The sequence below is a fragment of the Mobula hypostoma genome, chromosome 2 (genome assembly GCF_963921235.1).
Source record: "Mobula hypostoma chromosome 2, sMobHyp1.1, whole genome shotgun sequence".
NCBI lineage: Eukaryota > Metazoa > Chordata > Chondrichthyes > Myliobatiformes > Myliobatidae > Mobula > Mobula hypostoma.
In genome coordinates, this window is record NC_086098.1 from 25,277,036 (window position 1) to 25,421,214 (window position 144,179).

The following is a 144,179-nucleotide window of genomic DNA, read 5'->3' on the forward strand; positions in this document are numbered from 1 at the left end:
CAGGAATGTGAAGAAGTTCTCCCCACTTGCCTGGATGAGTGCAGTTGCAACCGCATGCAAGAAGTTCAGCACTATCGAGGACAAAGCAGCCCTTTTGATTGAAGCCCCATCCACCACCTTAAATAATTATTCCCTTCACTGCTGCCACACAGTGGCTGCTATGGGTATCACCTGCAAAATGCAGCCTAGCCTCTGACATCTCCAAACCCATATTTTCAAACACCAAAAGGACAAGCACAGCAGGTGCATGGGAACACCAGCCCCTGCTGTACAAAGTGGAAGAGTGACAGAAACACTCAGTAAGTCACACAGCATGAGTGGAAAGGAACCAGAGTTAATTTTCAAGATGCTGGAGAAAGCTTTTCAGAACTCTACAAGTTCTCTTCATCACACAGATTCCTGACTTGATAAAGATATGCCAGTCCTAAATTAATGCTGTACGTACCTGGATTTCAATCTCCCATGTTTAAAGCATTCCATTTAATATCACAGAATGTATACAGTACACAACCTGAGATTCTTACTCTTCACAGACATCCATGAAGCAGACAAAAGCCCCAAAGAATGAATGACAGAAAAAACGTTAGTGCCCCAAATCCCTCCCCCCCCCCACACACAAGCTGCAGCAAAACATCAACCTTCCCCCGACTTGTTCCAGCAGGAAGCAACAGCGCTGACCACCCACGAAGCATGCAACAGCAAAGCTCCCAAAGAGACCAAGATCTGCAGTCCAACAATTCAACATGCTACAGGTTCTCTCTCTCTCACTAACAAAGGACAGCGAGGTGTCGTTCCACAGCAACAGGGAAGACCAAGGAAACAACTCACTGTTTTGATGCTGCAGTCTGTAGCTTTGCTTTTTATTCTGAGTTTCTCAGACTCGAGAATCAGCAGCAACCTCCTCCTCACCACCGAGAGAGAGAGAGAGAGAGAGAGAAGTGATTGCCCAAGTGCAGAGGCCTCCAACAGCTTCAGCCGCTGCCTTGATGTTTCAATCTCCCACAACGCCTCAGTTGCCAATACCCGTGAGGAATCGAGTCCACAGGGCCACGCTAGGCCACCCTCCCAGGCAGCTGTCTTCCAAGCCGCTCCTGGAGATATTGAAAATGGCTAGTCAGCAGCTCCGGAAATGGGAACCCACCACTGTAAGAACCACAACTGGAGTGCAGCTGCAGATCACGGACACCAACAAAACCCCAGGGTATTGTGGGAGTATCTTCACTGGAAGTCTTCTGTGGTTTAAGAAGGCAGCTCAGCGCCATCTTAGTAACACAACCAAAGTGCAGGAGGAACTCAGCAAGTCAGGCAGCATCTATGGAAAGGAATAAAGAGCTGACATTTCAGGCCGAGTTACTTCATCAGGTCTCACTGTCAACAATACACAGATTCCAAAAAAATATATAAAAAAAGAACATGGTTTTGAGAAATGGAGAAATAGAACAGGGAGCCAGATGACTTTTCTAGGGCAAAATACTGGAATCCATCATTATGCATACAGAAACAGGGCACTTAGAAAATCAGAATCATTATTAAGATTAGACAAAATTATTAATATTTCAAAAGGGAAATCTACATTTGCCCAGTTTAATTTTTTAAGGTGGTGAGAAAAATAAGGTGGAACCAGCAAATGTATTTCTATGAGCAGAAATGAACTAGTTGTTTTTAGATTGGCAAACAGTTTTTAGTGGAGATAATTTTGGAGATTTTGGCTCACACTATTTACCTTAAAGATTTACACACAGTAGCCACTTTGAGCCCATCCACCTCAAGATTTGACATGTTGTATGCTAAGAGCTACTCTTCCGCACATCGTTGTTGTAACACATGGTTATTTGAGTTACTGTCATCTTCCTGTCAGCTTGAACGAGTCTGGCCATTCACCTAGACCACACTTGTTAATAAGTTGTTTCCATCCACAGAGCAGCCACTCACTGATGTTTTATTTTGTTTTTCGCACCATTCTCTGTAAACTCTTGAGATTGCTGCTCGTGAAAATCCCAGGAGATCTGCAGATTTGGAGTTACTCAAAGAACACTGTCTGGCTTCAACAATCATTCCATAGTCAAAATCACCTAGACCACATTGCTTCCCCATTTTGATACTCGGTCTGAACAACACTGAACCTCTTGGCCATGTCTGTATGCTTTTATGCATTGAGCTGCTGCCACATGATTGGCTGATTAAATATTTCTATTAATAAGCAGGTGTATGGGTGTACCTAATACAGAGGCCACTGAGTGTAGGTGATAAAGCAAATTGTAAAGTATTTGAATTTGTTGGTGGTACAAAGGTGGAAGAGTGAAGCTTCGGGAGCAGAGAGACTTTCAAGACAAAATAATGAGTTAATTCTTTGAGGGAAAAATGGCAAATTGTGAGGTTAGCCATTTAATTGCTAGAGGAGATTATTTTTAAATGGTAGATGTGCTGTACAGGAGAATGAGGTGTGTTGGCTAATTAGACACAGAAAATTAACATACTTGTACATCAAGTACTTAGGGAAGAAATGACATGTTAGCATATTTTATAAGGGGCTGAAGTATATATGTAAGGAAATCTTCCTGTGATTGCACAGGGTGGTGGTGATAGCTTAGTTGGAGACAAGCATGCAATTTTGGTCTGTGCAATCCGTGAAGTGTAGATTAACCGAATTAATTAATGGGATGAGGCATTGTCCTACAAGGAGGGTTTGAGTAAACTGCATCTAGAAGTGCAGGAATTCAGGAGAGTGAGATGTTACTGCTCCCAGTACAAGACCTAAAGAGGATCAAAAGGTTAGATGCCAGGAGGCTGTTTCCATCATCTGGGGAGTCTACCATGAGGGACAAAACCTCAAGATAAGAGCTACGTAATATAGAACTAAAATGCAGAAATATCCTTCAAATTATCTACCCTGTGACTTATCAGTACATTCAAGTCTGCAGTTCACCATTGGACACAATTAGAGGAGATGGGAAAGTGGACAATGTACTGTTCACTCAGAAATATTGAACAACGTAGTGACCATATACATATTATATGTTAGGGTGTTACATTTTTAAAACATATTTTTTAATCTGCAGGTACGAGAAATAAATGAAGAAATGTTAGTGCACTGAACAGATAGAATAGCATCCACACAGAGAAGAATAGAAACACTCGCCCAGGGATATGTTCTAAAATACTGCTGCACAGGGGCAAATTGTTTTGATATTTTTGGGGGATTATTTTTATGGGTTGACCTTAGCAAAGCTTCACGGATGTAAGGATGCAATTCAGTTTCTTATCTCCAGTTGTGCAGTCCATAACTAGGCATGGTAACAAATGCTTAGTTTACCAGACTAGCAGCTAGAAAGAGAGTTCATTTCCCACCACAGAAAAAGGGAATTTTAATTCAAAACAACGGAATGAATCTGAACTTTCTACAAAAATGTTTGCCTCAGTAGCATTACCATGAAATTACTGGAATGTCATTAAAAGCCTATCCAATTCACATGCATGTTTGAAGGTAAGAAATCTGCTGTTCATACCCTGTCTAGTTTATACATGGCTCCAAACCGATTAATCTGATTGACTTTTAACTGCCTCCACAGTTTAAGTGCAATTAGGGATGGACAATAAATTTCCAGTGTTTTCTATACAGTATCTGATGAAAAAATAACTAAGCATATGCAGAGGAAGATATTCTGCAGAGATCTCCCTGAACCTACTAACAGATACTCTGTATTCTCAAGTTTAGGGTAGGATGGTGACTTCTGCTCACTAGAGCACATATGACTCTGGAGTCCAAGCTGCACTAATAACTTCACTCACTACCGCCAGTCCAGTGGGGCAACACAAATTTCTTCATATCTTCCAGATCACACAGTGGGAAATCTGTACACTTAATTGTGGCAAACTGGAAGCAGTGCATGAATGAGAGAAATTGGCCTGCAAGGAAAACGTAGGTGGAAATTTATTTAATTTATTTTTAAGTGCATATATGCTTTCAGCCATTTACTAACCTGCTAAATAATTTTTATTTTTACGCTCGCTCCCAAACGGTTTCTGAGTAATTTTGAATGCTTAATTGAACGTTCAATAACAGAACTTTAGGTTGTCAGTGAGCAGGATGTGGATACTCTACCAGCTGCTAAAGCCATTATGTCAGTGCATTCAGTCTATTGCACTGGGACAGACCTTGAATTACTGAAAGTTTTGCTGGCCTTACAATGTGCCAGTGACCTACACAAAACGAAACACGCTGGGGCAAGGGCAGGTAGCCACTAATCGCAGGGTCAGTGGGAGGTCTGCTCTGTATTCTCCAGAGACATGCGCAGTATTCTGAACCACCACCGTGGTGATGAGGCGAGAGCTCTTAAAGTGGTAGTACTCAATTGTATCCCTTGCTGGAATCCATTGGATTATGTGAGGTGAGTTATCTGGAATATGTTGAGATGGGCATGGGACTATAGGGATCATTGTGACAAAGGGATCTGGAATGTAGATCAGCTGGCGCAGTGATGCCTCCAAACATAAGCACTGTCTTGGAGAGACACAAGAGACTGTAGATGCTGCAATCTGGGGCAACACACAATCTGCTAGAGGAAGTCATGGGTTAAGTAGTATCTGCAGGGGAGAGGTTGGAGAAGGAATTCAGGTTCCTCTCTCACCCCCTCTCTCTGCTCACCTTCCTATCACCTTCCTCTGGTTCCCTGCTCCTCCCCTTTCTCCTAATGTCCACTGTCATCTATCGTTTGGAGCTTAGAAATATAGGGGGCTATGCAGCAGGGAAATTCTAGGCAATTTCTAGAGTAGGTTACATGGTTGGCACAACATTGCTGGCCAAAGGGTCTGTAATGTGCCGTGGATTTCTATGTTCTATGTTCGATCAGATTCTTTCTTCTTCTGCCCTTTATCTCTTTTATTTATCCTAACTTTGAGTCCAACTCCCTTCCACCACCCCCTCACTTTCTACCTCACCTCATCTCACCTATCACCTGCCAGTTTGTACTCCTTTCCCTGCCCCACCTTCTTAATCCGGCTTCTTCCCCCTTCTATTCCAGTCCAGATGAAAGGTCTTGGCCTGAAATGTCGACTGTCTAATCACATTCATTATAACAAATTCCTCAACTGTGATCTAAGTAATGGTTTATCACTTTACATCTCAAACAACTGGCACTATTGCCTACCTTTTGGACTTTTTTTGTGTGTTCATGTAGCTCATGTTGTTTCTTTGTCATAGTTGCCTGAGACAAAGTGGCAGCCGCAGTATCCAATATGAACATCTCAGCCTAAAACATCAACTATCTCTTTGCCTCCAGAGATGCTGCTTGATCTACTGAGTTCTTCAAGCAGTTTGATTTTTGCTCCTGGCTCCTGCATCTGCATTTCCTGAGGGTTCATGTGTGTTATGGGGATTGATGTCATCACTGTGATCCCTGTTGGCTCTCCACGAAAGTCGTAACTGGTTGACTGCTGCATCTTCAATTCTGTTAAACTGTTCTTCAGTTTCTTATAATGGAAGAGTAAAAACGTCTTCCCTGTATGATCAAAGCATACTGTGCAGTCTTTGTGACCTCTCCTGAGATCATGTAACCTCAGTGTCAGCTAACACTCCCTGTAAATTTTATTACTGCTGTGCAGACCAACCACTGCTCTGAGCAGGAAATTTTTACACGGCCTGAAAACTGCACAGCACTTTTTTTTTGTAACATGCTTACTATGAATATTTAGAATGAAAAATTGAAAATGATTTTATTTATTAATTGAAGGGTATAATGGAATACAGTACAACAAAGAAAATCCTTAACGTTTCGTAAACTTTATCTCGTCTGTCTTTGTTCCAGCTGTGTGGCAACAAAGGCTATGTGCGCGATAGCATTTCAGGTACTCCGCAATAGTGCACCCATGCAGCCCAGAGGGAACAGTGGCAGCACATCCATGGGTACCATCATCAATTCATCAATTTCATGAACAAAATGTGTTATGCCATTTTGGTTAAACATCTATGGAAAAGAGTGAACAGTGACATTTCAGCTCGCGACCCTTCTTCAGGACGGGGAAGCTGCGCTCCATCCTTTCCGATGCTAGTGAACCGTCTCGGCCTGACACGTCAACTGTTTATTCCCCTCCACAGATGCTGCCTGACTTAGTGAGTTACTCCAGCAATTTTGTGTGCGCTGCTGTTTTCGCAATATTTCTATACCATGTAAAATTGTCAGGTCCCAACGAAGTCGTAATAGGTTGATTGTGGCATTGTTATTTCCATTTCTCAAAACGAAGAGTAAAAACGTCTTCCTTGTACTCGGGAGGCAAAGGGCATCAAAGCCTATATTGATAACACTACTAAAACTCAGCACACAGGACTCCAAGGCGACAATAACTACACAGGCTTCATAAGCGTTCTGCAAGCCGTATAAACCGTTCATTCACTACATGATTAACAGGCAATTGAAGTGATTGCGGACTGCTGGACAGTATTTGTTCAGCTGTTTGGTATTGTTTTGCTATTACTGCCAACAATTTCCTGTTTCACGAATCCCGATGCATCAAAAAGTTCTACCAGGTGCCCCTTTAACAGGTCAATATTCAAATTTTGAAAAAAAAAGCACGCAACGAAAATATTTCCCCTAAAGCGCACCTTTAATGCTGGTGGGATAATGTGCATCGAATGCACAACCTCAATACCGACTGAATTGATAGTATTTCTTCATTAATTCATTCTTGCTACTTTACTACAGATTCCTTTGCATAGGGCAAGGTTCCCCTCCCTTCTCAATCTAAGGCTGATGAGTCCACTTTACTAATGGTCCCCATCAATTAGAGAGAGAGCTAGTGAATGGTGTCCTACTGAAGGTGGAATGTTCTGTTAGTTGTGTGACGCTCATGAAATACTACCTAATACTTTCTTAAATGCACGAAACGACCACCATAAGGCAGGATTCCTATTAACAGATTTCCAAGTATGAATGCGTGCGGTATTAGGAGAGTTAATGAAATCAGCGCAGAATTTAATCAGCAGAAGGGGCGAGGCCAGTCGATATTTACTGAAAAAAAAGACAAATATAGTAGACAGAGCCTTATCCTGGCTAGTGGAGGTTCACTGCGCTAGTTCACGTCATATGATCCGCCGGCTCCTGTTCCCCTCAGTCATATCGCCCTCAAGAGTGCGAAGGACGGCAGCGCTGTTCTGAGAGAAATCTCAGTGCTCAACTGCATACACGCTTCACACTCACTCTCACTGAACGAAAGCGGCAGCGACTCTGTAAATAACCCACAGATGTCCAGCGATTAGACGCAATGACTGGTGTGGATCCGGAGAAGTTTAGAGCGGCACCGTGAAGCATTATCGAGAGCCTCTGGCACAAGGAGGACTTCGCAATTCCCGTCTTACTGGAAAGGGCTTGGATTGGCTTATCCAGCGTGGGGAAAGTCTGAAGACATTTTCCATTGCCTTTTTCTTTAAAAGTGTTAAGGGGAAATGGCACAAAACCAAATCTGATAAAAAACTGAAAGGCCTGTTTAGTTAAAAAATGGTTCTGTTCTTTGAGTTAGACTGCTGATCTAATATTTTTTTTCTCTGATTTAAGGATCTGGATGAACTGCAATCAGATATCTAGAACATTATTCCAGAAAGACTTACCCAAGTTTTGAAAAAAAAATTGGCATTTGTTCAGACTGCTGAAAACTGGATAGCTGTGAAGGTGTTAAATGTGACAGTTTTTAAGGGGTGTCGGCAGAGCAGATGTTGACGGGACCTGGTCTGGGGCTGTCCAAGGCGTTTCTTTTTAAAGAGGTGAGACCCCGGCTCTCCGAGATCTATGAAGAGGGTTCCAAAACACTTGGCTGCAAGATGTTACATACAACTCGGGCCAGTGATTCCGGGGCCCTCCATCAGATCTGTCTACAAGTTGTAGCATTATAGATTCGACTTTTTTTTCGCTCGCATCTGCATCAATAAGTAGTGCCTGTCTGTGCGGCCGAAGATATCCTGGATTTGTTCCCTGCTAGTGTGCTCCCGACTTACTGCAGTAGTTGCTTTCAGGAGCCATCACCCGCAGGTTACTATGCAATTTCAACTGATTTCTGTGGTTCTAATTTTATTAAACTGCATTGGCAGCCAAAACGCCTCCAGAGGAAGGCGCCACAGACGAAGTAAGTTTGATTTTTTTTATTACTGCTACACCTGTTTGTTTCCTGATACGTTTATTTTCTTTATTTCTCCCCCCCCCCGTTCTGTATTCTGATTCTCTTTCAAATGTTGTCGTATTAAAACACTTTGAGGAACTTCAATTAACTTTTCTGTCAGTGGATACTTCAATACAATGGATATAATAATCTCTAAGCAGCGTGTAATATTTAAAAGATACCCTTTTCAAAAAATCTTGCGTGCAATTTGTGCCCGTTTGCCGCTCTCCGATCTTCCATTACGTTGAAACGAAAAAAAAGTTAGTGCAGAAAGGGTTTTAATAATTAAAACTTTCTGTACTAAGTTTTTAGAATTTCACCTTTCCCTCCAAACGGCAGGATTCCTATCACAACGAGGTCCTTGTCAATTACAAACAACAGGAATTCTGCAGATGCTGGAAATTCAAGCAACTTTGATGTGTGTTCCTTGTCAATTACAGATCAGTTTCAATGCAGCGAACTAATGAGTCTGGGTAGATGTGAAACCAACAATTCGCTATCTTAATACCCATATCTAATCAGCAGATTTGCGGGAAAAATGGCAGAGATACATAGAATCAAGGGGACGATGGGCTGTTATATTGTTAATAATGTTTAATTAAATAAAATTAGCTGCGTATTGCGGATCCCTGTGTTCTTCTCCGGAAGGTTCGATGGGGTGTGAACTGCCCTAAATCGAGACCTTGAGTACCTGAGAAGGGGAGATGTTCCCAGTCCATAGGAAAATACACATTGCCACCATCCAAATGCTAAAAGCATCCTTTCTCGTCCGATAATAGTTTTTTTAAAAACTTGCAGATCAAAGGTACGGGTAATCAGTTCGCCAAATTCGGACCAATAAGCGTGTACTCCTTCATCAGATGGAGGTCTGCGGCTGAGAGAGTTTTTTGTACTTGACACTTCGCTTATCGCCATGAGATCGCGAAGCTAATGTGTTTCAGTTTGACTGCAGAGTATTTCTGTGGTCAACGACATGTAATCTGAAACTTAGTGACAGACACTCCTCGCAGCTGGACTTCTACCCCTTAGTGCAGGGTAGAAACTGAAATAGAACGTGTCTCCAACACGTTTCCATAAAATTAAGATTTTTAGTCGCGATGTCAGTTTTCTTTTAGATAGAAATTAATATCAATGTTAATATGCCAAAAGATTTGACTGGACACAATTCGTCGCATTGAGGAAGATTCAAAAGAAAAGATTTTACATGTTTAGCAAGGCATACAAAACATGCAATATTAATTCTTCTTAAATAAAATGGCTATAGAGATCGAGGATTTTAGCACGTCTCCACGCATGGCCAACCGAGGAATGATTGTTGTTACAGATTTTACTAACGCTAGGAAGAAAAAGATCCTTAATAATGAAATCAGTGATTGATTAAAATCTTCCTCACTGTTTGAGCTTCCCATCTTTGTGCGATCATTTACGATCACATGGCCCGCTTCGACACATAAACTGAGCGCCTTTCTCGTGTTGCGACTATGACACGAGAAACACCATTGTACAACGAGCAGGCTTTAAAGTATGCGTCTAATCGCGTTCACCCTCCCCCGGAACACATTTTGTTTTTTTTAAAGGCAGCCCATTTGGTGTGTGCACGTTATCCTATGGAGATGTTTTCATTTTCTTTACGTATCTTTGATTTGAGTATCTCGGAATCACGTAACTTACTCGAACGTACCTAGTTCCACGAAAGAAACAGTCCAGCATGCAATTAGCAGCAAACTAGTTCCGCCGGGTAATGTTCTGGGACGTCTCCATCGGGCTGAGATAAGCCTCTGTGTTTAAGATCACCTAATACCCTTATGTTAAAGGGTAACACTGGCAACCGTGTTGTTTCTGAGAACAACGGGGCGAAAGCATAGCCAAGAGAGGCGAAGAGCTAGACCACAGAGTGTGGAATACTCAGGCCAGCACTAGCGTATGTAAGTATAGGTAGCAGGAGGAAAGCAGGTTAAAATATAACTTCACCATTGGTTACTCAAAGTGGGAGACGGTGAGCGTTTGATTCTTGATTTCAGAGGGCACTGGATGGGTGGCATCATGAAATGACCTTGATTTTAGTGGGCAGCGCCCGGGGAGCGATCGGAGGGAGAGAAGTTCACTGACCAAGAGAACAGCAGTGAATGAAGCAAAGAGATGACATTGGACTCAATCAGTCCATCCACAAAGAACCAGTGAGCGATGAGACTATACGCTTACTGAATGTGACATATGGGCCAAAAATCCCAGCTACACTTCAGCTGCCGTAACTTTGGCAACGCCATTCGTATTTCTATGCCATATATCCTCCAAAATAAGGCTTAGTTATGAACACTGATCTGGAGGAATATTTTCTGCCATTCGCGGCGGCTTCCTGTTAAATCGTTACACAAGCGAAACTATATCTCATCCCTTTACTATTGTTGCATCAGTGTTACAAAGTGTACAAATGGAGTATGGGACCAAGTCGCAGGGGTCCTGTTTCACAATCATCGCCCACGGGCTTAGCCAAGCAGCGGCGAGTCTCGGGAGGAATTCCCTCAGAATGAGCGAGAGCGCCTGTTGCCCCGAAACGTTCCCGCGGGCTGGCTTCGCCAGCAAACACTGCTTGAAGGCCTATCCTTAGCGCGTTTTCAAACATAGGATCCTATGAAACCAACACCTACTGCGACATCTTGTGTTCTAAAATGTTATTTCTAAACGTGCTTCCGCGACTGCCGAGAGGAGAGCCCTATGTCTGGAGCATGTACAATTACCACGTTATTAGCCACTCCCTGGAAAAAAAACGATCCGTTCATATGGAAACCCGAAATCCCTTTAAAGCTTGTAAGAGGCGTTCATTTTAATCTACTGTATCTAATTAGTCAATACTGTATAATCACAGCTCTCAGACTATTGCGATTCCGGTGAGGAAAACTTTATTTTCTCACACATCTAATAGAGATTTATTTGTAATAACGGTATTTGCAAGTAATTTTAACCTTTGTATAGGTAATAGTCATTATTCAGGATCATTTTCTTGTCAAACTAGCGGGATCAAGTGAAAGGCGCACCATCACTTAACAAATTGAGAAATAAATGCGTTAAAATAATAGAAAGTCAGAAAATGGGTGAAATCCTCAAATTCTTATTCTGGGTAGATTAATTCCTTCGAGGTTCGACCACATTGTATCTAATTTTCGCGGAGCGGAATAAAACAATCGTTTTATTTTATGATTTAAAGTTCAGAAAATACACACACACACCCACGCACGCTAGTTTTAAAACCCGTCCTTTATCTGCGTAGGTCATCTCACAGAAGAAAAAACTCGTAGGCGCTTCTTTTCCTTTACTTGAACTAATTTTCGAAACCAAATCAAAACAAGTTTTTGAAATGCAGTAGATATTTTGACCGCAAGTAGCTTCGGGCACCTTCCCTCTTTGTTATACCTGTGATTGAAGAGGGCGAGGGATACCCTCATTAGAAACCGCTCTCCCAATACTTCACTCATCTAATCTTGTGGGAGTTCACTGGCGGGCGGTCGTTCAGCAGTAATAGATCTGTCTTCTTGTGCTTTGATTGGAGGGCGCTGCAGTTTTACTAGTTACTTGGATTAAAAACACTTAATCTTTAAACAATTCGGCAAAACTCGCGGAAAGGACTGGGTATTTACCAAAGTTTAGATGTAAACATTGCCATTTAATGGTTTCAGCAGTGATTAATTGGACGAGGATACCCTCCAGTCTATTAAGTGTTTAGTGACTATATGGTGGTACTTGGTCGATGTAAATACAATGAGTCTGCGGGCGTTTGAATGATGACACACAGCCTAGGGGAGTAAAAAAAAGTCATTCCCAAATGGCTGAAGTACTTGATAAGAGGAAATTGTCTCCAATCCCAGTTGGATGTGCCGACGAGAAGATACATTAACATCACAGCTGAGATTCAATTGTCTTCACAGCGCTGGGAATTACACTGGAAACCCAACGTGTTGAGGCGCGGTTCCGTTAGCAAAACGGGAACTTGGTACCCATCATCTTACGCTCAGAGGCCACTCCATTACCGAATAAAGTGACCACTGACTGTATGTTTGTGGTATTCTGCTGCTGTAGCCGGTCCACTTCAAGGTTCGAGGTGTGCGTTCAGAAATGGTCTTCTGCACGCCGCTGTTGTAAAGCCTGGCGAACCCACGAACACTACCTCACTATTTTTAAAATTTAGTTCTGTTTTTGCAGTGCTTATTTTAGCAACTATTTAATATACGTACATATACTTACTGTAATTCATTTTTTTCTATATTTATCAGGTATTGCCCTGTACTGCTGCCGCAAGGTTAACAAATTTCACGACAAATGCGGGTGATATTAAACCTGGCTCTGGTTCTTCCTGTCAGCTTGTGCCAGTCTGGACATTTTCCTCTAACCTCCCTCATTAACAAGGCGTTCACGCCCACAGAACTGCTGCTCACTGGACGTTTCTCTGTTTTCCGCACCATTCTCTGTAGAGACTGTTGTACGTGAAAGTCCCAGGACATCAGCGGTTTCTGAGATTCTCCCTGTTCCGTATGGCACCAGCATTCAGTTCACGGTCAAGGTCACTTAGATCATATTTCTGCCCCATTCTGATGTCTGGTCATTCTTTAATGCATTGAGTTGCTGTCACAAGATTGACTGATAGCAATCTGCATTAAAGAGTAGGTGTACCTAATAAAGTGACCATTGTGTGTATATCTGGGATGGTCAAACATGGTGTTCAGACTGCATGGAGGAGCTAGTCGTGTGAAGTAGGGGGTTTACCTAACCTGCCATTTAACTCAATAGTGAGCCAACACCTTGTCCCTCGATACAAGCTTTTAATCTCTTTTTCTATTTGAAACAGTATATTTACATTGGCGCCGTGTGGAGGGTGGCTAAGTAAACTTTCTCGGCTAAGGACTTCCGCGTCTGAGTGAGTGGCGTTAAACCTGCGGGCGCTCTTCGCGTCGTAACTGAAGAGAGTCCATCCAAGTTTTTTTCCCTCTGTAAAGGATGCTGTGTGGTTAGCGCCTGCCAAACCCAGCACTTAGGTGTTGTCGATATCAGAGACGGGTGTTTGAGAAATATTCTAAGATAATGCCCATTTTCTTTCGGCAAGATATCGAACATTTTCTGGTTATCTAAATTGGGCGCTTTGGCCGAATAAGGTTTAATATCACTGACATTATGTCGTGATTTTTTTTTTGCTTTGTGCTTTGTACAATACACAAAAAACAAGACTACAATAAGAAATACATAAAAATAAACAAGTAATGCAAAAAATAACGAGGCAACGTTCATGCGTTGATTAATTGCCCGTTCGGAAATTTGATAGCGGAGGGGAAGAAGCGGGTCCTAAAACGCTTGAGTGTGTGTTTTCTGGCTCCTGTACCTGCTCCTTGGTAGTAATAAGAACACGTCCTGGGTGATGGGGCCCTTAATGATGGATGCCGCCTGTTCGAGGCATCGCCTTTTAAAGCTGTCCTCATCTTCAAAGAAGTGACGAAGAAATCAGCAGCCCCACGGTGGCACGCCACCCACACCAGCCCGGAACCTTCCATCCCCGTACCTTTAGTAACAACAAACTCGTTTTGGTTCGAGTGCGGGGTCTAATTCAGATGCGTTCTTTACAAACATGTGTAAACAGGAATGAAAGGCAGATTAATGAAAAGGCACATTCTCATGTCACAGAGAGAGAGAAAAAACTTCTAAGGAGCTGGACTTCATAAATAGCATATTCACAGCTGGTTTGGTTGTTTAGAAGGAAACGTTTAACGCGCTTTGTTTTTATTTTCTTACAACTAACTTTCAGTGACATTATTTGACACATAACTTTGTTCAGATGCTATTAGTAACCCGCCCTGCACAAGCACGGATTATTTAATGTTATAATTATTTAATGAGTGTAAAAATCCAAACGGATCTCCCCCCCCCAACTCACTTTCCCCGTGGGAAAGCCATTTTCAGCCTTTTCAAAACACAACGGTTGTAATACGTTGTCGTATTTCTTCGTTGTGCTGCATTTTGATCCGGTTATTGCCTCCTCTGACATTTTGGACGATAAAAGTGATTCATAGCGTTCCTCCTCGAGCCCTGGGATGGTGGGGTCCAAACACAACAACAGTTCCTATTACAATAACAACATTGATTTTTTTTACACACAAGCTGGTCAGACAATCTCTGTGGTCTTCTGGGCGACGTGCAGGATTTATATTGATAAACAAGTCTGCAATATTAACGTGTTTCATTCCCTCAAAAGTGGGCTTTGGTTTAGATAAATTAATAATTAATGTTGAAAGAACGAGTAAAGCACACAACAGTCCCCATACATTTTGAGCAGAACTAGTATGAAAGAGAATATGTCTATTCATTGGTAACACAAGTAAATTTGGTGAGTTCCGCTGCCGTGGTGTATGCACCATGCAATGTCCTGGGCCGGAGAATGCGTGTTTCAATTTGAACCCTGCTTTTCTCACTGGCGTCTTCCAAAGGGATAGCCACATGGGGTTCCTATTGGCTTAGAAAAGGTGATCCTGAGTCAGATGCCAAAACTTTTGCATTGTTACCACATTATTGATATCATTTTCGCCTGTGAGGTAATTTTAGTGCCAATGCACACTTCAACCAACCAGCGTAAAAGTACATATATGCTCAGAGTTTTAAACACAAGATGCTGGAAGTTCAGAGTAGCACACAGCAAATGCCGGAGGGACGAAGCAGGTCAGTCAGTATCTACGGAGGGGAATAGACAGGCGACGTTATGGAAAGAAAGGAGGATGACACCAGAACCAGAAGGTGAGGGAGGGGTGTGGGGGACGGGGTGTTTGTGAGGTGAGAAGCTCGGACGTGATAAGTGGAAAAGGTAAAGGGCTGAAGAAGCAGGAATCTGATAGGAGGGGAGAGTGGACGATGGGATAAAGCCAAGGCGGGGTGACGATCAATTTTCTCCTGTTTCAATGTCAGTATATCGACGGGTCAAAACTGAGACAGCAAGCATGACGTTTAAAGTGTTTTGGTTGTGTTTACATTGCTCTCAGTAATAAATACACGTGAATCGCACCGTTTGCAAACAGTGCTGGTGCTTTAAACAACCTCTGCTCTCTGTTGGAACTCGGCAATAGAAATATGATGGGTCCACAGAGACCTGGATCCACAAACCGTTTGCTTACTCTGCGCATTCACTTCCAGATATTGCGCTCTCGGTCGCGTCGCATGAAATACCCAGAACAATCGGCCTATTTAAGTATGTCTAAGGTTATCCTGAAAAGGGATATTGGCTGTATATGCCAAGTAACTCTTACCGCAGGGGGACGGGAGAGCCTCGCGTCAGGGAAAATGATGGATATTTAATGCCAATCTATCTCAAGAAATCGGTTGTCACTGTACAATTACGCGTGGGTAGAGATGGACGCAAACGGCAGTAAATTTTGAGACTGTGCATGATGAACACCACCTAAATGCGCCTGATCAACTGCGTCCAGTTTAAACCTCGAGGAGAAACACTTGAACGAAAATCAATACAAGCTCTCAGCTTTGCTAAAAGATAACTCTCATTTTTTACGCCGAGAGGAACTGGGAAATACGGGTCTGAAACCCTTTACAGAGCCCACTCAAGTAAGCGGCGTGAGACCCCTTCAGGAAACCAATGCAAATTGCTTGAGGTTAGAGCTGAGGAACTCCAGTGTGTAGTGATAAGGTCCTGAAGATACGTTGAAAATTGGCTCTGGATTTGAGGCGTAATGGATTTAGCACCGCGCCTGTTTTTTTTTGGTGTCAAGAATATTGTAACGAGGGCCGTACTCCCCGTGGAGCTTTCTCTGCCGTTCAAGAAGACCATCTCGGCTTCAGCTCCGATTTCTGGTCTGTTCCCCCAGAACCCTTGACCCCCAATAAACTATCTGTCTCAGTCTTGAATACATTCAATGATTTGGCATCCATAACTCTGAGATAGAGAAATGCAAAGATTCAGGACACTGCAAGAAGTAGTTCCTCCTCATCTCCAGTTTAAATGGACCAACACCTTATTCTGCCCCTAGTTTTAAATTTTACCATGAGAGGAAACACCCCCCCCCCGCCAGCAGCCTTTCAAAGTCTGGGCAAACCTATATCTTAATAAAATAATTTTTTCTCTATATGCACAGTGTGAGATAGTTCCTACTGGCCTTGGGAAAAGTGAAAGTTTAATTTTTCTGGTAGTTTTATCCTGAAGTTGCATGACAGGACAGGAGGCTATTTACAAACTCCATAATTATTCCAGGGGAAATTTATGACCAGCCATTTAAAATGATGTGAAGAGCTAGCTTATTTTAAAATTTTCTTTCAGCAGGTTATCTTGGACCCTCTCTTTGTAGTCCTCCAAAAGCTGTAAGACTATACCCAGTGGCCATTTTATTAACAAATCTCAGGAGATGAGCAGTTTCTGAAGCAGTCAAGCCACCCCATCTGCACCAACTATCATTGCAAGATCAAAGTCACCGAGATCACATTTCTTCCCTGTTCTGATATTTGGTCTGAACAGCAACTGAACCTCTCCAACATGTCTGCATGCTTTTATGCATTGAGTCGATGCCACCCGATTGGCTGATTAGATATTTTCATTAACTAACAGTGTGCTTAATAAAGTTGTATGTCATGAAATGTTGTTTTGTGATAGCAGTACTATTTAATACATAAAATGTACTATGAGCTATAATGAGAAATATATATATATAATGAAATAAGCAGTGCTATAAGAGCTGAAATAGTGTGGTAGTGTTCATTACTTCATTGTCTTTTCAGAAATCTGATAGTGGAGGGGAAGAAGTTGTTTCTAAAATGTTGAGTGTGTGGCTTCAGCCTTCTGTACCCACTCTCTGATGGTAGTAATGAGAAGAGGACATTTTCTGGATGATAGGGGTCCTTAATGCTGGGTGCTGCCTTTTTGAGGCATTGCTTTTTGAAGCTGATTGGTGAATTAGATATTTGCATTAATGAGCAGGTGCACAGCTGTACCTAATAAAGTGGCCACTTAGTGTTTGTGCCAAGGTCCAACAAGGCTGCAGGCTCTGGTTTAAGCTGCATTACAAAAATATTGAATATCCCTTTGTTGTTTGATATTGAAAATTTGTCCCTTTGCATTGTAAGGTGCTACATTATATTTAACTGAATCTTTTTTAAAAAAAATAGGTTGAAGCTTTATTTGAAAGTTGATGATCTCAGGAGACAGTTCTTTAAAAAAAAATCAAACTGAACCCATAGGCTAATGAGGTTCATCGCACTGAGTTTCTGAAACAAAAGTTTTATTTTGGCTTTAATTATCATTTCATTCTTGGGTCAATCTCCAAATTATCCAAAGAATTCAAGGTTCAAAGTACATTTATTATCAAAGTATGTATGCAGTACACAACCATGCAACCCTGAGATTCATCTTCCCCACAAATAGTCACGAAACAAAGAAGGAACAGAAGACCAACTTGTTCAAAGAAAAGTGTCAAACATTAAACCCCCCTCCCCTCCACGCACAAAAGAAGTGCAAAAACTGAGCGAAAACATAGAATATAAAACACAAAATCAAAAGGCATATTTCAGTACAGTTCATGTAATTCAAAATAAATTTCAAATGAATAGACCAGATAATTATCTTGAAATAATTATAAATATAAAGGAAAACCAGAAAGATTGCAAACTTCAAAATATTTTACATCCTAAATTGTGCATGTATTTTGACTACAGAAAAATCTGGTAACATCTTAAGATATGAATTGGAGCTACTGGCGTGAAGTATGACTGTAACCATTGAAGTGTTTTCCTCTGGCTTTCCGTTCATTTCTGTTTCATCAAAACCCCAACTCAGCCGATGGCTCCCTTGAGGTTAAGGGCAGTCACAAATCAGAATTCTGATGTGTTGATATCTGTAATTGACTGATCCTGCTGAAGCCCAATATGCACCATGGGCAAATTACTGAAAAGTGAATTCATCTTGATAGCATTGCCAAAATACTCATTGGGGATAATTGTACGGTAATTATTCGACTGGATTTGCCCAGTCCTTTGTGAAACTTCAGCAGTTTCCATATTACAACATAGAACAATACAGCAAGAAACAGACTCTTCAGGCCACGATGTTAGAAACATAGAATACTTACAGCACAATACAGGCCCTTCAGCCCACAAATTTGTGCCAAACATTTCCCTACATTAGAAGTTACTAGGGTTACCCATAGCCCTCTATTTTTGTTGTGTCAGGCTACTTAAACTCATCGTCATATGCCGAACTAAACTTATCCTTTATGCCAACACGGTAAATATCCCTCCATTTTCTGCATATTCATGTGCCTTTCTATTCTTACAATACCCCGATTGTGCTTGCCTCCACTACCTCTCCTGACAGTGCATTCCAGGCTCCTACCACTGTTGCTATAAACAAATTTGCTCCGCACATCTCCCTTAAGCTTACACCTTCTGTTCTGAAATACATACATATAATGCATACATTTAAATGTATTAGACATTTTGATGCTAGGGAAAAATACCAGTTGTCTATTTCATCTGTGCCGCTCCTAATCTCAAACTTTATCAGGTCTCCACAGCCTCTGCTACTCCAAAGAAAACCCAAGTTTTCCAATCTCTCTTTACAGCATATGCCCTCTAATCCAGGTAGCATTCTGCCACCCTCTGCACCTGCTCCAAACCTTCCCCATGCTTTCTAGAACTAAATGCAATATTCCAGATGCAGCCTGATCAGAGTTTTGTAAGATGTGAAATAGACGCCAGGGTTGTGATTGTGGACTGTACGTCCTTTAAAAATTGCAGCTGAAACGCCTGACTTAAAGATTATTGAAAATGTTGCTCTTGGACATTCAGTAAATATTTACGACAGAGATAAGACATTTTCATACACAATTCTCTTTTTGTATTAGAGTAACAACAGTAATTCTGTTGGATATTTTGAAGCCCATCTGGGCCAAAGTGGGGGAATGATTAAATAGATGTATTAAAGGAAACATCAGCAGATAACTAACTGTTGTTTGTTTTATTGATTGTAACTTTTCTATGTAATCTAATTAGGACATTTGCAACCCCATATCCTTTGTCACCAAGATTACCTAGCTCTGCCTCCATAACTTCAACTGTCTCTACCCATCCTCCATTCATCTGCTGCTGGCGACTCTTAGTTTTAATTGCACCCAAGCTCAATGGGCTGTGATGTGAGTTAACTATTTTCCAAAACATAAATAACTTCTGGACTCATAAGAACAACAAAGTTTGGGCTAGAAATATCCTTATCACTCCACTAAAATCACATAGCGTCATAGAGCCCTGCAGCACAGAAACAGGACTTCAGCCCGTGTAGTCCATGCTAAACTGTTCCAGTACTCTTCCTCGTCCCATCGACTTGCACCTGGACCATAGACCTCCATACCTCCATGTACTTATTCCAACTTTTCTTAAATGCATCCACCACTTCCTCCGGCAGCCTTTTCCACGCTCTACACCACCCTTTATTTCACCTTTCACCCTCTTATGAAAGTTATACTTTCACCCAGCCTCCTTGGGGAAAAAACTGTTTACATTAGCCCTGTCTATATCCCTCACCTTTCAAAGATCATATCTAATCCTTGACCTTATATATGCTTCCACCCAGTTTTTAAATCCCTTGCTTGCCTATGCATCCTTTATTCAGTCTCAACATTGAATGTACACAAGCATTAAAGCCTCACAGGCACAATCCTCCAAGAATTCACAACCATCTGAATGAACCCATTTCCTCCTATGGTCTTTAATGGCTAACCACTGATCTTCAGACTTTGCCCCCGGTTCTAGACCTTCCAGCCAAGGGTGTCAACTTTGCAATGATGGCCGTGCTATCTTTCTTGGGAATCTTCTGTAAAATGCTTTTCATCTCTAAAGCAGGTCCATAATAATATGTCCTCAAAAGCCACCGCCTTCGTTTCTGGAATGAAGCTTCATGGTATCAAGGCAAATGTATTGCTTTCAGTAGGTGGGGTGAGCTGCAGTTGTGTACACCAAAGGTTATACAATTGCAGCAAGACTACTTTATTCATTAGTCACACCCTTTGTAATAAAGACTAAAATAATATTTACATTCAAAATTGCTCATTGTAACTACATGTTCATTATGTTTGTGTACAAACAGATCTAAATCCTTTTGAGAACCATATTTCGTTCTGTTTGTATTTAAATAAGAACCTCACATTTACACTGTGCTATAATTGCCTCCATTACTTAATATCTTACATTGGATCTCAGCCCAATATCAGGTCAGTTTTAGAACTCACACTCCTGCTTTCAGATTAAAGCATGGCCTAATTATTCCTAACCTTATCCAGCCTTATAAATTTGCAAGATCTTTGTAATCCCTCCATGGTAGTAGTTGGTAATTGGTTTATTATTGTCACATGAGGTACAGTGAAAAACTTTGTCTTGCATGCCTTCCATGCAGATTATTTCATGAAGTCAGTACATCAAGGTAGAATAAGGGAAAGCAATAATAGAAAGCAACCTGCAGTGTTACCGTTACACAGGAAGTGCAGAGCAAACAGACAATAAGGTGCAAGGTCATGTCAGAGTACATTGTAAGGCCAAGGGTCCAATTGATCAAACAAGAAGTCTGTTCAACCCTTTTATAACAGAGGGTTAGAAACTGTCCTGAGCCTGGTGGTACATGATTTCAGGCTTTTTGTATCTTCTACCCAGTGGGAGGGAGGAGACAAGAGAATGTCTGGGGGATTATGTTGGTTGCATTACCAAGGCAATGAGAAGTGAAGACAGAGTCCATGGAGGAGCGGCTAATTTTCTAGATGTACTGAGTTGTCTTCACCACTCTTTGAAGTTACATTGATCTTGGGCGGGGCAATTGCCATGCCAAGCCGTGATGTATCTGGATAGGATGTGATCTATGGTGCACCTATAAAAATTGGTGGGGGTCATTGGGGACATGCGAAATTTCTGTTAGCTTCCTAAGGAAGTAGAAGCGCAGGTGTGCTTTCTTGGCCCTATTTTCTCTGTGGCACTTACCCTGTTACACTTGGGCATTGATATATCCTTAATTGTCATTAATCTAGAATTTAGGATAGTGCCTTTTATAGTGGTAGTGATATAGTGGTAATGCCTTTTATAGTGATAGTGGTTTTTGATTGTCTGTTGCAACATTGCTCAATGCTGATGTTTCTCTCTCGGTGATACTCCTGTTTAGCACATTGACGTGGTAATAACAAAGGTTCAATGTAGGTGCTTTCTTATTCATTCACCCATGCAGATAGACCAACAATTTCTTCCTATAATTTAATGCCCCTTAAACTGAGTGACTTTTGAGGACATGGGAACCTATTTGGTCTGGAATCACAAAGAGTCCAGAATTGTGAAGTTGTTAGAGTATCTTCTCTAAATAATATAAGAAGTTTTTACAACAACGTATTAGCTTCAAGGTCTCCAGTATTGACTTTAGCTATTAATTCAATATTTATTTAATTATTTTAACTTCAATTCTCCTTCTAACCACCCACCATTGTGGGATTTGAACTCTTGTCTCAGAGTTAACAGTTATGCTTTTGGACATTAGTCCAGTAACTTATTTAGCATCTTACTATTCTGAAAATTGTATGGTTTGTCACTCAATGGCAATAATGCTTTAGTGCAATTGTATGCAGTGCTGTATTGAATGTATTTTTGCACAGTGAATACAAAGCTTAGCAGCATTAATAGTTAATGAAGAATATTTCAATAACAAAAGATAAAGGTGAAGGTGACCTATGACTCAAAGTTAATTAACGCTAAACATAGTTAACCAATGAAGAGCAATAGTCAATTACAGATAAGTTCCATAGCAAACTCGTTAGAAAGCAAGTCTTGGTAATATTGTTCAACGCTCAGCTTTTATCTTGAGAATAATATTTAGTTCTGGTCAGCAAGACAAAGGGGAAATATTCAGGGAAAAATTAAAGATATTTGTCTCATCAGGATATTCACATGCTGGAGACAATGGAAGGAAGCGACATAAACAGATCCCTAGAGTTAAATAGCTGTTACGAAGATGAAAGACCTGAATAGTTTGGACTTCCTAGCACAGTAAGGATAAAATGAAGAGCTAATCTTACAATATGATCATTCAAATGCAAAATATTCAAATAACTTGTAAGCACATATTCAAGACAGACATCAGATCATTTTTTTTCCATGAAAAATTATTAAGATACAGAATGACATAGTCCATGTAGTGGAGGTGAGTACAGTGGAATAGTAACACAGACAACATGATGTAAAATATAAAGAACTTCAGACTGAGGTATATGACATTCTGTTGGTCACCTTCAGCCATAGTTGCAAACTAAGCAGCAGAATAGACCAATTCACAAGGGATGTTTTCAGGACTGGAGCAAATGAGGTAACTTTCACACACAAGATGGAGGGTATAGGGAATGAACTACCAAAGGAAGGTGTAGAGGTGGGTACAGTTACAATGTTTAAATGTGGATAGAAAAGGTCGAGTGGGACATGCCCAAACACAGGCATATGGGATGAGCTCAGATAAATACCTTAGTCAGCATACACATGTTGGGCTATTTCCACGTTGTATGACTTTATATATTAATGTTTTAGAACTAGCAATCTACCACTAAATAGTTATTAACAGCTATTCATCTCATTCACAAAGAATGATAACTAATATACTGATAGAGGTTTGATTATAAATTACAATAAGTTAAACATTTTGACAGTGTTAGTAGCTAGTAAGATAATTATTGTTATTTCTTTCCAGTGAATGCAGGTATGAACCAAAGTTGCCCAAAAGGGTGCGAGCAGTGTTCTGATTCTAATGGATGTCTGTCATGTAAACCCAGACTTTTCTTTTCTCTGGAGAGAAATGGGATGAAGCAGACTGGAGTTTGTCTCTCTTCTTGTCCAAGTGGATATTATGGAGTCCGAACACCAGGAATGAACACATGTGCACGTAAGTGTGAAAAAATGAATACCAGGAATGTCATTTATCTCAACTGCTCTTTCCCCAGAACCAAAAAAATTATCAATGCAATGAGGTGGCATTTGGAGATTACATTAACGGGCGAGTTTTGAGAAAGCGGACCGCCGATGTTTTGTCTATCAATACAAGTGATAACTGTTACAGATGAAAAGATTTTAACTACATTTCAGTTCCCTTCATGTATTGTTAAAGTGTCAGCAGAACACTTAATCCTGGATTAAGAGTTTAGAGGATTGACAGGGTGCAAAGGAGATGGCATTTACCCATACCTTCTACTTTCTGCAAAGTAACTATTAAAAACGTAAACCTTTCAAATTCAACAGTGTCGCTGCCCACTGTGACAATGCTAAAAAAAACCTTCAAAACAATAGAATGCACATTTCAAAGCAAAGAAGGTTGATTTATCAACACCCAGTTTAGAAATACTTTGCTTACTTTTAACAAAGCCACTTTAGTTAAATTTTGCTTTTATTCTGTTAACATGACCATTCTTGATATAGAAACAGAAACTGGGAGATATTCAGCTGGTCGGACAGCATCTATGGAGATAGAAATGCTAGCTGTTTCTCTATTCTCAACATCTATCTTACCAGCTGAATATCTTTAGCATTTTCTGTTCCTTGGATTTCAGATTTATCAGCATTTGCGGTTTTTAGCATTTCAGTGGCCATTCTCTGTGTCGAGAGCAGCACCATGAATGATGGAAGCAATGAAACCCAGCCCAGCACAAATATTCCCAATGGATCAAATTAAATCGCCGCAAGCCTGATCATGAGTAATAATGGACAATTAAACAGTTAACAAGAGGTGGATGCTCTGAGAGATCTTCAAACATAGGGCCCAGCATGTACGCACAAAGGAAAACGCTGAAGCATTTGCAGCTATGTTCAGCCGGACCTATCAGGTGAATGATCCATCACAGCTACATCCTGAAATCCCTGTCACTAGAGGAACCATTCTCCAGCCAAACTGGTTCATTCTGTGCAGGAAGAGTGGGACAACACTTGGGCATGGACTGATAAGTGGCAATTAACATACTCCAACAGGAGATAATCTAACCACCTATCCTTGGAATTGGTGGTATGACAATTGCTGAGTCACCACTGGTGAGAAATTCAACTAGATAGCTACATAAATACAAAGTCTGCAAAAGCATATAGGTGAACCTGTTGGATTGATGGGAGAAGGGGGTAAGAGAAGAAGGAAAGGAGTTATATTGACTCAATTTAGAATTGGGCGTACTATGCTTAATTATTCCTTATATCCTGTTGGAAAATATCGCCCTGGGCTGTGTAGGTGTTGTCATTATTATGAAACAGCCGAACACATTATTTTACAATGTGAAGCATACAAGGTTGAAAGAAAGCAAATGCAGGCTGCACGACTAGCTGTGGGGGGCGGGGGGTGGTTAAGAGTTTTCAGTTAAAGACTTTACTAAGTTGTGGAAGTGACTTTAACTTAATTCACAATATTGTCTTTCATTATTCACAATCTATAGGGCTTTTGGGGGTAATTTGGTTTTCAGTTGATAAAGAACTAGTGGGGGTTTTATTTCCCAACTCTCTACACCACAATCTAGTGCAGCTGGTGGTGGTAATGCACCTTAAGCTGGGCTGCCAGTCGCCATTAAAAGTCAGAAGAAGAAGAAGAGGATGGGTATCTTGTTAGTGAGCAACTCATGCCCTGCCAGCCTCAGGTTTTCCACCGTCTACAAGGTACAAATCAGAGACATGATGGATACTCTCCACTTGTGAGTTGTATCTCTTGCCCTCAGAACTACCAGTAGTGGCGTCTTAAACAATAAATATGACTAAAAACATCATTCATAATACTTCTTATGAGCTGAATTGTGGTATACGATCACCACAAACAATGAAGAAGTGAGCATCGGCAAAGCCAATTCGAAGGATCAGCCATGCCGATGTTTTGCAAAGTCAGAGTGCAAAAGTGCAAAGTTCACGGTGGATTCAGGGACAGAGATGGAGTTGGAGCGGGCAGTTTGAAGAAGAGTCGAGGCTTAGAAGTTTTGGTGTACCTAAGCTGGGTGTGAGGTTGGATCACTGTAAGTGCCGAGCAAATTTGGAGAGGTCATGGTCAGCTTCGAGTTGGATGATTAGGTCTAGGGGCATGGGGCACGACCTGCTGTTTAGACGATTAAATGCCAACACAGATAGACTGGAAAGGCAGGGTGCCGGGACCGGAGACCGGGGTCGGGCTGAGTTTGCTTGTTCTCCCACGATGTTCACTCCTCTTTCCGCAGTGCTAAGGCTGCGAGTCTGCTCCAGCTGCTAAGCGCTTCGTGTCCGTGAGCTTCGCAGTGGCTTGCCCTGCTATGTGATGAACTTGAGACTGAGGCTTTGGGCCGACTCTGGCTGCTCCAGGGATTCGGGTGTCTGGACTCACTTTGTTTGGAATTTTGTTTGGAACTTTGCTGTTGCTTGCTTCTATTGTTTGCATGATTTGTGCGTTTTTTCCTCTTTCAGTTGTGCATTGGGTGTTGGTCTTTCTTTTTGTCTTAATTGATTTCTTTCAAGTTTCTTACTTTGTGGCTGTCTGAAAGCAGTCAAGGATTTCAAGGTTGTCTAATTTATACATGCTTTGTACGTTGAATCCTTTGACTGTGACTCCAAAAAGAACTCAAATAGCTCAGTACTATCCAGAGCAAAGCAGCCCACTTGATTAGTACACGTTGAATCCATCTAGACATTCACAGGCGTGGCATAGTAGCCTAGCAGTTAGTGCGGTGTCAACCATAGGGATTCAACTCTCTCTCTTGTCTGTAAGAAGTTTGTATGCACTCCCAGTGACTGCGTGGGTTTGCCCCACCTCTGGGCTGTCCCCAGCATAATCTTCGGCCTGTGTTTGTTGTTCATACGAATGATGCATTCCACTGTATGTTTCAGTGTTTCGAAGTACATGTGACAAATAAACTTAATCTTTCAGTTCCTCCAGCAGCACCACCACACAATGGCTGCAAAGTACACCAGCTGCAAAATACCATTACTCACCCAGTCAAATACAACCACATGGCCCATACCTGCAGGGCCAAGGGTAGAGAGTTCCAGGATTTAGTCATAGCAGTGAAGGAGGAACACTAATATATTTCTATGTATTGTGTGTGAGCTGGAGATGAACTTGATATTTCCATGCTTACACGCAATGCATAAAAGTGTATTGGTGTTCTTCCGTCATTGCTGTGACTAAATCCCGGAACTCCCTCCCCAAGAGCAATGTGGGAGTTGCTTCACTAGAAGGGCTGCAGTGATTAAGAAGATGGCTTACCACCACCTTCTCAAGGATATACCAACGGGACAAGAAATGCTGGCTTTGCTGATGATGCCCTGATCCCCAAAATGAAGCAAAAAAGACAACTTTTTCAATCAGTCTTCAATCATTGTTTTCTCCGTTATAGTCCACCAGCTCTTTAGTCGGTGAGCCCATGATCCAGAGCACCTAGATGATTCAGCCTGTAGATGCAGAAGCACCTCCTGCTGCAGTCCATGGTTGAGTTCCTCCTGCTCTTGCAAGAGCGATGGAAGTGATTAAAGCGCGAAGACCCATGTATGTGTATGATGTGCCTGCGGTGATTGTATAGCTGGAAACGCGTTTAAAGTGTAATACGTGTGGTCTGTATTGTGAATGCTGAAATAAGTGGATGAGGGTAGCAAAGTAGTTCTCAAGGGAACCTCAGGGTTTGTTGCTGTTTCCACTGACATTTTACCAAGTCTTTGGTGCATCACCAGGCATATTGATCAATCTGCTCACCTCAACCTTTCATCGCATAGTGTCCTTCTGGACCCCAACCATGCAGCATATTTGTCAGTGTGATGATCATGAGATCTACGACAATGACATTGAGTGCTAGTTCCAGGGTCTGCACTTACCAGAGCTTCTCCAAGTCGCCATTGCCTTTTAGTAGTCTTTGAATTCACTGCTCATCTTGCCTTTGAAAGGTGTAGGTGTGACATACACAGGTTAGTTTCAGATGTATCACAGGTCAACTGAAATTCATTGTGTTTCATGAGAAAGTCTTTGTACAAGGTGTACACACGAAAATAACAGAATATCACTGCTGGAATAAGTTGACTCAGGTCTTTAATAGAATAAGAGGATTCAAAATGCATTTATTATCAAAGAATGCATAAATTATACAACCTCAAAATTTCACAAACAACAGGAATTCTGCTGATGCTGGAAATTCAAACAACACACATCAAAGTTGCTGGTGAACGCAGCAGGCCAGGCAGCATCTCTAGGAAGAGGTACAGTCGATGTTTCAGGCCGAAACCCTTCGTCAGTTAGTCCTGAAGAAGGGTCTCGGCCTGAAACGTCGACTGTACCTCTTCCTAGAGATGCTGCCTGGCCTGCTGTGTTCACCAGCAACTTTGATGTGTGTTGCCCAACCTCAAAATTCGTTTGCTTACAGGCAGTCACAAAGCAAGGACCCAATTAAAAAATTATGTTCAACCCCCAGTGGCCACAGAGAAAGAAAAAAAAGCACAAAACAAATCATGCAGACAATAGATGCGAGCAACCACAGCAACATTCTGAACCAAATTGAGTCCTTAGATCCAAATCCCTGGAGCAGCCAAGAGTAGGCCCAAAGCCTCTGTATTCAGTTCATCATATTAGCGGGGCAAATCACCGCAATGTTTGCAGGCATGATGCACAGCAGCTGGGGCCAGTCTGATAGCCTTAGTGTCACGCAGAGAGGAGCCCCCAGACTATCTGGGCCAGCGTCTAAATGGTCCAAACCTTGCACTAGGAACCGGGCTCCGCCACAGCAAATTGCACCAGGCGCTAGATTTTGCTGCAGGAGAAGCCTTAAATGTTAATATTAATATACGGTAGGAATCTTAAATATTGTGCAATGCAACAGAATATTCTATCTTGTATGTGATTTTTCAATGTTTTTAATACATAATTCAATGTACAGGAATGTGAATTCACTCTCTAATGTGCAAGCAAAAATACAGATGGCCATTTCTATTATAAATCGTGATATACATTTTAACATACCTCTGTCAGCTTTGAAGTGCTGTTAATGTGCCCAGCACTTTTCTTTACAGATTTAAGTTGGCAGTTCTATTAAATAACATGGGAAATAACTGGGGACAATTCCAAGCAGTCATCTGAAGTTTAAGTGGGAGTAGGCGATAAGTAAATAATTTATATTGCTAGATTAGATTACAACATTGAATTTAGATCTTGATATATTTTAAACAAGAGATTAACACTTTGTGACTATTGAGGTCTCAAAGATTTTAAAATGCAAGCAACTGAGCAGTATTTTCCTGATGGTTTCAATACAGTTTTAAAGAAATTATCACCAAGATATAACCACCTATTAGTGATCGGGACTTACTTTCAACAGTGAAGTTAAACTGTAAAATGTTTTAAAATTTCACATTTTATATGATGATATCGAAAAAGGAATGGAAGTTTTCTTATTCAACAAAGTAATCTTATCCCTTGTCATTCATTGTATTCTGTCTACTTGCGTCTCATTTTTTGAAGCTCCTGAATTCATGGCAGTGAGTTGAGTCAGATATTAAGTTATGAATTAATTATGCAATTTCAGAAAACTCATTCCAGTTTCCAGCCAGTGCAATCCTACAAAAATGCATTGGTATTAAATTCTCTTTGAATGTTTGTTTGAATCCAGATTCCTGGCAACCAAAGAGAGCTATAAATAAGAAGCAAAAGGACTTAATCCCTTTCACAACCTCAAGGCATCCCAAGTACTTTACAGAAAATTATTTGTTTTTGTTTAGAGTGTGGTCACGATTGTCATGTTGTAAAGTACAAATCATATTATACAGTGATCTGAAATATAAACACAAAGTATTGGAAACACTGGGAAATATTTTGCAGCATCTGAGAAAAGAAAATCAAAGGTTAAAAGTTTAAGGTTAATGACCTTTCATCAAACCTGAAAAAAGTTCTAAGCAGAAGTCCTTAACCGGAAATACATTCAGTGGCCATTTTATGGGGTACACCTGTACAAGGGCTCATTAATGCAAATATCTAATCGGCCAATCATGTGGCAGCAACTCAATGCATAGAAGCATGCAGTCATGGCCAAGAGGTTCAGTTTAGACCAAACATCATAATGAGGAAGAAATGTGATCAAAGTGACTTTGACCGTAGAATGATTGTTGGTGCCAGGTGGAGTGGTTTGAGTATCTCAGAAACTATTGATCTTCTGGGGTTTTCACACACAACAGTCTCTAATGGTGCAGAAAATTTAAAAAAACATCCAGTTCTGGGGGTGAAAACATCCTGTTAGTAAGAGACGTCAGAGGAGAATGGCCAGACTGGTTCAAACTGACAGGAAGGTGTCACTAACTGAATTAACCACACATTACAACAATGATGTGCAGAAGTGCATCTTTGAACTGCAGAACCAGAAGACCATGAACATATAGACACGCACTCAGTGGCCATTTTATTAGGTACAGGAAGTACTTAATAAAGTGGCCACAGAGTATATATCTAACTGCTGCATGAAGCAGAAGTATTTTAATTGAATGAAATCAGGTGATATATCCTATGCCTAATTAAAGTGGTCACTGAGTGTACAAGCTCTGTTTCAACATATATGCAGCATTTCCTGCGTTTCATTTTTGTTTTATTTCATAGTACAGCCACTTTAAAATAGTGAAATTAACCCAAGGAATTTCACAGAAACTGCATAAAAATGACACCGGTCCTTTCAGAGACACCAGGACAAGGGACCAAAATATTGCTGAAAGAGGGAGTTTTTAAGGAAAATTGTGAAGGACTGGGAGTGAAAACGTTTAGGGAGCCAATGTATGGTATTGAGAGTTGAAGGCATCCAGTGAAATTTGGAGATGTGCAGGAAGTCAGATCTGGAGGAGAGTTAAGATCTCAGAGGGATTTAGGAATGAGGGAGCCCATAGAGATACAGGTTGGAGAAGCCACAAAGGAATTTAAAATAATCAATTAGAATATTAAAATCATGCCTTAATATAAAGTAGTGGTGTACCACGTATGATCCTGTACAATGTCTGGCCCATGGGATTCTTCCTTTTTCTTTCCATGGTGAGCCGTGTTCTCTATTACCTTAACCACATGATCACCACTTAACTGATGCATAATTTCCAAAGACAAAATAATCTCCAAATCTAATTCCTGTGGGAAAACTTACGACAGGGCTTTCCACTATCCTTGTCCCAGACATGCTTTGGCAGCTTGTTGGAGTATTTGTTGAGTGTCCAAACCTGGAAGCAAATTCAAAAACTACTGAAAAAGTAATCATACTTCTTCAACATTCTCAAAAAAAATCAATATTCTTAACATTATTGTTTTGCCAAAAATTAGATCATGAAAAACAATCGGAATTTAGTAGGTGGTTGAACTAGATAATGAAAAAACTGGACTGCATCTACAGCCATTCATCTCTACATGGAATTAGCACAGGTTCAGCACCAGATTTCACACTGGAATGGCTGGGAAACTGTAGGATGTTGTCTATCTGCTACTTGTCTCCATTTGGATCATAGCCTAAGAGTGGAACTTCTACTTCCATGTGTGAAGCAGTTTGAATTAGCAGTTCGGCCTTCCACACAGAAATAATGTGCAATTAATGTACACTCAGTGGCCACTTTATTAAGTACCCCGTTACAACTGCTCATTAATGTGCTCTAGTGCGCATGCGCCGGTCGTGCATGCAGCCTGGTACAGCCATTCCGATCTATTCTAACTTTCTTCTTCATACTTTTTAATTTACGTTATTTTTTGTATCTTTTTTCTCACGGTAACACGTCGAAGCTGCACCCTCTCTAACATGCTGGTAGAGAGAGTTTTATTTGGGTTTTCTTTAGCGCTGGAAATGGTTACATCCCGACACGCGAGACAGAAGCAAGGTCGCATTGTGTGTTCCACGGACCAGCAAATACCGGCCGGCTTAGCGAACAGAGCGGCGGACACCCCTGCTGAAATCCAGAGGAAAACACACAGAGGATGCAGAGGGCGATCACAAAACCGAGGAAAGAGGACCGGGTTGAGACAACAGAGACTTTTGGAGAAGAGGAGTTCGGTGGGTAATACCGTTCCGGCTGACTGGAAGTGGACCGAGAGCGGTAAGCGGCGTGAAGGAGTTGGGTGCTTACTGATCTGGTTAACAACAGATGGTGCAATCCGGGGTATATTACGATCGACGAACGTGTTTGCAGACTGGATATTGAACTTTTTACTGTTGGACTTCGGCCACATTCCACCGTGATACAACACTTGGCGGCACAGGAGGTCGTTCCTGCCTGTGGCCATCGAACGTGCAGCTCCTCCTGTGGAGGGTCAGACACCCTGAGCCAATAGACTGGTCCTGAACTTATTTTCCATCTGGCATAGTTTGCATTTTGTTGTTTGATTGTTGGTGGTTTTTTGTATTGCTATATTTACGCTCTATTCTTGGTTGGTGCGGCTGTAACGAAACCAAATTTCCCTCGGGATTAATAAAGTATATCTATCTATCTATCTAATTCAACTATCGAATCAGTCAATCATGTGGCAGCAATTCAATGCATAAAATCATGCAGACGTGGTCAAGAGATTCAGTTGTTGTTGAGACCGAATATCGGAATGGGGAAGAAATGAGATCCAAGTGACCTTGACCATGGAATGATTGTTAGTGCCAGATGGTGAGGTTTGAGTGTCTCAGAAGCTGCTGATCTCCTGAGATTTTCATGCATAGTCGTCTCTAGAGTATACAGTGAACACAGTAAACATCCAATGAGTGGCAGTTTTGTGGGCGACAATGCCTTGTTAATGAGAGAGGTCAGAGGAGAATAACCAGACTGGTTCAAGCTGACACGGGAAGGCGACAGTAACTCAAATAACCATGTGTTGCAATGGTAGTGTGCAGAAAAGCATCTTTGAATGCACGACATGTCAGACTTTGAAGTGGATGGGCTGCAGCAGCAGAAGACCATGAACATACAATCAGTGGCCACTTTATTAGGTACAGGAAGTACTTAATAAAGTGGCCAGAGTATATATCTAACTGCTGCATGAAGCAGAAGTATTTTAATTGAATGAAATCAGGCGAATTTTCTTGAGTTTACTTGCCCTGGGGTTTGGGATTTAATGTTTTTCTTCAAACGGGTTCCATGGTTTTCAATGTTTCATGGCTGTTTTTAGAGGAAGAAGAATCTCAGGGTTGTATAGTGTATGCATACTTTGATAATAAATGTACTTTGAATCTTTGAATCTGTACAGACTGACAGGGTAGTAAAAATAAAAACAAATGCTGAAAAGCTTATCAGATTAATTAGTATCCGTAGAGATAGGAACAGAGCTTGTGTTTCAGGCTGGGTCCTCTACATCGCTTGGTTTATGTTTGAATTAATTTCTATCCATTCCCTCATAATCCTGGCAAGATGTTGCAGCAGATTCCTAACAAAGGAACTTCATAATTTTTCTTTGAAAGTTTCATTCAATATACAAAGCTATTTACATTGTGGGTTTTTTGGTTCATCTATGAAACTTCTTTGTTTAAAGTGCTGTGTCAATTGTATATTTATGATCTGCAGGTTTGGTGAAACATTAGCCCAAAATGGTCTTTTAAAATGTATTGCTATGAATATGCCTCATGCCATAAGAGAGATAATTCATTAAAGCTTTTTCTTTATTTCTTCACTGAGTGTGGGCATTATCAGCAAGGCCAACCCTTTCATTATTTCTAATTTTCTTGAATCAAGTAGTTTGGTGGGCCATTTTTGAGCTAATTACATTACTCTGGTTGTGAAGTCAATATTTAGGCCAAATCAAATATCTTTCCAGTTGCATTCATAATAAGTTTCATGGCTACCAGTACTGATGTTACTTTTTCTTATTCCAGAAAATTGCCATTGTGTAATTCTAATATATTCCAGATCATTATTTAAAATTTCTGCAGTACTTCTAGCTACTGTAGGCCAAGTATAGCATCTCCGTAAAAATACCTATTGTAAAGCTCTGTCTTTATATTAATGCATGTCATGATGACTTTTCTAGGCTTACAATTTATGTTATATCGCCCAATCTAAAGTTATGCAGCAGTTAGTGCTGCTGGCTTACACCGCTGCCCATTCTAGTCACGACCGTATAGAAATTCTCCAGTTTTCTCCCACATCTTAAGATGTGCTAGTTGGTTAATTGGCCAGTGTAAATTGGTTCAGCACAATAACTAGAGTAATTGGCTCGTAAATCAATACATTTTGAATTGCTTACCAATTATAGTCGGTAAGCTGCTGAAGAATCAAAAGGGCAAAGAAGAAAGAATAAACATTAAAGCCATGAGGAGATAGAGAAAGGGGGAAGGAAATAAGACTGATGGGACTACTCCCCCTAGACTAGCATGGACTCCATGGGCCGAATGGCCTCAGCCTGCATTGTAATATATAGGTAAAATTTATTGGACTTGCATGAGATCATAACTGGAAACCTGGTGCTGTCTCTCATTTTTAAATGGTTGTTTTTCAGAATGTACAGCTGACCACTGTGATACCTGCTTCAACAAAAATTTCTGTACAAAATGCAAACCAGCATTCTACTTGCATAAAGGAAAATGTTTTGATATCTGCCCCGAAGGGTTTGCCCCAAATAATCAGACAATGGAATGCACCACCACTGGTAAGCAAACAGCTACTTAATATACAAAGAAAAAGAATAGCTGATGTACATAAGACATAGAACAATTACTTTCCCCAAGCAGTAAGGTTGATCAACAACACCACCCACTAACCCACCCTTCTACACCCCCCACCACCACCACCACTTTATCACTTCCTGTCTGTCACCTTATGTAGAGCCTAATGTCACTTTATGGACATACAGTCAATCTATGTATATAAGCTATCTTATGTATCCAACCTCACTCCTTCGGAACGCTCTGCTCTCCACTCCCTCCGCACTAATCCTAACATTATTATTAAACCCGCTGATAAAGGGGGTGCTGTTGTAGTCTGGCGTACTGACCTCTACCTTGCCGAGGCACAGCGACAACTCGCGGATACCTCCTCTTATTTACCCCTCGATCGTGACCCCACTAAGGAGCACCAGGCCATTGTCTCCCACACTATCAACGACTTTATCCGCTCAGGGGATCTCCCATCCACTGCTACCAACCTTATAGTTCCCACACCCCGCACTTCCCGTTTCTACCTCCTACCCAAGATCCACAAACCTGCCTGTCCTGGCCGACCTATTGTCTCAGCTTGCTCCTGCCCCACCGAACTCGTTTCTGCATACCTCGACACTGTTTTATCACCCCTTGTTCAATCCCTTCCGACCTATGTTCGTGACACTTCTCACGCTCTTAAACTTTTCGATGATTTTAAGTTCCCTGGCCCCCACCGCTTTATTTTCACCTTGGATGTCCAGTCCCTATATACTTCCATCCCCCATCAGGAAGGTCTCAAAGCTCTACGCTTCTTTTTGGATTCCAGACCTAATCAGTTCCCCTCTACCACCACTCTGCTCCGTCTAGCAGAATTAGTCCTTACTCTTAATAATTTCTCCTTTTGCTCCTCCCATTTCCTCCAAACTAAAGGTGTAGCTATGGGCACCCGTATGGGTCCTAGCTATGCCTGCCTTTTTGTTGGGTTTGTGGAACAATCTATGTTCCGTGCCTATTCTGGTATCTGTCCCCCACTTTTCCTTCGCTACATCAACGACTGCATTGGCGCTGCTTCCTGCACGCATGCAGAACTCGTTGACTTTACTAACTTCTCCAACTTTCACCCTGCCCTCAAGTTTACCTGGTCCATTTCCGACACCTCCCTCCCCTTTCTAGATCTTTCTGTCTCTGTCTCTGTCTCTGGAGACAGCTTATCCACTGATGTCTACTATAAGCCTACTGACTCTCACAACTATCTGGACTATTCCTCTTCTCACCCTGTCTCTTGCAAAAACGCCATCCCCTTCTCGCAATTCCTCCGTCTCCGCCGCATCTGCTCTCAGGATGAGGCGTTTCATTCTAGGACGAGGGAGATGTCTTCATTTTTTAAAGAAAGGGGCTTCCCTTCCTCCACTATCAACTCTGCTCTTAAACGCATCTCCCCCATTTCACGTACATCTGCTTTCACTCCATCCTCCCACCACCCCACTAGGAATAGGGTTCCCCTGGTCCTCACCTACCACCCCACCAGCCTCCGGGTCCAACATATTATTCTCCGTAACTTCCGCCACCTCCAACGGGATCCCACCACTAAGCATATCTTTCCCTCCCCCCTCTCTCTGCATTCCGCAGGGATCGCTCCCTACACAACTCCCTTGTCCATTCGTCCCCCCCATCCCTCCCCACTGATCTCCCTCCTGGCACTTATCCGTGTAAGCGGAACAAGTGCTACACATGCCCTTACACTTCCTCCCTTACCACCATTCAGGGCCCCAAACAGTCCTTCCAGGTGAGGCATCACTTCACCTGTGAGTCGACTGGGGTGATATACTGCGTCCGGTGCTCCCGATGTGGCCTTTTATATATTGGTGAGACCCGACGCAGACTGGGAGACCGCTTTGCTGAACATCTACGCTCTGTCCGCCAGAGAAAGCAGGATCTCCCAGTGGCCACACATTTTAATTCCACATCCCATTCCCATTCTGACATGTCTATCCACGGCCTCCTCTACTGTAAAGATGAAGCCACACTCAGGTTGGAGGAACAACACCTTATATTCCGTATGGGTAGCCTCCAACCTGATGGCATGAATATTGACTTCTCTAACTTCCGCTAGGCCCCACCTCCCCCTCGTACCCCATCTGTTACTCTTTTTAATGCACACATTCTTTCTCTCACTCTCCTTTTTCTCCCTCTGTCCCTCTGAATATACCTCTTGCCCATCCTCTGGGTCACCCCCCCCCCGTCTTTCTTCCCGGACCTCCTGTCCCATGATCCTCTCGTATCCCCTTTTGCCTATCACCTGTCCAGCTCTCGGCTCTATCCCTCCCCCTCCTGTCTTCTCCTATCATTTTGCATCTCCCCCTCCCCCTCCAGCTTTCAAATCCCTTACTCACTCTTCCTTCAGTTAGTCCTGACGAAGGGTCTCGGCCTGAAACGTCGACTGCGCTTCTTCCTATAGATGCTGCCTGGCCTGCTGCGTTCACCAGCAACTTTGATGTATGTTGCTTGAATTTCCAGCATCTGCAGAATTCCTGTTGTTTATGTATTTACATTTATCGTTCTTTTTTATTATTGTCTTCTTTATCTTATTGGGGTTTTTTTTTGTGCTGGATCCAGGGTAGCAATTATTTTGTCCTCCTTTACATTGTGTACTGGAAGTAACATTAAGCAATCTTAAATCTTCAAAAGGTGGATGTTGGTTTCCCCTTTTACCATCCAAGTGATAAAGTGAAAAATGGCATTTATACAATCAAACGCTGTTAATCAGTTTACAGCAGAGCAGAAAGAAAATATCATAGTTATTGAATCATCAAACACTGACATCCCTAAATGAAGCTATTTCATCCTCTGGGTTTTCACTACCCAACTCATTCTATCTTTCAGCACTAGTACTGTAGCCTTGCAGATCATTGGCCTTCAAGTCCACATTTAATTTCTGTTTAAAAGCAATATGTTCTGCAGCCAGTGATTCCAGACCCCTTTAACCATTTAGGTGAAATCTATTTTTCTCAACTCCCCTTTAGTCCATAACACCATAAGACAGGCGGAATTAGGCCATTCGGCCCATTGAGTCTGCTCTGCCATTCCATCATGTCTGATTTATTATCCCTCACAACCCCATTCTCCTTCCTTCTCCTCATAATCAAGAAACTATCAATCTCCGCCTTATATATACCAAATGACTTGGCCTGTACAGCCATCTGTGGCAATGAATTCCACAAATTCATCACCCTCTGGTTAAAGAACTTTTTCCTCATCTCTGTTCTAAATGGACATCCCTCAGTTCTGATTCTGTGCCTTCCGGTCCTAGGCTGTCCCACTATAAGAAGCATCTTTTCCACATCCACTTTATCCAGACCCTTCAATATAAGATTTGCTCCTCATTGTGAGTACAGGCCCAAAGCTATCAAATGCTCCTCATATGGATTGGGTGTTGTATATTGATTCAACCACAAGCTGCTCTAAAAAGGCACTCCACAAATTCCCTCTCTTTGGACAAGCACCAACCAGATTTTCCCAATCTATAGTATATTGAAATCCCCCATGATTATCACAACATTTCCCTTTTTACATGCATTTTCTATCTCCTGTTGTAATTTGTAGCCTACATCCTGTCTACTCTTTGGAGGCCGATATATACCTCCCAACAGGATCTTTTTACCTTTGCAGTTTTTTAACTCTACCCACAAGAATTCTACATCTTCTAATCCTATATTAGCTCTTTCCAAGAATTGGCTTTCAATTTTACCAATAGAGCCACCCCACCCCCTCTGCCTACCTGTCTGTCCTTTCAATACAATGTGTATTGTTATGCTCCCAACTATGAACTTCTTTCAGGCATGACTCAGAGATACCCACAATGTCATGCCTGTGAAACCTTAACTGCACCACTAGATCATTTACCTTATTCTGTATAGTGTGTGCATTAAATATAACACTTTTCGTTCTGTATTCATCAACCTTTTTGATTTTGATGCCTTGTTACACTTTAACTCATTCCACTGACTGAAATTTTGCCCTATCACTGCCTCACTGCATATAGCTGTACACCAACTGCCCCACCCTTAGCCCTATCTCTCCGGCTCCCAACCCTCCGCCAAATTAGCTTAAACCCTCCCCAACAGCTCTGGCAAACCCGACCACAAGGATATTGGTCCCCCTCAGGTTCAGATGAAACCCATCATTTTTGTACAGGTCATACCTTCCCCAGAAGAGAACCCAATGATCCAGAATTCTGAAACCCTGTCCCCTGCTTCCCAGCCATGCACTCATCTGCCAGATTGTGCTATTCTTATCTCACTGGCGCATGGCTCAGTTAGAAATCCAGAAATTACTACCCTGAAGGTCCTGCTTTCCAGCTCACTGCCTAATGCCCTATATTCTCTCCTCAGGACCTCCTTCCTTTTCCTACTGTCTACGTACCACGACTTCTGACAATTCACCCTTCCCTTTTAGAATAGAGAGGACCTGATCCAAGACATCCCTGACCCTGACACCTGGAAAGGAACATACCATCCAGGTGTCAATTCCACACTCACAAGAGTTTGCTGCTTTCTACTCCTCTAAATATGGAATCCCCAATCACTACTGCACTCCTCTTCGCCCCACTTCCCTTCTGAGTCACTTAGCCAGACTCAGTGCCAAGGACCTTATTGCTGGGGCTTCCCCTTGGTAAGAACCCCCCACCCCCCCTCCACAAAGTGGTATATTTATTCAGGGGAACGGTCAAAGGGTACTCTGTATTGCTGCCTATTCCCAATCCCACTCCTGGCAGTCACCGAGGTACCTGTCTCCTGCAACTTGGGGGTGATTCCCTCCCTGGAGCTCCTATCTTATCACCTCATTTTCCTGTATAAGCTAAAGGTCATCCACCTGCAGCTCTAGTTCCTTAAAATGTTCTCTTGGGGAGCTGCAGCTCAGTGCACTTTGTGCAGATATACAGTAGTTATCAGAAAGATGGGAGGTCTCCCAGAGTTCTCACATCTCACACAAGGAACATACCACTAACTCTGAGCCTTTCTTAGTGCCCTAGGTATGTACTGATGGAGACAAAAAAAACTTAATAGCTGTTTACTTAGAATCTCTGCCTGTGCTTGCCCAAACCTGTTGAGCCAGACCTCTTTAACAAAGTTCAGAGTTCAAAATATTGAAGTAAATTTATCAGAGGTAATTAGAAGTCTCCCAGATTTCCAACATCTTACACAAGAAACATACCACTACCTCTGGATCAATTCTCAGTGCACTAGCTATATACGAAAGAAAAAAAAACTAGAAACTAGAAACTTTCTTATTTACTATTCTTACTTAAAACCTTTGCCTGTGCTTGCCCAAACCTGTTGAACCAAAGCCAGACCACTCTAACACTGGCCCACTCATACAATGGCCATTCCAGCAATGGCCGCTCCATTTACACCTCCTTTCTTTTTATTGGCCTTGCACTGACTTCAGCCTGTCTTCTAGTGCATTCCTTTAAATCCATCCTGTCTGGCTTTTGACCCTCCTAGTGAGGGATTATGTCAATCTAACTTATTCTTTTTTGAACACCCCATAGTTTTATGCACTTCAATTGTGTCCCCTTGCCTGTCAATCATCTTTACTTTTTTCATGCTTCATATATGGCCCTGCAAAGCCTTACTCAAATTTGTGTAAGCTACATCAAGTGCCTTTATCAGCCCTCCTTGTGACCTCGCCAAATAACTTAAAATAGTTAGTCAGACACAATCTTCTGTTAATGTTCTAAACAAAGGTTAATGCTGTCCTTCAAAATTGATTCTTTTAGCTTACCCAGCAATGGACTTAAATTAACTGGCCTGTTTTTAAAAATATGACACTGGTACCTTTCCATTTCCCTGGCAGTACTCCTGTAGACAGGGGTAATTGAAAAATTGTAGCCAGATCCTTTGAGGTGGCTTCCTTTGCTTCTGTTTACAGCCTGGGACGTATACCATCCAGTCGGGACAATTTATTCATTTTCCTCTTGTACTAAGGTAGACAGTTTTAGCTGTGAACATCGTACTGAACTGTGTGGTGAGATGAGGCCGCCATTGGTCAGAGTTGACCATGGATATGCATCTTAACAGTCTAGATATACAAGCCTGGGCAGTACAATATGGAGAGCAAACTGTTGCCCATGTAGCAAGCTCCCTGTCTCCACACACCTGATGAACCCAAAGGAACAGCAGAGACTGATGCAGTTCGGTACCAGCAGCACTGCAGGAGTATCCAGTCAGCATTGAACTCAATGTAGGACTGCCTTAGGGACTCCAGCTCCAGATTTTTCCCTTGGGATTTGCTCCCTGCCGCCTGAGTGAGTATAGCTGCAAGGCAGCAGAGGTTTGTGATCAGAGTTTTCCTTCTCTTAGAACAGCTGCCAACCACAGCCAATAAGCCCCATCTACCCAAAGCGACTGGTTTTAAGGTACCAGTAACCTGCCTCTGCACCTTCTCCTGTCAGTAGAAACGGTAGTAGCTAAGCCACACACGAAGGCCAGGAACTGGACTTGGTTGTCAGAGGCTATTTCAGGCACACGTCATTAGGAGCTTTTAATGGTAGTGGGAGCTTGTCCCCATTACCACCCCCGGCTATAACAACCTTAAGGAACCACAGAACTATACAGGCTGAAAATACATAATCCTTGGTTGGCTGCATTTATCTCATTGTGCATTGGTAACTGTGGCATTATTATTAAAGTCAATGTAGTACTACAGATTGTACTACACGTGTGAGATGTGGGTAATTGTCTCAGACACTTCACTTGCCACCTTGTCTGGTGGGGAGACAGATGACATGGGAGCTGTGTAGCCTTGGTTGTCTGTCTGTCTGTATCTTGTTTTACGGCGGTTGGCATCCAGCTCAATGGTGCATTACCGCCACCCTCTGCTCCAGAATGTGCACTAGACATACATTCTAAATCCCTTCACCCAATCGCACACACACACACACACATATATACAAACCTACACTTCACCCTCCCGTCTTTGACCATCATAGTATCCTATTCCTGTTTATTCGTCATATTCTATAAAAAAAACCCTGTACCCAGCCTTGGTTGTGGCAAGGACTAGGCCTTAAGCCTTCACATGGCTTCTGAGCTGGGCTGGGGTGTGGCCTCTCCCATTGGTGCTGCGGCCTCCCCTGTTTGCGCGGTGGAATGACAGGCTGGACTGCGTGCGTCTGTACACTGCTGGGGGACTGTACCACCAATTGCCAGACATTGTCACTCAGAGACTTGGACTATATATATGTTTTTTTCTTTGCTCGCTATTTTGATTATGTTACTCGCTGTTTTTGAATGTTTGCTTGCTATTTTGATTGTTTTGCACCTTGGCCCCGGAGGAACACTGTCTCATTCAGTAGTATCTATTTATGGCTTGAATGACATTTAAACTTGATTTCATTTGATTTGATTTGAATTTCTACTCCTTGTCATCGTTCAATGACCCATTGTAAAAGAAAAACTCTGATGTGCAATATCAGCAATAGATTTTAGCTGAATAATCTATTCAATACCGTGCCTTACATTCTGGTAGAGGCATTGTGTCCATACAGTGAAACGACACAGAAAAGAGGCCACCTCCATAGCACCTATCAAATATCCATTCCCACTCATCCTACTCTCATCCCGTTTTATTCTCAAAACATTCCCATCCATTGTACGTAAAGCTGCCAACCCAGTATCGATGAGCAGGTTTAGCAATCCAAGGAAGTTGAGGGAGGGGAGGATGTTGGTGGTAAAGTAAATTTGACTGAGAAAGAATAAACAAATAGGATATGGAACAACTGGGGAGGCACAGTAGCATAGTGGTTAGCACAACGCTTTACAGTACCAGCGACCCAGGTTCAATTCCTGACCTTGCCTGTAAGGAGTTTACACATTGTGAGTTTCTTCTGGTTTCCTCACACACTTTAAAGACGTACCGGTAGGGAGGTTAATTGGTCATTGTAAATTGTCCCATGATTAGCCTAGGGTTAAATCGGGGGTTGCTGGGCGGGAAGGGCTCGAGGGGCCTATTTCACGCCGTATCTCGATGATTGGTTATATGTTCACAGTGCATTGTGAAGTAAGTGAGTGGAACGCTTGGGGTCCCTGTACAAAGCGAGGGAAGACGTGTGGTTTCCGCAAAGGCACTGAGACAAGGAGTCGGGACATCCTGCAGGAACCCTCAGCACACGGCAACCTTTGTCCAAAGACCACCGAGAGAAGGAAGTGTACGGTGCAGAAAAAGCGTTGTCCTCCAGGACAAAAAGGTAAGACTATTTTTGTGAGTCCATCATCACTGTAACTAACTCCATAATTTTAAAATATTACAACCATGTATGCCTCAAGTAACTGAATATACCATTCATCACTACCAGTGATTATTACCAGAATAATTATTATCAAGACTGCATGCTGTGTTAATTGTTAGTCAGTCAGGAAAGTAGCTATTTACTTTTTCATGTGTATATCTAGTAAACTATTACTCTTACAATATTCTTTTGCTGATGAAAGACCACAGAATCTCAGGCTTATAGTAAACATACGTCAAATGATATGCAAAGTAGGAATCCTGTTGAAGTGGCCTCAGCAACATCTGAAGTGACTGTAAAAAGATGAAGTAACCAACAAGTTACTAACTTTGAACAATCAATAACACATGGTATAATTATTCAGTATGCAAGCCCTTCTGTGAAACCAGACAATTAGCATCATGTCTCTCTGAATAATCATAAACACTTTGTTGTCTGTGTTCGGATAATCCAAAATCGTTCGGCTGCATTAGAGTGTTGTGAAAAAAAAAGGCCAGGAATAGCTTTGAAAAGAATTGTGAGGTTCCTGGCAATAGCAGCCAAGAAGCATGTTTTGTGATCCGCCGCACCAGAATACAGGAAAGCAGAATGCAGTCGTCAGCCTTGAATCTGAGGGACATTTAAAGAAGAACACTGATGCTTCCCTGTTACATGCAGTTTTAATTCAAAAGAATTGCACCCGGGGTTCATATAACGGAATTGCAGCCACGGTTCGGTCAACAGAATTGCATCCAGGGTTCTTTTATAGTACACCCCTGAAGATTCTGCAGACTCGCTCTCCCTAATTGTTCAATGGGCTTTTCCTCTAAGCAGCCTGCCATCGATGTTTGTGGCCAGCCCTATGGTCCTTTGACAATCAAGTCACCATTTACATGTTGCCTTTGAACTTGAGCTACTCACATAGGACAGTCTGTCACTGATCCCAGATTCAGACTGTCTTCCTCTCTAAGCTAACTGCTATATTTCTTTGGAAATGTCATGGTTGACTCTACAGGCTATCCCAGTAATCTGCCACATCATGAAAACCACTAGAGACAGAACTCCTGGACTGCGGATTTGACTGGCAAAATAGTTCAAAATTAATATAGGTTTTTTATTACCAACATTCATTTGAAAAAAATCAGCAAGCATATTCACTTTTCGGGAGATAATAAACATAAGCTTTAAGTATGGTTGTTAAAACATAACATACCCACTAAATAATGGCTGTCTCTGGTTGAGAGGTAGATCTTGACCTTCCTTGGCCACCAATTATCATCCTTCAGTCAGGACTGAGGAAAGAATGGGGACAACTGATGCTGAGGGCTTGAAAGGTGGGGAAGAAGAGTACTGTTTCATTCACTCTTAGACCACACTGATCCAGGTTACACAGCTGCCCTCTACCAATGGGGTGAGCTAACTTTCCTGGACCTCTGCAGGCAATTCAGCCATTGGTAATGGGCAGCTGTGACCATCCCCATTTCCCCCATTCTCGGACTTCAGCACTATCCTTACAGTAGTTCCCCATGACATATGTCTCTCCTCTCTCTCTCTTTCTCTCTCTTCCTCCCTCTCCCTCACCCCCACTCTCTCTGTCTCTCCCCCTCTTCTTCTCTTCCCCTCTCTCTCTCCACTCCCTTCATTCTCTCCCCTTCTCTCTCCCACTCCCCCTCCCCTTCTCCCCTGCTGTCCTCTCTCTCCCCTCTCCTTTTCAGACCAGCAGCCAGTAAAAATGAATATTACTGTGTGTGTGTGTGTGTGTGTGTGTGTGTGAGAGAGAGAGAGAGAGAGAGAGTCAGAGTATGACAAAAAGGCAATATATTTGAAAAGAAAATTGGTGGATTTCTGTCTGTGTACTAACGTGTGCAAGGCAGTGAGTCAGTGTGAGAATCGTGTGAAAGAGAGTCAGAGAGAGAGAGTCATTAATGTGAGAGAGAAAGAGAGAGAGAGAGACCATGTCAATGCGGGAGAGAGAGACCACGTCAGTGTGGGAGAGAGAGACAACGTCAATGTGAGAGAGAGAGGCCATGTCAGTGTGGGAAAGCGAGATCATGTCAATGTGGTGGTGGGGGGGGGGGAGAGAGAGTGTCAGTGCGTGGAGGTTGATAAGCGTGCATGAGTGCATGCAAGTGTGATGTGTGTGCAATGAGTCAAGTATTTTGAGAAAGTCAAGAGTGTGTGTGCAAGAGAGTAAGTCCGTGTACAAAGGAATCAGTGTGTAAGGGAATCAGTGTATGTGCAAGGTAACTGTTGTACAAGAGGGAGTCAGTGCATGTGAGGGGGTCAATATATGTGAGAGGAAATCGGTGTGTGTGTGTGCAAGGGTCAGTGCTTGTGGGTGTGTGTTGGTTTACTGAGACTCGGCACTGATGGCCCAATACCGTGCATTGGATCCTTCGTACCAGGTGGTGATGTAACCAGTCAGAATGCTGTTCCCAGCATATCTGTAGAAATTTGCTGGAGTCTTGGGTGACATATCAGATCTCGTCAAACTCCTAATGAATTGAAGACACTGCCATATCTGTGATTCACAACTTGCTCCACTCTCATGGCAGCTTCCCTTTGAGAGAGAGCAGCCTGTATCCTTTCCACCCTCAACACAACCTGTGCTTCCATCGCACGGGTGGCAGGAATCAAATCCCTGTTTGTCCATACAGCCTCTTATCCTAGTAAGTCTGTGTCTGATAGCTGAAAGACTTCTCTATCCCTTGCAAGCCCATCTAACCATTGTTTATCAAGTGCAATGGAGTCCTGGACTAAAACATATTGAAAGTTGCTTCCTTCAGACCACAAAACACAGGAGCAGAATTAGGCCATTCAGCCCATTGGTCTGCTCCACCAATCCATCATGACTGATTTATTATCCGTCTCAACCCCATTCTCCTGCCTTGCTCCTGTAACCTTTGATGCCCTGATTAATCAAGAACATTTCAACCTCCCCCTTAAATATACCCAATGATTTGGCCTGCAAAGCAGTCTGTGGCAATGAATTCCACATACACACCACCCACTGGGTAAAGAAATTTTTCCGCATCTCTGTTCTAAAGGCAGTGAGGTAGTGTTCAGGGGTTCAAAGTCCATTTAGAAATCAGATGGCAGAGGGGAAGAAGCTGTTCCTGAACTGCTGAATGTGTGTCTTCAGGCTTCTGTACCTCGTTCCTGATGGTAACAGTGAGAAGAGGACGTGTCCTGGGTAGTGGGGTCCTTAATGATGGACGCTGCCTTCCTGAGGCACCGCAACTTGAAAATGTCTTGGACACTACGGAGCCTAGTGCCCATGATGGAGATGACTAACTTTACAAGTTTCTGCAACTTACTTCCTGTGCAGTACCCTCCCATACCAGCCGGTGATGCAGCCAGTCAGAAAGCTCTCCACAGTATATCAAACTCCTAATGAAATATAGCCACTGTCTTGCCTTCTTTATAACCGCATCAATATGTTGCGACCAGGTTAGGTCTTCGGAGATATTGATACACAGGCACCTGAGATTGCTCACTTTCTCCATTTCTGACCCCTTGATGAGAATTGGCTCGTGATCCCTCATCTTACCCTTCCTGAAGTCCACAATCAGCTCTTTGGTCTTACTAATGTTAAGTACAAGGTTGTTGCTGTGACACCACTCAACTAGCTGGTATATCTCGCTCCTGTACGCCCTCTTGTCACCACCTGAGATTCTGCCAACAATGGTTGTATCATCAGCAAATTTATAGATGGCACTTGAGCTGTTCCTAGCCACACAGTCATGGGCATGGAGAGAGTAGAGCAGTGGGCTAAGCACACACTCCTGTGGTGCCTCAGTGTTGACTGTCAGCGAGGAGGAGATGTTGTTACCAATCTACACAGATTGTGGTCTTCCAGTTAGGAAGTTGAGGATCCAGTTGCAGAGGGAGGTACAGAGGCCCAGGTTCTGTAGCTTTTCAATCAGGACCCTGAGGATGATGGTGTTAAACGCTGAGCTATATAGTCAATGAACACAATCAACATAGATGTTTGTATAGTCCAGATGTTCTAAGGCTGTGCATAGAGCCATTTGGATCATGTCTGCGATTGACCTATTGTCACAATAGGCAAATTGCAGTGGGTCCAGGTCCTTACTGAGACTGTTGATTCAATCTATGACAAACCTCTCAAAGCACTTCATCACCGTAGATATGAGTGCTAATGGACGATAGTTATTAAGGCAGCTCACGCTACTCTTCTTGGACACTGTGATAGAATTGTTTCCCTTTTGAAGCAGGTGGAAACTTCCAACCACAGCAATGAGAGATTGAAAATGTCTTTGAATACCCCCCATCATTTGGTTGGCAGAAGTTTTCAGGGCCTTACCAGGCACTCCATTGGGACCTGCCACCTTGCGAGGGTTCACCGTCCTGAAAGACAGCCTGATGTTGGTGTCCGAGAAAAAGCTCACAGGGTTACCAGGTGCTGCAGGGATCCTCATAGCTGTAGTTTTATTCTCCCTTTCAAAGCAAGCATGAAAGGTGTTGAGCTTATCTGCTAGTGAAGCATTGCTGCCATTCATAATGTTGGGTTTTGCTTTGTAGGAAGTAATGGCCTGCAAACCCTGCCAGAGTTGACGTGCATCTGACATCACCTCTAAACTCTCTCAGAATTGTTTCTTAGTCATAGTCATACTTTATTGATCCCGGTTTTCATTACAGTTGCACCATAAATAATTAAGTAGTAATGAAACCATAAATAGTTAACTCTTAGCTCTTGAAATAGCCCTCTGCAACTCTACCTGGTTCCCTTGTACAGACCTGGGTCACCAGACTTAAATGCCACAGTTCTAGCCCCCAGCAGACTACAAACCTCCTGGTTCATCCATGGCTTTTGGATGGGAACGTACAGCAAATTTTCGTAGGTGCTCACTTATCCACACAGATTTTAATGACGTCAGTGACAAATGGAGCATATTCATTCAAACGAAGATGAATCCCTGAATATGGTCCAATCCACCAATTCAAAGCAGTCCTATAAGCGTTCCTGTGCTTCCCTTGTCCATCCCTTCTTGTCCTCACTACTGTTGCCACAGTCTTCAGTTTCTGCCTGTGCTCAGGGAGTAGAAGTACAACCAGGTGATCGCAGGTGATCAGGCTTTCCAAAGTGAGGGTGTAGAATAGCACGGTAGCCATTCTTCATCTCCGTCTAACAGTAGTCCAGTGTGTTGTTCCCTCTGGTGCTGCAAGTTATTTGTTGATAACCTAGTGACTTTATCAAGCTGACCTGGTTAAAATCCCCCAAAATGGTGGAGGAATTGAGGCTGTGACCCTGAACTGAATAGTTGTGTCTGATGTAATAACGTGTAAAAGTCATACCATATGTACACAGTCATACATTCCCCCATTCATTCAGCAAGCCAGTCACCATATTCCCAATGACCTTAGAGGTTCTGTGAACAAAAGTCCCATCCAGAGGCCACCATGTGCCTTACAAGGCGTTGAGAAAATTCTGAGAAGTAAACAAGAACTAGCACAACTGCATTTTTTTTTTGGCAGTTCCACTGGTTCCTTCAATAGTTCACACAAAAAATCTTAGAGCTTTCTAAGAAATTTAGCAAATGTTCGTTGGCATTCATTTTCTCCCGTGGAGCACTGAAGAATTGTTGCACTATTGGGAATATTACACACGCAGTACTAAAGCAGGGTCATGTCTACAGTCTCTACTTCAAATAAATCTCGTCACACTGTTTCAAAGCAGACAGGGGAGTCCAACTTGGTGAACACTTCTCAGTCAACAGTACCGTCACATTCTTAAATGAAAGAGTGAATGGGCAGAAGTTGTGGTCCATATAGGTACCAATGACGTGGGTAGGGACAAGTGATGAGCTTCTGCATAGAGAGTTCAGGGAGTTGATGCTAAATTGTGATCTCAGGATTGCTACTAATCCCACGTGCTCGTGAGGCTAGAACTGTATAGTTTAATACATGGCTGAGGAGTTGGTGTAGGAGGGAGGGCATAAAATTTTTGGATCATTGGGCTCTCTTCTAGGGAAGGTGGGACCTGTACAGATTGGATGGTTTGCACCTGAACTGGAGGGGGTCTAATATCCTAGTGGGGAGGTTTGATAATGCTGCACAGTGTTGGTTTAAACTAGAATTAAGGGGATTAGAACCAGAGTGTCAGAACAGTTAGTAGAGAGGTTGTGGAGGCAGATGTTGATATGACCTCAGACAGAGTTAGGAATCAAAAGTTTGAGCATGGTGCGACAAACTTGAAAAGGGTGAATACAGGTGTTGTATCTGAATGCGCGCAGTATACAGAATAAGGTAGATGAACTTGCAGCGCTGTTTGCAGATTAGTAGGTATGATGTAGGCAGGCATCACTGAATCATGGCTGAGAGGTAATAGCTGGGAGCTTCATGTCCAAGAATACACATTGTATTGAAAGAATAGGCAGGAAGGCAGAGGGGGCAGCGTTGCTCTGTTGATAAAAAATGAAATCAAATCATTAGAAGCAGATGTCATCATGTCAGAAGGTGTTGAATCTCTGTGGATAGAGCTAAGGAACTGCAAGGGTAAAACGACCCTGATGGGAGTTGTATACTGACCCCCAAACAGTAGTAAGGATGTGGCCTACAGATTACAATGGGAGATAGAAAATGTATGCCAAAAGAGCAATGTTACAATAGTCATGGGGGACGTCAATATGCAGATAGATTGGGAAAATCAGGTTGGTGCTGGATTACAGGAGGGGGAATTTCTAAAGTGCCGATGAGATGGCTTTTTAGGGCAGCTTGTGGTTGAGCCCACGAGAGGATCAACTATTTTCAATTGGGTGTTGTGCAATGAACTGAAATTGACCAGAGAGCTTAAGGGAAAAGATCCCTTAGGGGTAAATGATCACAATGTGATTGAATTCACCCTGAAACTCGAGAAGGAGAAGCTAAAGTCAGATGTATCAGTATTACAGTGGAGTAAAGGGAATTACAGAGGCATGAGAGAGGAGTTGGCCAGAATTGATTGGAAAAGAGCACTGACAGGAATGATGGCAGAGCAGCAATAGATGGAATTTCTGGAAGCAATTTGGAAGGCACAGGATATATATATCCCAAAGAGGAAGAATATTCTAAAGGAAAGATAACACAGCCATGGCTAACAAGGGAAGTCAAAGCCAACATAAGAGCCAAAGAGAGGGCATATAACAGAGCAAAGATTAGTGGGAAGTTGGAGGATTGTGAAACCTTTAAAAACACACTGGGAAATTTGATCTTACAGTCTTTGGTCTAGGTTCTTAAAATGTTGGCTATTCTTTTCACACCATAGATGCTGCTTGGACAGATGAGTTCCTCCAGTAGCTTGCTTTTTGCTTAAAATTAACCTGCCATTCTTAAATGTATAGTGTGTGCTATATTCTGCCATCGTAGTTAACCTACCAAAATGAACCATCTCACATTTACCTGGGTTGAACACCATCTGCCACTTCTCAGCCCAATTTTGTATCCTATTGATGTCCCGCTGTATCCTCTGACAGCCCTCCACACTATCCACAACACCGCCAATCTTTGTGTCATCAGCAAATTTACTACCCCATCCCGTCACATCCTCATCCTAGCCATTTATAAAAATCACGAAGAGAAGAAGGGGTCCCAGAACAGATCCCTGATGCACACCACTGGACACCAACCTCCACAAAGAATATGACCCGTCTACACCACTCTTGCCTACTGTATGCAAGCCAGTTCTGCATCCACAAAACAAGATCCCCTTAGATCCCATGCCTCCTTACTTTCTCAATAAGCCTTGCATGGGGTACCTTATCAAATGCCTTGCTGAAATCCATATACACTACATCTACTGCTCTACCTTCATCAATGTGCTTAGTCACATCCTCAAAAAATTCAATCAGGCTGGTAAGGCACGACCTGCCTTTGACAAAGCCATGCTGACTATTCCTAATCATATTATTCCTCTCCAAATGTTCATAAATCTTGCCTCTCAAGATCTTTTCCATCAACTTACCAACAACTGAAGTAAGACTCACTGGTCTATAACTTCCTGGGCTATTTCTACTCCCTTTCTTAAATGAGGGAACAACATCTGCAACCCTCCAATCCTCTGGAACGTCTCCCATCCCAATTGATATGCAAAGATCATTGCCAGAGGCTCAGCAATCTCCTCCCTCACTTCCCACAGTAGCCTGGGGTACATCTCGTCCGGTCCCGGTGACTTATCCAACTTGATGCTTTCCAAAAGCTCCAGCACATTCTCTTTCTTCATGTCCATAAGCTGAAGCTTTTTAGTTCACTGTAAGTCATCCCTACAATTGCCAAGGTCCTTTTCTGTAGTGAATACTGAAGCAAAGTATTCATTAAGTACCTCTGCTATCTTCTCCAGTTCCATACATTTTTTCCACTGTCACACTTGATTGGTCCTATTCTCTCACATCTTATCCTTTTGCTCTTCACATACTTGTAGAATGCCTTGGGGTTTTCCTTCATCTGTTCAGCAAGGCCTTCTCCTGACCCTTTCTGGCTCTCCTAATTTCATTCTTAAAGCTCTATAATTTTCTAGATCTTTATCATTACCTACTTTTTTGAACCTTTTGTAAGCTTTTCTTCTTGACTAGACTAGATTTTCAACTGCTTTGGTACACCACAATTCCAGTATCCTACCATGTTTCCCGTCTCATTGGAACGTACCTATGCAGAACACCACGCATATATCCCCTGAACATTTGCCACATTTCTGCCGTACATTTCCCTGAGAATATCTGCTCCCAATTTATGCTTCCAAGTTCCTGCCTGATAGCTTTATACCTTCCCTTACTCCAATTAAACGTTTTCCTAACTTGTCTGCTCCCATCCCTCTCCAACTCTATGGTAAAGGAGATAGAATTGTGATCACTATCTCCAAAATGCTCTCCACTGAGAGACCTAACACCTGACCAGGTTCATTTCCCAATACCAGATCAAGTACAGCCACTCCTCTTGTAGGCTTCTCTACAAAGTTTGTATGTACTGTGTCAGAAAACCTTCCTGAACACACCTAGCAAACTCCACCCCTTCTAAACCCTTTGCTCTTGGGAGATACCAATCAATATTGGGGAAATTAAAATCTCCCATCATGACAACCCTGTTATCATTACATCTTTTCAGAACCTGTCTCCCTATCTGCTCCTCGATGTCCCTGTTACTATTCGGTGGTCGTAAAAAACACCCAGTAGAGTTATTGACCCCTTCCTATTCCTAACTTCCACCCACAGAGTCTCCATAGACAATCCCTCCATGACTTCCTCCTTTTCTGCAGCCATGACACTACCTCTGATCAGCAGTGCCACACCCCCACCTGTTTTGCCTCCCTCCCTGTCCTTTCTGAAACATCTAAAGACTGACACTCGAAGTAACCATTCCTGCCCCTGAGCCATCCAAGTCTCTGTAATGGCCACAACATCTTAGCTCCAAGTGCTGATCCATGCTTTAAACTCATCCGCTTTATTGATGATACTCCTTGCATTAAAATAGGCACATCTCAAAGAATCAGTCTGAGCGCATCCCTTCTCTATCACCTGCCTATCCTCCCTCTCACACTGTCTACAAGCTTTCTCTATTTGTGAGCCAACCACCTCTTTCTCCATCTCTTCAGTTCAGTTCCCACCCCCCACCCCCCGTAATTCTTGTTTAAACTCTCCATAATAGCCTTAGCGAACCTCCCTACCAAGATATTGATCCCCCGGGATTCAAGTGCAACCCATCCTTTTTGTACAGGTCACACCTGCCCCAACAGAGGTCTCAACGATCCAGAAATCCGAATCCCTACCCCCTGCTCCAATCTTTCCGCCACACATTTATCCTCTAGCTCACTCTCAGTGCGCATACGCTGGTCGTGCATGCAGCCCGTTACAGCCGCTCCGATTAGCTTTCTTACTTTTTTAACTTACGTTATTTGTTGTATTTTTTTTTCCACGGTAACACGTTGAAGCTGCACCCTCTCTAACATGCTGGTGAAGAGAGTTTTATTTGGGTTTTTAGCGCTGGAAATAGTTATATTCGGACACGTCACATTAGTGGGGAAGCAGTTTGGTCGCATTGCTTATTCCAGGGACCAGCTGATTGTGCTTACGCCGGCCGGTTTAGCGAACAGAGCGGCGGACACCCTGGCTGAAATCTGGAGGAAAACACACAGAGGATGCAGTGGGGGATCAAAAAGGTGAGGGAAGAGGACCGGGTCGAGACAACTGAGACTTATGGAGAAGAGGAGTTATAAGCCGTGTCTTCCTTCTCTCATTATGGGCAATGTGAGATCGCTGGGTAATAAAATGGACGAGTTGACGGCGCTAGCCAGGAGTCAGAGAACATTTTGGGAGTGCAGTGTTATGTGTTCTACTGAAACGTGGCTGCACGAAGACATACCTGACCAAAACGTTTCCATAGAGGGCTTCCAGACCATTCGGGCTGACTGGAAGTGCACTGAGAGCAGTAAGCGTAAAGGAGAGGGGCTTGCTGTTCTGGTTAAGAACAGATGGTGCAATCCTGGTCATATTACGATCAAGGAACGTGTTTGTAACCCGGATATTGAACTTCTTGCTGTTGGACTCCGGCCATATTCCACCGAGATACAGCACTGGGCGTCATGGGAGGTTATTCCTGCCTGTGGCCATCGAACTTTGCAGCTCCTCCCGTGGAGGGTCAGACACCCTGAGCCAATAGGCTGGTCCTGGACTTATTTCCATCTGGCATAGTTTGCATATTGTTGTTTGATTGTTTGTGGTTTTGTATTGCTATATTTATGCTCTATTCTTGGTTGGTGCAGCTGTAACAAAACCCAATTTCCCTTGGGATCAATAAAGTATATCTATCTATCTATCTATCTATTCCTATACTCACTGTCGCATGGCATAGGCAGCAATCCCGAGATTACTACCTTTGAGGTCCTGCTTGTCAGCTTCTTTCCTAACTCCTTGTAGTCTGTTTTCAGGATCTCCTCCCTTTTCCTACCTATGTTGTTGGTACCAATATGTACCATGACCTCTGGCTGTTCTCCTTTGCACTTCAGGATATCGTGGATGTGATCAGAAACATCCCAGACCCTAGCACCTGGGAGGCAAACTACCATCCGTGCTTCTTTCTTACATCCCCAGAATCACCTGCCTGACCCCCTAACTACAGAGTCCCCTATTACTGCTGCCTTCATCCTTGCCCTACCCTTCTGAGCCACAGGGCCAGACTCTGTGCCAGAGGCGCGGCCACTGTTGTTTCCCCCAGGTAAACCATCCCCCACCAACAGTACTCAAACAGGAGTACTTATTGTTAAGGGGGTCAACCACAGGGGTACTCTCTAGTATCTAGTACCCTTTCCTCTCCTGACTGTTACCCACTTATCTGTCTCTGGAGGTCCCGGTGTGACTACTTGCCTGTAACTCCTCTCTATCACCTCCTCACTTTCCCTGACCAGACGAAGGTCATCAAGCTGCATCTCCAGTTCCTAAGGAGCTGCAGTTCAATGCACCTGGCGCAGATGTGGCCATCCGGGAGGCCGGGAGGCTGGGACCCAAGCATCCCACACCTGACACCCAATACAGAACACCGGCCTCACAGACATACTTCCTGTTTCTATTCTTCACAAGTAACTTACCTTGCCTCAACCCATTATTGCCGAAGCCCTGTTGAGCCAAAGCCCTCCTACTCTTGACTCCCTCTACTCTGCCACCTGCTCCTCTGTCGCCCACTCTACAAAGTTGTCTTCTTTTTAAGTTGTCTTCCTGCTGGTCTAACTCACTGACATCTACACGCCTGCACCGTTGTTCCTCGATCAAACTGCTGAAGGAAAAAACGCTCTCCTTTTAAATTCTTCCTGCCAGTCTAACTCGCTGATGCCCACACACCTGCGCAGTCGTGCCTCAAAATGAATACAAGCATAGACTATTTTCTAACTGGAAGGAAAATTTAAAAAACTGAGGTACAAAGGACTTGAGTGTCCTTGTGCAGAATTTGCAGGTTGAGTCTGTGTTGAGGAAGGCAAATGCAATGCCAGCACTCATTTCAAGAAGACTAGAATATAAAAGCAAGGATGTAATGTTGAGACTTTATAAAGCATTGGTGAGGCCTCTCTTGGAGTATTGTGAGCAGGTTTGGGCCCCTTATCTTAGAAAGGACGTGCTGAAACCGGAGAGGGTTCAAAGAAGATTCACTAAAATGATTCCAGGATTGAATGGTTTGTCATATGAAGAGCGTCTGATGGCTGTGGGCCTGTTTTCACTAGATTTCAGAAGGATGAGGGCTGACCTCATTGAAACCTATCGAATGGTGGAAGTCCTTGATGGTGTGGATGTGGAGAGAATGTTTCCTACGGTGTGAGAGTCTTTAAGACCAGAGGACACAGCCTGAGAATAGAGGGGCATCCTTTTAAAAAAAGATAAGAGCATCTAGTCGTGCTGGTTCTTGGAATTTCCACAATGCATTATGATGAAAGCTATATGAATGTAAATCTTTTTCTTTTACTGTACACCTTATCTTTTAGCTGCTTAGTTCTTATTGAGGTGGAATCGAATTTAATTAGGAAGAAATGGGTTAAAAGTAAAGAACCTCTGTACCAACATCTCGTTTCATTCAACAACTAGCCTGTGTATGCTAGATGTGATGATAACATCTTAATTAGTGGGCAGGATTAGTGATGGAGGAATGATCAGGCTGTTGCACAAATGGAAATAGACTGTGACAAAGCTGCAACAGGATAGGATTTTTAGGTGTTTGTTTCAAAATGTCTTCACCTTATAGAAGTACAATTAATTGCATTGATTTAAAATTAATGACATATTGCCTGAGAAGCTAATATTGCTCAACCCAGTTAACTCTTAAGCATGGATGACAATGCATCATAAAACTTTACAGATGTAAACTCACAAATATTTTAAGTTTAGCCTAATTGAAAGAATATATTTGGCACTTGTGTAGGAAGTAAATCTCGAAAATGTAAATCCCATTAACTGAATTCCCCTTTTGCCATTCAAAAGCTTTTTTTTTTGAACAGCTTTGGGATGTTGTTATATTCTCCTCTGGAAACTCAGTGCTACTAATCTGCAGCAACTCTAGTCCAGAGCAATCTCAGCATAATTTACTTTCTCCATTTGGGATTGTCTCCGAGGTTTCGAGCTGACACCAGCTGAAATTATTTCAAATCCAGGACATGTAGGTCATTCAGGTAACAGTAATTTGCCCATGCCGCATTCACAAATCACTACTCCAAATTTTTAGAAATGGAATTAAGTTCAATCTCACAGAGTTTATGTGAAACAATGTAAATAAATAAACATTTTTCCAGCTCCCGTTTTTAAATAAGCACATATGACACAACTCCACATTATGTAAAATCATAATATGAATCATTTTCTAGCAATGCAGCCGCTCCCCCTCCCCCCCATAATACAGAGGTCAACTTACACTAAACAACCAACATACAGTCTCATTGGAACTTTAGAGTTTTGACACAAATTATTTAGGCAATTAGCAAAAATGAAGAATTGCCTTCTGAAGCCTCCTGGGGCAGTTCTAATTTAATTCATTACCAAATTTAGAAATACACTACCTTCAAAAAGGCTTCATGTAAATATGGCTGATGCAATTAATTTCTTCCTGCACAATCTGTGTTCTAACTTACCAAAGAAATAAAAAGAACAGGGACTTGTCTGGTCAAAGCCAAGCTGCATTTTAGTAATCTAATACTTTTTGATAAAGAGTGTAGATTACTTTTTGCCTCAATAAGATTTGACAAATGGGTCCCTGGCTTATATTCCTAGTACTGTGTCAAATATTGCTGGACGAGCCAGGGAAGCTGGCCAACAGCTCTCAAACCTCATAAGTCATACATTAAGGTAGATCCTATTCAATCAAAAAAGAAGTGTGTAATATAAGGCTGCAGCCTACAAAATCATAACAGTAAGAAATTGCAGTTTGATTGTGCAAGTTTGAAATATAATGAATTAAATAAAAACAGCCACTGGCAGAGTTCAGCTGAGTTATTTCCCAAAGGTGGAAAAGAAAGTTAATAAATCTTGCAGCTGCAATGCCCAGTGTTGAACTTTTTATGGTGTAATTGGCAATGAATTGTAAAAATACTAAAGGGTGTTTTATGTCTGTAATTTAACCTTACTGCAGAGCAGCTCTTGTCTTAAATTTCTCCTCAGCATAAAAGAAAAACATTTCAATTCCCAGCCGAGACCCTGGTCCAGTCAAATTATGATTAGGTCAGAGTGCTTACAGATTGGAACTGGGGTGTACTGGTAGCACAGATCAGTATGGCAGCTGTGGGCATAGGTAATGGACACCAGTGTAGCTAATGACCTTTCTCTCATGATTATCCAGCAGGCTGCAGCCTTTTAAAATTAACTCAAAACTAATTACTGTATCCTTTGGGCTGTAGTGTTTATATTTCACATACGCGGAAGGGTCAAGGCTTGAACTCGCCAAAAGTGAACTGCGCACAATTTAAACTCAGCATGTCCTCAGGGTTCTGCTGTTTACCTCTTATTATTTTTGTCCCAAATATGCTTTATTAATTTTGGCCTGTTTTAAGTTTTGAATCTAATTATCTGAAAAGTCACTTAGACCGGAACAGATCTCAGTGAAGTCCTTCTGATGGGGCTAAAAAGGGGTCAGCGTGCTGATTCTTTTTCTCTTCAAATTGTCCTTGGAGTTAGCCGTTACGTGGTGAGGTGGAGATTTCTGCATCTTGACAAACCATGTAAAAACGAAGTTATGCATTCAAACTTTTAAAATATTCTCTCCTATCACTTAGACTGTATGTCCAGGGATCCCAATAACGAGAGACAAAATATACATTATTTTCTTTTGTCTTGAAAAGATTATTGCAAAAATTCATCAAAAAAAAATCCAAGGCAAAATATCATGGTTTGGAAAGCTGAAGGATTCATTCTTGGTAATTGGTGGAATGAGCTCCCAGTGGAAGTGATGGATGCAGGTTCGATTTCAACAGTTAAGAGAAGTTTAGATAACTACAGTACTTAGATGGGAGGAGAATGGAGAGCTATGGCCCAGGTGCCAGTCAAAAGGAATAGATAGAATAATAGTTTGGCACAGACTAGATGGGCCAAAGGGCTTGTTTCTGTGCTGTAGTGCTCTATGACTCTAATTATTTATACCAGGCATTGTTAACAGCCAAGTATGACTACCCCAGAGCTTTCTGGATAACTGTGTTTAGGAACAGGAAATAAATGTTTATTTTTATTAATTTTAATAAAGAAGGGAAACACTTTGATCATGTTACTGGTTTCTGTAGAAATTACAAACAGAGAACACATTCAGTGAATAGGAACTAGTATGGTTTGAGTTACAGCATCAAATAGACTACCAAGTGTTTACATTAATCCCATTTATTCATCCCACATTCTCCTCTACACCTCCCAGGCTTACCACTCATGCACACGCTAGGGACAGTTTATAGCGTCCAATTAACCCATCACCCAACATGTCTTTGGAATGGGGGAGGAAACCCGTGCGGTCACAAGGGGATAGTGCACACCCTACTTTGTCAGTACCAATGGTCAGTATTGAATCCTGTCTACTGGACCTGTGAGGCAGTAACATTAACTGCTGTGCCACTGTGTCAAGCTGCCATGAGAAGATACTTCAAGTTATAGAAACATAGAAACATAGAAAATAGGTGCAGGAGTAGGCCATTCGGCCCTTCGAGCCTGCACCGCCATTTATTATGATCATGGCTGATCATCCAACTCAGAACCCAGCCTTCCCTCCATACCCCCTGACCCCTGTAGCCACAAGGGCCATATCTAACTTCCTTTTAAACATAGCTAATGAACTGGCCTCAACAGTTTGCTGTGGCAGAGAATTCCACAGATTCACCACTCTCTGTGTGAAGAAGTTTTTCCTAACCTCGGTCCTAAAAGGCTTCCCCTCTATCCTCAAACTGTGACCCCTCGTTCTAGACCTCCCCAACATCGGGAACAATCTTCCCGCATCTAGCCTGTCCAATCCCTTTAGGATTTTATACGTTTCAATCAGATCCCCCCTCAATCTTCTAAATTCCAACGAGTACAAGCCCAGTTCATCCAGTCTTTCTTCATATGAAAGACCTGCCATCCCAGGAATCAATCTGGTGAACCTTCTTTGTACTCCCTCTATGGCAAAGATGTCTTTCCTCAGATTAGGGGACCAAAACTGCACACAATACTCCAGGTGTGGTCTCACCAAGGCCTTGTACAACTGCAGTAGTACCTCCCTGCTCCTGTACTCGAATCCTCTCGCTATAAATGCCAGCATACCGGGTGAAGCTCTGTTGTACAATAGCAAAAAGTTCAGAGTTCAAAGTAAATTTATTATCAAATTACATATGTCACCACATATTAACCTGAGATTTATTTCCTTGCGGGCATTTACAGTTAATACAAAGAAATACAAAACAAACAAATAAATATTGAGAACATGAGTTGTAGAGTCCTTGAAAGTGAGTCCGTAGGATATGGACTCAGTTCAGTGTTGGGGTGAGTGAAGTTGTCCACTCTAGTTCAGGAGTCTGATAGTTGAGGGGTAATACCTGTTCCTGAACCTGGTGGTGTGTGACCTAAGGCTCATTTTGCACATGGCAGCAGTGAGAAGAGAGCATGGTGGTGCGTCCTTGATGATGGATGCTGCTTTATTGGAACAGCGCTCCTTGGAGATGTGCTCAGTGGTGTGGAGGGCTTTATCTGTGATAGACTGGGCTGTATTCATTACTTTTTGCAGGCCTTTCTGTTTGAGGACATTGGTGTGTCCATACCAGACCATGATGTAGCTAGTCAGTATACTCTCATCTATGCATCTATAGAAGTTTATCAAAGTTGTGGATGGCATGCTAAATCTTCGCAAACTACTAAGAAAATAGAGGTGCTGCTGTGACTTCTTTGTAACATGCTGGATACTGGACAGGTCCTCTGAAATGATAACACCGAGGAGTTTAAGCTTACTAACTTTACCCACCGTACGAAGATAATCAAGCATGTAACGTAACCTGAGAATGCTGGAAACACTCAGCAGTGCAGGCAGCAGCCATGGAGAGAGAGAGAGTTAATGAAAAGGGTCTAGTTAATGTTTCACATCAAAGACCCTTCATCAGAGCTGTGTGAGTGGTTAATTGTTAGTTCATCCAATAAGCTATGAATTTGACCCCTATGCATTTTACAAGACATATTTACTATAATAAAACCACGTGTTCGACCTTGTGCATTATGAAAGAGTGAAAAATATAAAGAAATTGAACTATTTTATACTAATGCTTTGCAAAACAATATGTGATGTTTTATGTGCTCAGATTTAACCTTTCTGCCCACTAACTCCTTAAGACCATAAGATATCGGAGCAGAATTGGGCCATTTGGCCAATTAAATCTGCTCCTCCACTCAATCACGGCTGATTTATTTTCCCTCTCAGCCCTATTCTCCTGCTTTCTCCCTGTACCTTTTGACACTTTACTAATCAAGAGCCTATCAATCACTGCTTTGAATATACGCAATGGTTTGGCCTCCACAGCCTCTTGTGGCAATAAATTCCACAGATTCACCACCCTCTGGATAAAAAAATTCCTCCTCATTTCTATTCTAAACGGACGTCCTATTCCAAGGCTGCGCCCTCTGGTCCTATCACTATTTGAAACATCCTCTCCATGTCCACTTACCCCTTTCAAAATTTAGTAAGTTTCAGTGAGTATTCTTCTTATTCTTCTGAACTCCAGTGAATACAAGTTACTGAACACTCCTCCCTTTCGTTCCTGGGATCATTCTTATAAACCCCCTGTTGTTTAATCAACAAACAAAAGAAAATCTGCAGATGCTGGAAATCCAAGCAAAACAAACAAAATGCGGGAGGAACTCAGCAGGCCAGGCAGCATTTATAGAAAAGAGTACAGTCAACATTTCGGGCTGAGACCCTTCATCAGGACTGGAAAAAAAGATGAGGAGTCAGAATAAGAAGCTGATGAAGGGTCTCGGCCCGAAATGTCGACTACTCTTTTCCATAGATACTGCCAGGCCTGCTGAGTTCCTCCAGCATTCTGTGTGTCTTTGTTGTTTAATCAAATATTATTTGTTGTTTACATAATACATTGTGTGTTTTATGTAAAAGTACATGAATGGCATACATCGTCATGCTACCACACCATGGCATACACGTTTTCCCGGTCTACCCATGTTTTTCTTTTGATTAATTTTATGTTTTGGAGTTACAAAACATAACATCCCCTCAGGATCCTCTCCATTGCCAGTTCATCCTTTCTTACATATGTTGCTAAAACTGCTCACAACTGCATTATGTTGTCCTGGTGTGACAGTGGTGGTTGGATCCATTGCTAACTGAAAATTAGGGAATGATATTAAAGACAAATAAATGTAATAAATTAAATTGGGCTTGTCCTAGTCTTCATGAGGCTTCATAAGCCACTTGCAGAGATGATGGTATAATCCTGGCTACTGCAGCCATTAATATTACTCCCAGACAATGGCATAGCAGTTAACACAACACTATTACAGCTCACGGCAATCTGGAGTTCAGAGTTCAATTCCGGCACCATTCTGTAAGGAGTCCCAGTGGAATGTGAGGGTTTCCCCAGGTGCATAGGTTTCGTCTCACAGTCCAAAGGGGCAGGTTAATTGGTCAAAGAGAATTGTCCATGACTAGGTTAGGGTTAATCGGGGTTGCCGGGGTGGTGGGGCTCGAAGGGTCTACTCCGTGCTGAATCACTAAATAAGATAAACAATTAAAATAAACTCTTCTGACCCTGGTTTAATCTGACCTCAGGTGTTGCCTGTGTTCAGTTTGCACATTCAGCCTGTGTCCATAAGATGCCCTACTTTACTCTGCACAGATGGGTTAATTGGTGACTGTAACTTGTGCCCTGTGTAAGTCAGTGGCAAAAGAATCAAAGAAGAATTGAAAAGCATGTGAGATGGTCAATTTTCAGAGGTGCAAGAAAATACACATATGGGGAGTGGGGACTGAAGGGATTCCTTTGCAGGGATATAGCAGAGCATGATGGGAAAATGCCTCCTTTGTGTTGTATTAAGTAAGTCTCTATGCACGCTAACAATTGCCCTTGACAAGAACATAATAGTTAGCATGGATAGGGTGAGCTGAAAGGTTCTAAGTTCAAGGTAAAATTTATTATCAGAGTACATACATGTCAACACATGCAACCCTGAGGTTCTTTATCTGCAGGCGTACTTGGCAAATCTATAAAACAGTAACAGCAAACAATGGACCACAAACTGAGCAAATGCAGATATAAATAAATAGAAACAAATAATAAGCATGAAATAACAAAATTACAGAGTCTTTAAATGAGTTCTTAAATAAGTGTAATTATTCCCTTTTGTTCAAGAGCCTAATGGTTGAGGGGTAGTAACTGTTCTTGAACCTGGTGATTCAACTCATGAAGCACTTGTACCCAGGGCCAGACTTTAGGCAGGGCCAGAGCTACAGAGGGGCCAAAAATAGGTAGCTATCATCATGGCGGACAAAAAAAATATACGAGAGTGGAGCACAGAAAAGAAAAAAGAAGCAAGAAAAAGAGGACCGTGAGAAAGAAGCATTAAAAAAGACATTGAAATTGACAGAATTTTTTATACCTGTTCTCGGTGATGCAGCAGTACCATCGCTCTTGTCACAGTCTGAGACCGGTGGACAAATGGACACTTGTTCAACAGCTAGCGCTAGCACCAGTGTTAGCACAATGTTGGCCACAGTTAGCAGTTAACGTTGAAGAGGCAGAGAGCATGACTTTGGAATTCCCGACCACAGAGGCCTCCGAACAACCATGTCGGGCCGCCATTAATATTAACATTACCGCTACTGAGGATCCTTACAGCACTGATCCTGCTCGCTGCGGAAAGGAAACGTTAGATGATTCAGTCCGAGTGTACTGGGCTAAGAAAGGGCCGGAGTCCTGCCAGAATAAGGATGTGGATATCAAAACTTCGGAACGAGTATACAAACAGCAGAGGCGTTTTTTTCTCCAAATTTCACTTCAAACGCAAGCTCGTAAATGGTGAGTACATATCAAGGCAATGGCTCTTATATTCCCCTTCCACCGGCTGTGTGTTTGTTTTGCATGCCGCATCTTAAGTGAGAACTGTCAGTCCATCTTCGAAACTGGCTTTAGCAACTGGAAACAAGCTGCTGAGCGCATAGGAGAGCATGAAAATAGTGAACACCACAGGGAAACGATACTGACCTACGTTACACTAGCGTCTGACAGCGGAAGAATAGATACAGAACTGCAAAAACAGCTCAAGTCAGAGTGTGTCTGCTAATAAGTGGTCTTTACTCTGCAAGCCACACAGCACAGCAATAGGTTAGTATGTGCTAGATCTCATTTTTCAAAACGATTGCTGGAGTGTTGTCAAGTTTCCTAGTTTGCTATAGTGCCATCTCTCTTGGCCTTTTTGTCTCTCATTTCCATTTTACTTCCTCAGAACACACAGTTGAGAAAAATACCTAGATAAAAATGCTTTGGCATTGTTTGAAAAATAAAGCCTATGGTATGTGCAGCAATAGCTAAATAAAAATTTAAGATTGAGTACATCATACTTCGTCTCTTTCATAACTTTACTAAGCCAACTAAGTCTAGGTCAATTTTTGAGTGCTTTAGATGCTATCCTTCAAACTAAGAATCTGCATTACTTTCTGTTCTCCCTCTTAAGGCCTGTAAGTTTATAGCCTACATATTGTACTAAACCAATATCTTGGTCCACAGCTTTGATATTTAAACCAGTACGACCCTTGCTCTTGTTCTTGCCATTTTTTGGCTTGAGGCAGCAGCATTTTACAGTGTCAGCAGGGGCCCATGAGGGCCTCCAGCCCAGGGGCCCTGGCCCCACTAAATCCGGCCCTGCTTGTACCTTCTACCTGATGGCGGCAGTGAGAAAAGAGCATGGCCTGAGTGGTGAGGATCTTTGATGATGGATGCTGCTTTTCTATGGCAACGTTTTATATAGATATGCTTATGGTCTTATGTTATGCTCTCATGTTCAGGAGGGTTTACCCATGATGTACTGGGCTGAATCCACTACCTTTTGTAGGATTTTCCACTTAAAGGCACTGGTGTTCCCATACCAAGCCTGTTTCTGGCCTTAGAAATTGATTGGGTTGTTAAGAAGACATATGGTGTGTTGACCATCAGTAGTTGGGGGATTCAGCTCAAGAGCTGCAAGATAATTTTATACAACTCTGGTTCAATCACACTTGCAATATAGTGTTCGGTTCCGGTCACCTCAATATCGGCAGGGTATGGAAGCTTTAGAAAGGGTGCAGAGGAGATTTACCAGGTGCTGCCTGGAATGGAGAGCACGTCTTATGAAGACAGGTTGAGTAAGCGAGGGCTTTTCTCTATGGAGCGGAGATCTGATAAGAGGTGTGCAAAATGATAAGAGACCATTTCAGGCAACATCTAAGTGTTTTCAGTGGAAATGCTAAAACCTCCCCTCATGGTCTCATGTAACAATCTTTGAAAGGTTTCCAGCCACCTGTGACTGTTTGTTTCACTTCCATTCCCTCCGGGGATATATTGTTTAAGACATATACGCCAATTTTAACAGATTTTCTTAAAAGCATTACACTGCAGTTAAATAATATACAAATACATTTCATACAAATACAAAAACCTGAAGGAATTCAGCAGGTCAGGAAGTATAAACAGTCAATATATAAGGCCAAGACCCTTCATCAGGACTGGAAAGGAAGGGGGAAGAAGCCGGTATTCTGATGAAGAATCTTGGCCTGAAATGTCCATTGTTTATTCATTTCCAGAGATGCTGCCTGGCCTGTTGAGTTCCTCCAGCGTTTTGTGTGTGTTGCTCTGGATTTCCTGCATCTGCTGTGTTTATATAGTTCATCAAAATACTTTTAAGCAACATAATATTATGGAATTTTAAGTGCTTGGAATTTGGACCTGAGAGACATTGCTAAGAATATTCATGAAAGGTGTCCCCAATCTACTTTTTGAAAGAGCCGTTCAACCTTCAAAGCGGATATCAAAGATTACACTACTACAGAGGAACAAAACACGGAAATTCCTCGAGTTTCCTGGCCTTGTACCTTAACCTAATTATCTGTTCATTTATCACAGCCTAACAGTGTGTAAATTGGGTGCAATGGTTCCAAGATCACTGGTATAAATACTCGTCAATAGTACTTTATGGACCACAAAGTGGTTTGGAATGTTTTGAAACAAAAGGTTTATAAAACACAAGTTTATGTTTCTTTCTTGATTTGTTTAACTATGGATTAAGAATCTCTTAGTGCATCATTCCAGGGATCCCTGCTGACCAGTTTACTTAATTCAATACCTCACAATTGCAGTAATTATATTTACATTTGTTCCAGTTAAATTGGATAGCCTTTTGGCACAGGTGAAAGAGTCACTCTCCCGTAGAGTCAGGATGCTCAGTTCCACCCTGACTTTGGGTGCTGTGTGTGGTCTGCATGTTCTCCCAGTGACCACGTGGGTTTCCTCTTGGTGCTCAGCTTTCCTCCCACCTCTCAAAGATAAACAGGTTGGTAGGTTAATTGGCCTCGGTGAACTAGCATGAGTGGTAGAATCTTGGTTTAGTTGATGAGTGGAAAAGAAAACAGAGGATGAATATAGGATGGGTGTGGTTGGTGATCAGCGCAGACTTGCTGTGCAGAAGGGTCTGCTTCCTTGCTGTTTCTCTATGAATCATAAATAGGCATCCGTTAGTCTCATGAGACCATGGATTTGTGCCTTGGAAGGTTTCCAGGGCGCAGACCTAGGCAAGGTTGTATGGAAGACCAGCAGTTGCCCATGCTGCAAGTCTCCCCTCTCCACGCCACCGATGTTGTCCAAGGGAAGGGCTCTAGGACCCATACAGCTTGGCACTGGTGCCATCGCTCAAGGACACAACACACTGCCTCAGCCAAGGCTCGAACTAGCGACCTTCAAATCAGTAGACGAACGCCTTAACCACTTGGCCATGTGGCAACACTATGAATCATATAAATAAGAACATAAGAAATAGGAGCAGATGTAGGCCATCTGGCCCATCGAGCCTGCTCTGTCATTCTTTTCAAATCTTTTTGTTATTATTATCCAAAACTAACAAGAGTACATCGAAGTAGGCAACACTTACAATGTCTCAAGAAAAAAAACATTGCTTTAAAGATTGAAGAAATTTTGGTGACAAAAAAAGGTGAAAAAAAAACATACTAAAGCAAAGAAAAGTGAGGAAAAAACCCATTAGGTTTTCAACCCCGGAGCCATGCATCATACAAAAAGCTTCTAAAGACCTGCTCTGTCATTCAGTAAGATCATGGCTGGTAAGTGGCCATGGAATCCACCTACCTGCCTTTTCCCCACAACCTTTAATTCCCCTAGTTAATTCTCCTAAATCCTATAAATTTAGACCATAAGACCATTACATATAGGAGCACCACAGCTGATCCATTTTCCCTCTCAGCCCCAGTCTCCTGCCTTCTCCCTATATCCCTTCATGCCCTGACTTGCAGAATATAGTATTAATGGTAAGACTCTTGGCAGTGTGGAGGATCAGGGGGATCTTGGGGTCCGAGTCCATAAGACGCTCAAAGCTGCTACGCAGGTTGACTCTGTGGTTAAGAAGGCATACAGGGTATTGGCCTTCAATAATCGTGGAATTGAATTTCCGAGCAGTAATGTTGCAGCTATATAGGACCCCGGTCAGACCCTTCTTGGAGTACTGTGCTCAGTTCTGGTCACCTCACTGCAGGAAGGATGTGGAAGCCATAGAAAGGGTGCAGAGGAGATTTACAAGGATGTTGCTTGGATTGGGGAGCATGCCTTATGAGAATAGGTTGAGTGAACTCGGCCTTTTCTCCTTGGAGCGATGGAGGATGAGAGGTGACCTGACAGAGGTGTATAAGATGATGAGAGGCATTGATCGTGTGGAGAGTCAAAGGCTTTTTCCCAGGGCTGAAATGGTTGCCACAGTAGGACACAGGTTTAAGGTGCTGGGGAGTAGGTACAGAAGAGATGTCAGGGGTAAATATTTACTCAGAGAGTGGTGAGTGCATGGAATGGGCTACTGGCAACGGTGGTGGAGGCGGATATGATAGGGTCTTTTAAGAGACTTTTGGATAGGTACATGGAGCTCAGAAAAATAGAGGGCTATGGCTAACCCTAGTAATTTATAAGGTAAGGACATGTTCGGCACAACTTTGAGGGCTGAAGGGCCTGTATTGTGCTGTAGGTTTTCTATGTTTCTATGACTAATCAGGAATCTATCAACCTCTGCCTTAAATATGTGTAAATACTTGGCCTCCATAGCCACCTGAGGCAACAGGATCCACAGATTCACCACACCCTAACTAAAGAAATTCTTCCACATTTCCGTTCTAAAAGGACACCCTTCTATTCTGAGCCTGTGTCCTCTAGTCTTAGTCTCACTCATCAGAGGAGGCATCCAGTCCACGTCTACTCTTTTCCCCTAACTAAAGAAATTCTTCCGCATTTCCGTTCTAAAAGGACACCCTTCTATTCTGAGCCTGTGTCCTCTAGTCTTAGTTTCACTCATCAGAGGAGGCATCCAGTCCACGTCTACTCTTTTCCCCTAACTAAAGAAATTCTTCCGCATTTCCGTTCTAAAAGGACACCCTTCTATTCTGAGCCTGTGTCCTCTAGTCTTAGTTTCACTCATCAGAGGAGGCATCCAGTCCACGTCTACTCTTTTCCCCTAACTAAAGAAATTCTTCCGCATTTCCGTTCTAAAAGGACACCCTTCTATTCTGAGCCTGTGTCCTCTAGTCTTAGTTTCACTCATCAGAGGAGGCATCCAGTCCACGTCTACTCTTTTGAGGCCTTTCACCATTTGATAGATTTCAATGAGGATCTCCCTCATTCTTCTGAATTCCAGCGAAGAGAGGTCCAGAGCCATCAAACGCCCTTCATATGACTAGCCGTTCAATCCTGGAATGAATTTTGTGACCCTCCTTTGAATTCTCTCTAGTTTCAACACATCCTTTGTAAGATAAGGGGCCCAAAGCTGCTCACAGTCCTCCAAGTGAAGCCACACCAATGCTTTATAAAGCCTCAACATCATATCCTTGCTTTTATATTCTAGTCCTCGTGAAATGAATGCTAACATTGTATTTGCCTTCCTCATCACTGGTTCAGCCTGCAATTAACCTTTAGGAAATCCTCTACAAGGACCCCTAAGTCCCTATACTCCTCAGATTTTTGAATTTTCTCTCCATTGAGAAAATGGTCTCTGCTTTTATTTACTCTGCTGAAGTGTATGCCCATACATTTCATGACACTGTCTTCCATCTGCCACATCTTTGCCCATTCTCTTAACCTTTAACTCCTTCTGTAGCCTCTCTGCTTTCTTAAAACTACCTGTCCCTCCACCTATCTTTGTGACCTTTGCAATTTTCCATTCCTTTGGAACCATACCAGAATTAATTGATTTTTTTAAAGACCATTACTAATGGCTCCGCAATCTTTCCAGACACCTCTTTCAGAACCCAGGGGTATACACCATCTAGTCCAGGAGACTTACCTACCTTCTGACCTTTCAATTTCCCAAGAACCTTCTCCCTGGTAATGGCAACTTCACACACTTCTGACCCCTGAAATTCTTGAACTTCCAGCATACTGCTAGTGTCTTCCACAGTGAAGACTAATGCAAAATATTTATTCAGTTTATCTGTCATTTCCTTGTTTCCTATTATTACCTTTCCAGCAGTCCAATATCTACTCTTACCTCTCTTTTATACTTCATTTATCTGAAGAAACTTTTGGTATCCTCTTTAATAGTATTGGCTAGCTTAATATTATCAGCCTTGTATTCCATCTTTTTCTTCTTTATGAATATCCCTCGGCCTGAAAAGTTGACTGTTTACTCTTTTCCATAGATGCTGCCTGATCAGCTGATTTCCTCCAGCATTTTGTGTGTGTTACATCTCCAGCATCTGCAGATTTTCTCATGTTACTTGCGTTCTGCTGCTTTTTGAAAGTTTCCCAATATTAACTTCCGACTAATTTTTGCTCTATTAAATGCTCCTTTCTTTGACTTTTATGTTGGGTTTGACTTCTCTTGTCAGCCACAGTTGCATCATCCTGCCTTTAGAAAACATCTTTGAGATTTGTATATCTTGTACCTTTTGAATTGTTCCCAGAAAATTCCAGCTATTGGTTCTCTGCAATCATCCCTGCTAGTGTTCCCTTCCAATTGATTTTGTCAGCTCCTCTCTCATGCCTCTGTAATTCCCTGTACTCCACTGTAATACTGATACATCTGACTTTAGCTTCTCAAAATGCAGGGTGAATTCTATCATACTATGATCACTGACCCCTTTGGTATCATTTGCCTTAAGCAATCAATTCCAGTTCTTTGCTCAATGCCCAATCCAGAATAGCTGATTCCCTTGTGGACTCTACCATGAGGCGCTCAAAAAAGCCATCTGATAGGCATTCTAGAAGTTCCATCCCTTGGGATCCAGCACCAACCTTATTTTCATAATTCTACCTGCCTATTGAAGTCCTCCATAACTATTATAACATCACTCTTTCGACATGTATTTTCTATCTCCCATTATAATTTGTAGGCCACATCTTTAGTACTGTTTGAGTCTGTATTTAACTCCCATCAAGGTCTTTTTACCCTAGCAGTTCCTCAGCTCTATCCCCAACAATTCTACTGCTTCCAATTCTAGGTCACCTTTCTAATGATTTGATTTCATCTTTTACCAACAGAGCTATCCCATCCCCTCTGTCTACCTGCCTGTCCTTTCAAAACAATGTGTATCCTTGGATGTTAAGCTCCCAGCTATATAATCTTCTTTCAGTGTCATATATGCCAGTCTGTAACTGTGCTACAAGTTCATCTATCTTATTCTGTATACTGTGTGCATTCAAGTATAACGGCTTCATCACCCTTTTCAATTTTGTCCACCTTTTACATTGCAACTCATCCCTTCAACTGCAATTTTGCCCTATCATCAGCTTCTCCTTGCTAGCAGTCTCACTGCACACTTCCTGTTTGTAAACCAATTACCTCATCCTCAGCATTATCATTCCAGTTCTCATTCCCCTGCCAAAATTGTTCCAAAACCTCCTGAACAGCTCTAGCAAACCTGCACGCACGAATATTGGTCCCGCTCAGGTTCAGGTGTAACTGGTCGAATCTTCCGCAGAAGAGATCCCAATGATCCATAAAACTGAAACCCTGCCTCCTGCACCAGTTCCTCAGCCACACATTCATCTGACAAATCATCCTATTCTGGCCCTCACTGGCCCGTAACACAGGCAGCAATCCAGAGATTACTATGCTGGAGGTCTTGTTTTTCAGCTTTCTACCGGGCTTCCTAAAAACCTTCTTCAGGAACTTATCACCTTTCCTACCTGTGTCATTGATGCCAATATGTACCAAGAACTCTGGCTGCTCATCCTCCACTTTAGAATGCCATAGACTCGATCCATGACATCAAAAGTCATAAAGCATGAAATGATCCCTTACAAGGAAATCTTTTCTCAGAAATTGCAGTTCACATTTGCATTTATTTCCGAAGTTTTGTATGAGTTTATACTTGATAGAAAAACTTGTTGATTGGTTTGTTTTTGCTTCCAGTGTAAGTTAGAGTTCTTGTGATTTTCTTCCATGTGTAAATTAAAGTTTTCAATTTTGTGGTAACTAAAACCTGTGTCATTTCATGCATAACCACAGGGGATTGAACTATCTTCATCCATCTGCTACAGTAAATAAATCAGGGAGCAGCTATGGAAGGGGAAATAGAGTTAATGTTTCAGGTCTTCCACAGATGCTGCCTGACCTACTAAGTGTTTCCAGCATCCTCCGTTGTTATTAGTGAAGCATCCAGTTCTGTGCTGGATCTTTTAAATTTAGTGGCTAAGATGATCTTGTTGGCAATGAGATGTTTCAGCTGATCTCTGCCACATGCTCTTCAAAATTTTTATAAATGACCTGGATGAGGAAGTGGAGGGATGGGTTAGTAAGTCTGCTGATGACACAAAAGTTGGAGGTGTTGTGGATAGTGTGGAGGGCTGTCAAAAATTACAGCGGGACATTAATAGGATGCAAAACTGGGCTGACAAGTGGCAGATGGAGTTCTACCCAAATAAATGTGAAGTGGTTCATTTTGGTAGGTCAAATATGATGGCAGAATATTGTATTAATGGTAAGACTCTTGGCAGTGTGGAGGATCAGAGGGATCTTGGGGTCCAAGTCCATAGGACACTCAAAGCAGCTGCACAGGTTGACTCTGTGGTTAAGAAGGCGTACGGTATATTGGCCTTCATCAATCGTGGAATTGAATTTAGGAGCCAAGAGATACTGTTGCAGCTATATAGGACCCTGGTCGGACACCAGTTGGGAGTACTGTGCTCAGTTCTGTTCATCTCACTACAGGAAAAGATATGGAAACTATAGAAAAGGTACAGAGTTGATTTACAAGGATATTGCCTGGATTGGGGAGCATGCCTTATGAGAATAGGTTGAGTGAACTCGGCCTTTTCTCCTTGGAGCGACGGAGGATGAGAGATGCCCTGATAGAGGTGTATAAGATGATGAGAGGCATTGATCATGTGGATAGTCAGAGGCTTTTTCCCAGGGCTGAAATGGTTGCCACAAGAGGACACAGGTTTAAGGTGCTGGGGAGTAGGTACAGGGGATATGTCAGGGGTAAGTTTTTTACGCAGGGAGTGGTGAGTACGTGGAATGGGCTGCTGGCAACGGTGGTGGAGGCGGATACGATAGGGTCTTTTAAGAGTCTTTTAGATAGGTACATGGAACATAGGTACATAGGTAAGCCTAGTAATTTCTAAGGTAAGAACATGTTCAGCACAACTCTGTGGGCCGAAGGGCCTGTATGTTTTTCTGTAGGTTTTCTATGTTTCTATTCCACACTTATGTTGGGGCAGTCAATGAAAATCAAGAAGAGATTCCATCTTGCTGCTTTGTCAGCTCACAGGAGCCACCAGAATGGGCACAGGCTTTATGGTCTTCCTTGTGGCAGAGGTATTCATAAGCACTGCAAGTCAGGCAGCATCTATGGAGGAAAACTGAGAGTTGACATTTCATGTCCTCTTTGAGATCTTTCTGGCAACCTGCTACTGGGAAGACAGTGCCTATAAAAAGTATTTACACCCCTTGAAAGTTTTCATATTTTATTGTTTTACAACATTGAATCACAATGATTCAACATTGATTCTGATCAACAGAAAAGGTTTCTTTCGTGTCAATGTGAGAACAGATCTCTACAAAGTGATCTAAATGAATTACAAATATAAAACTCAAAATAATAAGTATTCACCCCCCTTTAATGTCACACACTAAATGATCACTGGTGCAACCAATTGATTTTAGATGTCACATAATTAGTTAAAAGGAGATCTGTTTTTGGAGACCTGAACAGTCAAGGCATTTCAAACTGATTGTAGTAAAAATACACCTGTATCTGGAAGGTCCAGCTGCTGGTGAGCCAGTATCCTGGCAAAAACTACACCATGAAGACAAAAGAACACTCTAAGCAACTCCACAAAAAGGTTATTGAAAAGCACAAGTCAGGAGATGGACACAAGAAAATTTCCAAGTCACTGAGTATCCCTTGGAGTACAGTTAAGTCAATCATCAAGAAATGGGAATATAGCACAGTTGTAAATCTGCCTAGAGTGGGCCATATTCAAAAACTGAGTGACCGTGCAAGAAGGGGACTAGTGAGCCAGGCCACCAAAAGACCTGTGACAAATCTGGAGGAGTTACAAGCTTCATTGGCTGAAATGGGAGAGACTGCAGGTACAACTGTTGCCCCGGAACTTTATGGGAGAGTGGCAAAGAGAAAGCCTCTGTTAAAAAGTACTGCTAGAGTTTGCCAGAAGGCATGTGGGAGACTCTGAAGTCAGCTGGAAGAAGGTTTTATAATCTGATGAAACCAAAATTGAGCTTTTTGGCCATCAGACAAAATGTAATGTTTGGTGTAAGCCGAACTCATCATCAAAAACACACCATCCCTAACAGGAAGCATGGTGGTGGCTGCATCATGCTGTGGGGATCCTTCACTGTAGCAGGCCCTGGAAGGCTTGTGAAGGTAGAGGGTAAAATGAATGCAGCAAAATACAGGGAAATCCTGGAGGAAAACCTGATGCAGTCTGCAAGGGAACTGCGACTTGGGAGATTTGTTTTCCAGCAAGACAATGACCCCCCAAGCATAAAGCCAAAGCTATACAGGAATGGCTTAAAAACAACAAAGTTCATGTCCTGAAGTGGCCATGTCAGAGTCCAGACCTCAATCCAATTGAGAATTAGTGGCTGGAATTGAAAAGGGCTGTTCACTCATGTTCCCCATGCAATCTGATAGAGCTTGAGCAGTTTTGTAAAGAAGAATGGGGGAAAATTGTAGGGTCCAGATGTACAAAGCTGATAGAGACCGAACCACACCAATTCAAGGCTGTAATTGCTGCCAAAGGTACATCTACTAGGTATTGATTTGAAGGAGGTTGATACCTATGCAATCAATTACTTCATGTTTTATATTTGTCATTAATTTAGATCACTTTGTACAGATCTGTTTTCACTTTGACAGGAAAGAGTATTTATTTGTTGATCAGTGTCAAAAAAAGGCCAAATTACATCTACTGTGATTCAATGTTATAAAACAATAAAACATGAAAACTTCCAAGGGGAGTGAATACTTTTTATAGACACTGTACCCAGGTGTTCTTCTAGAATGTCTCTGTGGTTCCGCTTCAGAAACATGGAGGTTGCTCTTCACATACCTGTCCAGATCCCCTTGGGGGGGCACAGACCCACCTTTTCCCATCAACGCACATCCATTCATTCATCAGCAACACTTTAGTTGAAGTTTGTTGGCTGTAAAGATTGCACCTGAGAAAGCACAGCATATTGATGGGGCATGCCATGCTGAAACCAGCAAAATCAGGTCCATTTCAGGAAAACCTTCCAATTCCATTCTGTGATTCTTGCAAATGAAGTTCTCTCTTTCACAAACTCTATTATGCTGACTTGAAATGCTACTTTAATAAAGGATTTAATACAATTTACAAGGATGTCACTGGGTCTGGAGGACCTGAGTTATAAGGAAAGACTGATTAGTTTAGGACTGTATTCCATTGCGTATAGAAGATTGAGAGAAGATTTGTTAGAGGGATACAAAATTATGAGGGGTATAAGTAGGGTTATGCAAGCAGGCTTTTTCCACTGAGGATAGTAGTACTACAACCAGACCTCTTGGGTTAAGGGTGAAAGGTGAAAAATTTAAGGGGAACACAAGAGAAACCTTTTTCACTCAGAGGATCATGAGAGTGTAGGATGAGCTGCCAGCGCAGGTAGTGCATGCGAGCTCGATTTCAACATTTAAGAGAAGTTTGAATAGGTACATGGATGACAGGGGTATGGAGGGAAGGTCAATGGGCGTAGGCAGTTTAAATATTTTCGACATGGACTAGATGGGCCAAAGTGCCTGTTTGCACTATACTTCTCGATGACTCTGTAACACGAAATAGTGCCATTTTTAGGCTAACAATCCTGTGCCAAACAGAGCTGAGCATGTTTTCTGTAAGTAAATGTTGAAGAATTATTTTGGGTACTAGTGCTGGACTCTGTGCAGAAATCAGTGTTAGTTATAATGCAATTAGGCACATGCTAGCAAATATATGCCAAAAAAAAATTTGGGACTTCCTGTTTGAGTTCATTTTCATAGGAGTCCCAAGCTATATTTCACCTCAAAAATTGGGCCTGTGTCTCACCTAAATGTGCCAGCAGGGACTATGTACCCAACTCTTTCCAGTGGGGCTTGAACCTACAGCTCCCTTAATTAGAGGCAAGAATGCTATAACTGAGCCAATAAATGTTGAATCTTAGCAAGTTAAATAATTTTGACTGGAATTCAGATACCCTAATCCTTTATTATGCAAGAATAATGCTGGTATGATAAACTGGGTTGCAGAAATAAGTTAGCTAGTTAGCTGCTAAGTTACCTATCCATCTATCTAGCTATTTCTTTATTTAAAGATACAGGCCCTACTGGACCCCATGAGCCTTTGCCATCCAATTATACCAATTTGAGGAATTGACCTACCAACCCATACATCTTTGGAATGTGGGAGGGAACCAGAGCAACCAGATAACTGGAAATAGTCTAAGAATTATGCGGAGATTTAATACTGCAGCCAATTAAATATCCGTACTCTATACTCTTTATAGTAAAAATATCAAATATTTGTTTGGGTTATCTACCTTTTTCACAATTTATATAGGCATCCGTTAGTCTCATGAGACCATGGATTTGCGCCTTGGAAAGTTTCCAGGGTGCAGGCCTGGGCAAGGTTGTATGGAAGACCAGCAGTTGTCCATGCTGCAAGTCTCCCCTCTCCACGCCACCGATGTTGTCCAAGGGAAGGGCATTAGGACCCATACAGCTTGGCACCGGTGTCGTTGCAAAGCAATGTGTGGTTAAGTGCCTTGCTCAAGGACAGACACGCTGCCTCAGCCAAGGCTTGAACTAGCGACCTTCAAATTACTAGACGAATGCCTTAACCAATTGGCCACGCGCCAACACTTTTTCACAATATAACTTCATATATACACATTTGTGGTGGAAATAAGCTATGTGAGTACTGGACGCTTCAGTGACTTTCCTCACTCAGTAGAAGCTCTTTACCTCCACTGCCATCAGTTACTCTTACTGTGTGACAAAGGTAAATTAGCTCTTTCCACTGGTAATGCACACAGAAGAAATTATAACAGAAATAGAAAAATAAGGATAGAATGTATTTCTTTAAATTGATCTATATTCTTAGGATAATTATACCATTTCTAAAATTTTGCTTTGTGCAAAACCAACACTGGGTCCAGACTCTCTTTGTTCAAAGAAATATGTTGGTCAGTATAAAAATATTCTCAATCAAAATGACTAGTTTGGAAAGTAGTATCCATATATTTCACTTTTAGGAATGTATTTTGCCCTGAAAGTTTACTTTATTAAAGGCTAATGGAGTATTTATGGCTCTATGACGATCATAGGTTGTCAGTCTGTGGTTAAGTTAATGTTGCAGTTATTCAGATTTTGCATTATGTCTCTGCAAAGCTAATTTTAAAGCCAAAAAAATCCTAAAGCTAGACATAATCATGGGCTATAATCAATCTGATGTGGACCATGTGCTTCACTAAACTGAGAATCCAATTGGGATTAAAAGGCGAAGTACCCAGATGTGGAGGTCATGATTAAAAGTGTGGCAAGATCACTTTGAACGATGGATGGGATGTTTCAACAGACTGTGAATGTGCACGTGTTAATAGGAACTTCACTTCAAATTGTTCTATGGCATATATTAACTGTCTTGGACTCTGTTCATATCCTTTAGTAGTACTTGTGTTGCAAGGAAGATGGATAGCAAATAAATCACAAGGTTGTCCAAGCATTTCAATATTTTGTTTCAATTTCCAAAGGATTTTATATTACTTTTGCATTTGATATATTCCTGTACCCACAGAATTACCTAGATTTTCCAATAGCTCATTTAGTTTAAATAACTGTCATTAAAATAACACCAAGAAGAGAGTTGACCATTGATGTTGGTCTGTCTACGTTCAGTCAATATGCAAACCAGTACATAAGCCAGGGCAGTATGATGTGAAAAGCAAGCTTTTGTCCATGTAGCAGCCACCCCCTCTCCACGCAGCTAATAAATCCAAAGGAATGGCAGAGACTGATACAGTTTGGCACCAGCGGCTTCACAGGAGTCACCAGTAGTCAGCGTTGAACTCAACGTTGGGGTCTTAGGGTCTCCAGCCTTAGGGGTTCCAGCTCTGGACTTTTCCTTGGGGTTTATTCCCAAAGCCTTCCCCGTGAGTGGGTACAGCTGCAAGGCAGCAGAGGTTTGAGATCAGCAATTACATTCTCCGAGATAAGCTGCCAACCACGGCTGACGAGCCCCGTCTGCCCAAAGCAACTGGGTTGAAGGCATCAGTAAACTTCCTTTGCTCCTTCTCCTGCCAGTAGAAACAGTTCTGCCTGATTTAGTAGCTAAGCCACATGTGACTTGATTGTCAGATACTATTTGCGACTCACACCATTGGGAGCATTTAATAGGTAGTGGGAGCCTACATCCACCCCTACCCCAGCTATGGCAACCTTAGGGAACCAAAAAACACAAATTTGAAGAAAAAAGACTTTTTAAACTTGTCCCATTCTGTGCACTAGTGTAGCCTTGCTAAGTGGAGAGCAGGGTTAACACTCCACAGAGGAACATTTTTCACTATTCAGGGTATTACACTAAAATCTACTAAATCTACACTAATTTTTTTTTTTGCTTCCCTGTTCTCTTTAATTTTGGTTTTGGATCATCAATGTAGCCAAAATATTAACAGCGTGTCATGGCCAGGCTCAATCTTTGCTTGTAACACAGTAAAAAATACTTTATAAAGGAATTTCCACAGAGTGGTTTGAAGTGGAATTTATTTCCCTCAACAGACAAGAGACACTTATTACCTCTTGACTAAACAGAGAGAAGCTAATTCGGTATCTGTAATGTTCTGTTCCTGAGCACCGCATTCAACCAATTTCTCCGTAACTCACAAATGCCACTTTCTCTGGTTGCCAATATCATACGTTCTAGGAATCCCTGTTTTTATTCTCTCATTTCATCATAATCTTTTGAACATTATCTGTAATTAAACAGATGGAACATATACTGTATCCAGCCATTGATGAATACCATGAAACATTTTATCATTATAATAATAATTATTATTATTATTACTAGCTTAAAAATACTTTAAAATTGTTTGGGAGAATTCAGGTCTGAGGAGCCCCAGTACAGGCGAAGATATTTCCATGAAAATTACTCTTCATGCATAATTGGATGCTTGTAGTTTGATAAAGTGTCATCTGGAATATTATCTATACCATCAGGGCAACTATCTCCTCACAAGAACTTTCTAGTGTTGACAAGTTAAGGAAATGTGGACTGCTTAAGGGTTTAAACACTCCATTAAATTGGACATTGGTCAGCAATGCAATGTCCCACAAATCATTGAGCATCTGCCAAATTTTTGTTGTGTCTCCAAGGGCAAGGGATAACCAAAGGCTGAAGACCTTTACACATTTCATCTCACATTCACATTTTCACTAACGTTTGGGAAGAAGTTGTTGAAAATTTGAAATTAAAGATTGTTCTACGTACAAATGCATTGTAAGTAGAGTATATCGGAAGATTTTCCTGAGTGTTGCTGGAAAAGTTATCTTTGCAAGACTCTGCGTAAATGTAGAAAGCTCGGTCAGCCATTTGCTGGCTGAGCACTTCCACTGCACTCTGCAGGGAGCCGAACAATATAGCAGGACTTTGCTGAGATACCCCAGCATTTATGAGCATTCAGTCCATTTGTATGATCCTCCAGGTTCAGGGTTTCAGCTCAGAGCTAACAACCCTGACTGGTCAAAAGACATTTGTTATGGAAACAGCAAAGAAAAATTCTTCTATACAGACAGAGATGGAGGGCATTCATTGCTGCCGAAAATGCCAGCAGTGTAATGGGCAGTATGTAAGGCTGTTTGTGGGGAATGCTTACATTTGTGAAGAAGAAAGGTAAAAATAAGAATTTGTGTTTGCACCACACACAAAATGCTGGAGGAGCTCAACAGGCCAGGCAGCATCTAGGAAAAGAGTACAGTCGACGTTTTGAGCCAAAACCCTGTCCACCCTGTCCTGCCGAAGGGTTTCGGCCGGAACGTCGACTGTACTCTTTTTCTAGATGTTGCCTGACCTGCTGAGTTCCTCCAGCATTTTGTGTGTGTTGCTCAGATTTTCTCTATGTAGCCCCCCCGGCTAGCCTCAGGGTCGCTCGGCTCACTGTCATCTAGGGAAACAGCCCTCGGCCCTGGCAAACTGGGTAATTAGTTTGTGTGGATGCTGTGTGATGTACCCCACCCTGCCCAAATAACAGACAATACACCAGATACGATTAAATGTTTTACAGTTTATAGATATTACTGGAACTATATAATTAATAGAGAATAAAATATAAAAGGAAAATAAAAGGCGCCACACTTATCAAAGTTCAATCTCTTCGTGCACAAACAGTTGGAGCTCAGGACCCTTCTTCTTCACCCCGCGACCCCTCGGACCACCTCGACCGGCAGCCTGGGACCAACAACGGTGGTCGACCAGACGCTCCAAACGAGTCCGTCTCCATCTCCTCTCCTCGCCGAACGCCCTTCTCGGGGTCCGACCCCGTTAGCAGACATCACAGCACCTGGTCCATCCTCTGTCCCTCTCTCCCGCCTTCTGCCTCCAAAACCCCGCGCGTACAAATCTTCCAGATACACCAAAAGCATAACAACTATCCCAATTGGTTCATAACATCTTCTTATGACAGCCTAACCCAAAACAAGCTGCTAGCGCAAGAACTTTCTCAGCGTTTAACATAACAAAGAAGCATTCCCAAGTATAACATAACAAAGAAGCCATTTTAATTAGCCTACGCAGTAACATAAAAGACAAAACCCCCTTACATCTAATTTGTGTTTGCAGTAATTTTTAATCATTTAATCATATTTTCACTTATTAGTATAATTTTCCAAATTACTTATTTCATTTTAATAGTTTTTAATTGTTTCTAAATGCCAGGAATATTTAAAGGCATTGGAAAAACCTTGACAGTATGATAACAAGTGGAGCTATGGGGTGCGGAGGGTGCCTCTGTGTTTTAAGAGGAATTTCGAGACTGGGTTTTGTTTAGGCTCAGCCACATTACTTGAGGCCCAAATACCACGTAGGGCCTTGCCACCCACTTCCAGGAATGTCTTGGTTGGCAAGGTTACCTTTCCAAGTAACAAGTAATCCTGACACGAAAGTCACACAATATTGAGATAATTCAACAAAAATTGTAGTGCTGGGCCTGACTCAGCCTGTTAATTCACACACCAAAAACACATCTAATGCCTAGGATGACTTCTTCCAACATGAAGCCAGGAATATTTTAATTCAAATTGATATCAGGAAATGCTCCCAGTGTATTGAAACATTTTATACTAATTCTTGATTATCTGTATTAGAGATTAAAAATATAGCCCTTTGAATAGTTGATAAATAAAACCTCTGAATCTGCATTATACTCATAAATATATAAACAGTTTAAATCCTGATGCATCCCAGCTGCCTGTTTGGAAATTATTATTCATAAACTTTATTTAAATTATGCTTCTTTATGTCATGTTACAGCTGTTCACTGCCCTATTGACATTTAATTTAAATAAATAATGACAGATATCAGGTTTTTCACCATAATGCTGTCTCCAATATAAGGCATTGTTTACGATGATCTCCTATTTAGAACATTGTAAAATATTTGCTTAGGCCAGCTGAATGAAAGTTAGTAAGAATTCTAGGTGGAAAAATTATGTTTGTTTTCAATCAAGTTTTCATTGTAGGGGAATCATCCTAGCGTGAAGACCATTTTGCTTAGATGTCTTGTCACTGACACACGTAATTATTTTGTAGTGGTGTCTATGCTTTGGTGTACAAATCTGAAATAATTTACGAGTAACAAATCACAGACTACTTCACTTGCTCAATGGTCATTTGCTGAGATGAAAAATTAAACAATTTCCATGAGTAGTTAGAATCTGGTTTTTGACTTCAGGATGTGGCTCCAGTAATGGAAGTCTCCATCTGATCAGAGATGTTGAATATAAGGGGACACTTTCTTTTGTTTCTTCTGTTAGACCGAAGTAACATAGTGTGGACTAAAATTTGTTTGCCGATATATTTGCAACATCTTTGTCCAACTCTACAGAAGGAAAATTATCTCGATTCATGATGGCTCTGTACGTGACCGCAAGAAATTGTGGAGAGTTGTGGACACTACTCATCACTTCACAGAAATCAGTCTCATCTCTAGACACTGTCTATACTACTTGCTGCCTCAGTAAAACAGCTAGCGTAATCAAAGACTCCACTCTAACTGCACATTCTTTCTTGATCCCTCTTCCGTTGGGTGGAACACCAGGCTGGAGAACAGATTCTACCCACTGTTACAAGACTATTATAAGACTATAAGATTTTAAGACCTGTTCTAATATGACTGCTATAATATTAAATTAATAGAATGATATTTGGACTTTAGACTTCACAATTTACCTCATTATGATCTTGCACTTCTGTTTTGCCTTGTGCACCTCAGTGTGCTGTGTAATGATTTGATAATGTATGAACAATATGCAAGCCAAACTTTTCACAGTGAATAATAAACCAATTCCAAGTCAGGCATTGGAGATATTTTTGGTCTTGTGGAGAAAGCAGGATGGGACAGGGCAAATTTGACATCTGTCCTGAAGGCCAAGCCCACAAGATTTTCAAGATAAGTATTACAGTGGAGTAAAGGGAATTACAGAGGTATGAGAGAGGAACTGGCCAAAGTTGATTGGAAGGGGAGGCTAGTGGGGATGATAGTAGAACAATGAGTTCCTGAGGACAATTGGAATTTGGAAGTCGCAGCATAGATGCCTCCCAAAGATGAAGAAATATTCTAAAGGGAGGATGAGGTAACAGTGGCTGACAAGGGAAGTCAAAACCAACATAAAAGCAAAGGAGAGGGCAAATAATAGAGCAAAAATTAGTGGAGATTGAGGATTGGGAAGCTTTTAACAAACCAGAGGCAACTAAAAAAGCCATAATGAGGGAAAAGATGAAATATGCAGGGAAGCTAGCCAATAATATAAAAGAGGATACCAAAAGTTTTCAAATATATAAAAAGTAAAAGAAGGCAAAAGTGGACATCGGACCACTGGAAAATTATGCTGGAGAGATTGTAATGGGGGACAGAGAAATGGCAGAGGAACTTAAGTATTTTGTATCCATCTTCACAGTGGAGGACACTACCAGTATGCCAGAAACTCTCGTGTCAGATGGCTGAAGTGACTGCTATTGCTATTACGAAGGAGAAGATGCTTAGGAAGATGAACGATGTGAAGGTAGATAGGTCACCTGGATCTGATGGACTACAACCCAAGGTTCTGAAAGAGGTGGCTGAAGAGATTGTCAGGGCATTAGTAATGATCTTTGAAGACTCACTGGATTCTGGAATGGTTCCAAAGGACTGGAAATTTGCAAATGTTACTCCACTCTTCAAGAAGGGGTGGGGGGCAGAAGAAAGGAAATCATAGGACAATTAGCCTCTCATCAGTGGTTGGGAAGATGCTGCAGTCCTTGGTTAAGGATGAGGTTTCAGTGTACTTGGAGACACATGATAAAATGGCCAATAGGAAAATCTTGCCTGACAAATCTGTTGGAATTCTTTGAGGAAACAATGGGCAAGACAGAAAAAAGAGAGCCAGTGATATTGTTTATTTGACTTTTTAGAAGGCCTTTGATAAGGTGCTTCACATAAGGCTGCTCAACAAGATAAGAACCCATGGTATTACAGGAAAGATACTGGCATGAAGAGAAGATTGACTGACTGGCTGGAGGCAGATTGGGAATAAACAGGGTGTTTTCTGGTTGGCTGCCAGTGATTCATGGTGTTCTGCAGGGGTCAGTATTGGGACCACTTGTTTTCACATTACTTATGAATGATTTGAATGATAGAATTGATGGCTTTGTGGCCAAGTTTGCGAACGATACGGAAATAGGTAGAGGAGCAAGTATTGTTGAGGAAGTAGGGAGTCTATAGAAGAACTTGGATAGATTGGGAGAATGGGTAATGAAATGACAAATGGAATATAGAGTAGGGAAGTGCATGGTCATGCTTTTGGAAGAAGGAATAATAGCATAGACTATTTACTAAACAGGGAGAAAATTCAAAAATCAGAGGTGCAAAGGGACTGAAGGTTAATTTGCATGTTAAGTGGTTGGTAAGGAAGGAAATACAAGGCTCGTATTCATTTCAAGAGGACTAAAATACAAGAGCAAAGCTGTAATGCTGAGGCTTTATAAGACATCACAAACAAGAGAAAATCTGTAGACAAAGAAATCAAAGTAACACACACAAAATGCCAGAGGAACTCTGCAGGCCAGGCAGCATCTATGGAAAAAAGTACAGTCGACATTTTGGGCCAAGACCCTTCAGCAGGACGAGAAAAAAGATGAGGATTTAAAAGGGGGATGAGGGGAGGGAGAAACACATGGTGATAGGTGAAGCCAGGAGGGGTGGGGTGAAGTAAAGAGCTGGAAAGTTGATTGGTGAAAGAGATACAGGGCTGGAGAAGGGGGAATCTGAAAAGAGAGAACAGAAGGCCATGGAAGAAAGAAAAAGTGGGGAAGAGCACCAGAGGGAGGCGATTTGTGGGCAAGGAGATAGGTGAGAGAGGGAAAAGGGGATGGGGAATGGTGAAGTGTGAGGGGGCATTACCAGAAGTTCAAGAAATCAATGTTCATGCCATCAGGTTGGAGGCCACCCAAACGGAATTTAAGGTGTTGTTCCTCCATTATGAGTGTGGCCTCATCACGACAGTAGAGGAGGTGATAATTCACCTGTTGAAGTCCCATGAAGCAACACTTCACCTGTGAGTTTGTTGGGGTCATATACTATGTCCGGTGTTCCTGGTGTGGCCTCCTATATATCAGTGAGACCCAACGTAGATTGGGAGATCGCTTTGCAGAGCACCTATGCTCTATCCACCAGAAAAAGTAGCCGCCCATTTTAATTCTATTTCCCATTCCCATTCCAAAATGTCAATCCATGGCCTCCTCTACTGTTGCAATGAGGCCACAGTCAGGTTGGAGGAGCAACACCTTATATTCCGTCTGGGTATTCTTCAATCTGATGGCATAAACACCGATATCTCGAACTTCCAGTAATGTCCACCCCCGCCCCCCCGCCTTCACCATTCCCCATTTTCCCTCTCTCACCATATCTCCTTTCCTGCCTATCGCCTCCCTCTGGTGCTCTTCCCCTCTTTTCTTTCTTCCATGGCCTTCTGTCCTCTCCTTTCAGACTCTACTTTCTCTAGCCCTGTATCTCTTTCACAAGAATACAAGAGCAGGAATGTGTTGCTGAGGTAAGACACTGGTGAGTCCTCACCTTGAGTATTGTGAATAGTTTTGGGCTCCTCATCTAAGAAAATATGTGCTGGCATTGGAGAGAGTTCAGAGGTGGTTTACAAGGATGATTCCAAGAATGTAAGGGTTATCATACGTTTAATGGCTCTGGGTCTGTACTCAATGGAATTTAGAAGCATGAGGGGGTCCTCATTGAAACCTTTCAAATGTTGAAAGGCCTAGAAAGAGTAGATGTGGAAAGGATGTTTCCCATGATGGGGGAGTCTAGGACAAGAGGGCACAGACTCAGGATAGAGGGGTGTCCATTTAAAACAAAGATCCAAAGAAATTTCTTTAACCAGAGGGTGGTGAATTTATGGCATTTGTTACCACAGGGAGCTGTGGAGGCCAGGTCATAGGGTGTACTTAAGGCAGGGATTGATATATTCTTGATTGGACATAGCATCAAAGGTCCAGGGAGAAGGCCAAGGAGTGGCGGGGGGGGGGGGTTGCTCACGGGGCGGAAAAAAGGTTGAGTCATGATTGAATGGCAGCGCAGACTCTGTGGGCCAATGATCTAATTCTGCTACTATGTCTTATGGTCTTAGACCCCAGACAAAGTTAAGGAATCAAGAAGGTGAGCATGGTGCGAATAGAATCCTGAGCTGCCCATATCTTAAAGCCAGAGGTATCGTAGGAAAGTGCTGAAGATGAGGTAGCTGGTTGACAAACAGTGGTAATGCATGGTGAGGAACGGCTGTTGATAGGGCAAAATTGCAGTCAACAGGATGAGTTGCAACGTGAAAGGAGGACAAAGTCGAAAAGGGTGAATACAGGACTGAAGGTGTTATATTTGAATGTGCAAAGTATATGGAATAAGGTAGATGAACTTGCAGCATAGTTGCAAATTGGCAGGTATGAAGTTGTAGACATCGCTAAATCATGGCTAAAAAATTATAGCTGTGAGCTTAATGTCCAAGGATACACATTTTATTGAAAGGACAGGCAGGAAGGCAGAGGAGGCGGCGTTGCTCTGTTGGGAAAAAATGAAATCAAATCATTAGAAAGAGGTGACATAGGGTCAGAAGGTGGAAAGTGTATGCCAAATGGGCAATATTACAATAGTCATTGGGGACTTCAATATGCAGATAGATTGGGAAAATCAGGTTGGTGCTGGATTACAGAAGGGGGAATTTCTAGAGTGCCTACGAGACGGCTTTTTTGTGCATCTCATGGTTGAGCCCACTAGAAGTTCAGTTATTCTCGATTGGGTGTTGTGCAATGAACCAAAATTGATTCGACAGCTTAAGATGAAAGAATCCTTAGGGGCAAGTGATCATAATATGATCCAATTCACCCTGAAATTTGAGAAGGAGAAGCTGAAGTCAGATGTATATTTTACGGTGGAGTAAAGGGAATTACGGAGGCATGAGAGATGAGTTGGCAGGAGTTGATTGGAAAAGAAGACCGGCAAGGATGATGGCAGATAGCAACGGCTGGAACTTCTGGAAGCAATTCGGAAGGCACCGGATATAAACATCCCAAAGAGGAAGAAGTATTCTAAAGGAAAAATAGCACAGCCGTGGCTGACAAGAGAAGTCAAAGCCAACATAAAAGCCAAAGAGAGGGCATATAATAGAGCAAAAATTAATGGGACATTAATAGTAGAGTAGAGCTACTAGGACTTGATGTTTCAATCCCTATGGTAAGTTGGGACTCTCGATGTTGGCAGTGGCCTTGGAGTGGTGACAAGGAGGGGGGGTAGATACGTCATCGGGGTCATCAGGTGGGCACCCTCCTTCTTTGATGTTTCGTTGATAAGCCCACGACATCTCCAGAGAGCTCAACGGTGTTACCTGGCATCCCAGATACACCCCCCTCAGTTCCATACTCCCCTGTCTTCATCTTGCAGCCCAGTTGTTGTCTTTCCTTTTAATCTAAATCCAATTGCTACTTTCTTCTGCTGCATTTGACAAGGACTTGATTGCTTGTTGGAGGGAGTGACCCCTCACCCCCATCTTCTTCAATAGACTGGTCGTAGATGTAGCAAAGAATCCTCTGTATTCCACTTCTACGGGGAAAATCTTGGTGTTCCAGCCATTCTGGGCAGCTTCAGTTGCCAGTTCAGAGTACTTGGTCTTTTTCCTCTCATAAGCTTCTTCGACACCATCTTCCCATGGTACCGTCAACTCCACAACATACGCCAGCTTGGCTGTTGTGGACCACAGGACCATGTCTGGCCGGAGTGTTGTAGCTGCAATGTCTGGGGGAAAGAGGATTAGGAAACTTTTAAAAACACACTGTGAAATTTGATCTTACAGTCTTTGGTCTAGGTTCTTAAAATAATGGCTATTCTTTCACATCACAGATGCTGCTTGGACAAATGAGCTCCTCCAGTAGCTTGCTTTTTGCTTAAGATTAACCTGTCATTCTTAAATGTGTAGTGTGTGCTAGATGCATTCACCCATGCACAATTTGGTGAAATTCTGCTCCTATAGCTTATGGTCTTAGGGTCTTATATGGCAATTTGCTGGCAACATTGGCAAAATAATTGGAGAGTCAGTTCTAACAAATGGCTAAGAATGGCTAAATATCTGAAGCCCTTGATTCCTGAGATGGGTACAAGGACAGCTTTATCCCTCAAGCATGATTGCCATAAAGGGAGATCTCCACAAATGTTTCATGTTCACTCCTGACTGGCCCATGCTGCTGCAAATCCTCAATAAAATTTGTTCTTTTATTATTTATCAACATTGATGAGCTGTGGGAAAAGCCTCATGAATAAATATGGACCCCATATATTGCAGATGAGGAAAGAGGTAGCATGTCAGTGATGAGGTGGAGATCGAGATACTCCAGGTGACACAAATCTATGGCAAAGTTACCCAGTCCTATAGGCCTAACCAGCATTTTCCTTTATATTGCATTTTCACACACTACTCTCCACTACGGTATTACCATAAGCTTCATTCATCTCCTTCCATTTACACTGTCCCAGACACATCAGCAATGATTAACAAGCAGTGATTGATTAGCTACAAACACAATCAAGGCACTTCAAATGCCTTATAGATACAATTACATGTTGGATGATGCTTGTGACTGGTACAATAAACACAGTGAGAGGAAATTGAAAAGTGACCAAGTCAAGCAAGCCCTCCAACTTTCATCTAACATATAGCCAAATAATGTTTCTACTGCAAGTGGTGGAGGTGAGATGGATTGTTGTACTTTTCTTCATTACTGGAGGTATGAGCTAGGTTCAAAGCAGATGCAAGTTCAGCACATCAATAGAGTTTCACATAAGGCTGTAACTAATAGGAGCAGATTTAAGCCATTTGGCCCATTTGATCGTAGTTGATTTATTTTCCATCTCAATCCCATTCTCCTGCCTTCTCCCCATAACCTTTGACACCTCTTGCTAATCAAGAACCTATCAACTTTCACTTTAAATATACCCAATGACTTGATCTCCATAGCCTTCTGTGGGAATGAATTCCACAGATTCATCTACCTCTAGCTAAAGGTTCTTTTCTGAAATTGTGCCTCTGGTCCTATGTTCTTCTGTCATTGGAAACGTACTCTCCACATTCACTCTTATCTGGAACTTTCAGTATTTGGTAGGTTTCAATGAGGTCCTCCAGTATAGGCAGCACTCAGAGGGGAGATCCTTTTGGACAAAAGACAATGAACATTGATCTTCATCAAACACCAAGCGATGGACACCATGAACTTTGCTGTCACACCACATGGAACGCTGTCACACCACATGGAACGCTGTCACAGAGCCAAATTTCAGACCAGTAAAATCTCACTTGGGCCAGCAGGTCTCTGCTGCTACCAGCTCTTTAACTGGAGCTGAATTTTTGATTCCCCTACCTTTCACCTACAACCATATCTGTTTTTATTAAGACCATAAGACCATAAGACAAAGGAGCAGAAGTAGACCATTTGCCCATCGAGTCTGCTCCACCATTTTATCATGAGCTGATCCATTTTCTCCTATTTAGTCCCATTCCCCTGCCTACTCACCATAACCTTTGATGCCCTGACTACTCAGATACCTATCAATCTCTGCCTTAAATACACCCAATGACTTGGCCTCCACTGCTGCCCGTGGCAACAAATTCCATAGATTCACCACCCTCTGACTAAAAAAATTTCTTCGCATTTCTGTTCTGAAAGGGCGCCCTTCAATCCTTAAGTCATGCCCTCTCGTACTAGACTCCCTCATCATGGGAAACAACTTTGCCACATCCACTCTGTCCATGCCTTTTAACGTTTGAAATGTTTCTATGAGGTCTCCCCTCATTCTTCTAAACTCCAAGGAATACAGTCCAAGAGCGGACAAACGTTCCTCATATGTTAACCCTCTCATTCCCAGAATCATTCTAGTGAATCTTCTCTGTACCCTCTCCAACGTCAGCACCTCCTTTCTTAAATAAGGAGACCAAAACTGCCCGCAGTACTCCAAGTGAGGTCTCACCAGCGCCTTATAGAGCCTCAACATCACATCCCTGCTCCTATACTCTATTCCTCTAGAAATGAATGCCAACATTGCATTCGCCTTCTTCACTACTGACTCCACCTGGAGGTTAACTTTAAGGGTACCCTGTACGAGGACTCCCAAGTCCCGTTGCATCTCAGAACTTTGAATTCTTTCCCCATTTAAATAATAGTCTGCCCGTTTATTTTTTCTGCCAAAGTGCATAACCATACACTTTCCAACATTGTACTTCATTTGCCACTTCTCTGCCCATTCTTCCAATCTATCCAAGTCTCTCTGCAGACTCTCTGTTTCCTCAGCACTACCGGTCCCTCCACCTATCTTCGTATTGTCAGCAAACTTAGCCACAAAGTCATCTATTCCATAATCTAAATCGTTGATGTACAATGTAAAAAGAAGCGGCCCCAACACTGATCCCTGCGGAACACCACTGGTAACCAGCAGCCAACCAGAGTAGGATCCCTTTATTCCCACTCTCTGTTTCCTGCCAATCAGCCAACGCTCTATCCACGTATGTAACTTTCCCGTAATTCCATGGGCTCTTATCTTGTTAAGTAGCCTCATGTGTGGCACCTTGTCAAAGGCCTTCTGAAAATCCAAATATACAACATCCACTGCATCTCCCTTGTCTAGCCTACTGGTTGTATGTATGTTATAAAATTTAAATTACGTTATAGTTCCCATAACCATTTGCAAGGAAGCAGTCCTCATTCTAATAATGTAAATGGTTCCAGTCATGATAATCCCATGTCTCTTGCCTTTGCTTTAAATAGGATAAAGTTTAAATGAAATTACTTTAAGTTTAAAACTCCACAGTTTGTTGGTATCATATATAAATAACAATTTGAAGTTATTCTCACTAACATCAGAAACAAAGCAAACCAAGAGTAGAGGAGTGGAGCCTGGTGTAGCCTGCTGCTGTATCCCATCCGCTTCAAGGTTTGACATGTTGTGCATTCAGAGATGCTGTTCAGCACACCACTGTTCTAATGCACTGTTATTTGAGTTGCTGTCACTTTCCTGCAGGCTTGAACCAGTCTGGCCATTCTCCTCTGATCTCTCTCATTAACAAGTTGTTTTCATCTACAGAACTGCCATACACTACATGTTTCTTTTTGTTTTCTCACTATTCTCTAGAAATTGTTGTGTGTGACAATCCCAGGAGATCAGCAGATTCTGAAATACTCAAACCACCCACAATCACTCTATGGTCAAAGTCACTTAGACCACATTTCTTCCCCAGTCTGATGTTTGGTCTGAACAACAACTGAACCTCTTGACCATGTCTGCATGTTTTTATGCATTGAGTTGCTGCTACATGATTGGCCGATTCAATATTTGTACTAACAAGCATGTGTATGTGTACCTAATAAAGTGGCCACTGAGTGTTTATCAAATTAAGGCTTAGTGGAATTTCTTTCAAACTGATTTGTGTTGCAGTTGCAAGAGATGTTCAATGTGATGTTCAGGAAATTTATATCAGTTATTATTAATACATGAAGTTATTAACTTCCTGTTGTAATGTTTGAAACTCCAAAAGTATTGCAGCTAATGCAATAGGCTGCCCAGACAGTTTCTTGTGAGGTATTCCCTCCTGTTGTTTTAACCTGATTGTTTTTATTAATTCTTTACTACAACGCAAGTAGTAAAGCTCATCATAATTTGCTCTGATGTATGTTCAAATTCATCTTCCATTTCCATCGAAGAGTGAGTTTGCCACGGGAAAAATATGTTCATAAATAGTTAAGCGGTTCAAGGCAACAAGTGCCCCTGAGAGTGGCTAGGCGTAGGCTGAAGGGCTGACTGGCAACCATCCAGTCAAAATGTATAACAACCTGATGGTTGTCCAAACAGACAATGGGCAAGGATAAGCGGTTTCTTGTGTTACAAGTATGCTATCTAGTGGAGCAGCGTGAAATTGAGATAACAAATGAATATGCTATTGCAACCAAAAATTTTCTGAAATTTTGTAAGTACCATTGATTGTTAAAATACACAAATAACACATACAGGTAGAGAGCATTCTGACTTCTTCCCCCTTTCTTTCTAGTTCTGATGAAGAGTGTTGTCCCGAAACGTCAACTCTTTATTCCTTTCCATAGATGCCGCCTGACCTGCTGGGTTCCTCCAGCACTTTGTACGTGTTACGGTAGATAGCATAGATAAAAGGACATCTTCGTGTATGCTGCAGACTGCACAAAGAGGTGAAAACGGATCAGAGTACACCACAGCAGGGATATGGGCTGGTGTAGATGTGGGGATGTGTTGCAACTTCCTGGATGGAAGCACTTATGAGGGCTTGGATTGTAGCAAAAGAAAATATCCAAAATCCTGTAAGATATCTGCAATATTCAAACTCCATGGAGTCCAGATTTGATTTATATACACAGAACTGTGCAAAAGTCTTAGACACACATATACAGCTATGGTGCCTAAAATCTTTTCAGTGTACTGTGTTTGACAACATTGAGTGGAGAGAGTTTGTAAATCTGGTGGAAGCAAAGGCTGTCGGGAATGATAAGGGGGAGCGCTGCGAGAAGGGTGTGGGTCAGGTGGCAGAGAAGAACTGCCAGGAGCGGGATGTAGACTGGGCGTCAACACCCCCAGCCTTGACACACCAATTAAGGTAATTTGATTCCAAACAATTGGTTTTTTCATCATTACAGACTGTCTCTCTGCAGCTTCCCACTCCTCCAATCTAACTTCTCCTTTTTCCAAGCATAATTCCCCTCTCCCTGTCCCCTTCCCATTCTCAGTCCACAGTAGAGACCCATATCAGAATCAGGTTTATCATCACTCACATATGTCATGGAATTTGTTTTTTTGTGGCAACAGTACAGTGCAATATATAAAATTTCTACAGTACTGTGCAAAAGTCTGAGGCTCCACGACTATACATTTATTTATTTATTTATTTATTTATTTATTTATTTGTATTTATATATACATGCCCTAGACTTTTGCACAGTATTGTACATTTCTATTTAAATGCATTTTTTGTTTCTATGTTGTGTATTGTAAATAATATATATATTTAAAGATAAAGGTTATAAAGATTAGCTTTATTTGCCACATGTACATCGAAACATCAAAACGCACAGTGAGATGTGTCATTTACCTCGTGTTTGCGATATGCTAGGGGCCGCCCGCAAGTGCCGCCACAACTTACTAACCCTAACCAGCACACCTTTGCAACGTGAGCGGAAACTGGAGGACCCAGAGGAAACCCACGCGGTCACGGGGAGAACGTACAAACTCCTTACAGACTGCGGTGGGAATTTGAGCCGTAAAGTGCTACGCTATGTTACCATGCCACGGCACTGTCACAGATCTGTCTGTTTCACATTCAGATTAGGATGAAGTACATTGTAAGGAATCTTCAGACTAAGTGGCAACCCAAAAGGGAAATGCACAAACCAAACATTGAGCAGGTTGCCCGAATCAAGCTGTCTGATCACAGGGCAGATTCGTTGTCATCACTGAGTCATGTGGACCAGCCAGTTAATCCTGCTGGAGTGTTCATAGACTGGCTAATTATGTAGGCACACCTCCGTGGTTTCATTCACCAATCACTGATGAGCAAATCCTTCAGGTAACTAGCTCTACTCTGCTGCAGTATCAAGCAAACCAGCTGGATACACTGACCAGCTGGAAGTTGGGCTGGATGGGATCACAGAGAGCGTGGCCTAGGTCCACAGTGCTCTAAGTTGTTCATGTGCAGACAAGAGAAACAGAGAGTCAGTTTACAAAGTCAGTGCATTTTGGATTACAAGTTCAAGTTTAATTGTCATTCAGCCATACAAATGAATGCTGCCAAACGAAACAGCGTTCCTCCAAGGCCAAGCTACAAAACATAATACAACAGTCACGCAGAGCACATATAACTATGATAGCAGAAAGCAGACAGTCACAGTATATTATTTATATTTAGCCCAAGCCTCTGAGTGTCCTGACCTGTAGACTGATGGTGCTGCTGTCCTCACTCCTCATCGTGCATTAGTGCAGCCACAGGTGAATGCAAAGGAAAAGAGGCCAACATCCAATCAGTTCGAATAAAAATGACCACAGGGATTGACCCATTGCAAATACCACAGTGTTAACACAAGAGACAGCAGATGCTGGAATCCAGAACAACAAATGAGATGCTGGAAGAAATCCACATCACTTTAAAAACTGCAACATTCTGCTCAGAGTAAATGAGAACTGGAAGAGTTAGCATTGTGGTAAAAGAACATGGCTGGCGCGTGGCCAAGTGGTTAAGGCATTCGTCTAGTGATCTGAAGGTCGCTAGTTCGAGTCTTGGCTGCGGCAGCGTGTTGTGTCCTTGAGCAAGGCACTTAACCACACATTGCTCTGCGATGACAGCGGTGCCAAGCTGTATTGGCCCTAGTGCCCTTCCCTTGGACAACATCGGTGGCATGGAGAGGGGAAACTTGCAGCATGGGAAACTGCTGGTCTTCCATACAACCTTGCCCAGGCCTGCACCCTGGAAACCTTCCAAGGAGCAAATCCATGGTCTCATGAGACTAACGGATGCCTATAAAAAAGAACATGCCGGAGGAACTCAGCGGGTTAGGCAGCAACTAGGGAGGGGAATGGACAGCTGACAGTTCAGATCCAGGTGAAGAGCCACGACCCAAAACGACGATGGTGGGTTTCCCTTCACAGTTGCAGCTCGACCCTCCAGCATCTTATTTTAACCACTACGTTAACCCTTCTTTCTCTTCTTGTTGGCTCTGAGTAGAAATTTATAGTTTTTAAAGTGATACAGGGAAAGACCATAAACATTGATGAAGGTCCCATTGAAGATTAAGTGAGCACAACAGAATACAGCCTGAGAAAGTGTGATGAAAGAGAAAGCAAAAGAGGATGGTTAATAAGTAGTGAAAAGGAAGGGAGAGAATGCATCTTCAAAGGATTCAAAGTACATTTATTATCAAAGTTTGTATGCAGTATACAAGCCAGTGGAGATTCATCTTCTGCACAGACAGCCACAAAACAAAGAAACCATGGCACCCATTCAAATAAAAACATCAACCCCCCCCCCACTCCCCTGTGCAAAAAAACAATTGAACAAACGGCAACAAAAACATTGAGGGTTATGGGGGAAAGGCAGGTAGGTGGAGATGAGTCCATGGCCAGATCAGCCTTGACCTTATTGAATGGCAAGGCAGGCTCGACAGGCCAGATGGCTGACTCCTGCTCCTATTTCTTTATGTTCTTATGTTGTCCCCACGCGCAAAAATACATATCGTATAAATGGCAATAAGAAAATCAAACCCCCCACTCACATGCAAAAATATAAATCACGCAAACAGCAACAAGAACATCAAACCTCCCCACGCGCAAAGATAAAAATCATGCAAAAGTCAACAAAAATATCAAACTCCCCCCGTGCAAAAAACAAGTTGCACAAATGACAAAAAGGAAAAAACGAGCAAAAAATACGGAATATAAAACACAAAATCAAAAGAGTCCATATTCTCTCCAGCTCAGTGTTCATCATCTGTAGGCTGCACTGACTCAAAGTCACCCAAAGTAACAAAACAGCAACCGAGGAGGGAGCAACCAGGAACTACAGCCCATTTATGTCCTCTGATCTTTGAGAGTAAGATGATATTTAGATAATTAAATTTATTAGTCAAAGCACAGATTACTCGGAAGTCTTGCTAGAACGTGTTGGACCTCAGGTAGAGTGAATCATCAGTATAGAAAGTACATGAAAGCACAAGTGGGAGTGCAGAGATTTACAAAAATGATGTCAGGCAGGAAAATTATAGTTAAGATCAAAGTCTATCTAGCCTGGGATTGTTTTCTTTGGAACAGCAATGAAAATCAATTGAGATGTATAAAATTAGAAGAAGCATAGGTCGTAGAAGATAAAGGTCAATTTCCCTTAGCAGGGACGATAGATTTAATTAATTGGTAAGAGCTTCACAGGGTTTTGAAAAAGAAATATTTCATTCATTAAGTAACACACAAAATTCTGCAGATGCTGGAAATCAACACACACAAGACGCTTGTTTGTGAGGCTGCCTGCCGAGCCTGGAGGTTAGGTCGCAAACATTTCATCACCAGCCGAGGTGACATCATCAGTTCGCGATCGAGTGTTGTTTCTGCCGAGTGCTCGCACTTATATTGATGCTACTCGTTGTCCTGATTGGTTGGTTTTCGAGCTGGCCACTAGTCTCTACTGGGTCCCGGCCAACTGGATAGCTGAGTGATCTCCGCTGGCCCGTATCCCTGGTTATCGGTCGTCGTGAGCACTGATTCCTCAGGTGACCACAGCTGTTGTGCATTTTGGGTGCGTTTCATTCATTAAGTGTTGGGGGCCTGGAACTCACTGTCTGAAAAAAAAACATCATTACATTTAAAATAGTACCGAGGTGAAGAGTTGAAGAGCCATAATGTGCAGGTTCATGAACCATGAGAAATGGCATTTTGCCTGACATTCATTCTGTTCACTGATAGTCATGACAGATCGAATGGCTTCTTTTCATGCTACAAATTGTTATACTTCAATGAATAAGATAAATAAATAGGTCAACAGTTTAATGACGTTGGTTGACGGAATCTTGATGGGCCAAATGGCCTAATTCTGCTCCTATATCTAATCTTCTCAGTCATAATCGAATGTGATGTCACTGAGCTAACACACATCAAAGTTGCTGGTGAACGCAGCAGGCCAGGCAGCATCTCTAGGAAGAGGTACAGTCGGTGTTTCGGGCTGAGACCCTTTGTCAGGACTAACTGAAGGAAGAGCTAGTCAGAGATTTGAAAGTGAAGGCTCCTCCTAGAGATGCTGCCTGGCCTGCTGCGTTCACCAGCAACTTTTATGTGTGTTGCTTGAAATTCCAGCATCTGCAGATTTCCTCATGTTCATTATTTAGCTCTCTTTATTTTTAAATTTCTTGTTGCAACTTACAGTACATGCATTGCACTATACTGCTGACATAAAACAAATTTCATGACATATCAGTGATACTAAATTTGTTTCCGATTTTGATATTGGAAATCACTTGGAAGGTGACAAGGAATGAGAAAGAAGGGGCAAGGAGATGGAACACTAAATTTACAAAACAGTGGTTTGCATGCATAAGTGAACGTAGGCAACTGACAGAAAGGTCAATTGAGGCAGAGTTGAAGCAGTGAAAATATTTTTATGAAGATAGGGTAAAACATTTCTTTGCAGTGACAACTTCAGTTGTCAACCTATGAGGTGGTGGGCTTTTACCTTTGGATGTAGGTTCTGATTTCTCTGAATTGCTTTCTCTTTCCATTATCATCCCCAAATTTCCTACAGCAGTAATGTTCCTTCTTTTGTGTTCTGGATCTCCAACTCTCCTTACGGCTAACGTACCACTTGACAGTGCCAGTGATCGGAAGATCGGGATTTAGTTGTTGCCACTGTCTGTAAGGAAGTTGCACGTTTTCCTGTGATTGCTTGGGGTTTCATCTGGATGCTTCAGTTTCCTCCCACGTTCCAAATCCGTACAGGTTAGGGGCATGCTATGTGGTCACCAGAAGAATGGAGACATTTGCGAGCTGCCCCAGCACATCCATGGACCGGACATAGATGTAAAACAACACATTTCAATGTTTCAATGTACATGTGATAAATAAAGCGAATCTGTAATATTTTATTTTTCTCTCTCTAACTGCTCTCATTAACCTTTCAACAGAGTGAGGTCATCTACAGCTTATCCCCATGGCAATCTTTATCTCGGCCTATCAGAGATATGCCTCCTCCAGCAACTTAAAACTTAAATTTCACTCTTTTCCAATTCTAAGAAGTGTCCTCAACCTTAAGCTTTATCTCTGTTTCTTTTCACCGTGGATGCCGCCTGACCTGCTGAGTGTTTCCAGCATTTTCTGTTTTAAATACAAGAAATTCTGCATGTACTGGAAACCTAGAGCAACATGTACAAAATGTTGGAGGAACGCAGCAGGTCAGGCAGTATCTATGGAAAGGAATAAGAAATCCACGTTTTCAGTCGCGTCTCTTCATCAGGACTGGAAAAGAAGGGAGAAGAAGCCAGTAAAAGGTGGTGGTGGGAGGGGAGGGGATGTATTACAAGCTGGCCAGTGATAAGTGAAGGAGGGCGATGAAATGAGAAATTGGGAGGTGACAGGTGGAAGAGGTAAAGGGCTGAAGAAAGAACCTGATGGGAAAAGAGATAGGACCATGGGAGAAAGCAAAGGAAGAGGGGCATCAAAGGGAGGCAGTGGGCAGGTGAGAAGAGATTCTGTTTTGATTTCAGATTTTCAACAACTGCAGCTTTTTAAATTTATTTTCATGTTAAGAACAGGAGTATGTAAAAATAACCACAATGAAAAGAACAGGGTAAAAAGCATCTCAATAGTAGAGAGAAACACTTAGAAAGTGTTTGAAACTACAGAAAAGATGAAATTGAAAGAGTACTGAGAAAATTTACAAGGATGTTGCCAGGACTTGAGGACCTGAGTTATAGGAAAAGATTGAAAAGGTTAGAACTTTATTCCCTTGAGTGTAGAAAATTGAGGGGAGATTTAATAGAGGTATACAAAATTATGAGGAGTATAGATAGGATATATGCAAGCAGGCATTTTCCACTGAGGTTCGATGAGACTAGAACTAGAGGTCATGGGTTAAGGGTGAAAGGTGAAATGTTTAAGGAGAACATAAGGGGGAACTTATTCATTCAGGGGGTGGTGAGAGTGTGGAATGAGCTACCAGTGAAAGTGGTGGATATGGGTTTGACTGTAACATTTAAAAGAAATTTGGACAGGTACATGGATAGGAGGGGTATGGAGGGATACGGTCCAGGTGCAGGTCGATGGGACTATACAGATAAGTAGTTCAACATGGACTCATCATTCATCATTGAGGTGCCTTGCCGTTCGGCGTGGGCGATCATGTCTCTCCATCCATCACGGTCCCTGACCCTCCAAATTGTAGTTGTTGCCTCCCCTGTTTCTAACCATGGTGTTATTCCATCTATCATTTTCATTCTCTGTCTGCCTCTGCTTCTTTTTCCTTCCCGCTTTCCAGTTGTAACTAAATGTTCTAATGTTTTCATTCCCTGTAGAACTTCTTCGTTGGCTATCCTGTCCGTATATGATATGCATAGCATTCTTCTGAGGAACCACATCTCTGCTGCATTGATTCTTTTTTCCACTGCATTTGTGATGGTCCATGACTCGCAGCCATACATCAATATAGGAAGAATGTAGCAGCTGAGAGTTCTAAGGTGGATTGTCAACATGCACTAGATGGGCTGAAAGTTCTGTTTCAGTGCTATATGACTCTGTTATGATTCTAGGACATTGCAAGTTCCGGAGATGGTCATTTAAAACTGAGATATGTGTAGGTATTTTCACAGAGATAGTGGAATTCTGGAATCGTGAAAGTTTACGGATGTGACATCGTTGGGATATTTGATAAGGTAGCAATTATAATTTTGAAAGATTGGCTAATTGAGGGCCGTGGGGAATTTTCACAATGAAGATGATGTGTGGAGCAGATCAACCACGATCATATTGAATGGTAGGGCAGGTACGAGGGGTCGAGTGGCCTACTCCTTATCCTATTTTCTTATGTTCTTATGCTGTAATTGACTGGAGGCTAGGGCGAAGTAATCATTATACTGAAAATCCATTGAAATTCAGAGCAGTAGCTGCTCCAGAGAAGAGAACAGTGAACTAGAAATTCTACCACATAGCTTAAAGATTTTATCCACCAAGTTATGGAATTTTATCTGGAGTCTTATCTGTAAATGCGGTTCAATCACACATCTCCACGCATATGACCCACTGACGCTAAAAGGCCATAGAGCATGTTTTAAAATATCTATCAACACACATTATAAAGGTAAAAAGCAGAAAATCTACAGATGCTGGAAATCTGAAATAAAATCAGAACGTGCAAGAAACACTCTGCAGTTCAGGCAACACCTGCAGAAAAAGAAACAGAATTAAAGTGTTTTCATCGGAACTGATCAGTAATGTTAAATTTTCCTCATAAGTAATTTCTGAACTGCTGAATATTTTGAGTACTTCTACGACTCTTTGCTCAATGCCGTGAAATTCTACCAAATGTTGCGTGATGAAACCCCGCCCAGAATTGTTTCAATACTCCACATTTATCTGATGCAGAGGACCTTGAATTAGGAAGAGAATTGAGCCTTTCAGTCAGCAGCTATTAGCAAGACTTTTAGCCATGCTATACTGGGATTCACCTGGCACCATTTTCCTTCCACAGATGTCATCACCTCTAATGTCATCAAGAAGCACATGATGTCAATGAAATGCCATTTAAGGTCAAATATCAGAGTCATAACAGTACTACAACCCAGAAACTGGTCCTTTGTCCCATCTAGTCCATGCTGATTTGCTTTTCTAACTAGTCCCATCAACCTGCATCTGGACCATTGCCCCTCCCATCCGTGTACTTTTCCAAACTTCTCTTAACTGTTGCAGTCAAACCTGCAACCACCACTTCCGCTGGCAGCTTATTCTGCACTTGCACCACTCACTTAGTAAAGAAGTTCCACCTCAGGTTCCCCATAAATATTTCACCTTTGAGACTTAACCTATGATCGCTAGTCCTAGTCTCACCTAACCTCTGTGGAAAAAGCCTATTTATATTTACCATATCTATAGGCCTCATAATTTTGTATTCCTCTATCAAATCACCCTTGATTCTCATACCAGGGAATGAGGTCCTCACCCACTCAGGTCCTTCCTCCAGTTCTCGCAACATCCTTGTAGATTTTCTCTGTAGTCTTTCAATCTTATCGATCTTTCCTGACCAGATGGTGACCTAGGTGACCAGAAATACACACAATACTCCAAGATCTGGTCTTACCAGCACCGTATACAACTTCAACATAATGTTTATTGTTTGTATTTATTTATTGGGGTACAGCATGGAATAGACCCTTCGGCCTTTGAGCTGCGCCACCTAGCAACCAAAATTTAACCCTAGCCTAATCACGGAATGATTTACAATGACCCATTCGCCTACCAACCGGTACATCTTTGGATCATGGGAGGAAACCAGAGCACCCGGAGGAAACCCATGTGGTCATAGAGAGAATGTACAAACTCCTTACAGGCAGCAGCGGGAATTGAACCCGGATCACCTGCACTGTAAACCGTTGTGCTAACCCTAACTACGCTACAATACCAGAAGAAATGATGGTTCAGATCTTCCTCTTTAAAGGTCTTTACCGTGATGGGAGGTCAGGCAAAAAAGGTTGCTGTTGAAGCAGATACTATGGAAGTTGACCTCTGAAGACCTGGGATTCATGTGCATATTAGAATATTACTCTGTGTCTCAGCACATCAGGCTAACACGGGTCTACCTCACAACACGATGTTCACACATTCAAGAATTTCTCCCTCAAAGTGAGTGAGTTATTAAACTGGAGTCACTTGTGCCTGAAGGAAAAGGGAACGCTGCCAAGTTATTTTACATGCTAAAACTGGTGGTGCGCACTTCATAACCTGGCAGAGCTGCTGACACGGATGAACGCATGATCAGAGGCACAGACAGAAAGAAGTTCTGAACATGGTGGAATGACCTAAACCCGGTAGGTGTGAAGTACTGGCATACACCAACTCCAGCTTGACACAAATAGGCCAAAGTTGATTTAGGAGCAAGTCTGCATACAGCTGGGCTCAATTATCATAACATCAGGCAAACAGAAAAATTACAGCTGTCAAAATTACAAACCTCCAGTGACAAAGAAAGTTCGAGCTATGATGCTCACAGAACCAGTATCGATAAAGGTGGCTGTACACTATCTTATTCACTCTTTTATTTAAAGTGTAATAGCCATAGCTTCGTACAGACTTCGTACTTCAAGCTAGGAAATCAGGAGGCTTGGGTCAGAGGAGTGGGTGTGCTCTATCTGCCTAATGATTAGGTGGGAGTCACTAAGGCACCAGGAAGTGCCAGAGTGCTTTAATTTTGTCATGAACTTCCATTGTGTTATTTCTGGCGCCTGCCTGAAGTGGGCCCCAGTAATGTAAATCTGTGAAAAGTATCTCAGAGACCTCTGCACCCAAACTTCCCGCAACAACATCAGCTAAAGAGGAAAGGCTTAGCATGCCGATTCCAGGGCAGCTGTTTCAATGCTATTAGCCTTAAAAGATGGGTTGTTTGCCAGGGAAGATCTATTTTTACAATTTGGAATAAAAGTCTGCTCCCTTTGCACAAATTGAAGGAGATTATGTCTTGCACTGTGTCACGCTTCCTCTAGTTTCTGATTGCAGTGTATTTTGAGACTGATCAGGGGAAGTAACAGTCACTGCTTTCATGGATACCAGAAATATTATTCCCAGTCAATTGAGAGACACATTTATCTATTTCTTTACCATACAGTAAGAATCTTTCTCACCATTATATCAAGGTCAGTCCAATTACCCTCCTCCAGCAGCTCCTTCACACCTAAATTTGTTTCCCTTGTTCCTTTATCAAATTCTTGGCACTGTAGCATTAACCTCTTAAACCAACGTCCTTCAAAGCAGATTACAGGAGATCTGGACCCCTGCTTGGGATGTACTTGCTGCACCAACCACTCACAACAGCACTGACTAATACAAGGGAGGTGTAACAATGACAAGCATTCTGCACATCCATTAGTGGAATCTCTAGAGATTACAGAATGGTGCAAAAAACAAAACAAAAAAATCCGGTGAGCAGCAGTCTGAGGGTGAAAATGTCTTGTTAATGAGAGAGGTCAGAGGAGAATGGTTAGATTGATTCAAGCTGACAAGAAGGTGACAGTAACTCAACTAACCACGTGTTACAACAGTGCCGTACAGAAAAGTATCTCTTAAAGGCTGATTTATACTTGTGCGTACTAGTTTACGCAGCCTATGCAAGTGGGCTACGCCATTGTGAGCATTTATACTTGTTCAACTCGTGTTGAAACTCAACACGAAGAAACTCAAACTTCAAACAATGGCGAATGAAACTGAAGGAGGGTGAATTTTCTGTGCTTGTCTGGCCACTGAGAGACATGGACGAGGAAATGCATTTCAAATATTTTCAGATGTTGGCAGGTAGATTTGACGATTTGGTTCATCATCTCCAACCATTTATTTCACATCAGTGTACGCACAGTATACTCAGACTGGCAATCACCATTCGAGTTTTAGCTTCAGGTGGAAGTCAACAGGCTGTAGCAGCTAGCTACAAACTGGCATCAAGCACAGGGTCCTCCATCATTTCGGAGGTCTGTAAAGCTTTATGGAAAGCATTGCAGCCAGAGTTCCTTCCCTGCCCTTCCGTCGCCCAATGGGAAACTATCAGCGTAGGAGGAAATGCAATGCTACCAAGCAGACCAATCACAGTTGTTGCGGTCTGCGTCGCCGTGACATGTAGTTACATTTTGGGAGAGGTGCGTGTTAGGCTATGGCATACGGTTGGCATAGAGTACAGCGTAGGGTACGCTGCTACGCCGTACCTACGGCATAGATTTGACGCACAAGTATAAATCTGCCTTTAATGCACAACACATCGAACCTTGGAGTGGATGGGCTACAGCAGCAGAAGATGACCATACCAGGCCAAAAGGTGTTAAAGTGGCCACTGAGTGTGTATTCATTTAAAGATTCATCATTCATCTGAAAGTGTGCAGACAGTGGTCCTACCACAATACATCGACATAAACCTTCTGCTACTTTCTGGGCCTTTAGGTATGGCTCCCACTCTAATGGCTTTAAAATTGTTAAAGACCTGGAAGGTGGCTAAGGAAAATCAGTTATTTATTACTTGAGGCTTTATGACATGGAGATTAGGTCAGGGGACATAACATCTTGGCCTTGTGATATGGAGTCTAGGCTTCTAATTATGCCTGGACAATATGAGGAAAAGGCCAGACCTGTAGACTAACCAACAATTTGTGAAGAATTTGCATGAACTCCACTTTTAAATAACGCATTCCTTATTTGCAATAAGAAATACGAAAGGATGAGTAAGATACAGAGAAAAATAGTAAAGATAGATTAGAACAGAAGTGGCGCAGGTGAGGAAAAGGATTTTTCTTTAATTGCAGATTTTTAACTGTTTGATAGGTTATTAGAATCATTAGATGCTATTAAGAAAACTTAGAAGTGCTTTTTTTCTTGAATGTCAGAAATCCGTGTGATGAAAGTAGACACCCAGAATGTTGCCAGGGTATATTGAGCCACAATGAAAAAACAAGGAAATTGCAGAGAAGAATCGATGAGCTGAATGGTCTAATTCTGCTCCCATGTCTTATGCTGTTATGGAAATATGACCAACTCCAGATTATGAGTGATTTAAGTGGGATTTTGATGTAATTGCGTTCCCACACACCTGCTACACCTGGCCATTCAGAAGATTGGAGGAAAATTATCTTGGAGCAATAGTGGGAAAATACTATGCGATGGATACTCACTGTCCTTGGCTGTGGAGGTGCAGGGCTTGTTGCCGAGCTCAGCTTTCTAACACAGCAGCTAACTCTTCCTGGGACCAAAGAGTTTGGAGTAAGTTAAACTTCCAACTGATATTCTTTGCTCAGCCTCTTGTCATAAACAGGTAAACAATAGGGCCCATTATTTAATTACAGGTTTCCCCCGCCATCCGAAGGTAGAGCATTCCTATGAAACGGTTCGTAAGCCGGAGTGTCGTAAAGCAAAGAAGCAATTACCATTAATTTATATGGGAAAAATTTGTGACCGTTTGCTGACCCAAAAATAACCTACTAAATCATGCCAAATAACAGATAAAATCTAAAATAACAGTAACATATAGTAAAAGCAGGAATGATATGATGAATACACAGCCTATATAAAGTAAAAATACTTTTCCACAATCATTGCCACACTGTTCTCCGTTGCGAAAATCTCACGCAAGCACTCTCGGCAGAAACACGGCGCAAGCGCTCTCCAGTAACCTTTAAGCTATGAAGCTGCCAAATCATACCAAATAACAATTAAAAATACACAGCCTATATAAAGTAGAAATAATGTATGTACAGTGTAGTATCACTTACCGGAATTGGGACAGCGCCGAGCACACTGATGACGATGTGTTAGGCTGAGTCGTCGGAGGTTGGGGTGATGCAGTGGCCCCCACCCTCCGGGCAGCAAACCAATACCGATCCGCGAAGCATGCAGGGGTACAGCGGTAGCCAGGATGCACCCAGCACACCTTTAAGAAAAAAGCCAAAACAAACAAGCTAGTTAATTAGGTGCCGCCTGGCACAAAAATGTCGGCCCAGATCAGAGACGACGCAATCGGCAATCGCCTCTGATATGGGCCGACATTAGGTGGCACCTAATTAATTAGCTTGTTTATTTCGACTTTTTTTCTTAAAGATGTGCTGGGTGCGTCCCGGCTACCACTGCATTCTTCACAGATCGGTATCTGTCCATGGCCCAGTGGTTGGGGTGGTGGGACACTGGGGTGTCATCTCGTCGTCTGTTTCCATCTTCTATGCCCGCCTCGATGGCGAAGGTCGGGGTTTGTCGTCTGCTGTGGCTGATGTGGAATGCTTGCTTGACTGCTTAGCCTCACGCATTTTTAGACCATACAGTTCTTTGTAAGCACTCAAACCATCCTGCAAATATGCCCTAAACTGACGTACCCTTTCAAAATTAAAGTTGTACTTTATCATTGCAGGGAAAATCTCACGCAGTTGCTTCACGTTCAGCTCCTGGATGACTTCACTTTCGGTCCGTTCGCTACTGCATTTGGTTTTGATTGTTAATCCTTTCCTCTGCCAATTGCATCAGCACTTCATCTATCAATTCTTGGTCATGAGATGCCAAAACCTCTTCAACATCATCTTCGTCAGCTTCCACAAGCCAAACTCACTTTGTCCTTACTTCGTTCACCACGATTGAAACGCTTAATTATGTCTAGTTTTACACTAAGTGTAACACCCTTACGAGCACTTTCAGGCTTTTCTGACACCTTAGAACTCATCTCGCTCACGGGCACATGTTTAAGCAAGGCCGGTGAGAATGCCGTTCCGAATCCAGGGGAGAACGGCTGCTCGGGGCGCGCGCTGCCTTTTTTTGTAACAGTGAAAACACCTTCTGTTAGCGAAAACAGGTAACTAATGTAGGTCTTTCGTAACAGTAAGGTTTCGTAAAGCAAGCGTTCGAAAAGCAGGGGACACCTGTAATAGAAATCAATGGGGTCCGCTTCAGCTGAATTAAACAAGGCATTGACAAATATAACTGAAAAACATCACGTGTGTGTGACGTCACCAAGCAACAAAAAACAGTATAAATATTAGAGAGCAGCGTTGTTAGGAATGGTCAAGAAATGACAAGAAGGCTGACAAAAAGACAGGATAACTAGAATCCATTCCTCTACCTTCAGTTTGTGATGGACAACTCGTTTGTCTGCAACTCATCAGTATGTCTTTTTAAATTATAGGAGTTGTACCTGTGTTTTGGAAATCCGAGAAGATGGAAATCCTCTGAGAGCTTTAAATGTGTTTAAAGAATTTTACCTAAATTTAAACATGTGTCACTAAAAATAAATGAACTACGTTTAAACTACTTTGTTAGCAAGAAGTATCTCCTCCTTGATAGGAAGGGGGGTACCCAGTTCTCAAACAGCGGGAATTGGCAGCTAAACTCACCATGGAGGATAAACAGGGGAGTGATCTAGCACTTGAAAAGTAGGTGGGGGTGCTGTCTATATTGGATACTGTTTAACATCTTCATCTGAGTTCTGAACTTCATGAAAAGCAAGCCCAATATTATCATAGCTGGGAATGATAATGCTTTCTAACGGCTGCTGAAGAAGCCTCAGCAAATATTTGCAGTGTATTCTGTAAAATGCATACACTCTGCAGTGAGTTTGCTGATAGGTGAAGGAGTCAATGACTATGAGGAGGATAGATGCCAGTCAAGCATATTACTTTAACTAGATGATATTGAACTTGTTGACTGTAGTTTAGAACTGGAGGGTGTTTCATCATATTCAAGGTAGATTCATTATCAACGTATGTATGTCACCACAGCAACATACACAAAATTTTGGAGGAGCTCAGAAGGTCAGGCAGCATCTATAGAAAGGAATAAAGAGTCTCATTTCCAGCCGAGACCTTTCATCAGATACCTTCTTGAGAGACATTTTCCTGCAGAGAAATACAATAGAATCAATGAAAAACTAACAAAGACTGATGACCAATGTGCAAAACAAGACAAACTGTGATAGATAGATAGATGGATAGATAGAAAGATGGATGAGTGAATGGAAAGTCAGGCAATAAGCCACAGACTACTGGCCTGTCCAGGTGGTGATATGATTTATAACCTGCTGCTCCAGCCAAGCTTTTGATCATATGGAAACTACCAGAATATTGAAGGTGATGAAGCTGGTAATGGCAGACAATTGATTAGCAAAGAGAGATGGTAAAATGCATATTGTTGAAGATGATTTGAATAACACTGACTCCCATCACCTATGGACTTGTTTTCAAGGAATCTACAATGCATTTTCTTAATATTATTTATTCAGTTTTTATTATTATTTCCACAATTTGTTTTCTTTTGCTTGTTGTTTGTTTGGCAGTCTTCTGTTACGTATAGTTCTTCAAAAATTCTATTTATCTTTATTTTACTGTAATGCTTGCAAGAAAATTGAATCTCAGGGTAGTATATGGTGACATAAAACTACTTTGATAATAAATGTACTTTGAGCTTGCTATTTACCATTTGGGTGTTGTTCAAATCTTGTTGCTTATTACCCATGGAACTTTTAATGGAGCTCTATTATAGAAACATAGAAAATAGGTGCAGGAGTAGGCCATTCGGCCCTTCGAGCTGAACTTGGATGAAGATTGTGGTCTTTTGAACAATGCCTTGAGAAATTCCTTCTGCAATGACTTGGGCTGAGGTGGTTGACCCCCATTCAATACAGCCATGATTTTCTGTGTTAGCTTTAACGGCAGCTTCAGAGAGTTCCATGCTGCACTCTCCGACCCTGAGATCTGTTGATTGCTAGGATTTCTTGATGCCACACCCAGCCAAATGATGCCTTGATGTATCAAGGACAATTGCTTCTGGCTCATGTCTGGTGTGTAAAGGAAGGAAGGTTAGAGGCGAATTGAAGTTGGGTTGAAGGAGATGAGGCCGGGCATTGCAGCATAACTGAAGTAGGTGAAGAAATGCAGGGGGAAAGGGGCAAAAAACAGGGACTGGAAACATGAGAAGCTGGAAATCCAAGCAACACACATAAAATACTGGAGGCAGCATCTATGTAAAAGAGTACAGTCAATGTTTCAGGCTGAAACCCTTCAGCAGATCTGGAGAAAAAAAGATGAAGAGCAGATTTAAAATGTGGGGGGAAGGGAGGGAGAAACACAAGGTGATAAGTGAAACCCAGAAGGGGAGAGGTGACATAAAGAGCTGGGATTTTGATTGGTGAGAGAGATAGAGAGCTGGAGAAGGGGGAATCTGATAGGAGAGGGCAGAAGGCCATGGAAGAAAGAAAAAGGGGTGGAGCACCAGAGGAAGGTGATGAGCAGGCAAGGAGATAAGATGAGATGGGGAACGGTGAAAGGGAGTGGGGGCTGGGGCAGGGGCATTACCGAAAGTTCGAGAAATCGATGTTCATGCCATCAGGTTGGAGGCTGCCCAGACAGAATATAAGGTGGTGCTCCTCCAACCTGAGCATGGCTTCATCACGACAGTACAGGAAGCCATGGATAGACATATCAGAATAGGAATAGGAAGTGGAATTAAAATGGGTGGCCACTGGGAGATTCTGCTTCTGCTGGCGGATGGAGTGTTGGTGCTCTGTGAAGTGGTATCCCAACCTGCGTCGTGTCTCAGGTTGGCTGCATAGGGAGCACCAGACACAGTAATTTCTCGAACTTCTGGTAATGCACACCCCCCCCCCCGCCTCCTTCACTGTTCCCCATCCTCTTTTCCCTCTTTCACCTTATCTCCTTGCCTGCCCATTGCCTCCCTCTGGTGCTCCTCCCACTTTCTCTTTCTTCCATGGTCTTCTGTCCTCTCCTATCAGATTCCCCCTTCTCCAGATCTGTATTTCTATGTCACCAATCAACTTCCAGAATCTTTACTTTACTCCTTCTCCCCCCCCTCACCTATTATCTTGTGCTTCTCTATCCCCTCCTCCCACCTTTTAAATCTATTCCTCATCTCTTTTTTTGTCCAGTTCTGCTGAAGGGTTTCGGCCCAAAACGTCGACTATACTCTTTTCCATAGGTGCTGTCTGGCCTGCTGAGTTCCTCCAGCATTTTGTGTGTATTACAGGGATTGCAGATAGGATTTGGAAAAGGATAATCATACAAATCATAAAAAGGATGAACAATGAGGAAATAAACTGAAAATGACATTTAAATGAGTGAAAATGTTATTATAATGTTGTAGAATTGATAGATACTATCAAACCAATGTCTATACTCTGAGCATGGGAGGATGTCAGATGCCAATAATCACCTGACCATTAATATGATGACTGAACTTCCAGCAACTTCTGATCATAATAGAGGGTTTCTGAAATAATTTAATGAAAGCAAAGGAGGAGAGGGCAAATGTCCACTGAGTCTCTTCCAGTAAATTACAATAACTGAACAGACTAAAAAGGGAATTTAGACAAAGTGCAAGAATTTGGCTGATTTCCCTCAACTCTAGCCCAGAAACATTGAGGCCAAGTCTAATGTCACTAGATACATAATCATAAATTCCCTCTTGCTATGACTAAGAATCAAAGTGGAAATTTGAAACAGAGATTATAAGTCTTTTTATGACAAAAATTTGCAAGGATTACCAAACCAAAGTAAATCATGCTGTAATTAAATACCAGAATATTACTGAAGGCCAGAATGACCAACTCCCATTTCTTCATTCTGCATTTAAGATCGAATGAGATACTTTCATCAGCTCTCTGATTTCAGTACTATCAGCTTTCTTTCTGTGTGATGGAATAGACTCACACTTGAAAATTAGATCCCCATGAGGTATAACAGAGATAGCACGTCGTGAGGAACACGTGATCTCATTGAAACCTATTGAATATTGAAAGGCCTGAAGAGAGTGGATGTAGAGAGGATGTTTCCTATAATGGACGAGCCTATGGACAGGCGGTACAGCCTCAGAGTAGAAGGATGTCCCTTTAGAACAGAAATGAGGAAGAATTTCTTTAGGGTGGTGAATCTGTGGAATTCATTGCCACAGGCAGCTGTGGTGGCCAAGTCATTGGGTATATTTACCCAACAACTTGGCCAATAGGTTCTTGACTAATAAAGGCATCAAAGTTATAGGGAGAAGGCAGGAGAATGGAGTTGAGGGATAATAAAACAGTCATGGTGGAATTGCAGAGCAGACTTGGTGGGCTGAATGGCCTAATTTTGCTCCTATATCTTATGGAGAAGAATATTGGAATGGTGGGAGGCGGATTATTGGGCATCTGACTCCAAACACACGTGCACCTTTCTAGTGCAAACTGCGGCCTTCAGTTGGTTATGCTTTTGGTGCTTCTTGGAGCCTTTCTGATACAGTTTATTCACCGCTACAGCCGGGCAAAAATAAGCTTTGAGCCATATAATGGAAGTGGTATTGAAACGTTGCAGGAATTTGTAGCTCTTTCACAATAATTCTGATGGAGAAATAGTTTGAGGAGACAGGATGGAAATGGAAAGGAAGAAAGGAAAGGGGAAGCTGCTGATAAGATTCAAATGGAGGACAAGGACATATCGGCTATGACTATAAACCTTCTCCTTTATCTTGACTGTTCTAAATAGTTTGCAGTATGCTAAAAGTCAGAAGTGCAATGATCTCCAGGTCCTGTTATCATTAATGACTAAGAAATGCCAAAACCCACCCGAGGGCCTCAGGATGCGCCATTCGCTGTGTTTGGCATTTCTTCCCTTTTTCTGAAGTGCAGCTGTGAAATGTAATATCATCATTATACAAAAATGTCAAACAATAACTAGCTATGTCTGAGTTTCCTTCATTGTTGAGTAATTATCAAGGTATTTGGGTTTCTTTACCGTGGGACATGGGTTAAAGATTCATTCTTTTATTAAAATGACCTAACAGCTGCTAATTTGCACAACATGATACTAATTACATTTGCAAACAATTGTCTTACAACACAAAAAGTTTCTTTTCAGCAGAAAATGCGAATATTTATTGTTAATTACTCTCTTGCATATCTCCCGTCCTTGAAGAAGCACGGGCATTAGCTCTGTGGACTAAAGCCAATTCTGTTGCAGTTCTTGATCCAACCACCAGAAGACTATAATCAATAATAATTGTAGACCAGGGAGAATGTAACATGCTACTTACTTGGGATGTTGAAAATAATGTTAAATTGCCCATTTGTTAATATACTTTCTAACTGGTTATATTGTTCAGTGGCTAAGCACTTTCAATACTTGAATTGTGTGAAGGTGATTTCACTTTTTTCCAAAAAGCCTCATTTAAATGGTGTCTACCTAATCCATTTGACTCAATAACTGTCTCTGAACCCAAACAAATAAATTTATCACATTTAAAGGGACACTCACAATGCGCTGGAGGAACTCAGCAGGTCAGGCAGCATCTATGGAGATGAATAAATAGCTGAGAAAGAAGGAGAATCTTAGCCCAAAACATCAACTCTCTATTCATTTCCATTGTTGCTGCCTGACCTGCTGAGTCTTGCAGCAGGTTGTGCGTGCTGCTTTGCATTTCCAGAACTTGCAGACTTTCTTGTGTTTGTGAATCTTTAGATGTCTCTTAAGTATTCAAGCTAGAGAATTGATAGACGTTTTATTTAATATGAATGGAATGAGAAGAATTGGAGATAGTGTGGGAAGATGAAACTGAGGTAGAATATAAAGCCAGAATCTCTTTGATTGACATCACAAAATTGTATGAAAACCCTGTACTACTTTGATTTATTATGTGTTTACGTAAAAATTTCATGCTCTCTAAATACATTCTTTCCTCATGATGTTAATAGAATTCATGATAGAGTAGTTTCTTAATGGTTTGATAACAGAATGTATGGAATGTTCCATTCATGAATTCCCTCTTTCAATACTCATCCATGCACTTTTATTCTAGGAAATAAAGGTAAAGAGCTGAAGAAACCAGAGAAAGAAATGACACAAGACAAACAAGGCAAAGGTAGCAGAAGAGGCAAAGAAAATAAAAGAAATAAAGAAGGACGAGTAAGGAAAGAAAGACCTGAAAACAAAAGGAGGAGGGGGCCAAATAAGAAACAGGTCCACACAACCGTGAGCACTGTTCCATAAACCTCACCTGGTTACTGAGAGATTTCTGATGCTGCTATGTATTAACAAGCTAACCTATAGAGGTGCACTGTATTATGGATCCATCGCTGGACTCCTATTTCTAATCCATATTCCTGGTCTTTGTGGACATTGCTAATCATTTCAAGGACTACAGTTGAAGCTGAAAGTGTAGATATACTTAAGTTTATACAATATTATCCATAATTAACCTCTGCCCTGCGAAATAAATTAGAACTCCGGATGATTAGCACAACAAATATCATGACTAGCCCTTTAAGGGTTAAAAAAACAGCCAATTATGCTGAGAAAAACTATTACATTTAAAAGAGATAATCTTTAGCTTCTGCGCCGGAGGCTCCTCATCAAATGTGATATGCAGATGTGCATGTACTGGTTTCTGTATAAAATGACAACAGGATACTGTTTTTTTTTCTTTTAATTATTAACAGATTGCTGCCTTGTAATATAGAGGAATGTAATAAATGTCATTGGAAGCCCAGAAAACCAACTGTTACTTTTCTTTTAAAATATTGTTTTTAAGTTTCTGTTTATGACCTCTGTAAGAAACAGTGGACACACCTAAACAAGTGTCATTGTTGTCAACAGATGCCACTAAACTGCTTAAAAGCACCTGTATTTCAAATAAAAAAATATATTTCCTTTACTGAGTCCTCAGAGTATATGTTTATGATGTGGAGTGTTTTCTCTATGTAGCATTGCAGTATATATTTTGGGGATTTATTATTTATTTGCTAGTTTATTGCATGTGCTTTGGGAACATGTAGGTGAACAGAAGTGTTCATCACGCCAATCGAACTACAGTGGATTCCAGTTAATTGCGATACATCAGGACCAATTTTGGCCCAATTAAGCAGCTGCCCCAATTAGCCAAAGTTTCATGAAAAGACTTAATAAGGTATAAAAAGACAAATCACCGTTTAACTGAGTTAAAAAAAAGTCTTTAAGTGAAATACAGAACAAATTAGAACACTACAAGTCCTACTGCAGTACTATAAAATTGTGTACTAGTTCATAATAGTTATCGACGGAGGAATTCAACCAGTGTATGCTGCCATGTTGTTTTGTTTGCTCTAAATTAAAATAAATCATCGCAGGTAACTAGGGTAATTTTTTTTTTTGGCTAATCAAATCTTTTCAGAGTGACCCGGCAAGAGTGTGAAGTTTTTTTGAAGTCAAAAAAGAAAACTATCAAAATTCCCTGCTTCTCGAATGGGTGTCCATAAACCCAAATAGATAACATAACTCAAGCACACACAACTAAGCTATTTAAAAACTGTATGCTCTAAGCACGGTGTAGCATCTAATGGCCACAAAAGAACATGCGACTGATGCTAGTTAGAAATGTTCAGCAAAAGTCTCCTGGCCCAATTAGGTGACATAGTACCCCAAATAAATGAAGGGAATCCCAGCTATTTTCTCGATTAGTTTTTGGTCTAACTGTCCCAAATAAGTGGCTGCCCCGGTTAACCAATGGTCTAATTAATCGGAATCCACTGTAATGATGCCCAGTGAGGATTTTTAAAAGCCAGGTAGAACGCATGTATTTGCCAACATTGTTTTGTTTGTGCATTTCAGCCTTTTCTCAGTTGGCATTTTGTTTTTAACTGAAAAAAATAATAGAAAAGCACAAATATCAAAATTATAATTAAAGGAAAATAATCAACGTTTTGAAATAATCCACGGCAATTAACTGCAGATGTTTATTTCTCGGTTGAAAACACATTATATTATATTGATAACATTGCTGTTCTAAGATGAAATTCTTTGAGATGCTGCTTTAAATGAAAGTATTTTAAATATCAACAGAATCATTTTATATCAACTAATGAATCATTTATTACTAATTCTGCAATGTAGCATGTCATGCTGATATGAATATCTCACTTTACAGTTTCTAATGGAGTAACCCAGAGGCATGGGGTAAAGACAGTATTCTATGTACAGCTAAAACATTTTTCACTGACGGGGAACAAAATTACCAAAAGTTAATCAATGTGTTTTTTAAATTCTTGTTTTACAAAAAAAAAGAACAAAGGCTTGGAGATGCTGGTTGATCCCATCCATTGAATTTAATGGAAAAACTGCCAATACCTTAACATTGCTAAAAAGAAGCACACCATAGACTTTCACCATGAAATAAGCAAGATGGCCAATTTTCTCCATTCTCTCTTTCTATATATATCTTTTATTACAAGAAATAAATAAAATAGATTATTTTAATTCAATAAAATAGATGATTCTTAATCCAGAAGTTATTGCTGAAGTATACTGCACAGTGGTAAAGAAGTTCTTCTTGATTTTAGTTTTTTCACTTCAAACATAAACATCAGTATGATTACATCGGCTCCCTAATATCTCATCTTCAAGGTGCAAGTCTTCACTTATGCACAAGTGACTCTATCCTAAACAAAATCTAGTCCGATATCAATTCTGTTCAAAACATATACAGTAGATCTCCGTCTCTCACAGTTGTGTACATACATCTATTGATGCTTCTGGACACATCTTCAGTGATGTTCCTGGAATCATCGGGTGTTTCGGGTCTTTCAACATCATACAACCTCCTCCAGGTGACCCAGCCGGGGCTGATCAGACCCCAGCTTGTGTCCAGATGGCTAGCTACTTATGACTCCATGGCTCCCCTCTTTTGAGCCACAGCCATCTTGAGGCCCTCTCTGCCGCATCGGTGGTACTGCGGATGGCTCTCCTCTTCCTCTCTCCCTCGATGCCCAAAATGCTGAAGGCTCTAACTAAAGAACAGGCTACAAATCCCCACAACCAACCTCCACTGGGAGACACCTCGCTCTCCATCCAGCCTGCTGACAGTTGCTGACCAGTCCTGCGTACTTGGAGAGTTTCCTTTCAAAGGCCTCCTCCAAGCTATCTTCCTATGGGACTGTCAGCTCCAGCAGCACCATTTGCTTAGCAGACTCAGACACTAGGATAATGTCTGGTCGCAGGGTGGTGGCTGCGATATGGTTGGGGAACTTCAGCTGCCCTTCGAGGTCCACCAACAGCTGCCAGTCCCTTGCAGAGGTCGGAATGCCTGCAGATGTTCTTTTGGCAGGTATTGGCTGCTCCCCAGCTCTGACAAAGGCCATATACAAATCTCAAACAAACATATGGATAGGCAGGTGCACACAGCCACAAACGCACAAATACATGTCCATACAAAGGAGCAGTAACTGACCTACAAAGGTTAAAGAGTAAATGCACTAAAGTATATGGTCACATACACTTGGTCCTTCACCAGCCATCAGCTAGTTCAGACCAGAATTATTAGATTTTGAGTATTTAATTTACCAAATATCACCACTGATACTTTATTTAAAAGTTGAGTTTTCCACAAAATGTAGGATTACTTTCTCAAATAAACTTGTTTTATTTTTATCATTATCTCCCATGCTTCCTTTTTATCTAGAAAAAGAATGTATTTGTGTGCCTTTAATATTTTATTATATTGTTTTAAATATTTAAATCTACTTTTATCATTTACCTTAAATCTATTTTAGGACACATTTTGTGCCATTCACAATTCATATGTTAATATAACTGTAGGGTTCTCAGTAATATTAACCGTAATGTTAACTAACTGCTAATAATAAAATAGCTTCTCTGAAGTGTTATAATGAAATGGCTTCTCTGTAACATTAACTGATGAGGTAATGTTCGTTGTGGCTGAAATGTTTGGGTTATAATTGTAGAAAACGGGGAATTAACCAATGGAAGTTATGTTATTCTATCTGTATGTGTGGGAACCTGAGTGAGTGTATGGGAAGTTTAGGCGAGGAGAGGCGAAGAGGAAGGACATGCTGGAAGCGCTCTGGTAGACCACCGTGGTTGGTCCCAGTCCGAGGGTCGCGGAGTTCGGAGGAAATCGAGTGGTGGACCGAGGATATTGTGCGAGCTCCAACATTGTGTATGAACTGTCGAATTATTATTCTTGGCACCTTTTTATTTTATATTTTGTTTTTCTACTAACCCCATAGTCACAGTAAGATTTATAAAGTGTAATTCTTTAATTGTACATTGTGTACTGTCTGATATTTTGCATTGTGGGTTTGTCCGGGGGCCATTACACAGCATTCACACAAACTTGCTTACCCAGTTTGGCAGTGCCAATGGTTGCTCCCCCTAGACGACTGAGAGTTGAGTGAGCCGAAGGCTTACATTGTGGGGGCTCGTCCGGGTTTCGATTCTGTCGGATGCTGTGTGCTTACCCTGTTTAAAATTAGTGCCGAGATGGATCCGGCTAAAATTGCACACTGGTGTGAGTCTGAGGAATTACCAGTTAATCATGCGTGCGTATTAAGTGGGGTGGATACGCGTATCCCGGAGGAAGTGTTTCTTCGAGGTCTGAATATGGTTAAAGCTGTTGGCAAGGTGGAAATTGTATCACGATTTTGAGTCAAGCACAGCCCTAGTGTTAGTACAGACAAGCGTGGACCTACGAAGGGCGGAGTTGCCAGAGGCGATTGGCATCATGGAAAGTGCTTTTGGGTTGACTGGAAGCTCCTGGGAGCTGCTCAGGGAGTTTCAAAACATGGGTCAGGAGCAGGGTGAGAAGCTCTCTGCGTACCTTTTTCGGCTAGAGAGACGGCTTAATGGGCTGCTGCGCCAGGGGATCATTCGGGCTGAACAGGTGGATCAGTTAAGGATGGATCAGATAACTAGAGGTACCCAGGCTGAGGACAAGATTGTTGGAGTCTCCGGCAGTCCTATAAAACGCGACCTCCTCTGACGTTCATTCAGCTGATCAGAGACGTGAGGGGGGATGAAAACGCATTGAGGCCGTGGGAGGACGCTGTCAGTGGGGTGAAATCCTCAGGTGTAGCCCCTGGTGGGGAAGTGATCGGAGCCGGGTCCACCCGGAAATTGATAACGGGAGGTTGTGGCCAAACTGAGAACTGAGGGGTCGGTAGGCAGGGCCCCCCCTAGGGGATGGACAGCGCAGAGGGCTGTGAGTGGTGGGGGGTCCGCAAGGAATAGGGTGGCCGGTAGCGTGTGCTATAACTGTGGGAAAGAGGGACACTTCCGGCGGGAATGTGAGCAGCAAGGAGCCCCTCAGAGGGGGAGTCCCCGGGCATCCAAGCACGGAGAGGTGTCGGGAAACTTAGAGGAGTCCCAGTGAGGGAATGACCTGGTGTTTCTGGGGGAACATATTCCCAGCAATGTACCAAGGAACCCCAGAAAGCAAAAGATGCTATTCCGGAAGGATTAGTGGGACCCCGCTCCAGTGTGTCACTACGGATAGAGGGAATCTATGCTAAAGCCATACTCGACACCGGGTCGCAGGTCACGTTACTATACCGTTCATTTACAACTGGTATTTAAAGCATTTACCCTTGACCCCATTCAGTGCGCTAGAGATTTGGGGCATCAGTGCGGGTGATTATCTGTATTACGGGTATTTGTCAGTGAGACTGGAGTTTTCAGAAGCCGATGTGGGAATGTCTGAAGTTCTGGAGACGTTAGTGCTGGTTATCCGGACCCGGTTGAGACAGGCGGTACGTCAATTCTGGTGGGGACCAACACCCCTTTGGTGTGAAGGCTCATGGGGGCCTGTAAAGAGAGGGCAAGTGAGAACTTTTTGGGGACCCTGGTTGTGCACCCAGTGCTTCGAGCTGCTTTTGAGGAAGTGCGGAGCTGCCCTGGGCCGGATACTGAATTTAAACGGAGGACTGTGGTGCACCCAGTCGAAGCCTAAGGTAATAAGGCCCGGGGGAAGTAGCAAGAGTGATGGGAACCCCCAGATTTCCCGGAGTGCCTGATGGCGAGGCCCTTTTAGTGGACGCCTCAGAAGACCTCAAGGGGGAATCACGATTTCTGGCTGGGTTGCTGGTGAGGCCCGAAGTGCAGAGGCCCTCGGTGGTACAGGCGAGCAGGATGGCGGTGATTGTCAGGAACAACACGAAGAGAGACATCACCTTTAAGAGAGGGATGCCCCTGGTGCTTTTGTTCCTGGTGACGGTAATGTCTAGCGCCCCCGTGAGGCCTGCTGGGGGGAGACTATTGGAAAACAGGGGAAAGCTGATGGCTGAGGCCTTTAACTTTGGGGACTCCAGTTGGAAGCAAAGGCTGGTGGAGAAGATGTTGAAGCTGGAAGATGTTTTTTCCCTTGGTGAGTTTGACGTGGGTTGCTTCAAGAGCACTCACCACACCATCCGGGTGACTGAGGACACCCCGTTTAGAGAGAGGTTGCGGCAACTGGTCCCTGCAGATATGGAAGATGTGCGGCAGCACTTGTGTAAGGTGAAGGAAGCTGGGATCATCACTGAGTCCTGAAGCCCTTATGCATCCCCAATAGTAGTGGCCCGGACGAAGAACGGAAAAGTACGCATGTGTGTGGACTATAGGACCCTGAACCGGTGCACCGTTTCTGACCAGAGTACAGCCCCGAGGATCAAAGACATGCTGGCCTGTTTGAGTAGGGCAAAGTGGTTTAATGTGCTGGACTTGAGGAGTGGATATTACCAGATCCCGATGAGTGAGGCCGACAAAGAGAAGACGGCATTTATATGCCCTCTGGGATTCTTCCAGTTCAAAAGAATGCCCCAGGGCATATCGGGAGCCCCTGCCACCTTCCAGAGGGCCATGGAGAAGACGGTGGGAGAGAAGAATTTGCTTCAAGTGTTGGTGTATTTGGATGACTTGATAGTATTTGGGTCCACTTTGGAAGAACACGAAGCGAGGCTACTGAAGGTGCTAAGCCGACTGAAGGAGGAAGGGTTAAAACTTTCCCTGGACAAGTGTCAGTTCTGCAAGACGTCTGTTAGCTATGTTGGGCACATAATCTTGCGGAATGGAGTAGTTACAGACCCGGCTAAGATAGAAGAGGTGACCATGTGGCCAAGGCCCCAGACTGTGAGCGCTCTGCGCTCGTTCTTGGGGTTCTGTGGTTATTATTGGAGATTCGTGAAGGGCTATGCCAACGTGAGTCACCCCTTGAACCAGCTTCTGCGTGGTTACCCTCCCTTGCGGAAGAAAGGGAAAGGGAAAAGGGGACGGGAGGTTGGGGACTATCTCAACTCATCGAAGCCCTTCGGACAGAGGTGGGATGCAAAATGTGAGGAAGCGTTTAAATCGCTGAAAGAGTCGCTGACCGAGGCACCAGTGCTGGCTTTTGCGGACTCCCGATTGCCCTATGTACTATACACCGATGCCAGTCGAGAGGGATGAGGGGCCATCCTGTATCAGGATCAGGGCACTGGGTTGAGGCCTGTAGCGTCTGTCAGCCGGAGTTTGCCACCCTCCGAGAGAAACTATCTCACCCACAAGTTGGAGTTCCCGGCGTTGAAATGGGCGGTGATGGATAAACTATCTCTATGGGGCCAAGTTTGAGGTGAGGATGGACAATAACCCATTCACTTACATCCTGACCTCAGCTAAACTGGATGCTACAGACCATCTGTGGTTGGCGGCATTTTCGGTGTATGATTTCATCCTGAAGTGCCGACCAGGGAGCCGGAATGTCAATGCGGAAGCGCTGTCCCGACAGGGGTATAAGGAACTGGAGAGGAATGAGGCGTGGGAGAGCGTCCCTGCCCCTGGGTGAAGGCCACATGTCAGCTTTCTATCACCGTGAAGGCCGAGGGAAAGGAGAGGCCGGATCGCGCAGTGGACCCGTTGGGGGGTTTCTGATAATGCCCTACCCCCAGTTTACTGTGACCTGACTGCTCTGAAGACCAAGCAGCTGCCGGAATTGAGTCTGGGGGAAGTGGCAGCTGCTCAGCGAGGTGACCCGGGCATTGGCACTATTTGGTACGCAGTGGAAAAGGGGGATATGGCGCAGCGGCAAAGGCGAATCACACTTGAGTGTCTCCATTACTGAGGGAATGGCCTCGCTTGAAGTTGAAGAACCAAATTTTATACCGGGTAACGTCACCCCTGGACCGACCTCGGTGTTGGCAGTTGGTTCTGCCTGAGAAGTATCGGAAGATTGCGTTGAAGTCACTGCACGATGACTCTGGATATTTGGGGATGGAGAAGACCTATGGATTGCTCAAAGACAGGTTTTACTGGCGTTGAATGAAGTCGGAGGTTGAAGAGTACTGCAAGTCACGCATTCACCGTATACGCCGGAAGACACTGCCTGTGCAGGCCACTCCTTTGTCACACCTTCAGAGTGCAGGGCCCCTGGACCTGGTGTGCATGGATTTTCTGTCCATAGAACCCGATGCCAGCAACACGGCGATTGTCTTAGTTATCACGGTCCACTACACTAGATATGCTCAGGCTTTTTCTGCCAAGGACCAGAGGACGACTACGGTGGCAAATGACTATTATGGGAGAAGTATTTTGTGCATTATGGCCTTCCCCGGCAGATACATAGTGACCAGGGACGGGACTTTGAGAGTAAGCTCATCTCTGAGTTACTGGGCATGCTGGGAGTTGAGAAATTGAGGACCACGCCCTATCATCCGCAGGGCGATCCCCAGCCTGAGAGGCTTAAGGGGACCTTGCTGGACATGCTCGGGACTCTGGAGATCAGCAAAAAGAGCAGATGGAGTCAACGTATTGGCCATCCGGTTCACTGTTACAACTGTACACGCAATGAAGCTACTGGGTATTCACCCTATTATCTGATGTTTGGGCGCGAGACGAGGTTGCCCATTGACCTATTTCGGGACTGATGCGGGTGACGTACAGCCAAAGTGTTATCTGAAGTATGTGTCTGACATGAGGAGAGAGCTGAAAAGGGCTTACGAGTTGGCTGGGGTGGCAGCCGCCAAGCAAAATCGGGGAAATAAGAGGAGGTATGACCGGAAAGTGAGGTTCTCCCAACTCCTGCTGGGAGACCGAATCCTTATAAGGAATTTGGGATTACCTGGAAAGCACAAGCTGGCTGACCGCTGGGCGGCCACACCCTATGTGCTGGAGAGTCAGCTGCTAAACCTACCGGTTTTCCGGTTGAGGCCCGAGGAGGGGAAGGGGCCTGTCAGGATTCTCCATTGGAACCACCTGTTGCCCCTGGGACAAGAGGTGCAGGTAGACCTAGAGCCCGACTTGGAGTCTACACCTAGCAGGAGAACTCTGCGGAAGCGAGGGGCAATGGAAGAGCCCACCGCGAAAGAAATGGGGCCGGGCTCAGCCCCGGAAAGGGATACTGATTCAGAAGATGATGATTTGGATGAGTGGTACATGCTGCCGTTCGCTAACTTCCCCATGACGGAGGAAAGGACTCCAGGCCCTTCTCCCACTGCGTCAGGTGAGGTGAGGGGGGCTATTGGTAGGCAACGGGGCCCGAACCTGAGACAGGGGGCTCTGAGTTGCATAGGGGTTTGAGTGACAGATCACGGGAGGTTTCGCCAGGTAGCCCCAAAGTGTCTCCAGTAGTGACTGAGCCGGAGGAGCTGGAAGAGGGGGTACGGAGGTCTCAGCGGATTAGGAACCCCCTGGAGAGTTTGGCCTATGTAGCACCTGGGGAGCAGGGTGTGATCTCTACTGTTTTGGGGAGTTATGTCACTGCTTTCTGCTCTTGGGTTGGGCTCTGTGTTTTGCAGGAAGGGTTGACAAATTATCTGAACGTCATGGGGGCATGACTAAATTCAGTGGGGGAAGAATATAGGGTTCTCAGTGATTTTAACTGTAACATTAACTGTTAACTGCTAATAATAAAATGGCTTCTCTGTAACATTAACTGATGAGGTAATGTTTGTTGTAGCTGAAATGTTTGGGTTATAATTGTAGATAACGGGGAACTAACCAATGGAAGTTATGTTATTCTCTCCGTATGTGTGGGAACCTGAGTGAGTGCGCGGGAATTCGGCGAGGAGAGGCGAAGAGGAAGGACGTGCTGGAAGCGCTCTGGTAGACCACCGTGATTGGTCCCAGTCCGAGGGTCGTGGAGTTCGGAGGAAATCGAAAGGTGGACCGAGGATATTGTGTGAGCTCCAACGTTGTGCACGAACTGTCTAATTATTATTCTTGGCACCATTTTATTTTATATTTTGTTTTTTCTACTAACCCCATAGTCACAGTAAGATTTATAAAGTGTAATTCTTTGATCGTACATTGTGTACTGTCTGATATTTTGTATTGTGGGTTTGTTCTGGAGCCATTACACAGTATTCACACAAACTTGCTCACCCAGTTTGGCAGGGCCGATGGTTGCTCCCCCAGACGACTGAGAGTTGGGCGAGCCGAAGGCTTACATAACCATGACTTTCATTAAAAGTTTCCATGAAGATTTCTTGTGGAGCGAGTCAGAAAAAAATGTTATTTTCATCCTTCTAGTATCTAGATGAATTGATACATCTGTATGTTTGATGCAGTTTTGTTATTTATTGCAATCTGTGCTTAAGAATAAAGGGAGGCGGGGGAACGTCGACTCAGACCATGACAGGCCTGTGTCGGGCATTTTCATGCCTTACAAGGTGCAGATTGGAAGTCTGTGTGGGGTGCCACTCCTCGCACAAACACTAGAGCAATGTGTGATTAAGTGTCTTGCTCAAGGACACAAACACGCTGCCACAGCTGAGGATCGAACTAGCGACCCTCAGATCACTAGATGAATGCCTTAACCACTTGGCCACGTGCCCACACATAAGAATAAAGAAGGAAAGAAATCCAAACAATATTTCAAGAAACCTCTATAAAATAAAATTTACAATTTGTTTCTTTCTTCTTACCTGGCAATTACCTCAGTTTGTTGCCAAACAAATAATAATGAGGCAGCCTACAGAGAAGTCATCACCCTGACACAGTGTTGTCAAGAAAACAACCTCTCCCTCAACGTCGGAAAAACAAAGGAGTTGGTTCTGGACTACAGGAGGAATGGAGAAAGGCATTGACATTAATGTATCTGGGGTTGAGAGGATAAACAACTTTTAGTTCCTTGGCATATACATCACCGTGGATCTCACGTGGTCTGTACATACCGGCTGTGTGGTGAGAAAAGCACAACAGTGCCTCTTTCACTTCAGACTGTTGAAGAAGTTTGGTATGGGCCCCCCAAATCCTAGGAACTTTCTATAGGGGCACAATTGAGAGCATCCTGACTGGCTTCATCACAGCCTGGTATGGGAACTGTACTTCACTCAATCGCAGGACTCTGCAGAGAGTGGTGTGGACAGCCCAGCACACCTGTAGATGTGAACTTCCCGCTATTCAGGATATTTAGAAAGACAGGTGTGTAAAAGGACCCAAAGGATCATTGGGGACCCGAGTCACCCCAACCACAAACTGTTCCAGCTGCTACCATCCAGGAAACGGTACCACAGCATAAAAGCCAGGGCCAACAGGCTCCGGGACAGCATCTTATTTCTATGTTATATTGACTGTCCTGTAGTACATACTATAGGTCCATAATCCCTCATCCGAAATCCTTGGGGCCAGTTGCATTTCAGAATTCGGAATTTTTCGGATTTCAGAAAATTGATAATTATATTGATAATTAACCGCTCAGTGCAGTGGACTTTAGGACCCGGGGGAGCTCCAGACCTATGCACACCCTCCAGTATACTTCAAATCATCTCTAGATTATTTATAATACCTAATACAATGTAAATGCTATGTAAGTTGTTGTTATTCTGTATTGTTTGGGGAATAATGACAAGAAAAAATGTCTGTACATGCTCAAACAACGAGTGCTGGAGAGAGAACTTCCGGGTTTTCCCAATCCACGCTCTTTTACAAATATTATTACAGTTTATTTATAGAGTAATATACTGATAAATGAAATAGTGGGATAATTATAAACCATAAAAACATTTTATTTCCTACAAAAACATTCAATAAAACATAAAAATATACAGCTTCAAACGAACCGAATCAAACATATACAGGTTCAAACTAAGCTAAATACGTACAGGTACCTCCAGTTAAGTTGTGTTACGTCTGGCAAACAAAGCTAAATACTCTACAGGTACTGTACCTGATGGGCCAGGAACAGGATTCTCAAGTTATGAAGCAGCACCTCGAAAGACGGCGTTTTTAAAGACTTCTTCAAGTGTCATCTGTCTCATTAACATAGGTTTATGTCTAAGCAATCTCTCTTTAACTGAGTAAACTGCCATAATCTCTTGCTCACTGATAAATGCACATTATTCAAGGCCAGCAATTAACTGATCACACATTTTCACCATATCGTCGATGGGGATTTTTTCACCTGTGTTCACTATGTCATCATCATCATCACTACGATCTGCATGCTTATCTGTATTTAACACCATTTCAGCAATTTCCCCATCACTCTAGGAATGCACAACAGGTGCATCATTGTCAATGTTCAGCATTTCTTCGATGTCAGCTTCCTCTAACTTACTTACACTTTTGTTCGATAATATTTTAGTGTAAGTTACGAGGTTTGATATCCTCATTAGTGACACGAAATCCTTCAAAGTCTTGATCTGTAGGTTCATTTACATCAAAGGTCGTTGTAGGCCAGGGTCTGTGCCAAGCATTTGTTAATGTTAATTTATCAACATCATTCCAAGCATTATCAACTGCGTAAATGTCATCCTTAACATTGAACTCTTTCAGGAAGTCTTGGATTCCTACTCCTCTGTTGACTGCAGAAAGCATATAATTCAAAAAAATAGTCTTTATACTTGCTCTTTATGGAGCGTAAATTTCCTTGGTCACAAGGCTGTGATATAGATGTCACATTGGGGGGGGCAAGTAAATTGCGAAAACATTACTTTCACAAGGAGTTCAGCAGGGAGATGTGCCGAAAAGTTGTCCAGGAACAATAAAATTTTACAGTTTTCTTCTAGTCCAGCTTGCCTGCAATGAACTCGTACTGCTGGTATAAAGTGGTTATTGAACCAGTCAGAAAACATTTCTTGGGTTACCCATGCTTTCTTGTTTGCATAATAATGCACAGGGGTAAATTGTGTACACCTTTCAGATATCTCGGATGTTGGCTTTTTCCAATCACTGCCAACTTCACCTTGTGTGTGCCTGCTGCATTGGCACACCCAAGAATAGTTAACCTGTCCTTAGCATCTTTAAAACCTGTTGGTGCTCTCTCATCAGCCATTGTTAATGTTTTTCTAGGAATGTAGTGCCAGTACAAAGCTGTTTCATCAGCATTGTAAATTTGTTCAGGGCTAAGGTTTTCATCAGATATTTTCTTGGCAAATTCGTCAATATAATTTTCAGCTGCTTCATGATCAGCAGAAGCTTTTTCACCACAGATTTTCAGATATTTTACACCATGACACTTCTTAAATTTCTGCAGCCAACCCTCTAAATATTGACGCTCACCTTCAATGTTCGGTTCTTCATGGTATATTCTAGCTTGTTTCATGATCAACATGCCATTCAGTGGCATATGTTCACTTCTTCGTTGTCTAATCCGCTCAATCAACACACCATCAAGATCTTCATTTTTTGCCCTATGCAGTGTTTTCCTATTTTTCATTAGTTTATGGTCATGTCACTGTCACTGTAAAATTTCAGTAACTTGTCTTTCTGTTTCTTTAAATCATATACAGTGGTAGTTCCGACACCATACTCTTCAGTAAGACGCCGCACAGACACACCACAATCAAGCTTCTGCAATAACTCCACTTTCTGCGTTATTGATAATGATAGATGCTTCCTTCTCTTTTTCTCATTGTTACCCATAGGGGTATCTGCAGCTCTTTTTGACATTTTCACTGTGAAATTAAACACAAAGTCAACAGTGAACACAAAATATCAGCGAACAGCAAATGCACATGTAACCAGTACGAGCGTTGAGCCACAAATGACGTCTGGCGGCCTCTGCTAGTGTTGCCACGTCACACCTGAGTGACGTCAGCTGTTGGTGCGCTCCACGAAAAAACTTTGGTTTTCGGAGCTTTTCGGCTTTCAGAATTTCGGATAAGGGATTGTGGACCTGTATTTAATATAAATTACTATAATTGCACATTGCACATTTAGACGGAGACTTAACGTAAAGATTTTTACTCTCATGTATATGAAGGATGTAAGTAATAAAGTCAATTCCATTCATATTGCAAATCTCTCATTTTCTCTGATCTTTTACCTACAGTAATAACCAATTTAATTTTATTTTGATTTTGTCAAATCTTAACATGCTTTTAATGTTTCTCCCCACCACAAAATTTGAGTAAAGTTTCTTATCTAACCTTCAATATAACATTCTAAATTCAATTCTAAATTAGTTCCACCATGTTATCTGCCTCTATGAAAAAAAGTCATTCTCCATTGATGCCCTTGGTGTTTCTTAAATTTTACTATTGAAGTTTCATACTTAATTTATTAATTTCAGAATATACAATGAAGAGGGAGGCTAGCTAGCCCATGTTGTGCTCCTTCTAGTGTTTTAGTGAATATAGTTCCATTTTCATCTGTTGCCCTTCCCCCATATCATCTGCTCATTATTCATTTGTGTTATAAATGGTGTTATAATCTCAGCTTCAATAACCCTATGTAAAAACCCTATGTATAGTGACATATGCTTACAACACTTAAAAAATTTACTTCCATTTATTATTAATGAAAATTATTAACATTCAGCATGTATCTATCCTATAATTTTTTTTACAAAATATTTTGCAGCAGAGGATAACTTAGGTGCCGCAGCAGAGGATAACTTAGTTGCCACAGCAGTGACCTGAGCACAAATATTTAGTGTGGTTTTTGGCTGTATTGCTGAGGTAGTGCTGGATTAACATAGATACCATTTGATTTGTGACCTATGCTTTGTCTATAATATCATAATATCTTGAATGTTATCTTGCTATCTTGGACGTTAGCATGTTAGCTATCCCCAATGTCCCGATTAGCATTGCAAAAACAGAATATCTTCTCATCTTCAATTTGAAGGGAGCCTGATCATGTGAATTGACTGTTTCATTTCTTAAGTTACAACAATAGTTAAAATTCTGTAGTATTTCATAGGCTCTATAGTGTTTAAGCAAATATTTAAAAATACATTGAACATGTTGCTTTACATTGTCTCAAATTGTTGCTCTGCGTTCGGTGCAGATCTCAAATCGTACCCAAGGCAATTCTCCTAATGATGCAATGGAAACAGAGTTATAATGCCCAAATATACAGTACAGTACGTGAATACAGGACAGTTATCTAAAATTTAGCATAGAAATTTGGCACCAATGCTGGAAATTTGAAGAAAAACACAGGAAGTACTGATTTTATGAAATTCCTCTCAAGGTCACCAACATTTAATGCCCACCATAATTTCCATTGGGAGCGTGGTAGTGAGCTACTTCATTGAATACTGCAGTCTTTCAAAGACAATCCCAAAATGTTATCAGGAGAGTGTTCCAGGATTCAGAAACAGCACCAGTAAAGGATCAGTGAAATAACTGCATTCAGATAAGATGGTGCCATTGGGATGGGAACCTGTAGGAGGCGATGTTACCTTGCACATGTTGCCTTTGTGTTCGTAATGGCAAAAATTGTGGATTTGGGATGTGCTTTCAGTATAGCAAAGGAAAGTAGCTGCCGCGTATTTTACGGATGGCACACATCATAATCGCAATTTGTGTGCATTGTGGAGAGACGGAGAGGGAAGAACTATTTAGGGTGGTGGATGGGGTACCGATCTGAGGACAAACTTATATTTCATTAGTCTAAGTCAAACACATTTCAACAGAGCCTAATCCTTGAATCTTGTGTTCAAACAATATTGCAATTTTTCAAGTATTAATGTGCCAAATCATTGAACTTTTGTTGTCAACATATAGCGTTAAGTTCGACATTCTGTACCAGGCAGAAAAAGTTTTTAGATGGATAATATGCTAGTATTTTCCAATGCTGGCAGAGTTGATTGTTAAAATCACTGAACATACCTTTGAAGACCTGGCACAGAATTGCAGCAGTGATCCCTGCCTTCCTATGTACATGTAAACAAGACATTGAAAAATGACTAACAATGGTGTCTTTGCACAATCCTCCATATTTACTGGAAGGAATAACATCAATGTTATTTGCCGTGCCAACTTTCCCAGCACTCTGTTGGGAATCTTGGGCCCATGACGAGTCAAAGCATCAGATGCACACAGAGGCCCTGCGTAAGACAAAAGGGACAGTACAGCTGACGAAGTCAACCACAAGGGAAGTCCTACCCCATCCGTGGAAAAGTCTCCAGTTCCCACATCATCTTCATGAACCCACAATTCTGGAGAGGAACTATGTCACCTTAAATCATGAGGGTCTGGCCAAGAAGATAGTTTTATTCTAATCATCCCAGAAAGGGGAAGAGTTCTGGGGTCATGCTGAGAAAGTCACATATAATTATCCACCATATTCATAGCTCCCCCTAATTAAATGGCTCCTTCCAGAGGGTACTGACCACCTCCCTATTCTTCATCAACTTTTCTTTATTTAGATGCCTTACATTATCTTGATCACCATGTTGCACCACATGCACGTTATGGTTAAAAATAAGTGGCTGGAGCTCCTGTGCCATTTCAAGCCACCATTAGTCATTGGGGGCTCAGGTTTTCTGTTGGATCTCAGTCTTCAGGGGCTGCAGTTCTATGTCCACCACCACTGCCGCCCCCCCCCCCCCACTCCCTTGAAGCATAATGGAGTTTCCAAGCCAAGAACAACTTATGTTTGCAGTATTTTATCTCCTGGATCTTTTGGTAGTTTTCATCAATGCTGGTGTCTTTGGGTAGAGAAGCGCAGATTCTCTTTGCGAGTGCTGATTATGACAGACTTTAGGATAGATGAGGTTCTCTGGACACTCTGCAGCCTCTGGTGGCTGGGAGTCTTCAGACTGTCTGTGAGTGCTGAAACCACCAACTTTATGTGAAGCAGAGATAGTGAGTTAGGCTAACAAAACAGCTAAAAAGAACGTTAACTAATTTTGGATTCAAATGGAATATAAAATAAACTATTCCCAATTATCATATTCTGTCGCAAACAACAAGAATTCTGCAGATGCTGGAAATTCAAGCAACACACATCAAAGTTGCTGGTGAACGCAGCAGGCCAGGCAGCATCTGTAGGAAGAGGTGCAGTCGACGTTTCAGGCCGAGACCCTTCGTCAGGACTAACTGAAGGAAGAGTGAGTAAGGGATTTGAAAGTTGGAGGGGGAGGGGGAGATCCAAAATGATAGGAGAAGACAGGAGGGGGAGGGATGGAGCCAAGAGCTGGACAGGTGATAGGCAAAAGGGATATGAGAGGATCATGGGACAGGAGGTCCGGGAAGAAAGACGGGGGGGGGGGGACCCAGAGGATGGGCAACAGGTATATTCAGAGGGACAGAGGGAGGAAAAGGAGAGTGAGAGAAAGAATGTGCGCATAAAAATAAGTAACAGATGGGGTACGAGGGGGAGGTGGGGCCTTAGCGGAAGTTAGAGAAGTCGATGTTCATGCCATCAGGTTGGAGGCTACCCAGATGGAATATAAGGTGTTGTTCCTCCAACCTGAGTGTGGCTTCATCTTTACAGTAAAGATGATTCAGGAACAGCCTCTTCCCCTCTGCCATCTGATTTCTAAATGGACGTTGAACCCATGAACATTCAAGAAGGAAAGGATTCTCACTTTATTATGTAGGGATTTTGTAAAGGAAATAATTTATATTTCAATGATCTTCCACTTTGAAAGCAATTAATGAAAATTATTGCGGATATACCATATAAAGAAAGAATGAAATTTGTTAACTTAGTGGCAGCAGTACAATGGAATGCATGATATAGAAAAAAGCTGTGAATTACAGTCAGTATATGTATATTAAATTGTTAAGCTAAATAGGTACTGCAAAAACAAATATTAAACTGTACCACTGTCACAAAACAATATTTCTTGACATACACACAGTGGCAACTTTATTAAGTACACTTGTACACCTGCTAGTTAATGAAAATATCGAATCAGACAATCATGTGGCAGCAACTCAATGCATAAAAAGCATGCAGACATGGTCAAGGGGATCAGTTAGTGTTCAGACCAAATATCTGGGAAGAAATGTGATCTAAGTGACTTTGACTGTTGGTGACAGAAAATGCTGATCTCCTGTAATTTTAACACACAACAGGCTCTAGAGTTTTCAGAGAATAATGTGGAAAACAAAAAAAAACAGTCAGTGAGCTGCAGTTCTGTGGGCAAAAATACCTTGTTAATGAGAGAGGTCAGAGGAGATTGGCCAGACTGGTTCAAGCTGACAGGAAGGCGACAGTAAATAAAGTAACCATGCACTACAACTGTGGTGTGTCTCTGAATGCCCAACAAGTCAGACTTTGAAGTGGGTGGGCTAGGCTACAGCAGCAGAAGACCATGAGCTTTAGGTATAGGAGGTACCCGATAAAGTGGGCTTTGAATGTATGTCAGTGACGGTAAAGCTGATTCTGATTCTGGTCTGTGCTCCAATGATGGTCATCCGCCTTAGGATTGAATACTGTAATGCAATACTGCCACCAGGTGTCAGCATTGCAACCTGAAGTGTACGCTCAGCTGCAGGCTCCACAACAATGTATACTTGGTATTGGTTATATCCTAGCAGTACATTCAACAATAACCACGGTTTCTTCAAAGAATCATCTTGTGATATTTTAGCGCCTTTCCACGCACAGCAGAATCAGGTGGATTATGAATGCTGAAGGCAAGACAGCAGCTATATTTTATTAGGAGTTTCTCTTTCCGGTATTTTTATTAATTTATGTATAAGAATACAGAGTACAGGAAAAAATATATATATGTCAATACATTAAGCTAAATCACATATAAAGACTCCTTACCCTATATTCGCACAAGTCAATTAGTTCCTAACATTGAAAAATAATAATTTTATTATATAAAAAAATCTAACCCCCTAACAAGACCGAAGCTGATTAGTAGAAAAAAAAGATTGTTAGTCATCATCTGTGCTTTATCAGCAAATCAAAGGTTTTGAAAGTAATTTAGAAAAGGTCCCCACAATGTTTGAAAGTCTTGATTAGATTCAAAGATTGATCATCGAATCTTCTCTAAATTTAAACATGACATCACATCACACAGCTATTGAACGTGAGTGGGTGGAACTGCATCTTTCCATTTACGCAAGAGCGCCTTCCTAGCCATAAGAGAAATAAAAGCCAAAATGTGCAAATCAGATTTCTCCAAAATAATATCCTTTCCTTCAACAATACCAAATAAAGCGGTCAAAGGATTAGGCATTAAATTTACTTTAAAAAGTACCGAGAAGGTTTGAAACATAAACACGAGGAATTCTGCAGATGCTGGAAATTCAAGCAACACACATCAAAGTTGCTGGTGAATGCAGCAGGCCAGGAAGCATCTCTAGGAAGAGGTACAGTCGACATTTCGGGCCGAGACCCTTTGTCAGGGGGTCCTGACGAAGGGTCTCAGCCCCAAACGTTGACTGTACCTCTTCCTAGAGATGCTGCCTGGCCAAAAAGGTTTGAAATACTTCTTTCCAATATTTTCCAAGACTCGGACATATCCAAAAAATATGAATGAGTTAAGCTTCTCCATTATTACATTTATCACAATACGGAGATATACCTAAATAAAAATGAGACAACTTATCCTTAGTCATGTGGGCCCTATGGACTTATTAGGAGCTTGAAGAGATTTGGCATGTCAACAAATACACTCAAAAACTTCTATAGTTTTACTGTGGAGAGCATTCTGACAGGCTGCATCACTGTCTGGTATGCAGGGGCCACTGCACAGGACTGAAAGAAGCTGCAGAAGGTTGTAAATCTAGTCAGCTCCATCTTGGGCACTAGCCTACAAAGTAAAGATATTAATTCCTCATGTATGTGAAGGATGTAAGAAATAAAGTCAATTTAATTCAAAATACCCAGGACATCTTTAGGGGGCAGTGTCTCAGAAAGGCAGCATCCATTATTAAGGACCTCCAGCACCCAGGGCATGCCCTTTTCTCACTGTTACCATCAGGTAAGAGGTACAGAAGACTGAAGGCACACACTCAGCGATTCAGGAACAGCTTCTTCCCCTCTGCCATCCGATTCCTAAATAGACATTGAATCTTTGGACACTACCTCACTCTTTTTTAAATATACAGTATTTCTGTTTTTGCACTTTTTAAAATCTATTCAATATACATAATTGATTTACTTGATTATTTACTATTTTTAAAATTTTATTTATTATCTTTTTTCTCTGCTAGACTATGTAATGCGTTGAACTGCTGCTGCTAAGTTAACAAATTTCACGTCACATGCCGGTGATAGTAATCCTGATTCTGATTCTGGTTCTGAGAGGAAGTGGGTTAAGTTAATTAAAGAATAATGCTAACTAAATTTTGGTCCAAATGGAATATAAAATAAATTATTACCGATGATCATATTCAGCACACGTAGCAGAAATCCTCATATTAAAATTCAATTTTAATAATGCTCTATTGTTAGTGCAGTGACTTGATACAATTAATTAATTTTGCATTGCAAGATTTCAAGGAGAAATAGACAGGCATGTGCAAATCCTTTGCAAGTCAATAAACTCCAAGCAGAGAGGAAGGTTGGTTTAATAGTTCAAGTTAGCCATTATAAACCAGGTTCTATAAAGTCATTCACTTGAAACATAGCCTCACAGATAGTGCCTGATCTGATGAGACTTCCTTGATTTTTCTGATTTTATTATCAATGAAACAGTTGGCTACAGGGCAAGAATGAAACAAAATTAGTAACTTAACAAGATGTCTATTTATTTATAAAATTAATGAAATGATTCTAATCCACACAAGAGTATAAAGGGCAATGTTGAAATGGATGGATATGGATTAACACAAGAGATCCTACAGATGCTGGAAATCCAAAGTAACACATGCAAGATGCTGGAGGAAGCTAGCAGGTCAGACGTCAGGCTGCATCTATGGAGAGGAATAAAGAGCGAATGTTACCTTTGAGGAGATTTGGCATGTCACCAAAGACACTCACAAATTTCTTCATTTCTACCCTGGAGAGTATTCTATCTGGTTGTTAGTCTCGTCTGGTACGGAGCGGCGATAGCACAGAATCGGGAAACACTACAGAAAGTTGCAACTCATCCAGCTCCATCAGGGACTTCCCCTCCGCCACCACTTCTTCCAATGGGCATTGACCCATGTACACTACCTCACTAATTTTGTTTGCACTGTTTATTCAATTTTTAAAAATATATACTTCAGTAATTTATCATTTATCATGTATTGCAATGTATCTCTGCCGCAAAACAACAAATTTTACTACAAATACCAGTGATATTAAATCTCATTCTGAGAACCAAGGCCTGATCGAGGGTCTTGACTTGAAATATCACAAATGCCATTTCCATGACTAGCAGTCACCTAAATGTGCCTGGTCATGACTGTGTTCAGTGGGATCCTATGTAAAGCCATCACGATTAAATGGGGCCAGACTCCTAGCCAGATGGTGAAATTCTGTTACTTAGTTAGTTGTCTTAGTTTTTCTCTGCTTACATGATAAACATGGTAGCAATGCAATACTTACGTCAGATTGCTGTTTATTGATTACAGCTCTCTGCACACCCATAGCTATGTGTGGCTAGATAGCGCAATGACCATCTATAAATTTGCTGATGACACAACTTTTGTTGGCAGAACTTCAGATGGTGAAGTGGAGGCAGTGAGATAGATCAGCTGGGTGAGTGCTGTTGCAACAGCAACCTTGCACTCAATGTCAGTAAGACCAAAGAATTGATTGTGGACTTCAGGAAGGGGAAGTCGAGGGAAAAGATAGCATGCCTCATTGAGGGATCAGCAATGGAAAATGTGAGCAATTTTTAAGTTGTCCGCCAGAGAAAGCAGGATCTCCCAGTGGCCACACATTTTAATTCCACATCCCATTCTCATTCTGACATGTCTATCCACGGCCTCCTCTACTGTAAAGATGAAGCCACACTCAGGTTGGAGGAACAACACCTTATATTCCGTCTGGGTAGCCTCCAACCTGATGGCATGAACACTGACTTCTCTAATTTCCACTAATGCCGCACCTCCTCCTCGTATACCATCCGTTATTTATTTATATACACATATTCTTTCTGTCTCTCTTCTTTTTCTCCCTCTGTCCCTCTCACTATACCCCTTGCCCATCCTCTGGGTTTTTCCCCCCCTCCCTCTTTTCCTTCTCCCTGGGCCTCCTGTCCCATGATCCTCTCATATCCCTTTTGCCAATCACCTGTCCAGCTCTTGGCTCCATCTCTCCCCCTCTTGTCTTCTCCTATCATTTTGGATCTCCCCCTCCCCCTCCGACTTTCAAATCTCTTACTAACTCTTCCTTCAGCTAGTCCTGACGAAAGGTCTCGGCCCGAAACTTCGACTGTACCTCTTCCTAGAGGTGCTGCCTGGCCTGCTGCGTTCACCAGCAACTTTGATGTGTGTTGCAGCAATTTTTAAGTTCCTGGATGACAACATCTCTGAGGATCTATCCTGGACCCAACAATTACAAAGAAGCAGAAACTTTCATTAGGAGTTTGAGGAGACTTGGTACGTCACCAAATACTCTTACAAATTTCTACAAATGTGTCATAGAGAGCATTCCAACTGGTTGCATTGCTGTGTGGTATGGAAGGCCGCTGCACGTGATCAGAGAAGCCTGCAGAAAGTTGTAAACTCAGCCAGCTTCATCACCAGCACTAGCTTCCTCAGCGATGAGGACATCTTCAGAAGATGATGCCTCAAAAGAAAAGTAGTACAGAAGCCTGAAAGCACACACTCGATGATTCAGGAACAGCTGTTCCCCTCCTCCATTAGATCTCTGAATGACATTGACCCATGTACACCACCTCACTAATTTTGTTTGCTCTCCTTTTGCACTACTATTTAATTTAATTTTTAAAAATATATATTTTTGATACTGAGGGCCAGTGCCTGATCAAGGGTCTTGACTTGAAATGTTATCTCTTTGTAGATGCTGCCTGACCCACTGAGTTCCTCCAGCATCTTGTGTGTGTTATTCCAGATATGGATGAATGAGAATTGAGAGATACTGCAAATACTCCATGGAGATGCAACTTTATTCCGTCTACCAGCCATTTATTGTTGTGGGGTACTAAATTAAAAGTTTAATTAATTAAAAATAAAACAGAGAAAATGCTTTATTTCTGTAGGTCAAAATAGTTTTTGGGTCTCAATTTTTTTTTGATCAGAAGCAGAAAAGGTTTAGATATTTAACAGTTCAAAGGAAAATACAGAACACAGAAGGGAGAAACGGGGTAAGACATAAATGCATGTCTTTGAAAGAGTGGACAGCAAAATTTATTTACTTATTTATTGACATACAAGGCCCCTTTTGGCCCTTTGAGCTGCACCTCCCAGCAATCCCCTGATTTAATCCTAGCCTAATCACAGGACAATTTACAATGACGTATTACCTACCAGCCAGTACATCTTTGGACTGGGAGGGGAAACCGGAGCACCCGGAAGAAATGCACGCAATCACGGGGAGAACATACAGTCTCAGGCAGCAGTGGGAAATGCACCCGGGTCACCTGTACTGCAAGGCGTTGTGCTAATCACTACACAACCGTGCAGCCCCCAAGTAAATAAATAATAAATAATCAACAATAAATTTTTAAAAAGTAATTAACTGTCAGTTGTTTACAGCAACAAAATCATGGATGTGATTGATTAATTCCTGAGTTTATTAAGACTGGCCAGCACATTACCGCAGGTGACCAAGCTTGAAATCTCTCTCTAGTATTCTATAACACTTGCACTTCTGGTGGCCAGGTATGTCCTGGAAGATGTTGCTGATTACTTTTCACAGGCTCTCAGTCACAGAGAGATATTACACAGAAACAGAACCATCAGCCTAACAGATCCATGCTGTGGATAAAAGAACAATGAATGAACACTGATTGATCCATAATTCCTCTTTCTGATCCAGTCTCATTGCAAAGCACATCAAACAACTGCTGCTATGCAATCATGATACAGTCTTTCTTTGTCATTAAATATATTTTCATCTTGAGTTTCATCTTCAGTAGTTTCCTTGTTAGTACCAGTTTAAACATATTAATTGAGACATCTACATCAACAAGTCTACAATTCAGAAACATGTAATTAAAATACAGGAGTTGCTCAGTGTATTCATGACCGTTTATTAAATTAAAAATTATCTTTATAATTACAGGGCAAATTCATCTACCAGACACTAAATGAGCTTATTTTATGAAACTGAAAGTAATGCACTCACAAAATTAGTGATTATATGTTTTACTTTTATGAGATCCTTGTTGAAGTATGCAAGCTACTTTTGTTAACAGTATGGGTCAATTTTGGAAGGTATACAGTATATTATTATAGTAAATTGTATTATAAAACACTTGAATTCTCAATTGCTTTTTTATTTCAAGGATGAATCAAAAGCAATGTTACAAATTACTCTTAACTACCAAGCAATAGAATTTAATCATGTATGAGAGCATAGTTCATGAAAAACCTCCAACGGAGCCTAAAATGAAATATTGTAAACAATATGGTGTATTCATTATGCTGTTTTAAAGTAGCAACGTCTCTCTTAAACAAAATCCTGTCAATTCAAATAATAGGTACTGCTACTTTCATCTTGTCCGAGTTTGATCAGTAATTGTTACAAGATTTTAACATTAAATAACTTGAAACATTAATCACATCAGAAGCTGTAGCCTTCAAAGCAAAGTAGAGCTGTTTGCTTATTTTGCAGCCTCCTTTCCAACAACTTTTCCTCATCCCACTTCTGAAAATGTGAGAACTTGCTACAATTGTTGTAGCATGGATGAAATCACGGGAGAGACAGAGTCACTGGTAGATACAAAGCAGCTTCTTTATTCGACACAACAAGCAGGCATCATATGGATGGAGATGTTTTCGGTAGAAAGATCTGCTAGCCCAATGTGGGCTCGATATTTATATGCTAAACATAAAGGCAATCGCTACTTAAAAAGTTATAGACAATGCATAGAAAATGTTTCCTATTGAAGCTACATACAAAATATCACACCATCCTTTCCTTCCGACGCCAACATGTCTGGGTTGGTATCCACAGCCTTTAGGAATGCAAGTTAAGTCCACGATACATTTAAACGCAAACAACAGGAATTCTGCAGATGCTGGAAATTCAAGCAACACACATCAAAGTTGCTGGTGAACGCAGCAGGCCAGGCAGCATCTATAGGAAGAGGCGCAGTCGACGTTTCAGACCGAGACCAACCGAGACTAACGTCCTGACGAAGGGTCTCGGCCTGAAACGTCGACTGCGCCTCTTCCTATAGATGCTGCCTGGCCTGCTGCGTTCACCAGCAACTTTGATGTGTGTTCCACGATACATTTATTTGGCATTTCACATGCTAATATAGAAGACAATTAATATTTATAATGTATAGATAATACTGTCTTTGAAACTACAGCATCAGGTCAAACTACGGCACCAGAAGCATCAGGTATTCACACCTTTTTAGGAAATGCATTGTTGTGGACTTAATCCACAGTACTTGTCAAATAGAAGTCTGGCGGCCAAAGTCATTTAAGAGTAAACAGATCATCTACCCAAAATAACTCACTCTAACGATTGTGACCTCAGAGGTGTATAAGATGATAAGAGGCATTGATCCTGTGGAAAGTCAGAGGCTTTTTCCCAGGGCTGAAATGGCTAACATGAGGGGGCTTAGTTTTAAAGTGCTTGGAAGTAGGTACAAAGTGAATGTCAGGGGTAAGTTTTTTGCACACAGAGAGTGGTAGGTGCGTGGAATTCATTGCCAGCGATGTGGCAGAGGCGGACGCAAGAGGTTCTTTTAAGAGACTCTCAGATAGGTACACGGAGCATAGAAAAATAGAGGGCTATGCAGTAGAGAAATTTTAGGTAGTTTCTAGATTAGGTTACATGGTCAGCACAAAATTCTGGGCCGAAGGGCCTGGAATGTGTTGTAGATTTCTATGTTCTAATGCATTGTACAAAGGCTCATGCATAGCTCTTAGTTATGAGGCAAAATGCTATTTAAGTGAATTACACAGGGATTCACAGGTGTAGGACAGAAACTGCACAGACCAGAAAATGAGACCAAAACCAGCCCTCTAGCTTTGTGCTCTATGTTTCTGTTATTTTTCACTGACAAAACAACAGATTGTATTCTTCTTTGCGCTAATGGCAGCTCACATACATCAAAAAGATGCATTACTGCCACCTACTGTAATGGCGTATGAAGGGAGCCATGATGGGGATCAGATTCTACCTCCCAAACTATTTTAGTCAAAAAATTCATTAAGGCCCTACACGACTTAACCATCACTGCCTCAGGTGCCAGAATATCCTGCAAACTAGGCATCACAGATCTACCCAATAATTGCCTAAACATCTTCCCATGTTCCAACGAATACCTATGGCACACCATGATCACATGATCCACTGTCTCTGGGACTTTACAAAAATTACACCACCCATTCCCATTCTTACCAAGAAGTGCCAAAGTGGAGTGCAAATCCCTATATCCAAACCTCTGTCTCACCAACCACAAATCTTCCCTCCTATTCTTTCCCAAAAGGCACCCCACTGGGCCAATGGAAACAAATTGTAATACCAGCTCCCTGTCTGACAATTTCAGCCATTTCCTAGTTTCAGCCAACAAGGTTTGGCTTCATACTTCCCAGTACTAATGATAATATCTACCTCAGATAGTGCCTATGTTGCTATAACGTCTTCACTTTCATTACCTGATACACCCACATGTAGAGGTACCCAACCAAACTGTTGTACTATTCCCACATTCTCCAGAACATATAGATTGTAATACACTTCCATCAACAGATCAGGTCTCCTTAAAGGCTTCAGTTCCAACCTCTGCAGTACTGAGGCAGAGTCCAAGCTGATCATGACTCTGAATGGCTTAACTTGTTCAATCCATTGCAGACTAACGATAATGGCCATAAATTCTGCTGTACAGATGGACAACCCATTAGTCAGACTTTTCCTCACCTCAACATTAAACCAGGGGATAAATATCCCTGAGACCACCCGGTTACCAACTGGGTCTTTAGAACCAACTGTAAAGGTAGGCAGAAAGGAAAAGATACTGCTGCCATGAATGGCCAGACACCCTCACACCACCCGCAAGACCCTGGATATCCTCCAGAATCATCATATTATTTTCTACAACTGGAAACTTTCACATTGGAACACCTGAACAGGCCACAGCTGGGCTAATTCACAAATTCCCAAGACAACACTCACACACATATTCTCTAATTACTCACCCATAACATTTGCCAACTCTGCTAGTATATTCCCAATAATCCATTAAAACAGAATATATTAAATTGGACACCCCTCACCCTACTAAGGAAGTCTAGATTAGATTATGAGGACACGCAGTCCTCTTTTATTGTCATTTAGTAATGCATGCATTAAGAAATGATACAATGTTCCTCCAGAATGATATCACAGAAACACAAGGCAAACCAAGACTAAAAAAACTGACAAAAACCACATAATTATAACATATAGTTACAACAGTGCAAAGCAATACCGTAATTTGATAAAGAACAGACCATGGGCACGGTAAAAAAAAGTCTCAAAGTCTCTCGAAAGTCCCATCATCTCCCACAGACAGTAGGAGGGAGAAACTCTCCCTGCCATGAGCTTCCAGCGCCGCAAACTTGCTGATGCAGCACCCTGGAAGCACCCGACCACAGCCGACTCTTGAGTCCGTCTGAAAACTTCGAGGCTCCGACCAGCCCTCCAACACCGAGCACTATCTCTGCCGAGCGCTTTGACCCCGGCCCCGGCAAAAGGCAGTAGGCAAAGCCGAGGATTTGGGGCCTTCCCCTCCGGAGATTCTCGCTGGCACAGTAGCAGCGGCAGCAAAGCAGGCATTTCAGAAGTTTCTCCAGATGTTCCTCTGTGCTTCTCATGTCTGTCTCCATCAAATCAGGATTGTGCACGGCTCCTACTTAACAAATACAATATCATTTTGGAGTGGCCGCATGCGCTGCATCGCACTGCCATCTTCTCCTCCCCTCCTAGAATGCAAGGCTCAATTTTTCTCTCCACGGGTTGAGAGGCATTTCAAATAGTTCAACCCCCAATGCATCTCTAGGTGTGGACTAGAATGCTCCACTACCAATTCTAAGTGCACTGGCCCGTAGAACATCTAACCCACATAAAACTGACCATGCTGCCTCCCCATAAATCATACAACCATAATCCAGACAACAGCACATTAAAGCACAATAAATTGTCAATACAACATCCCTAGAAGTATCCCAGTCATACACAGCTACATAGCACAACAGATTGAATTCTACTTCTTCTTCTTCCTTGAGTTTTTACAGCAGTTGGCATCCTCACTGTTGCATTACTGCCATCTTCAGAATTTATTGTCCCTCATTGTCCATTCACTTTAAAGCCGTCTTTCCAGTCCCGTCGCCCTTAAAAAACAAAACAACCATTTCCTCCCCTGATCACTCTCCCCACATTCCAATAAACCTGCTCTCTACCAGTCCTATTCTGCATAATTGTTGCAACATTTTGTTGTCTTTCCTGTGCAAATTTCCTGCATGAAATAAGGATATGCTCTACTGTTTCAGTCTCCTGACATAGATCGCAAAAACCTGTTGGATGTTTATTTACGATGGCCAGAATACCATTAAGGTTGCTGTGCCCAATTCTCAGTCTACTTATAATTACTTGCTCCTTCCGCTTTACTCCCTTACTTCTTCCCATATCTACTCTGTTCTGAATTGAATGTAAATGTCTTCCTTTTATTGCTCTATCCCAATGCTGCTGCCACTGTTGATTTATTCTTCTCCACACTATGCTCTTCCCCTCTGATTTTGATAGTTTAATATTGACCTCTATAGATCCTTTTTTGACTGCTGCTGTTGCCAGCCTATCTGCTGTCTCATTTCCCATAATACTCGAATGTGCTGGAACCCACATGAATGCGATATTTTTGCCTTGTCTAGCCAGTCTTGAATTCGCAAACAGGATTTCATAAAGCAGATCCTGGTGACCTCTAGCTGTACCCGCCTTAATGCTTGCAAGGGCTGATACAGAATCGCTACATATCACAATATTATTACAATCAACCTGCTCACTCCATTCTAGTGCTAACAACATGGCAAACATTTCAACTGCATATACATTCAAACAATCAGGTGTTCTCTTGCTCATTTCCAATTGATAACTTGGCACAACAATTGCAGACCCTGTTGCACCTGTTTCTGGATCCTTTGATTCATCCGTAAAAATCTGTATGCCTTTATACTTACATTCCCTATAACTATGATATTCACTGAGTATATCAGCTGTTTTATTACTGCGTTTAATCTTAAGCAATTCCAAATCTACAGAGGGATTTTCTAATACCCAGAAAGGTCTGACAGGCCACACCACACTTGGACAAAACACTTTATCGTATACACCCATATCTTTTGCTGTTTACTCTCCTGTCAAGCCAAAACTTTCTTTTTGTGTCCTCTCTTCTCCCAGCATGTCTGCAACACCCTTTTTGTAGGATGACTATCACCATGCCCCCTTAAATTAATCCAGTAATTGGCCTCCAGCTGTTTACGCCGCAGCCCCAATGGCATTTCATTTGCTTCAACTTGGAGTGCACACACTGGGGAAGTTCTAACCGCTCCCAAGCACACTCTTAGGGCCCGAGCTTGCATGATATCCAGTTCTGCCAGCACAGATTTTGCTGCTGACCCATATACAATACTTCTATAGTCTAATCTTGATCCTATTAATGCTACATAAATATACTTCAGTGATGCAAAATCAGCACCCCATTCCAATCCAGCAAGGCACCTCATGACATTTATCACATTTTTACATTTACTAACTACTTATCTAACATGTTTTCTCCATGTTAATCTCAAGTCAAAGTGCACTCCCAAAAACCGAAAACTTTCAACTCTCTCCAGGTTACTTCCATACAGATTCAGATTAAGTCCCCTGAACTTTTTTCTTGTAAAGAACATGGCTTTTGTCTTGTCCACTGAAAATTTAACACCTCACTTTGTCCCGCACTCTTCTACTTGATTAATTCCATCCTGCATTTTCGTAACTATATGTTCAATATTTCTCCCTCTTTTCCACAAAGCCCCGTCATCTGCAAACAATGACCACCCCACTTCCGTTGGAATATTTACGAATATATCATTTAACAAAATGGAGAATAAAATGAAACTCACTACATTCCCCTGAGGCGTCCTGTTTTCTCCAACATACTGGCTTGATAGCTCTGATCCTATCTTCACCTGAATAGTTCTCACGTTTAAAAAGTCCTTAACTCAATTGAACATTACACCCCCCCCCACTGATTCACATTAAATGTAGCTTGATTAGGAGCCCTTCTTTCCATAACATATCATAAGCTTTCTCAACATCAAAAAAAACTGCAACCACTGTCTCTTTATTTACTTGAGCTTTTGTTATTTCGTCCTCTAGACCAGGGGTCCCCAACCTTTTTTGCAACGCAGACCAGTTTATTATTGACAATATTCTTGCGGACTGGCCAACCCCGGGGGGGTGGGGGTGGGTAGGGTTGCCAACGGACAAGAGTAGCAGTCAAATACGTTGTGTTTACCCCGAGAAAGACTACAATGACCATGAAGCCTTACGCGCGCACCAGTGCACATGCATGTACGTACCGATTTTTTTTTTACAAATCGCTTTTGGCGGCTCTGTTCGGTGGGGGTGTTAATCACTACCACAATATAGGTGATAAGTGGCTAATACACTCAATTTCGTTTCTAAAAGGGTTTATCTAACGAATTTAATATTAAACTCACAACGCATATTTTCCTCGCGTGAATATAGTGATAAGTCAATTATCAGGGGAGGACAGGGGAGCTTGAAGTAAGTGTTGAACGAACTTCCAGTAGAAGTGGTAGAGGCAGGTTCAATATTATCATTTAAAGAAAAATTGGATAGGTATATGGACAGGAAAGGAATGGAGGGTTATGGGCTGAGTGCAGGTTGGTGGGACTAGGTGAGAGTAGCGTTCGGCATGGACTAGAAGGGCAGAGATGGCCTGTTTCCATGCTGTAATTGTTATATGGTTATATTAGTCACTTATAAGTCAACAGCATCATAACATTTTCAGTAAAGTTTGGATATTAAACACACAGCACATATTTTCCCCATATGAACATATAAAATCATTGCAACACACCAATATCGCTGAATCAGTGTGAGCCCTGGGCTTGTTTCTCTGCAACAAGATGGTCCCATCGAGGGGTGATGGGAGACAGCGATACTCGAAGGGGGTTCCTTATGTCCAGTCTATTCTGCAATTTAGTTTTCGTCGCATTCATTGCAGATATGTTGGAAATGGAAGCAATGTTTTCAGTGCTTTCATGGCTATTTCAGGATATTCAGCCTTGACTTTGATCCGGAATGCCGGCAGAGATGTTATGTCAAACATATTTTTCAGCCCACCGTCATTTGCAAGCTCGAGGAGTTGAACTTCTTCCCGCGCTGACATGGATGACGCACGGGTAATGACCTTGTGTGCGTTCAAGCTCAACAGTGGGCATGACAGGGAAAGAGGAAAGTTGCAGCTAACTCCTATCGCCAAATCATATCGTTTCCTCGTGGCCCAGCAGTGCTTGCTTTGGTGGTTGGGGTCCGCTGCTCTAGACACAACAGTGGATCAATAGTATTCCTTCCTTTCCTGAATCCACTTTGATACTTAGCCACCATACCTCTACTTTCCAAGAAGTACTCTAACCTCTCATTTATCATACGTTCCATAAGTTTACATACATGTGACATCAAGGCAATTGGCCTGTAGTTTCCTGGCCTGCTGGCATCTTTTCCAGGTTTCCTTATTGGAATAATTATTGCCTCTTTCCAGTTCCCTGGTATTCTCCCTTCATCCCAGACTTTGTTATACAGAAGCAATAGTTTCTCCAGACTTTGTTCACTCAAGTGTTTTATCATACTATAACATATTTCGTCTCTACCTGGTGCAGTCCTTCCTGTTTTATCTAGTGCCTTTCTTAATTCTCCCACGCTGAAAGGGACATCTTGCACACCGTCAAGGTTAGTTTTCCTACATAAAGCCTCCATATTTTCAGCTTTTGTTCTCTCTCTACCTCTTCTTCCCTTCTCAGACAAATTATCGGAACTATGTACCATAATAAAAGTGTTTGCCAGCAACTCTGCCTTTTCCTTATTTGTTACTGCAGTCACATTTCCATCAACCAGAACTGGGTACCTCCACTCTCTCCTGTCCCCTCCCACTCTTTTTATCATCCCCCACACCTCTCCTGCTTGAGTTGTGTTTCCGATTGAATCACAATACTTTCTCCAGTGTGTCCTTTTAGCATGTCTTATTGTCCTCCTTACTACTGCCTGAGCTTGGTTGTACTGAATCATATGTTGGAAGTTATGAGTTCTTTTAACCAGTTTAAATGCCTTATAATGCAAACAACAGGAATTCTGCAGATGCTGGAAATTCAAGCAACACACATCAAAGTTGCTGGTGAATGCAGCAGGCCAGGCAGCATCTCTAGGAAAAGGTACAGTCGACGTTTCAGGCCGAGACCCTTCGTCAGGACTAACTGAAGGAAGTTAGTCCTGGCGAAGGGTCTCGGCCTGAAACGTCGACTGTATCTCTTCCTAGAGATGCTGCCTGGCCTGCTGCGTTCACCAGCAACTTTGATGTGTGTTGCTTAAATACCTTATTTCTATTTCTCACTGCTTCCTTACAATTATCATCCCACCATGGTATTATTCTCTTCTTTATTCTTTCCTTTACTTTTAGGAATGGATTCTAATGCAGCTGATATTATACCTTGTTTTAATATGCTGTCAAGTGTTTCTATGTCCATTCCATCACTGACCTGACTTAGATATCTATCACTTTTTTCCGGAAATTTCTCCCAATTGGCTTTCTCAAGGATCCATTTCTCACCTGTATTCTCTGTGACCAATGAGGCAGAAATATTTATCTTGCACCAGGTTGGGTAATGATCACTCCCTACAGTTCCTTCTTGGTACATGGACCAATCACACACTGATGCAGTGAAGTTCGATACTAATGTAAGATCAAGCACAGATTCTTTACCTGTATTAACATCAATTCTAGTACTACTGCCATCACTTAGGCACACTAAATATATCTCACCTAGCAACTCCTCTGTTACCTGACCATTGACGTTTGTTCTGTCACTTCCCCATAATACATTATGTCCATTAAAATCACCACACCAAACAACGTTACTACTATTCTCCCCTTCTATCTCCTCAAGCTTGTTTAACTCTAGTCTTTTGCATGGATTATAATAAATCACAATCACCAACTCTTTCCTTTCAGCCCATACTTTTACTACCACATACTCTTGTTCACTTCCTATACCTAGTATTCTATAAGGAATACTTTGCTTTACATAAATTGCACATCCTCCTCTTCCCCCCCTCTCTCCTGTCTCGCCTTACTGCCTCATAACCATATTAAACAAAATCTAAATTAGGTTTTAACCAGGTCTCCTGGATACACACAACATCTGGCTTTTCTCTCCTACTAGCTATAAACTGCTTAAAATCTTGTCCATTAGCAATCAGGCTTCTTGTTCATCGTTTACATCTTTCCATTTTAATCCCATCATACCCAAATGGTGCTCTGCAGCTTTCACAATAATCTGAATCCTTTCAGTTTTAGATTTGATCTCATAAGTTGCGTTTACCACTCCTGCTATAAAGGTTACCAATTTCTTCTTCTCTATCCATGCATTCTTCTTATCTTGCCTTTCTTTAGCTGCCGCTTGCTATTTGCTACACCCTCCCTCATTCATTTTCTTCTGTCCTGCCAACTTGACTGCCTCAGCATATGAGACTTTATCCTTCACCCTCATCTGCTGCACCTCCACCTCTTTTTTCAACACTTCACATCTCCAGTACGCTACACTATGGTTACCTGCACAATTACAGCACTATGGTCTCACTCCCTCTTCACATTTTTCGTATTCATGTTTCCCACCACTCCTTGCACATCTTCTCTTTCCTTTGCACACTTTGGCCACATGCCCAAACTCCTGGCAATTGAAACACCTCATAGGTTTTGGTATATATTCTCTTACACTGTATCAGAAATCCAAAATATAACTGCTTTGGAGGCACCTTATCCTCAAATTCTACCAGAACAGTTTCAGTCTCCCTTTTCTCTGCTCCCCTTGTCAGTCTTTTCACACTCTTCACTGAACTATTCCTCACTCTCAAGTTCTCCACTAGCTCCTTCATATTAACACTAAGGGGAACCCCAGAAATCACCCCTTTGCAACCATGGACCCTTTGTGCTCCAACTCTTACAACCCTAGACACTTTGACTTTCCCAACATTAGTCACCTTCATTGCCTTCTCCATCTGCTCTTCAGTTTTACATCCTATCAGCAGGTTTCCATCTCCTAAAATACTCGCATGGCTCACTTCCCCTACTTGTCCTCTGATGATTTTTGTTAGCTTAAGCAGATCGATTTTCTTTACTCCCCCTTCCCCCTCAAATCTTACCACTACGTTTAGCAATTTTGCCCTCGGGCCCTTCTCCTCAACTTCCCTTCCCTCACTTCCCAATCCACCTACACTAGAC

At 42.1% G+C, this 144,179-nt stretch overlaps 1 protein-coding gene across 1 annotated transcript; it reads left to right on the forward strand.

The window, feature by feature from the left end:
• Positions 1-7,097: 7,097 nt before the first annotated feature.
• On the forward strand, positions 7,098-110,262 carry rspo3 (R-spondin 3). Its single transcript, XM_063070599.1, has 5 exons — positions 7,098-8,112; positions 22,880-23,071; positions 33,587-33,736; positions 41,776-41,973; positions 109,503-110,262. The coding sequence occupies exons 1-5, from the start codon at positions 8,025-8,027 to the stop codon at positions 109,691-109,693; spliced, it is 819 nt and encodes a 272-aa protein (XP_062926669.1). The 5' UTR covers positions 7,098-8,024; the 3' UTR covers positions 109,694-110,262.
• Positions 110,263-144,179: the final 33,917 nt, after the last annotated feature.

What these genes read in the sequence shown, in the direction of transcription:
- rspo3 (XM_063070599.1), top strand. Translation starts at nt 8,025, where the DNA reads ATGCAATTTCAACTGATTTCTGTGGTTCTAATTTTATTAAACTGCATT. An exon ending in AGGAATGAACACATGTGCAC is followed by an intron (nt 23,072 to 33,586) that starts GTAAGTGTGAAA and finishes GTTGTTTTTCAG; the next exon opens with AATGTACAGCTGACCACTGT. An exon ending in TTGTCCTCCAGGACAAAAAG is followed by an intron (nt 41,974 to 109,502) that starts GTAAGACTATTT and finishes CTTTTATTCTAG; the next exon opens with GAAATAAAGGTAAAGAGCTG.